The sequence below is a fragment of the Uranotaenia lowii genome, chromosome 2 (genome assembly GCF_029784155.1).
Source record: "Uranotaenia lowii strain MFRU-FL chromosome 2, ASM2978415v1, whole genome shotgun sequence".
Classification (NCBI taxonomy): Eukaryota; Metazoa; Arthropoda; class Insecta; order Diptera; family Culicidae; genus Uranotaenia; species Uranotaenia lowii.
Genome location: NC_073692.1, coordinates 308,999,380 through 309,143,558, shown reverse-complemented (window position 1 = coordinate 309,143,558; position 144,179 = coordinate 308,999,380). Strand labels below are relative to the sequence as shown.

The following is a 144,179-nucleotide window of genomic DNA, read 5'->3' as shown; positions in this document are numbered from 1 at the left end:
TGGTGAAATCGTTAGTTTAAAAAATCAAATTAAATTTCTTTTTCAAGTTTAATTAGTATAAAATTCAGAAAAATATTCAGTTGAGCTTCCGCTTTTCCAAACTCGAAATGCCGGGCCTTACGCTTAACCTCTGCCATCAGATTTTGTACAGCCACCTTGTCCACCTTCTTCGCCGCAGAAAGCCAGTTTGCCTTGAACTGCTGCTCGTCCTTAGCAGTTTTTTTGGTCTTCTTTTTTTTTTTTTAAATATGTCTTTATTTGTATCAAATCATGATTACACTTATATTACATTATTGCATTAAACTAGGTGTTCAGCTCAATAATGAACTGTTCATAGCCCTATAAGTAACTAGATTATAAAAATTTATTTATAAGATTTAAATTTGCTGAGCGCAATCAAGTTTTTAATGTAGGAGAACATCCTGTAATAGCAAAAATATTTTATACTTAAAACTAAACACTATCTTAAAATTAAACTAAACATAAAGAGAACGAATCTCTGCGATGGAAGACTGCATCGATTTGCCTCTGAAGTTGGAGATGATTTTGTTGGCCATCTCTTCGATAGATTCAATGCCTGCAATCCGATGAAGATCTTCGGTGCTGTGCCAAGGTGGAAGCCGCAAAATCATTTTCAGAACCTTGTTCTGAATCCTCTGGATGGCTTTCTTCCTCGTCGCGCAGCAGCTAGACCAAATCGGAACTGCATACATGATCGCTGGTCGGAAAACTTGTTTGTAGATGAGCATCTTATTTCGCAGGCACAACCGGGATTTCCTGTTGATGAGAGAATAAAGAGATTTAGTGTATTTATTACATTTAGATTGAATATCTTCAATGTGATTTTTAAAAGTAAGATTCCGATCAAGTGTAAGTCCCAAGTACTTCACGTGATCAGACCATTCTAATGAAACCCCATTAAAAGTTATGGAATGATTTTCATTAGGTTTTAAAAAATTTGCTCTTGGCTTATGGGGAAATAAAATAAGTTGAGTTTTGGAAGCGTTAGGAGAAATTTTCCACATTTTCAAGTAATTCAAAAAGGAATTTAAATTTTGTTGCAATCTACTGCGTACCACCCGTAAATTTCGACCTTTTGCTGAAAGCAAAGTATCATCAGCAAATAATCTTCTACCTTTTCCTTCTGGTACATCAGGAAGATCAGAAGTAAAAATATTGTATAAAATAGGCCCAAGTATACTACCCTGAGGGACACCAGCTCTAATGGGTATCCTTTCAGAGCATGAATTTTGATAGCTTACTTGCAAAGTTCGGCTAGTCAAATAATTTTGAATAATTTTGGTGAGATATACAGGAAAATCAAATCGAGCTAATTTAGCTACTAAACCTTTGTGCCAAACACTGTCAAAAGCTTTTTCAATATCAAGAAGAGCAACACCAGTTGAATAACCTTCAGATTTGCTAGCGTTAATCATATTAGTTACACTCAAAAGTTGATGTGTAGTAGAATGTCCATGACGAAAACCAAATTGTTCATCAGGGAAAATGGAATTCTGATTAATGTGAATCATCATTCTATTCAAAATAACTCTCTCAAATAGTTTACTTAAAGATGGAAGCAAACTAATTGGTCGATAACTTGAAGGCTCTGAAGCACTTTTTCCAGGTTTCAAAATTGGAGTTACTTTGGCATTTTTCCATTTATTGGGAAAATAGGCCAAGTGAAAACATTTGTTGAAAATTTTAACTAAAAAATTTAAAGTGCTTTCAGGCAACTTTTTAAGAAGAATATAGAAAATCCCATCTTCCCCTGGAGCTTTCATATTTTTAAATTTTTTGAAAATCAATTTAAGTTCATCAATATTTGTCTCACAAGAACTTTCAAACACATTTTGCTTAGAAAGAATATCATCAAATTCTAGGGAAATTTGAGCATCAATTGGACTTACAACGTTTAAATTAAAATCATGAGCAGACTCAAATTGTTGGGCTAATTTTTGAGCCTTTTCTGAATTAGTTAAAAGAAGTTTATCCCCATCTTTCAAAGTAGGAATTGGCTTCTGGGGCTTTTTCAAAATTTTAGTTAATTTCCAAAATGGCTTTGAGTAGGGTTTTATGTCCTCTAGTGCTTTAGCAAAATTTTCATTACGAATGAAATTTAAACGACGTTTGATCTCTTTTTGAAGGTCGCAATAAATTAATTTCAAAAAAGGATCTCTAGTACGTTGATATTGGCGTCGACGAATGTTTTTCAGTCGTATCAAAAACTGAAGATCATCATCAATTAAAGGTTGATTGAATTTATGTTTAACTTTAGGTATTGAAGCGGCTTTAGCATTGACTATTGCAGTTGTCAAATTTTCTACAGCCAAATCAATATCTTCTATTGAATTCAGTGGAACGTTTACATCTAAATTACGTTCAATAAAATTCATATATCGCTCCCAGTTAGCCTTTTGAAAGTTAAAAGTTGATTTTAAAGGGTTTTCAATGGGACTTTGGGATAAAGAAAATGTTACTGGAAGGTGGTCTGAATCGAGGTCCGCATGAGTAACTAATTGACTACAATGCTCGCCTAAATCCGTTAGAACCAAATCAATTGTGGAAGGATTTCTAATTGAAGAAAAACAAGTATGCCCATTAGGATATTCAACAGTATAATAACCTGCAGAGCAGTCATTAAACAAAATATTCCCATTTGAATTTGATGAAATATTATTCCAAGATCGGTGTTTTGCATTAAAGTCACCAATAATAAAAAATTTAGATTTATTTCTGGTGAGTTTTTGTAAATCTCCCTTCAAAAAATTTTTCTGTTCACCGCTACATTGAAAAGGCAAATATGCGGCAACAATTATAATTTTCCCCATAGAAGTTTCTAATTCAATTCCAATTGTTTCTAAGACTTTTGTATTGAAAGAAGGAAGAAGTCTAAATTTGAGACGACTATTGATGACAATAGCTACACCCCCACCTTGTCGATCAAGTCGATCATTTCGTAAAATTTTAAAGAAAGCATTGCTTTTCAAGTTATTGTCTGGCTTTAAAAAAGTTTCAGTGATGGCAGCAATATGTATGTTTTGAGTTTTCAAAAATAAAAAGAACTCGTCTTGGTTAGCCAGCAAAGATCTAGCGTTCCAATTCATAATATTTAAACATCTATTTGGAACCATGAGGGAATCGTAAAGTCATAATAATTTTGTTAGCATAATTAAAAGAAGTTTGGAAAGCTTCAAACATTGAATTTGCTTTCAACATAAGTTGCATCATTTCCATTAAATTTTGATGCAAAAATTTTAATTTTTCCTCAGAAATCTCACCCAAATCAACAAAATTGTTAGAATCAGAAGAGGAAGGAGAAGAAAAAGTATTTGAATTTCGGGGATTTTCCCAAGCCTTCGCATGAACGTTGAGACTTGGTTTTTTCCCATTTTTATTAGTTAAACCTGAAGAGGGCAACCCATTTTCAACCACCTCTGAGAACGATAAACAACGAGTCTGGGGCGCAGAATCAGCCCAGGTAACATTAAAATCACTTCGGGTATTACCCAGCCGTAATTCCAATGTAGACCGAGGCTGAATGCGAACAGGCAGGTTGTTTGCCGGCCCGACGTGTGAAGACGAAAAAGAGGAAGGAGGAGAAGAAACTTTTCTGGAAACTTTGGGATTTTTCCTAGAAGCAATAATTTTTGCCCTGATGGGACAGTCTAGCGAATTCGAGGAATGATTACCTGCGCAATTTGCACACTTAAAAAATTCTGTTTTTGGCTTATCACCACCAAAAAGGCATTTAGATTTTTCATGATCGAATGAGCCGCAAAACATGCATCTGGCATTCATTCTACAATTTTTAGTGCCATGACAAAAAGCTTGACAACGACGACATTGCGTAATATTTTGAAGAAAATTGGTAGAAGATTTACGAAAAGGTTCGAATTTGACTCGACAATGAAACATAAGACGAGCCTTTTCAAGAATTTGCAAATTATTAACCTGATCCTTTTTAAAATGGATCAAATAAAGTTCAGGAGCAAAACCAACACTACTGATATTATTCGTGTTGGTTCTTTTCCTCATTTGAATTACTTGAATTGGAGAAAAACCTAACAAAGAATTTAATTCAGCTGTGATCTCATCCGGTGTCTGATCGCCAGTGAGACCACGAAGTACAACTTTAAATGGACGATCACTTCTAGTGTCGTACGTAAAAAATTGGTGTTTTTTATTATTCAAATAATTTAAAACCTTTTGAAAATCATTAAAAGATTCCGCCAATATACGAGCAGTTCCCCTTCGACCGATCTGAAAAGAAATCTTCACATCCTTGACGGAAGTGACGATTTCTTTTCGAAAGGCATTGAAGTCAGGAATCGTGACCGTTATTGGTGGAATCTTTTCGTTTTTAAGAGTATAAGAAGAAGAAGAAGGTTTCTTAGTACTCTTATCAGAATTAAATATGAATATTTACTCATCATCGATGTTATGAAGGACATCGAATGAATTGGAAATTTCAATTTTTTTGGCAGATGGCCCTGGATTAGGTTCAGCAATCCGTTTTCTTCCGGCCCTTGAGCCGGCCGAAGACTTCCCCATGCTGGAAAGAAAAGAGAAAATATGAATAAAAGAAAACGAAAATAATTTTAGCACCGAAAAGTGCTGATTGAAATACAGGTAAGGAAAAAATAAATAATGTAAAATGTTCCTGCAGGTACACAGCAACGATACGATGCTCCGGCGTACGTGTTGACGGCTCAACGGTACAGATGGAAGTGGGATTTGGTCTTCTTTGGTATTTCTCAATTGGGCGGAGCTCTGGCGTGTTGGGAGGGTTCTTGTCCTTGGGAACACCCTGCACGTTGTTGGCGTCGTACCACTCCATGGCCTTTTTACCGTATAGGCAAGATGCCAAATCCGGCTAAAACAACCGTGTTTCTTCAGGAAAGGCAGCAGACGTTTATTCAAACACTCTTTCACGTAAATTTCTTGGTTGACAGTCCCGGAAGCTATGAAAATGCTGCTTTTCAAGCCACAGGTACAGATGGCTTGCCAAACCAGATATTTCTTCGCGAACTTTGCCAGTTTCATGTGCTTGAAAATATCTGCTACCTTTCCCCTTCCTTTTGCCGTGTAAAACTCCTGTCCCGGAAGCTGCTTGTAGTCGGCTTTGACGTAGGTTTCGTCGTCCATTACCACGCAGTCAAACTTCGTCAGCATCGTCGTGTACAGCCTCCGGGATCGCGCTTTGACCGTCGTATTTTGTTTATCATCGCGATTTGGAGTCACTACCTTCTTGTTATTCGTTTTTTGGCTCGATGCACGGTTGTAGACGATACACCCAGCTTATTTGCGGAATCTCGGTTTTCGATTTCCCCCCGATCCAGACTTCCTCGCTGTTGACAAACGTTTCCCAATTTAATTACATTTGTAACGGTTGATTTGGCAACTTTCAGCGATTTTGCCAGCTGCGAGTAGCTCGGATTTTCGCGATGCGCGAACAAAATTTTGATACGCTGCTCTTCTGCCTTGGAAGGCATTTTGACAACTGAAGTGTGAATTCCAAAATCAAAATAGGAGCAACATTCTACACACACACACACACACACCTTCAAAATGAGGGGTGTTCAGGTTTTTTAAATGCAAAATTGAAAGAAATACGTCAAGTTGATATTGACCAAATTTTGACCGTATCACCCTTTAGTCATAGCTTAAACTAACGATATAACAACCGTTTTACGTGACATCTATAAACTGACGATAATTAAGGAATGCCTTGAAAGTTTTGAAGCTGTAGCTGGAGCAAAGTCAATCGTTCAAAAACTGAAGCAATGGAGATCGGACCGAAGCTCCCTTTTTGAAACGATATAGAAAAAAGAATTCGGTCATGGTCCTGGGTGTCGTTCTCCATAGTTATATGAAAGAATCCATGGAGGCTAATATGACAGAACTTCACCGAAACATAAATGCTTTATTGATAAATCATCGTTACAGATTATTAAACTTAAAACTGAAAGTTTTTCTCCTCAACATATATATGCTCAAAATTATGGTACATAGCATCAATTCTTCTCTTGACAAACAAGTGCATCGTAGCCATGGTCACTCGCCAAATCGAATTTTTTCTATGGTCAAATATTCTTGCACAACTCCAAACCAAAATGGTGAGTTCAAAAAGAAAAAGTGGACTGAGGCTACACTCCCCAGACAAGAAGTCAAAGTCTCTGCTGGTCTACCGATATTTACGACTGGAGAACAGAATACCGTCATTCAATCAATACTTTATCTTAGGCAATATACCATACGCATTGACACATCTAAATACACTAAAAAGAGTCCTTGTGTAAATGAATGCAGAAATGCGAGCAGCACCAGAAGTGAAACGGATCTATGAACACTTTGTAGGTGCCTTGCCTCCTGTTCGTATAGTTAACAGAATCAATAAAAGATGGAACAGGAGCTGGAGAAACATTAATAGCCGGGAATTGGACTCCGATGAAAAGTCGATGTACTTCTTGCTGGTTCACGGCTCAACCAGAATGCGCTTTTCCACGAACAAGAAATACAATATGACCCAAATCGTAATGTTTGTAATACGGAAAGGAAAGCATTAAAAAAATTATTAGGTAAATTAACTTCCCCCTATCATTGTTAAAATTTTTGGTTAAGGATTGGCCAATAGCACTTTGAATGTGAAATAACTAACACAGCAATTGGTATCTTTGACCAAGTTAGCAATCTAATTAGCGTCGCTTACGTTTCAGTGAGCGATGTCGAACACTGCACCCACCAATTAGACTCTACTCCAATAATGAAATTCCTTAGAGGTGTAACTATCGGCAAAAGATTCTAAGCCGGACGGTGGTATTGAAATTTTGCAACTTCTTCTTTGTGTGTGTAAAACAATGAAAAATAAAATATTCAGAAAAAAAATGAGAAAACAAGAATTGCGAATTTTTTTTCCAAATTTTTGAACTCATGCAGTCGGATTTAATGATAAAAATTTAAGATTCTTAAATTTTAACCATTAAAAGATTCAAATATAAAAAATTGTGAAACTCAAAGTTTTATCGATCTACAAACCACAAAGGGATACTTTTTCATAAATTTTCCAAAAAGAAAGTATAATAGAAAAATTGTAAATCTAATTGGCAACCAATGATGAAACAAAAACCAACAAACTGGCATTCGTTCCTCAGCAAATGGATTCAGACCTGCTACAAGGAAATTTTCGGGGTGAGAGGGTTCGTCGTCTGATCTTAAACGGTTCTGTTTTGATCCGTTCCTTCGCTCTATAAACGTTCAAATTGGAGATCATGACACTCGGGCAGCCGGGCAAGGCTCCATTGCCGTTAGCCGTCCTGCTAACCGACCCACCGAAGACAGCCAGCAAGTGCTCGGCCTGCGCTCCTCGCTCGAATCTCCCTGGGTGGTAGCGATCGGCCCCTCGCGATCGGCCCCTCGCGATCGTACAACATATAGGTATGCATGCATAGGTCACCTCGTTCTTCTCTCGACAAAACAGCAACAAACATGGCACACGGGGGTCATAAAACTTACTTTCTCACGGGAGGGCAATCATCGGGGGTCGTATGGGTTATTTCGGGGATCCCGATGACGAAGACCGAACGACGAACGATGGGTGGAAAGCCTGCCTCAAATTAGAAAGGAACCTTCAAATGCGAGCAAGTGGCTTGATCGTTTAATGAAATTGCCAAGTGACGAACAGCTTTGCCGTTTCCGAAATACGACCCGACCCAATTGGATAACTAAGAGCCCAATTTGCAAATTGGACAGCGAGTGAGTGATTCGTTGGGCCCATCAATGTGTCCCGAAGATGTTTCGCGACCATTCGGATTGATCTTTATCTGTTGTTATCCAAAGTACATATTTACGATGCACGCAGCCATATGTCATCCAAAATTTTAGTACATTGAATGTGTTTATAGTATTTTGAAAGGTAAAAAACACATTCCCTGGCATGTTACGTGGAATTGATTTTTGCCAAATGCAATCAACAGGCAATCGAAACTATTCTGTGTCAGACAGAATGTCTTGGTTCGTGAACTTACTTATATGACGAGGTCATATACGAACATAATGGAGGTCGTCAAGTAACACGAAGATTATGATTGGCTGCCTTTATTGAGACATAATTGAAGCTGAACAGATACGGGAGTAAAAGGTTTTGCCATCATTGAAGCTATTCTATGGACACGGTATACAATGTTGCTATGCTAGGGGAAGTTCATTTTGTGATGATGATAATGATGGAAAATGCAACATAATTGAAACACATTACAAGCAAATTCGTACAGAAATCTAATAAAATACGTGTTATAATTTTTCATCCACGGTTGATTGTCTCTACTGTTTGAAGTTATGATTCTGTGACACTAATTCGATCTATCATTCAAGTCATCTCAGTACAAGGCAGTGTGAAGGTAGGAATGGGGGGAGAGATATAGGGTATAAACCACCCCTTTCCCCATAGAGATTTTATCAAGAAAAATTTTTAGTTCAACAAATTAATTTACCGAAGCAACATGAAATTACTTGATCATAAAAGGTGTTTGAAAATAAGTGTTAAGAAAACATGTCAGAAAATTGCCTCACCTCCAGCGGTATTTAGTCCAATACCACTTTAAGACATTTCATTATACGACACTTTATGATAATCACGATTTGAAACTTTTTTCAAATTTTAAATTTAGATTTGCAATTTAATAAACCTTTTGTATTGAAACTCAAATATTTACTCACATAAACCCTACCTCGTCTTTGAAGTTAGTTTTATGAAGAAGTGTATCCAAACTAGTTCACCCTTCACTTTTTTTACTAATCACTTTGATATTTATAAAAAAAAAACAATCGTTTATATCCTTACAAATTTTGTGCTAGCATGAAATACCTATTTTTCAAGATACCAATAAAAAGATCAATTTTTTAATTGTTTGATTCCACATTCAAAAAGGTTTGATAAATTACACAAGGACACAAAATTAGCATTTTTCTCAGGTGCAAAAAAAAGTCATTCTTATTAATTTAGTTTCTTCGAAACTTTTGAAAATAGGTAAAAATTATTGAAGATCATCAGCTTTTATTGATTGATATCTCTAAAAACTAACTTTATTTTAAACTTAAAAGCTTTAAATCTGAAGTTGATAGAAAAACTCCAACAAATGAGTCGAGTTCAAAACACCAAAATCAGTAAAATTAATCAATAAAACGTAGGCATCCAAATACTTTCTTAAGAATTATCTATTCAATTCTGTAGAAAAGTTTTTAAAATTGTACGACGATTTTATATAAAAAAAATTTTAAAAGTTAATCTTTTACATGATCATCATGATACATTTTAATTAATGATGAATTCAATTACTGTTAGTCATCTTTGTTCATGATATTTTTTGACCTTATCTGTGAAAGTTATGTTCTTTAAGTAAGAAAATTTAAGCATAAGAATCAGATTCAGACTCAAATTAGATGCAGTTGCATCACAAGTCATCAATTTGGTCCTCATGGAACATATTTTTATGTTCATAATCTTGTAATGTCCTTAATAAAAGAACAGAACTTCGACTATCAAGGTCGATAAATTGTATTTACATTCTATTTGAATTTTTCAATAAATTGATCGAATTGTATAGTATTTTTCCAATTTCCAAATAAATTTACCTAGTTTTATATTCAAACTTATATAATATTTTAAAATATTAGTTACAAGTTTGTTTTTGTTTAAAACTCTGAATATTTGTGTACTGAAAATATAACTTTCTAAGACTATAACTAATTTTACCTATAAAATCTTAGTTTCTTGCTTTTGTCCTTCCCAGGACCCAATATTTCAATTGACGGCGAAAAAATATTCAGAGCTTGAAATTTCAAACTATTACTAAGATTGAAAATATATAAACGTTCCACTTATTTTTATCATTTTTAATCATCATTTTTTCATCGATCGTGATTTGTTATATAAACAATGAAAAGATCAAAAAATGATTCGAGCTTAATATTATTGCTCAATTTAACTTAATAAGTATTTGCTTTGAGGTTTCAGTTGTAAGACTAGCCACTAGTCAGTCGGCAGGCGTCCCAGAGATTCCCTAATCAATCCCTAGGGTCGGCAAGCTTACTGATAAAATGCAAAATGCAGAGAATTTCCGGAGGAAGAAACAACTCCACCTTCTAGCTTAAACTTAATTTTATTGGGAAGCACAATCCAAGCTTAATTCCACCACTTTAAATATAACAACAATGGGTAGATATCTGACCTGTGTTACGGCTACCACCTGGTACTGGTCCTCGGTTGTTCCGACCCTGGGTTCGGTGAGGTCGAACTCGGTCCAACGGCGTCGACGCGGCGAAGTAGCTGGCGGCGTTCTAGGTTAGCGACCAGCGGCAGATGCGGAGCAGTCGACGGGTAAGTCGCAGTGTACCTGGCCCCACCTTGGGTGCTGAACCAGGCACGGAAGTGTTGTTGGCCGGATCAAGTTCGCAAGTGTGAAACTCACCCCAACTAGCGACGGAATGATGCGGCGAAACCAACGGCTGGTTGAAATCCGGAAGCGATGGGGTTGCCTTTCTTGTAACGGCAAACGTAACCTCCAAAGCGGCAACGGTTTAAGGGCGGATTCTTTTTGTGGGTTCGTAATGAATCCGATTGAACGGCGACGACTCAGCGAATTTTTACCTGCTGTCCGAATATGTGATTTCACACAACTTATCACAATATTCTATTTTCTTCTATAGTTCTTTCGCCAACGTTCAAATTTGAAATGACGATGGCCGTTCAAATAACGGGCTTTGGACAGCAGGCAATCGTTGCTCTCGCCTCGCGCCTTTTTTGCCTCGTCTAATTCCATTCGCCTCTCTTTATTTTGTTACCGTCGGAAGGTAACAATGCGTTAAATGTAGGTGTTATTGGACCGATCCCATGTATATAAAATTAAATTAAGTTAGGGTAATTATTGTGATAGTTTTTATAAGGCTCGATGTTTGATGATAGGGAAACATAAAATTGTCATTAGCTGTGTTGTCTGTTAGTTTAGGATTTGCGATAGGGTTCTATGTTCGGTTATCATCACGGAAGATTTCCGGTCTGGAGTGTCCCAAGAGCGCGATGCCCTAGGACACAACTACCAGAACGGTTACGTGATGTGGGCTGGCTTCCGTGGCTCGTGAGTATGATAATCGGACATAGAACTATGTCCATGGTCACCCTAACTGCCAGCATCCCTACCCCGTTCGTGCTATAATGGGCGACTTGAGTTTGACAACCAACAAATTTCCGGGGCGAAATCTCGAAACGACGTGGAGAGTTGGTTGTCGAGCTCTACAAGGAGTCAGTCGGGAGTGGATAGTGATTGAGAGCAGACGTTTGTAAAGTGGTCTGCACATCAAAAGGAAAACCGCGTGGTTGTTGGCTTGGAGAAGCCATCTTGTGAAGAACCTGCAATTTACCTTCTGAAAGGTTCCTGCAATTTACCTTCTGAAAGGTTTGCTGGGCAATTCCGGAGAAGAAATCAAGTGGCTTACAACCTCTCCGAAAAGTGTGGTCCTCCTACTAGTTGAAAAGCTAGAATTGCTGGAAAAGCTGGCTCCCGGTAACCAAACCACGTGGCAACTATCCACTGCATTTCATCTGCTTAAATAATCCGACGACAACATCCATTGGCTCGATTGGATCCCGCTGGCAAAGCTCCGATTGGCCGCAATCAAATCGACCCTGCTGGCATAGGTTCCGCTGGAACAAATCCCGCTGGCAAGCTCCGGTTGGCCGCAATCCGTTGGCTTTATTGTATCCCGCTGGCAAGCCCCGATTGGCCGCAATCTGTTGATAAAATCCCGCTGGCAAGCTCCGATTGGCCGCAATCCGTTGGCTTGATTAAATCCCGCTGGCAAGCTCCGATTGGCCGCAATCAAATCGACCCTGCTGGCACAGGTTCCGCTGGAACAAATCCCGCTGGCAAGCTCCGATTGGCCGCAATCCGTTGGCTTGATTAAATCCCGCTGGCAAGCTCCGATTGGCCGCAATCTGTTGGTAAAGCTCCGCTGGCAAAGCTCCGATTGGCCGCAATCAAATCGACCCTGCTGGCACAGGTTCCGCTGGAACAAATCCCGCTGGCAAGCTCCGATTGGCCGCAATCCGTTGGTTTTATTGTACCCTGCTGGCAAGCTCCGATTGGCCGCAATCAAATCGACCCTGCTGGCACAGGTGCCGCTGGAACAAATCCCGCTGGCAAGCTCCGATTGGCCGCAATCCGTTGGTTTTATTGTACCCTGCTGGTAAGCTCCGATTGGCCGCAATCAAATCGATCCTGCTGGCACAGGTTCCGCTGGAACAAATCCCGCTGGCAAGCTCCGATTGGCCGCAATCAACTGGCTGGCTTCGACCCCGCCGACACTGGTTCCGCTGGCACTGATTCCGCTGGCACTGGTTCCGCTGGCGCTGGTTCCGCTGGCACTGGTTCCGCTGGCACTGGTTCCGCTGGCGCTGGTTCCGCTGGCGCTGGTTCCGCTGGTACTGATTCCGCTGGCACTGATTCCGCTGGCACTGGTTCCGCTGGCACTGGTTCCGCTGGCACTGGTTCCGCTGGCACAGGTTCTGCTGGCACGCATCTGCGGGCCCGAAGTCGCCGGTGTTGACCCGTTCTTACAACCTGCTGGCATCGACACATAGGCGACAATCCGGCAACTAGACATCCAAGTGGAAGAAGGCAGACGGCTACCGCAACCACAAAGTATCAATTTCGGGGGTCCATCCAAGGATCTTCGAATGGCGCCCATCCGCTCCGGCAATTGCGGTAAGCCACACTATTAAGCCTTCCAAGAACCTCAAAATCATTTCAAGTTGCTGTATCGGCCGCACCGATTCCCTTCCCTTATAACCTTTGTTGTATGTCTTAAATAAAAAAAAAATGTAAAAACGTAAATTTCCAAACTTATAATTTTCCGAGCCGATATATGTTGGAGAAGTCCGCTATCTCATTCGGAGATTTGTTTTGTTGCGCATCCCTCTTCTTCGTCTTTTTCGTGTTTCCCCTTTGCAGTTAGCCGACTCTGAGATTAGCGATAAGACTGAGCTAGTCGGTCGTTACAATTTCGATTCGCCTTTTCGCTCTTCTGGGTAGCTTGCGGTCTCTAGTGGTGAGTAGTGGAACTGGTACTCATGGCTGCGTGCTTTTCGTGGAAGTTTTCGCCTTCCAGAGGAATAGTTCAACCCCCAAAATATTCACTGCATATAAAACTACAAACTACGAAAAAAATCGCTGAGACTTCTTTCGAGAGACTAGCAACGCTTACACAGTATTCACACAAATCTTAGAATTTCTTATTCATATTTTTATCAGGTTCGTTTCTAATTTGATCATTCAAGAAACTGCCCATTTTCCAACCCGTAATTTGTCAGTGATGGTGAATTGAACATATTGTATTTATAGTATATAAAGTTTGTTAACTTCGATAAAACATTAACAATTTGATAACTTGAACAATTTGAATATTAAAAATGAATTTATCTCTGAATATGATCACTGACACTTTTGAAATAAAATAAAATATTTTCTTGTTTTTAATCAAATTAAATTAAATAATTTTCCAGATATTTTGAACAAGTCAGAAGTGGATATTTTTTCTTTATTGGAAATTAATATTTCAAATAGTTATTAAACATAATTTTAAATTTACGACATTACAGAAGAATAATTCAATCAATCTTCAATTGAAAAAAAAAACGTAAAATCAATAAGATTTACAACTAATAATGATTCGCATTTTGCTAAACAATTTTTATTTATGAGCCATTTCTGACCTTATCTGAAGTTCATTGCAGGATTCGAATTTTATTTTCAAAACCTGGCATTATATTTTATGTATTCTATTTCTGTGAATTAATTATTATTTGTGTTCCAAGCTTTAGATTCTTGTTAAATTTGAAATTTTAATTCGCATTTGTTTTCTGATGTTTCGAGAATATTGACTATATAGTTCAGGGTTTTTGATTTCTAATTGGCAATTCAGTCTTTCGAAAGCAAATTATTGAGCAAATTATTGGCATTTCAGTTCTTCAACTCTGTTATTTGCTTCCTAGAGAGTGAAATGCAAATAAGAAAACATAGAACCAAAAATATCAGTGGTTTAAAATTACCAAAGAGTGAGGATCATCATTTTGATTAATTATTTAATAACCAATCGCTATATCCGGTTAGTTATTAATAAAATAATCAAAATGATGATCCTTATTCTTTGCTAATTTTTAACAACTGATCTTTTGGGTCTTTGATTCATATTTATTTATTTTGTTTCCTAATTGATTTGAAACTTTGATTCTTATTTACTTTCTATCGTACCTATCAGTAAAATTTATAATTTTTTCGAGTTTGTGGGATAATAATGAGTGAGAAAAAGGTTTTAGAAACCAATTTCCTTATTTATCGAGCATTTTAGGTATTCTATTATTCCTAACTAAATTTGACAATCAAAAATGACCCCCCCCCCCTTTCCCCCCATGAAGGGGTTCTTCGCACGGGCCTGTCTCTGCATGATTGTTTTTATTTAAGTGACTAAGAATTTTTGTATTGTATCTGTGGTTCAATTTTATTTACAATCAAGTTGTTTCGGATTTTTTATCATGAAATACCTAATTTTTAAAGCATTAAAATAATTTTCATTATTTTTACATATCTACGACCCATAAATTGAAAAATTCAATATGGACCTCGCCTTCAGACGGGGTGTATAAAAATAGCCATAACCGCATCGAATAGATGCTTTTAAAATGTTTTATCGTTTAATGATGAAAAAAATGTAAATCTATCATTTTTCGTTACTGTTTGACTAGCAGTTGTCAAAATTAACTGCTAAGAGAAGTTGAAAAACATGAGAAAACTGTTAATAAACCTATTTTTTTAATGACCACTTGTTTCGTCGTGTCATTGTGTGTTCTATCTAATAAAAATTATTGGCAGTTATCACCATTCCTAAGTAAGGAAGGAGTTTGAAAAATATGCACAATATTTACTGTTCATGTATGTAAGTTTAAATGTCTCAGTTATTTGTGGGCAAATTTGAGAAAAAAATATATCTTTATAAAAAATAGCTATACTTCAGTGATAATATGATTCAAAATTTAAGAAAAATTGATTGTAGTGTGTAAAATCCGAAAAAGTACTGAAAGTCAAGTTCTTTAGCCCCTGAGTTATGCAATTTGTTAAAAAAAACTGTCAAATATTTTTCTCAGCTATGAAGTTTTTCGCACTTTAAAAGTTGTTTGTCATCTTAAAAAAAAGCTTCTGTGAACTTTTCTGCGACAAGAATGGTTCTTTAGGTTGTTAGGATGCTGTAGAGCAGGGATGAGCAACTTTTTGAACTAACTGGCCAATTTAGATTCAAAATCTTCTCAGCGGGCCGCATTTATGAAAAATAACACTCCGTAATTATTCGCAGAAATCTAAATATAATAACAAAAAGATTTGATAAGTAAAAAAAAAGTTTAAATAGAATAACTAAGAAATTTTAGCGAATTTTATTTAAAATGTTATTTATTTCACATCTTTAGAAAGAAATTTAACATAGTTTTGATAAGATGCGAACCGGTCAAAATCAGCTGGAAATAAATAAGTACGTCACTAAATGAAAATCAGAGTTTGTGGTCGTTTTGGAAAACATTGAATTTTTCTATCAAATAGAACTTTTTTGCCATCATTCGTTCTTCCTAGCAAAGACATCATTTGCATCACATTTTTTCCCCAAAAAAAACGGAAATAAAAAAACATTTACATAACTCGTTTCGATATAAAAATTTTATTTTTTTAAACCAGCGGTACCTACTTATTACTTTCATTCAAAAGTCTTATGGAGCTAAGTATATGAAACCAATAACTTAAAAACGAAAGATATTTTTTTTTAACTTTTTGGTTCAAATTCACTGATCAAAATTTCGGTTTTCTGAACGTATTATCTTTACATTACGTTAATAGCGTTTCTACGTAAGTTTTTCCACAGTTAATATTAGCCCTCGAAGCCCTGATTTTTTTTGCAATTGCACAGTTGGTCAAAAATGTGAAAAACGTGATCGTCACTTATAACTTTTTTGTTTAATATTTAATCTTCTAGGTGTCTTCGATGAAGCTTTACAGTAGAATGAACATTATAAGAAGATGTTATGAACTGTTTTATTAGTATGGGAAAGTGGGGTATCATGGGCCACTTTTTTCATTGCTTCATAACATCTTTATTATAAAATATAAAAAGAAAAAAAAATAATGGAAAGGTTTTCTACATTTTAAGGTATCATTAGACAATTTTTTTATTTTTTAAGTACATTAATTTCCCGAGTTATGACTGTTTTAAAAATGTAGTTTTTTTTGGATTTTGTAAAACGGTGGAGAAATAGTAAACAGAGTTGTGTATTATCAAATAGTTGAGATTTTTATATCAACACAGCTGAGATATTCAGAGTGGCCCACGTTTCTCCATGGCCCAAGGTACCGCACTTTCCCCTACCCTTATAAGTCAGATAAAAAAATCTTACTTTTAATCCGTAGGTCCAATCCCTTTGCAGTCTTCGACAAACTTATTTAAAATGGAAATTGATGTTACTTTGTCTTTTGAGTTACAGTGTAAATAATGAAAATAACATTAAAAAATAGTTTTTTTATCATTACATATTTATGGTTATTTGGTGTGGTTGGTTAAATAAACAAAATACATATTTTTGTTGAACATTGTGAGCATTTGAAATTTGAGCTTTTGGAGTTATATTGAAAAAGTGCATAAAAAAGTACTGTTTCAGCCTTAACGTTACGAACTCTCGGCTACTTTCGGCAGCTCGCACTGTATCATCAAGGTTTTGTATATGAAACACTGAAAAAATCGTGTGTATCCACTGGTATCCAAGCGAAATACATCTATTTTGCTTTGCATGTTTGTTAGTTTTTCTATGTAAAACAGCCTATTCTCAATAACAAAGAAAAAATTGTAATTGTAATTTGTAATTTAAAAAAAAAAAGCGGAACTAGGATAGGATTTCTAACGTTGTTAATACGAATTGTTATTTACCAAGTGAAAAGGCTTCATTTGTCAACGTTTGGTATAACACCAGAATAAAATTTCGCAGATTTTTTAGGATTAAATACAAAGTAACAATATGGGTTGTATCAAGAACAGAGATTTTTAGGAAATTTTTATGCTTAGTTTTAATATAATTACCTACGAATTAGGGTTTTTTTTTTCAATTTAATAAAATAATGATGATATAGAAAAAAATCTGCTGAGTAAATTTATCATACAACTATATCTTCGACAAAATAATAAAATAAATCATCATTATGTGCTCAGCAATAAAGCTATGATCATTTAGTAGCCGGGCAGTTACAAACGTGTGCATTTTAAAAACTTTTCATTTGATCGAAAAACTTTCTATGAAGGAAATGAAGGTGTTAATATGACATTTAAACTAAAAATATTAAAAAATATATTTATCAATGATTTCAAGAAATACTCTAAGTTTTTCATAAAATCTCTTTTTTATCTTTGCACACTTTTTTCAGTCATGTATTGATTTATTTTTTTTACCACAGAACCAAAACCTTAGCAAAATCATGATATTTTACACAAACTCCACTGGAAAAAGCAATTGGAATCTGGTTAAAACCTTTTCATGAGAATTTGATCTCTTAAATCCGGTTTTAACATACATTTTTTTGTCCATACTTGGTGTCTACAGTCAGGCAACACTTTTTGCTTGCCGGAAATGAACTTTTTGCATTATTTAGGGAGTCTGCATTCAGTTATCCCAAAAAACCATAAACTTTTTACCATATTTAAGATCAAGGGTTGCACTCCGAAAGATTTTTTTTTTTTTTTTAAATATATCTTTATTAGTACCAATTCATCATTACATTTATATTACATTAATACATTAAATTAGGTGTTCAGTTCAATAATGAACTTTCAGAGCCCTATAGTTTAATAATCACTAAAATTTATTTATTCGACTTAAATTTGCTGAGCACAATCAAGCATTTTTATAAAGGAGAACATCCTGTAGTGAAAAAAAAATATTTTTAACTAAAAACTAAAGCTATCCCAAAATTAAACTAATTGTAGAGAGAGCGAATCTCTGCGATGGAAGACTGCATCGATTTGCCTCTGAAGTTGGAGATGATTTTGTTGGCCATCTCTTCGATAGATTCAATGCCTGCAATCCGATGAAGATCTTCGGTGCTGTGCCAAGGTGGAAGCCGCAAAATCATTTTCAGAACTTTGTTCTGAGTCCTCTGGATGACTTTCTTCCTCGTCGCGCAGCAGCTAGACCAAATCGGAACTGCATACATGATCGCTGGTCGGAAAACTTGTTTGTAGATGAGCATCTTATTTCGCAGGCACAACCGGGATTTCCTGTTGATGAGAGAATAAAGAGATTTAGTGTATTTATTACATTTAGATTGAATATCTTCAATGTGATTTTTAAAAGTAAGATTCCGATCAAGTGTAAGTCCCAAGTACTTCACGTGATCAGACCATTCTAATGAAACCCCATTAAAAGTTATGGAATGATTTTCATTAGGTTTTAAAAAATTTGCTCTTGGCTTATGGGGAAATAAAATAAGTTGAGTTTTGGAAGCGTTAGGAGAAATTTTCCACATTTTCAAGTAATTCAAAAAGGAATTTAAATTTTGTTGCAATCTACTGCGTACCACCCGTAAATTTCGACCTTTGGCTGAAAGCAAAGTATCGTCAGCAAATAATCTTCTACCATTTCCTTCTGGGACATCAGGAAGATCAGAAGTAAAAATATTGTATAAAATAGGCCCAAGTATACTACCCTGAGGGACACCAGCTCTAATGGGTATCCTTTCAGAGCATGAATTTTGATAGCTTACTTGCAAAGTTCGGCTAGTCAAATAATTTTGAATAATTTTGGTGAGATATACAGGAAAATCAAATCGAGCTAATTTAGCTACTAAACCTTTGTGCCAAACACTGTCAAAAGCTTTTTCAATATCAAGAAGAGCAACACCAGTTGAATAACCCTCAGATTTGCTAGCGTTAATCATATTAGTTACACTCAAAAGTTGATGTGTAGTAGAATGTCCATGACGAAAACGAAATTGTTCATCAGGGAAAATAGAATTCTGATTAATGTGAATCATCATTCTATTCAAAATAACTCTCTCAAATAGTTTACTTAAAGAAGGAAGCAAACTAATTGGTCGATAACTTGAAGGCTCTGAAGCACTTTTTCCAGGTTTCAAAATTGGAGTTACTTTGGCATTTTTCCATTTATTGGGAAAATAAGCCAAGTGAAATCATTTATTGAAGATTTTAACTAAAAAATTTAAAGTGCTTTCAGGCAACTTTTTAATAAGAATATAGAAAATCCCATCTTCCCCCGGGGCTTTCATATTTTTAAATTTTTTGAAAATCAATTTAAGTTCATCAATATTTGTCTCACAAGAACTTTCAAACACAATTTGCTTAGAAAGAATATCATCAAATTCTAGGGAAATTTGAGCATCAATTGGACTTACAACGTTTAAATTAAAATCATGAGCAGACTCAAATTGTTGGGCTAATTTTTGAGCTTTTTCTGAATTAGTTAAAAGAAGTTTATCCCCATCTTACAAAGTAGGAATTGGCTTCTGGGGCTTTTTTAGAATTTTAGTTAATTTCCAAAATGGCTTTGAGTAGGGTTTTATGTCCTCTACTGCTTTAGCAAAATTTTCATTACGAATGAAATTTAAACGACGTTTGATCTCTTTTTGAAGGTCGCAATAAATTAATTTCAAATAAGGATCCCTAGTTCGTTGAAATTGGCGTCGACGAATGTTTTTCAGTCGTATCAAAAACTGAAGATCATCATCAATTAAAGGTTGATTAAATTTATGTTTAACTTTAGGTATTGAAGCGGCTCTAGCATTGACTATTGAAGTTGTCAAATTTTCTACAGCCAAATCAATATCTTTTATTGAATTCAATGGAACGTTTACATCTAAATTACGTTCAATAAAATTCATATATCGCTCCCAGTTAGCCTTTTGAAAATTAAAAGTTGATTTTAAAGGGTTTTCAATGGGACTTTGGGATAAAGAAAATGTTACTGGAAGGTGGTCTGAATCGAGGCCCGCATGAGTAACTAATTGACTACAATGCTCGCCTAAATCCGTTAGAACCAAATCAATTGTGGAGGGATTTCTAATTGAAGAAAAACATGTATGCCCATTAGGATATTCAACAGTATAATAACCTGCAGAGCAGTCATTAAACAAAATATTCCCATTTGAATTTGATGAAATATTATTCCAAGATCGGTGTTTTGCATTAATGTCACCAATAATAAAAAATTTAGATTTATTTCTGGTGAGATTTTGTAAATCTCCCTTCAAAAAATTTTTCTGTTCACCGCTACATTGAAAAGGCAAATATGCAGCAACAATTATAATTTTCCCCATAGAAGTTTCTAATTCAATTCCAATTGTTTCTAAGACTTTTGTATTGAAAGAAGTAAGAAGTCTAAATTTGAGACGACTATTGATGACAATAGCTACACCCCCACCTTGTCGATCAAGTCGATCAATTCGTAAAATTTTAAAGAAAGCATTGCTTTTCAAGTCATTGTCTGGCTTTAAAAAAGTTTCAGTGATGGCAGCAATATGTATGTTTTGAGTTTTCAAAAATAAGAAGAACTCGTCTTGGTTAGCCAGCAAAGATCTAGCGTTCCAATTCATAATATTTAAACATCTATTTGGATCCATGAGGGAATCGTAAAGTCATAATAATTTTGTTAGCATAATTAAAAGAAGTTTGGAAAGCTTCAAACATTGAATTTGCTTTCAACATAAGTTGCATCATTTCCATTAAATTTTGATGCAAAAATTTTAATTTTTCCTCAGTAATCTCACCCAAATCAACAAAATTGTTAGAATCAGAAGAGGAAGGAAAAGAAAAAGTATTTGAATTTCGGGGATTTTCCCAAGCCTTCGCATGAACGTTGAGACTTGGTTTTTTTCCCATTTTTATTAGTTAAACCTGAAGAGGGCAACCCATTTTCAACCACCTCTGAGAACGATAAACAACGAGTCTGTGGCGCAGAATCAGCCCAGGTAACATTAAAATCACTTCGGGTATTACCCAGCCGTGATTCCAATGTAGGCCGAGGCTGACTGCGAACAGGCAGGTTGTTTGCCGGTCTGACGTGTGTAGACGAAAAAGAGGAAGGAGGAGAAGAAACTTTTCTGGAAACTTTGGGGTTTTTCCTAGAAGCAACAATTTTTGCCCTAACGGGACAATCTAGAGAATTCGAGGAATGATTACCTGCGCAATTCGCACACTTAAAAAAAATTCTGTTTTTGGCTTATCACCACCAAAAAGGCATTTAGATTTTTCATGATCGAAAGCCGCAAAACATGCATCTGGCATTCATTCTACAATTTTTAGTGCCATGACAAAAAGCTTGACAACGACGACATTGCGTAATATTTTGTAAAAAATTGGTATGGGATTTACGAAAAGGTTCAAATTTTACTCGACAATGAAACATAAGACGAGCCTTTTCCAAAATTTTCAAATTATTATCCTGATCCTTTTTAAAATGGATCAAATAAAGTTCAGGAGCAAAACCAACACTACTGGTATTATTCGTGTTGGTTCTTTTCCTCATTTGAATTACTTGAATTGGAGAAAAACCTAACAAAGAATTTAATTCATTTGTGATCTCATCCGGTGTCTGATCGCCGGTGAGACCACGAAGTACAACTTTAAAAGGACGATCACTTCTAGTGTCGTACGTAAAAAATTGGTGTTTTTTATTATTCAAATAATTTAAAATTTTTTGAAAATCATTAAAAGATTCCGCCAATATACGAGCAGTTCCCCTTCGACCGATCTGAAAAGAAATCTTCACATCCTTGACGGAAGTGACGATTTCTTTTCGAAAGGCATTGAAGTCAGGAATCGTGACCGTTATTGGTGGAATCTTTTCGTTTTTAAGAGTATAAGAAGAAGAAGAAGGTTTCTTAGTACTCTTATCAGAATTAAATATGAATATTTACTCATCATCGATGTTATGAAGGACATCGAATGAATTGGAAATTTCAACTTTTTTGGCAGATGGCCCTGTATTAGGTTCAGCAATCCGTTTTCTTCCGGCCCTTGAGCCGGCCGAAGACTTCCCCATGCTGGAAAGAAAAGAGAAAATATGAATAAAAGAAAATGAAAATAATTTTAGCACTGAAAAGTGCTGATTGAAATACAGGTAAGGAAAAAATAAATAATTTAAAATGTTCCTGCAGGTACACAGCAACGATACGATGCTCCGGCGTACGTGTTGACGGCTCAACGGTACAGATGGAAGTGAGAAATATATTGATATTTCAACCCTAAGCAAGGGGTGAACTTGCACTCCGAAGGATGATTTGAACTTCGTGTGGATTCTAGAGTGGCTCCTTATACTTCTTAACCATTTGGTCCGAAAAAAAAATCAGAAAAAATCAACAGTTCAGGAGCTTTCGAGTCAACAATGAAGAATTTTCGAGGCACAAAATGCGTAAACGGAGCACATTTGTGCAAAATTATTTTTACCATGTCTTTTTGCATCGTAAATATCTCAAACACACGTTAACTTAAAAATCTATCAAAAATAGGCATGATAGTCCTTTTCACAACCAACACAACGCTACTAAAGTTTTGCATATCCGAGGTCTATTAACGCAGCTATCACCGAAATAAAGTGCCCGGATACTAAATTATCATAGCCTTAGTCTTCCGATTATTTTACCTGCCTTTACCGACTTACTTTTAGTTATTGATTTTGAATTTAAAGCCTTCAGGGAAAATTGGAATTTTGTTTATCGCTGCGCTTTATTGTGATTTAATTCATCGACGTTTTTTGGCGGATTTGAGAATCAAAATACGTTTTTAACCAGTTGTCCAGACGTTTCGAGCTACTACGGCTTTCGCTCCTCTTCAGTAGACTCTAATATTATATTTTAGACAATGAATTTTTTATCTAATTCACAATACTTAAAATCTTACAAACTACTGGCCTTCGTCTATACTAATTTGTTTCGGGACATTTTATTTTGATATTCGTTTACATTTGTATGTTAGTGTTTGTGACAATTTTTTAATTACAGAGTCGTAAGCTGTCTTAAAATTACAGGAGTCTATCTGCCTATTGACTACATTGTTGTCACCTATAACCTTAATGTAAAAAATTTCAGCTGTGATTCTTGCATTATAGCCTGTAACTTTTTCTAAAATGTTTGTATTGTCGAAGTCGAAAAGGTGACCAGTTTCCAAACTATGTTGTGCTAGTCCAGTGCTTATTTGTTTCGTAGAAACATTTGATTTATATTGATTTAATCTTTTTTCCAAAAACTGACTGACTGAATTAGAATAAAACTCCAATATTTCGTTTCTTACAATGATTTTGCTCTTATGCCTTTGAAAAATACAACTTGAATGCTAACATTTTTTAAAAAAGTCAACAATCTGAATAATTGTTGAATAAGTCCAAACATAACCATTTGAAGTACATATTTAAACAGGTAATCGACGTATCAACTTTTTCTGGTTTATTGACTGGTATTTTATGATAACTAACGATGTATTGCAGGAAAAATTCGAAAAAATAATTCAATTTCAGAAAGGTTTCGCAAGCCAGGTATTCCCGGGAAAGGGTTGTCTGATTTCCCGATTCCCGGGACGGTAAAATGGCCGTGAAATGAACACTCTAGTTTGGTCGAGCGTACAGAAAGCTAAACACTTTTAAGTCAATCTGTTTTTGTTTGCAATTTCCATTTCATGTTTTCTGAAGAAGAGAAATACTAAATGAACATTTTTTATTTCAAGTCTTAATTAACCTTAACTTAAATCTATTTATCTGAAACTTTTTGCTTTAGTTTGAATTTTCTCAAAACTCCATAATAGATCCACTTAACTTCTCATCCGGCTTGCCCTACAGCAGCAGCAGCATCGTTGAAGTGAATTTTCCGGTCCCGCTAAACAATCGATAACCGACAGACGACCGCAGAAATTGCAACGTGTCTCGCATAACGAAATCAGCAGAGGGCGAAGAAGAGGCCAGTTTGGTTGGCCGAAGACGACTGCCTGGTGCCAAAGTGCATCAACCCGTGCAGCAACACACAATCCACCCATGAGAAGTGAAAGAGCAACTAAATTAGATTTGACCCGGGTGTTTGGAATTGACCTTTCCGTCTTCCGAGGAGCGCGCGCGTACTTTTAAAAGACTGGACTAGATCGCTCATATGGGAACAACATGTTTAGCTCGATCCTCCTTCCTTTCGCAGCCTCCCCGATTGATGATGACGGTCGCCATACGAACGGACATGTTGTGGTTCGTCTCTTCCCGGGAGGTTGGGCGAAGGAAGCGACCAGAGGAAAATAAATGGAGAAAGGTGCATCTTTCATCGGGGGCTCACTCTCTCGTTGAGCAGTTCTCAGTCAAAAGTCGGAAAGGCAATCACGTTCGCATCTAATTTTCCGAACGGAATAATGTAGGTTTCCTAAATCGGATTTTCCTCCCCATCGGATTGTCGGAGGACCAGACGCAGGAGACTAAACCTATTCATAACCTGCGCGCGTTATTGCCGGTCCTGGTCCTGGGGTTAGCTTTGTTGTTCTGTAGTTACAAGCAAACGAGGGCAGCGTAAATTGAAGATGGACATGAGGTCTTTCTGTGGGGCCAGGCCAATCTATCCAGAAGGGGCCCAATGAAAGCTATAAGGATCGAATGCATTATGTTTCTTCATCGATTTTAGATTAACATTCTGTTAACTTGGAACTTGTGCGGGGCAAGCGTGTGAAAATATGTTGTCTGTGTGCAGGATCATCAAAGACAAGTTGATTTGCAATAGACAAAGAGTTGTGCGGTAATAAAAACGAGGTTATCAGATTCTCAGATGGAAGGTTGGGCCCATATGATGCGCATGTGGTTTTCAGATTCCCACGCTTTCATCGCAATTTCATATCTTATGATATTCCTTCCTTTTTTTTTTAAACAGATAATGAAATTTAAATCATTTCTCAAGAAAGACGTTAAAAACATGTTTGGTAATTTTGAATGTGGATTGAAATTTGATAATTGTTAAGAAAAATCAAAAAAAGCTTTTTGATTTAATTATCGCTGATCGCTGAGTTTAACAATTTTTTTTCCTTTTTTTATGGGATTTTCATCCTATTGGATGGTTTGACGACATATGTATGTATGTTATTTATTTAAATGCATGGTTTTCCGTCTCACGAAATGATGAATGATGAACAATATTCTTCCAATTCACTCGGTCCATGGCAACTTCTCGAGCATCCCACATTCGCCAGATCACGCTCCACTTGATCTAACCACCTTGATCGTTGCGCTCCTGCTCTTCTCGTTCCTATCGGATTCGTAGCGAACACCTGCTCAGCGTATCCGGCCAGTTTTCACCACCTTCTGGATACTGGGTTCGCCGTAAAGTCGCGGGAGCTCGTGTTTTATCCTCCACCTCCACACTCCGTTCTCCTTCACGTCGCCATAGATCGTTCTTAACACTCATCGCTCGAATACTCCGAGTGTACGCAGGTCCTCCTCGAGCAATATCCATGTATCGTGCCCATAGAGAACAACCGGTCTAAAAAGCGTCATGTACAGGTTACACTTTGTGCGAGAAACTTCTAGCGCCACGTTAAACATCATGTAGGATAGACATTCGTCTTGTCGAAGCCCCCTACGCGATTCGAATGAACTCCACAATTCAACCGAAATCCGCACACAGCGCTGCGGATCGTCGCCTTGATCAGTCTGGATTAGCTTCCTGATGAAGTCGTTCTCGTCCATAATTTTCCATAGCTCGTCACGGTCGATTCTGTCGTATGCGGCTTTGAAGTCGATGAATAGATGGTGTGTAGGGACTTGGTGTTCCCAGCATTTTTGGAGGATTTGTCGTAATGTGGTCCGTCGTTGACCGTCCCTCCATGAAGCCGGCCTGATGACTTCCCACGAATCTGTTTGCTTGTGCCGTTAGGCGGCGGAGTAGAATTCGGGACAACACTTTCTAGGCGGCATTGAGGACAGTGATCGCTCGGTAGTTGTCACTGTCCGATTTGTCGCCTTTCTTGTAGATGGGGCATACACCTGGCCAATTTACGGAAATCTTTCATGAAAAGCAATCTGGATTTCGCACGTGGTAGAAGTTGTCGTTGAGCTAGTCGAGCATCACCACTAATTAGAAACAAGAAAATATCTACCGTTGCTATTCGTCACGTGGCTACTTCATGGTGAAACATTTTGAAAGTTGCTCCCATAATCATTCATGACCGTCTACCTTCGCATCAATGTTTATAATGTTCCATATTAAAAGATGATCTTGAATGTTTCAGATGAAAAACTGGAAGAAATTCCAGTTAATTGCGGTTACCTAGTAATGATTTGTTCTCCTACGCAAAGCGAAAAAAAACAGCCTCCACCGATCGCTCAAAACTGATGCATATCAGTTGTGTTCCTACTTACTTACTTAATAATCCCACGCCGATCCACCGGTGCATAGGGCCGTGGTAAAAGACCTCCACTGTTGACGATCTGGAGCCAGCGTCTTCACCTGGTCCCAGTCAAGATTCTCGTCGACAGTTCGGATTTCAGCGGCTAGGCTTCGCCGCCACGAGTTTCTGGGTCTGCCTCTTCTTCGATGACCTTCTGGATTCCAATCTAGCGCCTCTCTGCAAATCTCGTTTTCATCTTTCCGCAGCGTGTGCCCAATCCATCTCCACTTACGTTCCCGAATCTCGATTTTTAGCGTCCTTTGATGACACCGGCGATGTAGTTCCTCATTTGAGATCCAGTTGCCAGGCCACCAAGCGCGTCGTTACCGCATATGTGCACCAAGTTTCACACCCGTACAGCAATACGGATTTGACGTTTGAGTTGAAGATTCGGATTTTCGTTCGTAGAGAGATCTGGCGTGACCGCCAGATGTTTCGGAGACTCGCAAACGCAAATCGGGCCTTTCTGATCCGGGGTTCGATGTCTTTTCTGGTTCCACCATCAGGCGTTATCTGGCTACCAAGATACTGGAAGCACTCCACTTTCTCAACTTGTTGCCCAGCTACCGTGAAACTGGAGAGATTTCCTGTGTTGATCTCCATTGACTTGGTCTTTCCGACATTGACTTTGAGACCTGCTGCCTTGGAACTTTCGGTGAGGTCGTCGAGTTTGCGCTGCATATCCGGTTGTGTTTGGGCGAGCAAAACAATATCGTCAGCCAGGGCAAGGTCGTTCAGTTGCTCCATTGTTGAAGGATTCCACAGCAATCCTCGGTTCGGTGCACAGTCCATCGATCCAGTCAGAATCTCATCCATTACGATGAGAAAAAGTAGCGGTGATAAGATAAATCCTTGTCTCACTCCAGCAGTTACCGGGATTGGTTCGGACAAGACACCATCGTGCAAGACCTTGCACGAAAATACCTCGTATTGTGCTTCGATGAGATGGACTAGTTTCTCTGGGACCCCTCGTCGCCTTAGAGCCGCCCAGACGTTTTCATGGTTAAGTCGGTCGAATGCTTTTTCGAAATCAACGAAAACCAGCAGAAAAGAGTCCTGGAATTTGTTGATTTGTTCCAGTATTATTTGTAGCGTTGTGATGTGGTCCACACATGATCGTCCGGATCGGAATCCAGCTTGTTGCCGTCGGAGTGTAGCGTCGATTTTCTCCTGGATCCTGTTCAGGATCACTTTGCAGAGTACTTTGAGGGTTGTACAGATCAACGTTATGCCTCGCCAGTTACCGCACTCTGTCAGGTCTCCTTTCTTCGGGACCTTTACGAGGATACCCTGCATCCAGTCGGCCGGGAATGTTGCAGTATCCCAGATGTCAGCGAAAAGACGGTGCAACATTTGTGCTGATAGGGCAGGGTCGGCTTTCAGCATTTCAGCAGGGATGCAATCGATCCCAGGTGCTTTGTTGGATTTCATGTTTTTGATTGCCGCTTCTATTTCAGCCAGCGAAGGCGCTTTCGAGTTGACGCCATTTATGCGACTTACTGTTGGCGCTTCGAGCTGCGGATTCTGTTGGCCATCGCTATTCGTGACTCGGAAGAGTTGTTCGAAGTGCTCAGTCCATCGTTTGAGTTGATCTGTTCGATCGGTCAATAACTGACCTGCTCGGTCTTTCAGCGGCATTCTTGCATTAGTCCTTGCACCACTGAGGCGGCGAGAAATGACATAAAGTAATCGGATATCTCCATTGGCGGCGGCTCTTTCTCCCTTTTCGGCTAGGTAGTTTGTCCAGGCTCTCTTGTCTCGTCTACAAGCTCGTTCAACTGCCTTTTCCAGCTCCGCATATCATAAGCGGACGGCTGCTTTGGCTGACCCGGTACATGCCTGCTCAATTCCAACTTTCGCCTTTCTCCGATCATCGACCATCCTCCAAGTTTCATCCGACATCCATTCACTTCTTCTTCCACACATTTTACCAAGAGTACCATGGCTCGTCGTGATAAAGGCATTCTTGATTCCACACCACTGTTCTTCGACTGTTCCGTCTGTCAGCAATTCCGAGGCTCGGGATTCTTCTCCAATCGGCGGACGTCGTATCGACACCCGACTTTCTCCTCGCGCAGTTGTACACGAGCAACTCTTAGTCGTATCTCGCCAAAGACGAGGTGATAGTCAGATGCAATGTCCTCGCTTCGCTTGTTGCGGACATCAAGAAGGCTCCTTCTCCATTTTTGGCTGAAGCAGATGTGGTCAATTTGATTTTCTGTTCGGCCATCTCGGGATACCCAAGTGAACTTATGTGCTGGTCGATGAGGGAAGAGCGATCCACCGATCACCATGTTGTTGTTGCCACAAAATTCTACAACAGCTCTCCGTTTTCGCTCATCTGTCCTAGACCATGGCGCCCCATGATGCGCTCAAGGTCCTGATTGTCGGAACCAATCTTTGCGTTGAAGTCGCCCAAATGGATTTGAATGTCACCTTTCGGAATTTTCTCTACCACGCTGTTCAGTTGACTGTAAAACTGCTCTTTCCTGCAAGTCGGCAACGTCAGTTGGCGCATAACACTGGACCATTGTAAGGTTTCTAACCCGTGTTCTCCCTCTGGCTACGATTATTCTTTCGTTTATCGGTTCCCATCTAATGAGGGCCGCGTAGGTCAGCAGGCTTAACAGGAAACCAACTCCTCGTTCCCGAGTAGCATGTTCTCCTCGTATGCCAGAGTAAAGGAGGACTTGCCCGGATTGTGTCTTGTGTTCTCCAATATTAGGCCAACGGACTTCGCTCAGTCTCAGAATTTAAAGTTTGAGGCGGCTAGCCTCTCTAGCAAGTTGTTCCAGTTTGCCTTGTTGGGCAAGGGTTAAAACGTTCCAAGCTCCAATTCTTGTCCGTGTTTTTATGCTAAAAGTCGTCGCCAAAGTTCCAGGTCGGTCATTTCTTCCGGATTCCGTAACAATTTCTGAATCGGATGCAGTAGGTTGTTAGCCTAAAGTCCCTATCCCGCGATGGGGCTGCCATCTTGGACTTAGCTGGCGGGAGCCGCATTTCATAAGTTCAGCCGCTCGCTGCGAGACAGACGCTGCTTGAGCCGCCCCTGACCTGGAGAACAGACGCGTGAGGACACCTTCTCAGTCTGCATGCGACCAAAGCATCTACCGGGGTTGGGTACCCGATCTCCGCTTAGGTTACTCGCATCCCAGCCGGTACGACGGGGAAGTAGAGATAGGAGTTGTGAATAAGAGGTGATATGACCACTATGGGGTCTCGTGTTGCACATTATCCACCATTTACCAGTTGTGTTCCTAGAATGGTTGAAAATCACCAAGCAAGCAATCATCATCGAGACATTCGACAGGTGATAGTCTGTTTACCAAATCCACCAAATTGTCCTCAGTTTCTCTCCTAAGAGAAGTATCTGTAAAAAAAAGCGGAAAATTAAGAAATTCTGCAGATACAAAACAGATTAGACGAACTATTTGTGGAAAAAACTGATCCATATCATGACTAAAAATCTAAGATACACGCATTCTTAATTGTCTAATTTATGTATGAACTAAGCTTTATTAACGAAAGCTGCAGGAAAACACCAGATCTAAGACTCCCTCGTATAGGTAAGGTTGCCGAAATAAATTCTGTGTTTTTGAGAAAAAAAAATCCGAATTTCTGTGATTTTACCCAAAAATTCTGTGATGGTTTTCTGTGATGCTTTTTCCTTTATTTTCATAGAAAATTCATGATTAATCGGGTCTTTTTTACATTTAAGTTTGTCAAAATCAATTAAAATCACATATCCCATCATACTTTTTTAATTCAAAGTAAAAAAATCTATATCAAAGCGTTTAGAGGCGTTTACACTTTAATTTTTTGTCCTTAGTAAATGTTTGGTTTTGTTGTATTTTGAGGCAAATTTTTGATATTTGAAAAATGAGGACATTTTCCAAGAGTAAGCCAGTTCAGTACAAAACGCTAGAAACCCTATCAAATGGTAAAGTTTGAAGGAAAAAATTGAAGGGGAATATTGCTAGAGCCTAGGGAATTGGATGAAGGCAAAATTTCATTTGTTTTTGAAGTTGAAATTTTTTAAGTAATGATAAAAAGTTTAGCCCCATAGTTTATGCAGCATCATTTCTCACCTTTCGATTTTAATTATTTTTCGGCCTTAATACACCTCGATGTTTTTTTTTTGGACCACGAAGAAATCTAAGCCGAAAAACATAGCATTTCAGAAATTCAGCATTGAATATCTCAGAATGTACTGGAACTAAAGTTACACATTTAGTATTTTTGAGCCACCGAAAGTGTTATTCTCAATTTTGTAAAATTTCATGATTAATTCTATATCATTTGAGTTTGTTCTGAACTGCCTTAGCAACTGATAAACAAGCATTTGTAAATATTATGAAGGTATTTTGTATCCTTTATGATCAAGAAAACTCGTTAAAATCGTCAAAACAGAAACTGATAAATGTTACCCCAAAGCAAAAAATTCAAAACGAAGACGAAATCGATTTTCAAATCAAATTTAAAGTAGTCTAATAAATTTCTGCAACCATGTTTTACGTTCATAGGAGTCCAGTGCTGGTTTTAAAAATATGAAACATGCCACATTACCCTTTACAGAAAAATAATCGAGAAATATTGGAAAAAGTGATCAATCTTAACCCGTTTTACGGTCTTATGTGTTCAATTTCTAATGAACTAAGCTTTAGCTGTTAGTTAATTTTTTTTTCTCAAAATGGAGAACGTTATTGGACTACTCTGAAGGCTAAAATTTTCAAAAATAAAATAACATACATTCGTCGAAAAGAGAACCATGGTTTGTTTCAACTTTTTCTTTCTTCTTATTTTTTTATTGCTCCACCTTAGTCACATCTGCCCGTTTCGGTGACTCGTTGCCTAAATTAGATTATATTTTTGAATTTATTATTGCTACCAGTTTCAGAACTTAAATTTCAGTTCAATTAAATAGATCACTTGTTTCCTTGGCTCAGAAGTTTCCCACGCACCGAAATTGCTCACTTTCTTCAACCCTCTTCCGCTCACCTTAAGTCAGGTGAAAAACCATCAGAAAAACTAACAAACAAAATTGATGAGCATTTAGCTTTCTGCCGCCGCCGCCGCTCGTCTCGCTCACTAACTCGGTTTGTACCGATCGACGTTAAGTGTGATTCCTCGTGTGTTTTACTGGTTCCACTTAAAAACGAAATTAAACCGCACATTGGACTAACCAACCTTAATTTAACAACTAGTCCATCAGCCGCGTTGCAGGTTTTTTGCTCGCGTTTGGTTGATGCTTTCTTTCACATTTTTTTTAAACCTGCCTCCCCGTTTGCGTTTGTTGGAACGCATCATTTGTCGTCTAGTTTGTTTTTTTTTTGTTTTTTTGTATCAAGTTGGTGGAGCGTTTTTTTTTTTGTTTCGCTGTTTGGATTTGTTGGGTCCCTAGATTAGTTCCTGGGAGTTTCGGAACCTGTTGCTCCGATCCCGTCACTCATGCCATGATGGGATTCTTCGAGGGGCGCGCGAACGTTACCAGGAATGGCTTATTTTATGGCCATCACCACCCTGTCTGAGTCAGTCTTTTGTGGGTCCATGATGTTGGGCGAATTGGTTAGTTGTTTGGCTCTAGTCTAGTTGCTTGGTGGGCTTCCTCCTTGAGCACATGATGAGAAATTGGTCTATTAAATTGGATGCTGTAGGTTTTTTTTCGTTTGTTGTTTCGTTTAACCAGAGTCACATGGCCCGGGTTTCGGTGAGGATCATTACGGAACTTGGGTCTGGCCGGACCCAAGTTCCGTGAGAGACATGGTAGGGGCGAGGAGGATTTTGCTACAGATTTGCCGGATTACCTACACTCATTTGTGTCTGAATGGCTGTGTGTTTTTATGACTGTGGGTAAGCCGCCTTCAGAGAGAGGGGTGTAATGAGCTTTGTGATTTGTGTGGACCTTTTCACCGAAGGGGCATTCTGGGCTAAACGTGCGATTTGAGTAAACGGATTTATTTTAATTTGAAGCTAGGCTAGCCGAGGCTGCCCGGAGGATGGCGATCGCTTATGAAATGAACTGGATCTGACTTCTCCGGGGCAGATTTTTTTTGCTTTCGATTTGAGAAAGGAGAGAAAAAAGTGGAAACTCGAAGTGTTTACGATGAGAAAAAAGCGAGGATCGCTGATCTCTCCGCGGATGGTTGTTGCGCGATCGCGTATGATGAAGGCTCATAGAAATTGGTGGCCCGAGGTGATCTAGGAAATTTACGCCTGCTTTTTATATCAGAATTTTATGCATTTTCTCACTCTTCGGTTGTTGGTGCAGCTTGCACCTTTCCCCGTAGTTGTTGTTGAGCGTTTTTTCATTACGCATCGGAGTCAAGCTAAGGAGAAAATGGCGATCATATCGGATATGAAGTGACTTTAATTTGTACCGAGTTTAATCAAAGCGTTTTTGAGAATTCCGGTAGCTGAGCAAGGAGCAAGGCAGAATCTGCGAACCATAATAATGCTCCAGGGTATTGACAGAGCATACTTTACAGCTTTGCGGGATGCTGTAGACATCGAGTGCCTTTTGTGATGACAGAAATGACTACAAGTTACTCTCGGTAAACATCTGTCGGGCGAGATCGCTTGGAAGTTTCAGGAAGAAGTCGATTGAGCGGACTTTGCGGCTGAAAGATGATGCAGACGAGCATTTCTTAAGAGGTAAACCTTGCTTCTGCAAGTGGTGTTCAAGTGTTAGGTTCAAGGGTTTCTCAAGTTTTCAGGTGAAAATAAAAAAAATTGTTCAATACACAGGATTTACAATAATAATCTATTTTTTTTTATATTTTTCAAATAAGTATACTGATGCCTTTTGTGGATGTGTGTCTACATTTACAAATACATAAATCATAAAGTTACTATAATTATGCTAGAATTAAATAATTTGGTTTTTCGCGAATCCACGGGAAAAAGGAAACCGATTTCGCTACTGGCCTTGTGTCCTTTCCGTTTCCAACGTGCATCAACAATTTATGTTTTGTTTTTATTATTTTAAAATTTAACTTTGTTGTTTGTATAGGTTAGTCGAGATTCTCTAAATATCTAATTTGTTTTTTCGCTCTTGTTTGTATTGCTCACGGTTTCAAATATGGCTACTGGCACTTGTATTTTTTTTCGCTAATTGTTTTAAATAGTATATTCTTTCAACCGAATAGTTGGGACCGTTTTTTTTTTGCATTGCTCAACTGGCCTTTTTGGTCGGCTTCCGTTTCCCAAAATTGATTGGCTTACAAAGGTATCACTTTTTTGCTACAAACAGTTTGTCATGAGGCACTCTCTTTCTCGTTCTCACTTTCTTGTGCTTCGCTAGAATAGTTAATTTAGGATTTCATATTTACAGGTTGATTGCATTCGTTTTACAATTATTCTAAGAGGAGCGTTACTTGGTGGTGTGGTGTGGTCATTTTGATTTTATTTATAGTAGAAAAACATGTGCTTATGATTGTTCACGTTGTTTATTTAACATCAATCAGTGAATAAGTTACAGCATCATGCTAAAAACCTAGATTGTATTTTAAAGCAATTGAGTGAAACAATTAGGAATTACCATCGAAGTTAAGTGTTTGCAAAAATAAAGTTAAACGTAATTTACTCAAGGACCCAAGTACGTTTAATTTCAAATTTTACAAATGTCTATTGGCTTTTCGTTAGGATTTTGATCAAATATCAGCAATGTGAAAAATTTAGTTTAAGAACCTATAATGTTATTTTGGACTGCCGTTCAAAAATTTGAAAAAAAATCCATCGTAGGCTTGGAGCGAAGAATGTCGCCTTAAAGTATGCAAGTCATTCGGAAACCGTAATACATTTTCAGCGAAGTTCAACAAAAACAGAAAATTTGTGAGAAGAATCAAGTTGTAAATGTTAAACTGTTTAAATTGTTTTGAACAAACCCTTGAGTGCATATGAATCGCCTAAAAGTATGCAAGGAATTCTGCATCCTTAGAACGAAGTTTGTTCTGATCATCATGAGTTTTGATAAAGCCCAGCTTCTACAAAATGTTGTTAAACTTAGAAGGAAGAAATAACTATATACTTTTTTAAAGTCAGTATTGTTGTTTGTATCTTCGTTTTCCAAAACAAAAGTTAAAAATTTTAGGTTAGCTTCCATTTATATCAAGAACAAAATAAATCACCACACAACACTACCTTCACTAGAAAATTTTTCCGAAACAGAACAAAAACGAAACGGCGATGATGACTCATCATCGCCGTCGCCTCGAGCGACGCAGCTCGGAGCTTTCCATCATTCGCGAAACAATGCTCTATGAGCACGCTTTATATTCATAAATTCAAAACCTGCAAACTGTAAAACGACTATAATCGAAACAAAAAAAAAAAAAAAACCTGCAAACTGCTTGTTGTTTACATCTCCCCCGAAAAAAAAGTCACCGTCTTTTTCCCGGCTGTCCCGCATTGTCAACAACAACCAACAACAAACTGCGACGCTACTCTCTAAAACATAATTTACAATAAAGGTATATTTCGTACTGCGCCGGGGGGCAGCCCTAATAACTCTTAAACTACTAAAGAACTTTGTACAGCACAATTACACAATTTCGTTGTTTGGTGGGTGTTTTTCTTTCTTTTTGAAGAAAGCTTCCTCCGGTTCACACCTTGGTGGTGAGGTCCAGGGGGGTGGTGCCCTGGATCTTCATCCGCTTGACCTCCCGCTCATACTGGGTTTCCGGTTCCTCCATCTCGGAATCACTCCCGCTGCCGTGGGCCGAGGAGGAATGGTGCCGCTGCTGGAACCCAATGTGATTCAGGTGATGGTTCAGATGATGGTTGTTCAGATGATGGCTTCCGATGTGATTGTGATTGTTTGGGAGGCTGTTGTTGTTGGTGTACTTGCCGGTGGTGGGCGGTGGGGTGTTTCGATCCGAGACGACTACCAGCTGTTCGTCGTCGCTGTCGGCACCGGAAGGGGAAGTTCGGTGATCTTCCGAGGAGCAACTGCTTCCGGTTTTCATGCTCAGATCGATGGGGTTGTCCTGTTGGGGAGCGGCGACGGTGCTGGCTGCTGGAGAGCGAGGGGGCGTCATCGTTACCGGGACAACTTCTTCCGGTTCCGGTTCTTCTTTGGCGGAGCCGGACGTTTCGTTGCTGGGACACCGTTGGGATTCGAGGACGGCGTCCAGGTAGAAACGTTTGGTGAAAGAATCGGGCGATTTGGTTTCAGTTGGAGTGGAATTGTTGTTGGCGCTGCTGGTTTGGTTGTGATTTGGTGTGAAGCGGCTGTTGTTGTTAGCTAGCGGGGAGCTGCTGATGATTGGGGTGTCTGCTGGCTTGAGGAGACCTTGATGGTGGGGATAGAGGGCCGGATGGAACCCGGAGAACATGAGCGGCGATGGAGGAAGGAATCCTGGAGGAGGCATCAGTGGCAGTCCTCCGAAAGGAAGAGGCAGGAACAGTTCTTTGTTGATCGATGGAGGTTCGTGAAGCTTTCCTTGCCTGAGGAGGGCGTTCCTTCGATCGTTGATCTCGTTGGAGCTGTCCGAGTTGTGGCTATCCGGGGAGCTTACGGAAGGTGAGGCCGAAGGATGTTTGCTGTACTCTTCCAGACCGAGAAGCATTAGCTCTTCCTTGGTGCATGGAGGTCGAGGATACATCGCATGAGGATACGCTCCCGGAGGTCCAAACATTCCGTGCATCGGAGGCTGTCCAGATTTTTGGTTGTTGGCTGCCTGTTGAGCCGCCTGTTGCTGTTCCTGCAGCAAACAGTGAATCTTGAACCAGTTTGATCTCCGGCCATAACGGGATCCACTTTTGGACATTCCAACCATGAGACACTTCCTAAGCCGGCACGCTTTACAAGCGGTGCGATTCTTCTTGTTAATGATGCACTCGCCATTGTTTTTACATTCCGAGATCGACGAAAGGTTGTTGTACGAACGTCCGAAGAATGACTGAAATAAAAAAGAGAAAAAAAATATAAATTAATCTTATGATTCACCTTTAAATCCAACTACTAACTAGAAAAGTTCTAAGTCAAATAAAAAGTCTGAGTCATTTGTCTGAACGTGTAACGCCTCAGCACTCTCTCGGCGGGGTGCCTCGGATCTAATCAAACATCTTTGGTTTGTGTTATAAATTGTTCGCGTTTCATCACACCCACTCCGAGACTAGTTTTAGTTCAGTAAGGGATCCGAGTGACATGAATGCAAGTACAAGAAACGAACTTGCAGCTACTCAAGTAATGTGCTTCCAATTTATCATCCCTTCAGGCAGAAGCTGCCTCCTTGCAGCTATAACACTGATGAACTGATGTACAAGCTAAGCCTTGAAACATGTGTAAACTTCCAACGACCGTTTTCAATCAATTTTATGTGTTTTGATTGAGCCACCAGATGTCTCCAAGGACACCAGAGAGAACTGTCAAGAAGAAAGTGAAATGTAAACAAAACAAAATAACAAACTATTAGTCAGTTATGAAAATGTCGAATTTCTATTTGACGAGTTTTGAGCAAATTGATGATAAAGATTCGCAACACATTTATGATTTGCGTCATGAAAATTTATAGCTTTAAACTTTTTTCTAATTGCTTCAAACTAACATTAAACACTCAATAGAAAAAGATATGATACAAGAAAATGCTCGCTCAGAAAAGCCTAGAATCTATATTGTTTCATGAGATTGTTAATTTTAAACTCAACTGGATAAAACAACTGGTTTGTCCGGCTTGTCCAAATTTCTTAGTTAGTCTTTTTTACTAAAAAATAATGAAGGTAAAATGAACCAGGCAAATTTACCTTATTGTTGTGAATATATTGAAGCCGTCCATTCTGCTACGATGTTAATTTATTAATTTTTGATACCATATACGATTGTACTCTTCCAAAATGAGGATCTTTAAAAGTTTATTCGGCTTGTTTAAATGATACCATTTGAAATTTTGCAATGGTTTCTGGAATATTTAAATTCAAGGTTGTACATCTGTTTGTTATTTCGGCAGTCTCTGTAGTGAAAAAAACATGATGATGCTATTTTCCTCAGCTTAAAATTATTCGTGGTTAATCAAATTGTGTCGAATAATTCGTCGTATTGTATTTAAATTTATTCATTTTTGAATTCAAATACTATTGCGTCCTTTCGAAAAATTGTTACATTTAAAAGAGCTATCTAGACACAGTGCCATCTATTGCGCCGTTCAAAAGTTACAAATCTAGCAATAGATGGCACTGTTTTTCGTCATTTTTAACGGCTTGTTTGAAATAGAGCACTGGAAATTTTACACAAGTTTTTGAAAATTTTTTGTTCGAGCTTGTACATCTGTTCATCTGTGGCTATAATTAATTACCCCTGGTTTAAACTATATCGTTCAGTTTTTGCTACCTTCTTTACCAGTCTCTTTTGAAAGAGTCAATCCGCGTTCGATTCAAAAATATAAAAGGAAAAAGGTGGCAGCCACCGAATCAATCAATCTCCATATAGCGGTGTTTTCTCGCGTAGAAGAGTCTCTTCAAGATCGCGCACACTACAACAGAAGCTAAATTACACAAATCAGTAATTACAGAGTCGATGGCACCCGTCTTCGATCGCCGGAAGATCATCCATTGTGTTGTTCCTATCTAAGGCACTTTTGTCTCGTTGCTGCAACCATTCAGTCGTAGTCATTTCGACACAGATTCGAGATCTCTGATTGACTGGATCGGAAATCGTCTAGGCTAAGCCTCTTCCAACGCTTGAAACTCTTCGAGTGGAACATTTCCAAATCGGTAAAACATTCCGGTATATTCGAGTTGGATGATACTTCTTTTAATAAATCACTGAATTTAATAATCATTTAGGTAGGTACGTTTCAAATTAAACTGGCGCGACGCTTTGAGATCACTCACACTAATAGTTTGAGGCACGTTTCGGGGAAGAGCTCAGCACCAGTGATTTTTTTTACTGAAAACTGAGTCTATAACCGATCTTTAAAGCAAAGTTTAGGAATCTTACTGCTTCTAATTGATCGCCACAATTATCCTAGCATACATTTAGGCGCATTCTTGAGGCATAAAATTGAAAAAGTTCAAATTCATCTAAAAAATTTACATCTGAAATCTTTCATTGAAAGTTTTGAAATCTAATCTAACTGATCGGCACAATAGTTCCTAGCTCACATGTAGGCGCATTTTCAAGTTATAAAAATGATAAGCCCAAATTCATCTAAAAAATTTACATCTGAAATCTTTTATCCAAAATTTTTAAATCTGAATCTCACTCGGAAATTAAAAAAATCTAGCTGATACAAATTGATGGTCACAAAAATTCCTAGCCTACATTTAGGCGCATTTTTAAGGTATAAATATGAAAAGCCTTAATTCATCTCAATAAATTTTCATCTGAAATCTTTTACCCAAAATTTTGAAATCGAAATCTCACTCGGAAATAAAAAAAAATCTTGCTGCTACTGATTGATCGTCACAATAGTTCCTAGCCTACATTAAGGCGCAATTTAAGGTTTAAAAATGAAAAAAACCTAAATTCATCCAAAAAAATTTCATCTGAAATCTTTTATCCAAAATTTTGAAATCTGAATCTCACTCAGAAATAAAAAAAATAAGCTTCTACTAATTGATCGTCAAAATTTTTCCTAGCCTACATTTAGGCGCATTTTTAGGGTATAAAAATGAAAACGCTTAAATTCATTTAAAGAAATTACATCTGAAATCTTTCATCCAATATTTTGAAATCAGAATCTCACTCGTTAATAAAAAAAAAAAAAAAAACTACTATCGGATCGTCACAATATACCCTAGCCTACATTTAGGCAAATTTTTATGATATAAAAATGAAAAAGCCTAAACTCATTTCAAAACTTTACATCTGTAATCTTTTATCCAAAATTTTAAAATCGGAATCTCACTCGGAAATTTAAAAAAATCTAGCTGTTAATAATTGATCGTCACAATATATCCTAGTCTACATTTGGGCGCTATTATAAAGAATAAAAATGAATATGAAAAAGCCTAAATTCATCCAAAATTTTGAAATCTGAATCTCACTAGGAAATTAAAAAAAATCTAGCTGCTACTAATTGATCATCACAATATTTCCTAGCCTAAATTTAGGCGCATTTTTAAGGTATAAAAATGAAAAAAGTCTAAGTTCATCTAAAAAATTTACACCTGAAATCTTTTATCTAAAATTTGAAATCGAAAAATTAAATTTAAAATCTAAACCTGAAATCTAAATCTGAGACCTGAATATGAAATCTGAATCTGCTATCTATCGCTAGACGTTCTCCTTAAGCTTATTTGTAATAAGGATATGGGGTAATTTTCTCTGTCAGAGTTGATTAAATCGATAAAAAACCAAGCCGGCGCTCAGCTCTTTTTCCAACCAATATTAAGGTGCGGTGCCTAACACAAACAAATCCCGCCGTGGATTATGGTTTCTCTCAGTCTCAGAAGATTCAGAAAAGTAATGCACTCAGCAGCGGGTGTGCGTAATAGTTGCAAATGCTGTCGAGTCATGATTACTGCTTCCCGCGCTGAATCGTCTCCCCAGCTTCCCAAACAGACGAGCCACGATGAACGAAAAAGCGAGGAAGACGCGCCCAGAGCGGAACTGAAAGGGAACCTCTAAAAAAAATCTTCGCACCGAGATCAGCTTTATGTTTCCTTCCCCAAATCAAAGAAGAACGTTGCTGGGTGGAGGCGAGAAGACGTCGTCGCCGGGAAATAACGAGTGCAAAAATTATAATAAATTACGATCTTTTACGATACTCCTCCATCATTGCTGGCTGCAGCAGTGCATTGGGCTATATGTTTTTTTCCCGTACTTCTCTGAACTTCATCTGTCTCACCCTTTACACCGAGATCGTTCAAGAGTGCTGAAATATTGACTGGCTGCTCGAATGCGCGGAAACTGTTGCATCGTCACTGTTGCTGCCTCCGACACGCCGCTGTTTTAGCTACAAATGATGCAGCGTCACCCAGTTTTAACCTTTTTCCCTATACATACTCTCAGAGCCGAGTGAGTGGAAATGCAACCTAAACGTCGAAGAATGGAGCCGCAAAGCGGTTCAATTTGGCGCGCGAAATTATAAATCATTCTGACAAATTTATAATTACCGGTGTGTACTCTTTCGGGAGTAACGATGCAATTGGTTCCCGCTCATTTGGATCCAAAAAGTCATGTCGGGTTCGATTCGGATCGAACAAAGGTTAAACCATGTGCCACAATGTGACCCCGTTACTTCATCATAAATTTAAACGGGATGAGAAAAAAATCCCACATTCGATGGGAGCGCCATCTGTCAACACGTAAATCCCGGGAGACGAAAAAATAACAAAAACCAAAACGAAAATAATAAGCGTTCAGAAGATGAATCATCTAGATCTCGACAGCTTTCGAGACAGACGTCTACACCGTAAGGATGTCATTTTTGTCAACCCACACGTTCCCTCCGGAGAATCGCAAATCATTTCCCTGCCGGCGGCAGCAACAGATTCTTGTTTAAAGTTTGATCCACAGATCGTGATCAAATCTATCGCTCGTAGCAGACTCAAACTGATGAATCCATTTAGATTGCTAATTAACATTTAGATCGAGGGCCTACATCTGAGAGGTCTCGCAGTAGCTCCCTCTTTTTTAACGTCTCAAACTTAGTTTGGCATTCTGGCTAGAGTGGTTGGTTTAATTTTTTTGGAAAGGTCCCGATTCCCATAAATCACAGCTCTAATTAGCATTTATCGACTGAAGTTTGACTCCAAAAAAGTCGGAAAACCACCAACAAAGGTATTTCAGACGGAGGGGACAATGACTTTTGTTTACAGTTTTCAAACAGTAGCGCACCTGGCGGCGGCATCGAGGAAAAACATGACACATGGCGCACCGGCTGCTATCCGACTTGAGGAGGAATCGTGAATCGGGTATCGGATTTAGTTTTTCCCTTTTTCGGAGGCACCTTAGCAACTGTCGCAGTCTTTGAATCCAAATAAAGGAAAGGTAGGCAGCCAACCAGTCAGGGTCGGATCCATAAATCATAATTTAGGGAGCCCTTTTGCAAATTTTCAGAAGCAAGTGAGTGTTTATGGTAATCGATGGCCCTTTGGGGGAGTGCTTTGGACGGAAAATTTGGTTAAGAGAGGAAAAATTGAGCCGTTTGAAGGTCGCCTGGAAGTCGTGACTGTCAGTTGTAGCGGCAAGGTAGCTGTTTGTCGGAAGGGTTTGCATTGTGTGATCACTTAGTCTTGGGGTCTAAGTCTACTAATAGAGACATCAGAATAAGATCTATGCGATTGGATCTCGGGGCTTGGGGGAGACCTTGATTTGGATGATTAAGTATCTTGAGCAACTCTAAGCTTTGAATTACTCAATTATTTTAAGCAAATCGAGAGTTCTTTCTAAGAAGACTAGATTTGCAGAAAAATCTTGTTTAATGTTGTTTGTAAATAAGTCGACACTAAGGACAGCATATTAGTAAGTTTATTGATTGAAAACTTGCGGATTATTTTGGGCCCTATTTCGGGTACACGCTTATCCTCTTGGTTGCATAACTTAAGGCGTTTTAAACAGTGACTGATATTTTACACAATGCTTGTGAAGGAAGTTACTTCATTTATGCAACCAAGACGATTTCAAAGACATAATATTATTCATTACATGCTAAAAAAGATTGTGAGATAAAAGTTCAAAATTTTGTACACTTGACTTATTGTCAAAAATAAGAAGCTAGCATGAATTGAAAATGGGTTGATTTTGCTCTGAAAAATGTTTCTTTCGTTACTGGGAAATGGTATCGACGCAGAATACCCAAAACAAAGTATTCGTCAACACCAACGACGGCGACATCACAGACGACATTTGATGTTGACCAGACATCAATCAAACTTCTTCCAAGTGACGGAATCGAACAAAAGAAAGGGTTGTCAATTTCGAGTTTTTTTTTTATCAGATTTTCATCGTCGCCGGCTTGCAAAATTGCCAATCACCAGCGCAAAAACTTCTGATTATTACTGCATTGACAACATTGCTGCGTTAGATATTTAATAATGCCAGAATGTTTAGACCGAACTTTTAATCACGCTTCATTAGTTGCATACTTTAAGGCGATTTGAATAAGCTTCAATAAAGAAATAACAAAAAGTATCATTTTCGGAATGAAATTCTATTCTGATTGACAAAAGTGCTAAAAAAATTGGAGCAGAATAAGAGTTGGAATTTGAATCATCTACAACAAAATTCCAATGCCGATCAGGTGGGCTTCAAACGTATACGCCAAAAATCTCATCCTTCTGAAGCGCTCAGTCATAAATCTGCCACGGAACCTAGCCGCAAAACGGAAAAAGGCATGCCCTACCCACTTTGATAGCTTAAATTTGCCTTTGACCTTTTACTGTTGAAGACTTGATATTGTTTGTAGATAATTCGACACTTTGGACGCAGAATATTGTAAAGTTTATTTCCGATATTGATTGAAAACTTGTGGATTATTTGTAGCCCACTTCCCGGGTACACGCTTATTCGCTTGGTTACATAACTTCAGGCGTTTAAAACAGTGACTTTTATTTTACAAAATGTATGTTTCGACGGCTACTTCATTTATGCAACCAAGACGATTTAAAATAGAATCAAATATTATTCATTATATGTAAAAACAGATTGTGAGATAAAAGTTCAAAATTGTATACATTTGACTTTTTATCAATAAATAAGAAAAAAAAAATTGTTAATGGGTTGATTTTGCTCTGAAAAATGCTCTTTTTGTTATTGGAAAATGTTATTGCTACGACAGATATTTTAATAATGCCAAAATGTTTTGAACGAAGTTCTAACCAGGCTTCATTGGTTGCATACCTTTAGGCGATTTGAATAAGCTAATAAACTCAATAAACATATTAGAAAAAATACATTTTCGGAATGAAATCCTATCCTTTTTGACACCAGTGTTAAAAAAATGGAACAGAATATAAGTTGAACATGGAATCATCAAGCTCCGATGCCGATTAGGCGGGCCTCGGACGGATACGCCAAGAATCGCATCCTTCTCAAAGCGCTCAATGTTGCATAAATCTGCCACGGAACCTAGCCGCAAACGCAAAAAAAATGCATGCCCTACCCGCTTTGACAGTCAGCAGAAGCAGAAGACAACCCATTAGAAACGCTGCCGCTACCACATCCATCGTGTGCCATTTGCGGTCACCCTTCTTGCCCCAGAAGAAACTGCCTGGTGTCCACGCGGCGATTTGACTTGAGGCGCGCGAAAAAGCTGGCAAATTTGAACAACTACTTCACAGGCTTGCACGAGCGTGCGCGTGGGGAAGACGGACCCGAGGCGTACGGCCTGGGCGGTAGAATTTATTTATGTCACATTAGAGACGTGAAGTTGGTTGCAGGCCTGACGTTTGACGACGTTGGTGGTTCAACTGCCTGAGTTCTGATTCGGGGCTTGGGCCAGCAGGTGGTTTTGACTACAATACAGCGAACTAAATGTGCGGGAAGTGTTGTTGCATAAGAACCGCTTCTGTTTGGTTCCACCACCATCTTGAGAGGCAACAGCAGCTCATGTTTACGTTTGCTATGATATGGGGAAGAAAAATGACAACCTTATTACCATTCATAGAACTGATTGTTGTTGTTGTTGTTGAGGTAGCTGTGTGTGGGGTGGTTTTGTCACCACCCGCAGTCGGTTGTTTTTTTCTCCACAATTTTATTTCTAGCTCAAAGCGAGCAGTCAGTGTAATTACGCCTGAGGCAAGGGTTTTTCTTTGATTTGGCATCGACCTAACTGCCAGGTTGTAAGGGGCAAGCAGGTGAGGAACTTCCAAGATTGATGCCGGCTAGTTTGCTACAGGAAAATCGGTCAAATTAATGCACCCCTATCACGGCATGTGCGCATAGAACGAGCTAAACCGCTTATTTTCCGCTAGCTCCGCGACTTGTCAACGTACCGAAATCTTGCTTCAATCAATGCTACGAGAGATAGGGCAGGGCGGCTTCCTAAACTCAAACACGAGGGCGACATTACGACACCATCCCCCCTTTCTTGACCGAATCATTACCTTCTATCTCGGACGCACTTGACGACGTTTTTTTAGTTTGTTGTTGTTTGTCGGGGACTTTTCATGCATTCATTGTTTCGTTTTGGATTGCTCAATTGCGGATCGTTACCGGGGCTCTGTAATTTTCAACAGCAACTTGGAAAATCAAGGCCGCGATTTTAAGCAACCGCTACACTGCACAAGGGGAAGCGCTGATGATATGATAAAAGCCGGTGATTTTGTTCCTATTTTAGACGGTAAGGAAGGTAAATGTTCCAATTTTTGTGCATGGGAAACCGACTTCTCGTTGATGAAGAATTCTAAACGAATTCAAATTCAGATTGATCATTTTTTGGGTTTCCCACTCAAAAATGACCTGAAACTCAATCATTTTTTTTCAAAAATTTGGAAATTTGATCTTTTTTCTGAACCACTCTACCACCCTGTATTCCATTCAGGAGGTTTCAAATTTCTCGGGCAAATAGATGACCATTATCCGGTGATTGTCGTTTTGCGGGCAATCAAGTTTGATCGCCCAGCAGAAACGTGAATCGGTGCAATCGAATACGGGGGGACAATCACAATTTTCCAACGAGGCGAACTCATTAATTTGAGTGCTCCACTCATCACCGTTTGAGTGATGTTTGTTGTCAAAAATTTGTCTCAGTCTCGGAAGTAAACTAAATTTGCTCGATAAAAGGTGCTTCTACAAAAACAGACACTTACCTTGCATCCTTCACAGGTGAACGCTCCGAAGTGAAAACCGGCCGCTGGCTCTCCGCAAACCTTACAAAGTTGATTCATCTGAAAGGAGGCAAAAAAAAAGATAAAAAGTCATTAGTCAGTGCCCTTTCTTGACAAGTTGGGTAGTGTCTGAAAGAATGTGCTGTTTTCTGTGGTTTAAACAAATCTGGATCGTAACTTTGAAACAAAATAGCTTAAAGGGTTAACCTTGTAAATGTTAAACCACAAGATATAAGAGATACCTAGTTTTAAAAATCACAACATACAATGATTGTTAGAAAAGGGTAGGAAAATTCAATTCTGACCTTTCTTTTACAAAAACCAATTGAAATCGATAATGATCGAATAAGAAACAAAACTAGACAGAAGTGTACTGGGCTTTATTCCCTTTAACTATCCAAAGCTTAGATGTTGCACAAACAAAGGCGTTTTAAAATGTCCATCTTCTTTTCGGAAAAGAAGGTTATCATAGAGTATAACTTCAGGCGCTTTATTAGAGAACCTTGGATGGAATGCCACGCGTCTTTTGTCTGTAGATATCGAATAATTGGTAACGAAAAATCAGAAATTCGATTTTACTCCTTCTTTCGATGTTCACAATATTTTGTTCACGATTATCAAGAAACAGTCGGTGAAATAATCTGTATAATAATTTCGGTAAACTTTTTTCGTGCTATATAACACGTTAAGAACCACGAAAAAATCCTAGTCCGAAAACAACGAAATTTGACACTCTATATCTCAGAAACTACTAAGTCACCAAAAATGCTGCTTTCAATTTTGTCCAATGTAATTTTACTATCCAGTTTTTAACATTTTGGTTACGATTCCAGTTGTGGCACATTCGCAGCGAGATAAAAAAAACGAGATATCTCGTATTTGGTCCACCGTTTGTTGAGAAAAAGGTTCTTCAATCAAGTTTTTGTTGAAATTAGTCTCGTAAATCTTGATGTGATGGTTCTAAGACGCACATTATGATTATCGACAATTAAGGGGGTATTTCCCCTGCCAATTAATGACACTAAAGACTTAATCATCCCTCAAGTGACTATTTTAAACAAATGCGCTAAAAGTTATGTTCCACTGTGGAAAATTGTACCGCGACAAGTGGAAAATTATTGTAATTTAACTGTGCAAGTTAAGCGTTAGGGTGATGGGGTGTTTACTGTGTGACTCTTGCCCCTTCCATCATCAGCAAGTAACCTTGAGAAAACGTAAATTTTACAGGCTATTTGTCACATGTAGGTGAATGGAATTACTGTCACAATTTACACTCAATGGGTCCGGAATTTCCATTAACATGTACGGGCAGCAGTTTAGATATTTGCCTACGAAATTGGGCGCAATTTGAATTGTGTCACAGCAAGTGAATCAGAATGTTTTTTTAATAATCAGAGGTTGTTTTTAAGCTGCAGCTGGAAGAATGGAAATTTGCAGCTTTAATTAATGAGAGTGATTCCACTCTGGTCGTGGATGAGCAATAATTTTAAAAACAATAACATTAATGGTGTCATCTCAATTGCATAACTTGAATTCCGGTGGAGGCTTGTTTCTTTCGAATGTGAGAAGCTTTTCATAAATGTCAACAATCAAATCAAACAATGATGTGAGTGTTCCAGGTTGGTTTTAAATTTTAGTAAATTCAAAATACGAATTGGTTTCGTTTCATCGCGGCGTTGGATTCGGACTGACAAACAATGATAATAAAAAAAATAGAGAGTCGCAAGCAGAGATGACAATGTGATTGATTTTTAGAGGCTCAGCTTGACAATCTGATAAGCCATTGGATTTCTCTGATTTTTGAAAAAACTCTTATTTTCAAATGTAATGAAAAGTGAGATGATAGGAACAGTATAAGACACCATTGCTGAAGTGGGAATGTGGATTGACAACCAAAAAAAAGATCATCACTTTGACCGAAATATCGTAACTAAGACGTACCCTGATTTTTTTTTATTTCACCAGTTCCTGATTTAAAAAAAAAGTTGGCAACCCTGGTTGCAAGTGAGAGAGAACGTCAATTTGCTTTTGTTCTAGAATCGATGAAGAGGGAATTCGTAGTGTTCACTGAAATTGATGCTAGTTGAGCATATTGGAAATCATTAGTGAAGCGTTGCCAAAATGACGGACGGATAATCCAAGCATATATCAATCACTATTGTAACCTGATCTCCAAACATGACTTGACGAGAATAAATGTGATTATATTATCAGTTTCCGATACAAATAGTACTCTGTTTTAATTGTTATCACAACATAATTTTCAAAGGGATTTCTTAAGCTTAATTAGGATTGTAGTCTTAACCTTCATACGAATAACAATTTTTGGCACTCGAAAGCCTTCAGTATGCTTAACGACAAGCAGATAAATCAAATTTTATGCAAAAATCTTTTCACCTTGCGCTTTTCGAAGGCGTTTGGCGCTAGAAGCTATCATTCGACAACCTTTAAACGAAACCGCTGACCAGTCCCCGTCTAGCGATGGTCGCAAAGTTTGTTTTGCTAAATGTCTCAATGGCACCGCCATGCCGTCAAAGATTCACGCTTCAGCTGAGAAGAGAAATGGTCACTCATTAGCACACACAAACACACTCCGAAGAGGCGGCCAGGTGCCAGTGAGATGTCGCAAAGTGCGCGGTGAAGATGGCCACAAGCACCACACTAAACCAAACACGACCGTAATTTATGACCATCAATTTGGGGTCCGGGCGGGCTGACTGGCTCGCATGATGTGGTAACACACCTAACTGGAGGCAAGGCAGCCTTTTTGGCGTAAACCGGGACGACTCCGCGAATGACATCGTCTTCTGTAGGGGTTGAACCTTGCTGCTTCGAGTTCAAGATGGCGGCAACCCGCAACCAATATGGCGCGTTTAGAGTGATTGTGTGTGATAATGATCACTTTCTCCGGTTGGTCGTCGTCTTCGTCGTCCCAATTTGTGCGTTGCGAGCCCGTCTTCCTTTGCCTGGCTGTTTGGTCCATCCAGACGTCCATCAAAGTTTGGTTTTATGGGCACCGCGACCATTCATCCCCCCTTTCCCTGGGGTGGCTCCTCGGCCTGCCAAATCTTTTTGTGTGTCACGTGCGCTTATCGTGCTCGGTTGCCTTTCCCGCAAAAACCACCCGAAAGATGGCGCGATGACGATTAAGCGGATACACAGCCATTATTTGTAATTCAATTTAACATTTTTCGATCCATTGGCACATGTTGTGCTCTGCGAGACAGGCTTAATCCGACAAAAATAAAATAAGAAAACACCATCCAAACCTACCAATCCCCACACACGTTTCCCACATTCGTCATCGTCGTGTTGTTTCTGGGGATCGGATTGAAAGGACCGCGAAACGGCCTCTCGTACAATCTCGAGGGTGGAATACTTGCATTTTTATTACTTTCAACTGATGTTGCTTGGTTGGATGCTGATCGTGCCAGGCTCCACCAGGGTTGACAGCTGACCAAAGTACGCCAAACACGGTGAGGTCCATCTGTCGAGAAACATCCCCAAACATGCTGCCGGCGCGATCGATGATGGTTGGCCTGCCCGAAAACGGTAAGTTACAGGTGCGCACTTCAGGACCAAACCGGGTGAATCGTGTTCCCCCGCTTTTAAAGTCCCCATCGTGCCGGGCAAGGTGGGAGGGGACCGTTTAATGTTTACAATTTTATAAACTTGTTTTAAAAGCTTGCGTTTTACGTTAAGCCGCATTTTGCGCCAGGCCCGTTTTGTCGTTTCGTCTGATAGGTTCGATAGTCAATTAATTTCGTCGTCGTCGTCGTCGTCGTCGTCGTCGTGGCTTGATCCTCGCATTCAGTCTCGTAGTTCTTTCTGGTCAAAGCCGGTGCTGATCCGGGTTATTGGTTCGACTGCGAAGAAGCGTGTTGTTGAACCAGCAGCAGCAGCATCGCTGCTTTTCAACGCGAAAGATTAAGATAGGCCTAATTGAGTGGAGGTGATCCGTGAAATTCTCCTCGGTTGTAGCAACGCGGGTGAATAATAATGTACCCGCAGCAGCTTGTTTCCTTCTGTCCCTGAGGGGGGGGACAAACTTGGCAGCCGATAGAGCGCGGTTTATTGCGGATTATCAATCTTTTTGTAAGGAGGTGTTGTATTTACATTTGCTTTCCGATATCTCCGGCTGGTGAAAACGGGGGGTAAAAATTGAAAACTATTTATTTTTGCTGTAGAACATTTTCCGGTATCTAAATCCTCGCACATTGTATGGGAACTGTATTTTGAATGGTATCTTTGAAGGGACAAATCCGTCTCAAGAAACCATTTCTTTGGATCAGTTTTTTTTTCAACATTCCTTCACGTGGTAAAGCTCTCTTTACTAGTTGAAAATAAGGCGGATTTCGAGAACAGTTCAATTTGTATTTGAGGCATTTAAACTAACTATCCATTTTAGGAGAAAAGACAAAAGAACTGACAAATAAAAATCATTACTCTAATTTAATACCAGAATTCATCGTGACAAATAATTTCAACAAAAATTTTTTTCCGTAAAAGTATCCGCATCTCTAAATTTAAGAAATTTTTTCTATAACGATCGAACAAAATTGACATTTTGGCCTTTCAGTTCGTAGAAATATTCAACGGACATCTAGGCGTTTACAACACTGTATTGAGTTTGGAAATTATGTTGCATACCCAAAGGCGCATGCTGGGTCTATGGGATTTTAAAGAGAAACTATAGTTTTTTAGCAAATTGAGATAAGATCTAAAGAAAAAGTGGAATAACTACCAAACAAGTTTGTTTCATAGATTATTATCGATGCCTTAAGCATTTCTCATCCATCTTAGTTCGTACAATTAGTGCGATTTCTCAAAATTAGTTCAGTACAAGACGCACCAGCGGGGTAAGATGGTTCATGCCATTATTTCCCAAAAAATACACCAATCTTCGACTCATGTTCCTCTTAATTTTAATGGTGACAAACAAGCATTTCTTGCATTTCTTAGGTGAAAATTTCATTACAACGGCTTAAATTTATGAAGCAGAAAACAAATTTCGGATCTGCCTCATTTTTCATGATTATCATGTAAGGTTTTAGCCAAAGTTTGGAAAAAAAAACTCCCGACACATGAAAATTTTATAAGTAAAAAAATAAGCTTCTCGTTTGCCAAATCGTTTGCACTTTCAGTTGACTTGTATTTTGATTATTTTAACTTTCTTCCCTAAAATTTATAAGGAACTTAAAACAATCATATCAAAATTTGGGCGGAATACGCGCAAAACCACGTGTTTTACTCTCGAATTGTGAATGCTGATAACTTTTGAGAAAAACTGAATATCAAAAAGATATGTCAATCATTGTATTTGCTGACTCCCAAATTACGATAAGAATGCATAATTATGACAATTTTCGTCCTTTTTCAAGTTAAAAAGTGCACCAATATTCGATTCTAAAAGATCATCTGCCGCCATATTTGCGCGATATCAGCCAGGAAATTATAAATCGTTGCCTACTTGTAGGGGTTTTACCTATGAGGATATCAAACAGTGTTTTTAAAAAAGCGAAATTTCCAATAAGTTTAGCAACAACAAATAAGTTTTTGCTAAAATATACTCAGTTCACAAAAATGCGTTGAACATATTAGTAAACATTGGGTATTACAATGATTATATTCATATAATCTTTATTCTCTTTCTGACCACCCATTTGGTGTGGTGCGTTTCTTTCTTTTAGTTTTAGCGTTCTACCCCAAGTTGTGTATTCTAGCTGGTTTACTTTTTTTTTCAAAAATATTATAACAATCGAGTATTTATCATCATTTTTCTCTCTAGAAAGACATTAATCAGATCCCTGAATCGTCGTAAACGTTCGATTTGGTTCTTGGATGATTGTAAGCGCTGTAGATTGCGTCCTGTACAGTTTCCCTTAATGTAAAGAAATAAAAAATATTATCTTCCTATGTAAGAATATCTAACGAAAAACAGACAAATTTAAAAAAAAAACAAGTTTTTCAACCTTTTCGCTAAATAAGCTTCCAATGCACTCGGAAACTTCTGTTTTTTGTTGTTGTCGCAAAAATGCAGCAGCCAATGCTTCCACCCGCACACTTTTGACACGCTCTATTTACCACTGAGTCCGGATTCTATTTTCAAATTGCATCTCTGCCCGTTTGATTTAGAAAGAGAGAGCGATCTAAACAATTGTGTGACCAAGAACAATAACTTGAGCTCGCTGACTTTGCTGATGGTGGGTTTTTTTTTCCTTTTCTTGAATGACAGAGTGACTCAATTGTAACGAGCAAAACAAAACCAAAACGACTATAGCAGCTCAATCGCGTTTCCCCGTTCCGTTTCGTTGAAAGAAAAAAACCTAGTGCCCGCAGCAAGTGGAACTTTGCCAAAGGTAGACCGTTGACGCGGGTACACCCAAACATTGAAGTTGATCTTCTATTTTTCGGAAAACCAAACAAATTGAATAGTTACTAAAAATTAAACTTGTTCAAACGGTCCAAGAAAAACTTTGGGTGCAATTTTTCAAAACAAGAGTGCTCCGGGAGTAAACAAACAAACAAAGCGAGGCTACCGGCAAACCAATTTAAACTGTATCAAGGTTGAGCTTGCAATCTTTGGGGCGAGGCGTGGCGCGACGCACGTATCATTATGCGCCCGAACAGTCTAGAGTCTGAGGTTTTGCGTCTTGCTGCTACAATGTGCGGATTGAATTCGAAAACAATTGTAAGTCGGTACAAGATATTCTTGAAAACGGTCCACAATCGATCGGACCAAGCAGCTTCAGGGTTATGCTGCCGGATGGCAGCAGCAGCCACTTGTCGCAATAACAGTGTTTCCATATTAATCGACAAATTGGCCGAGAGACACTGAATGAGCTAGTATTTTATTGGTTTCTATGTTTTGTACAGGGCTGTCAATGTGTGATCGTTGGACTAATTGTTTTCAGCTGAGTGTGCTCGTTAGAGCCCGATTGAGGTTTCTCGCTTAGCCGGTAGTTGAAGTCTTTCATATGTTCGATTCGATACGCGCAAAGCAACCATCATTATTCAGCATTGCTGAGACAAAGACTTCAATGGGCACAACAACGAATACCTCAACCTTGTGTTATCGGTCAAGATCTAAGCCAAATCGTCTCTTTCTTCAATTAAATTCTCGAACCAAGAAGTGTGAATCACCTTTGCCCGGGCGGCGCGCAGGGAAGAAATTGTTGCAACTTTGATTTATTTCCTCGTTCCCGTACACGTCCCAATGATTATTGCGAAATCGTTTTCATTAGCGAGCAGTTCTTTCGCGCCCCGGCTCGTGTGAAGACATTCGCGTCGGCGGAAAGACTCCAATGTTGCCGGCTAGTAGAATTACACATGAAGATTCCTCCAATGTCGAATGAATCTCAAACGCAAGTAACAATAATAGTTATAATTGCCGGGGCCAGGCACAGAGAGATTCGCGTGGAACGAATCGTCCCCCGATCCGGTGCCGTATGGTTGGTTGCCTGAATCTACCGAGGAAAGTTCCGCGCAAAACGATCTAATCGTGGTCCCCGCTCCGGTTTTCCGTGAGAAACTATCGTACAGAGAAAATCGTGTTTATTTCTTCATTATTGCCTGTTATTACAGTTGTGCGGATTGCGCGGCTGATGACCGGGGGGAAGTTTCAAGAAATTTGTGGGCTGGGATGCCGCGTGTGAATGTGAAGCTAGCAGATCAGATCTCGTCACGTCCCGCGCGAATGGTGTCCATATGCCGTCGCTAAATAATAGGGGTAATAGTTTAATTTTCCATATCATCTCTGGCCGAATGACCGTTCCAGCACTCATCTCGTTAGTTTTGTCTCGAAGCCGGAATCTACGGAAAGTGGGCAAACGTTTGCCGTTGTCATCGCTGTCGTCTTCTCTCGTCGGATGGACCAGTTCTAGCTGAGTTGATTGCCGGTGTGCCGTACCGGATGCGCTGAGTACATACTGCTAGATGATCGTAGACAAGCGGGGGTTCTGCTTGACATGATGCACTCAGATTGCGCGATCTTGATACGCCGCCATTGGCAAGCAATTGTTACGAAATGGGCCGATCTCGTCGGTTTGTTCTAGCGCGTGTCCTTCACTGCCACGAGAGAGAGAGAACAATGGCGACCGTCAAAGTTTCACCTTTTAATGAGATCTACCGTCCTCCACCACCGGCTGCCAGGTGGGAATCCCGATCTTCTCCATTCACAACGCGCGATTGACAGTTCTGATGTTTATCGAATCTCTTTCAAACGTCCGTTCGATTGTATGCAGCATTCTGGACTTTTCTTCTGCACAATTTACACACAATTTTCACACTCTTTGGTACCAACCGATAAAATCACAGTGTCACTTCTAGTTAGTAGGTAGCTCCAGCAGAAGATTTGAGCAGCTGTTTCCTTTCGAAGCAAACGCCTCCTTTCCCCCTGGAAAGCAACGACGACGCCATGACTTGGCGCAATTTCATTCATTCAACACAAAAGTCCCTGGGTTTTGCCGAAATCAGTTCACGCAAAGCAAATCAGATTATTGTAACAAGTCAACTCTCGTTAGGAGCTCCGGCAACAAATTGTCGATTATCGTGCCGGGCTTTTTTTTTTCTTCTTTCGATTCTCAGCTGAATCATCAACGTCATCACTCCCAAGGGAGCAGGCAGACTGGCCCGAGACGGTTTTCATCCGCTTGGGAACAACCTCGTTCAAGCTGGGCCCGCTTTTATGATTGATCTGTGAACGAAACAGTCATGGTTTCACGGGTCTATCTCCCTAAACGAAAACGACTGACGACGGGCATTCCGTGCCCTATCGGAAATTCGCTCGAAACGTTCAATCATCCTCGGTTTGATTTTGGTCCGGTCATTCCCAAGAGTTTTGAGGAGGGGTGACAAATTGTGAATTTGTTGGAAAAAATTCCAACATTCAGACGATTTTGATTTCTGGATATCAGTTTCAATTCGAAGTCTCGAATTTCGATTCTGAATTAGGAATCGGAACCCTGACTTTGCCTGAGCCTTGACTTTAAATTGGAACTTTTAACTTTAAAGCTGAATTTGTAACAGAATTTAAACAAATTGTGGCACTCCTGGTGGACGGATTAGGAAATTTTTGGCACCCACTTGTCGGAAATGTTGTCAGCTTCACGTATGTTTTTTGACAATCCGCGAATCGAGTGTACTTTGTAAACAATTAACATGGAAGCCGAAAGAAGAGAAAAACAAAATGTGCACATTTATTTGGAAAAACCATTGCGGTTTGCATCTAGGCTAGCTAAACAGCTGAATTTGCCCAGAAATACTGCATGGCGCGTTATCAAACGTTATTGACGACTATTCGAAAGCAGGGGTGCCAGGTGGATTCGTCAAAAATAAGGACAACGCGAAGCTAAAAATCAGGATTTTTCGAGACACGTCTTGATTCATGGAAATAATAAGCAGCTCTGCTTTGATTGCATTAATAAAAGCGCAATACAGGTGCTGTAAATGCCTTGATTTATGCAACAGCTTTCATAGCTTCTTGTCTGGTCTGCAGTTCATATCGAAAAACGCCATTTAAGTATCATCTAAACTGAAGATTAACACCTATTGAATGGGTTTAGCTATTTTTTTACAGATTTGATCGATTGTCTCATAGTTTAACTAAATATTCGATTATATTTGAGAAGTTTTTATGAAAATCGGGACAATTCAGGACTTTTTAGAGACCAATACTAAAAATTCAGGACAACTCGAGGGTTTTTGAAAATCATGAAGGTCTCTCGAAAATCAGTACAATTCTGATAAATCAGGTCCCCAGGCACCTCTGATCGGAAGCCAACGACCGTTCGAAGACGATTAAGAGGAATTTAAATTTTTCGGCCTGCCCATAGTACCGTGAGGAGAATTCTACTCCGGGATGGAATCAAGTCGTATCGAGCTAGCAAACGATCAATTCAGACCATAAAACAGAAAAGTGTGGACCATGATCCGAAGCTATACACAGCAAAAAATGTGCTGTAACAAAGAGGAGCAGGACATTTACCGTTATTTTACAGGTCAAAAAACAAATTACGTGACATTTAATTTTCAGTGTACAACTTTTTTACAGGACATTTGCTGTAATAATAAATTAATCTTCGTTAACTTTCAAGGAAAACAATTTTAAATTACCGGTTTTGTCAATTACAGGTTGATTTATTTTAAAGGTTGCAGTTTCAGTGACACGTAATAGTCAAAAAATTTTTCTGTGAATGATAAGGTGCTGACAAAGTTCGACGGGTGTCTTCTGATGGACGATGAAACCTATATCAAGGCTGACTTCGGGCAGATCCTAAGTAAAAAAATTTACTTGACAACTGCTCGGGGGGATGTTCCAGCCTGATTTAAATTTGTTTTGCCGACAAATTTGCACAAAATTTTATGATTTGGCAAAAATAACGAATGTTTTCGTTACAAATGACAATGACGACGGAACTATACAGGTGCTGTAAACGCCTTGATTTATGCAACAGCTTACACAGCTTCTAGGCTGGCCTACAGTTCATATCGAAAAACGCCTTTTAAAAATCATCTGAACTGAAGATTACCATTCTGTTAAATGTGTTTAGCTATTTATAACAGATTTATTCGATTTTCTCATAGTTTAACTACAAATTCGTTTAATTTTGAGAAGGTTTTATTAAAACAGGACAATTCAGGACATTTTAGGGACCAATTTTGAAAAATCGGGATAACTCGGGAGTTTTTGAAAAATCAGGAAGGTCTCTCGAAAATCAGGACAATTTCTGATAAATCATGGCACCTGGCACCTCTGTTTGGAAGCCTGAACGGAAGCCAACGACATTTTGAAGACGATTAAGAGGAATTTCAATCTGTCGGAACGTGATTTGGTCAGTTATTTCGGTTCCGCCCAATGCACCGTGAGGAAAATTCGACTCCGGAAAGGAATCAAGTCGTATCGAGCTAGCAAACAGCATAATAGGACCGCAAAACAGAAAAGTGTTGTCAAAATCCGTGCTCGGAAGCTAAACGAGCTATACGGCCAAATTCGACGGGTGTCTTTTGAAAGACGATGAAACCTATGTCAAGGCTGACTTCGGGCAAATTGCAGGTAAAAAAATTAAATTGACAACGGTTCGGGGGGATTTGTACGATTTGCAAATTTGCACGAAAATCTTTAATTAGGCACAACTAACCAAAGTTTTCGTTACAAATGAGACAATGACGTCAAAACTATACCAAAAAGAGTGTCTACAAAAACTAATTTTGCCGTTCATTCGATCCCACGACCATCATGTAATGTTTTGGCCAAATTTGGCAAGCTGTAATTACAGCAAAGTCGTTCAGTATGCAGAGAAAGGGGTCCAGTTTGTTCCGAAAAACCTCAACCCACCCAACTGCCCGCAGTTCAAACCTATTGAGAAACACTGGGCAACCATGAAGATGAGAGTCAAGGCAAAGGGAAAGGTTGTCAAAAACATCAATCAGATGAAGACTTGGTGGAATAAGATAGCTCATACGATAGACGAAGAAGGTATGCGCCGTCTAATGAGCCGTGTTACAGTAAAAATTCGAGAATGCCTTGTAAACCGTGACGAATAATATTACCCGAAATTTTTTCTAGAAAGTATGAAGAAAACACTACACTTGTTTAAAAATAAGATCATGAATTCTCACTATGAGAACATAACATTCACCGATAAGGCCGTAAAAATTAATTTCATAACAAAATCACGGTGATTAATCTTAATTAATAAGATCATGAATTCAATAATAAGTAACTGAAATACATGCTTTTTTTTCAATTCTATCTGAAGCAAGATTTATTCAAAAAAATTATCAATTACTGGATTCCACCTGACTTTTATTCAAAACAGTAAAATTCAATTTCAAGTTTGCACCCATAAATCGATTCCTCATTAACAAACCTTGCCAATCCGACTGGTCCTGTTAGAGTTAATTTTCAAGGAACTCGTGCTGCCAATAAACCCCCCGCTGAATCAAAAACACATCACAGTACTTGTTCTGCTGGCTCATCATCGGCACAAAAACATGTCCTATTAATAATCGTTACGACAAATCAAACAGACCATCATTCACGCCTGTATGTACGAGTGCCTGCTGCAAGTGTCTCGCTCGACACTGAAGAACATCAGAACATCAAATCCTCCTAGATTTCCGTACAAATGACGACGACGACGACGACACTTTGTCCAGGCAGACGAATTTATTTTCGAATAAAATAACCGCGTTAACCTGCTTTGCAAAACAAGACAAGACAAGTGTCTTTGGATGCGTTTCAGTAAATAGAAGAAAAAAAACGACATTCGTCCACCCCCTCTTTTAAGCTGGAGACGCTTGTTAGTCGCTTCAAAAAAACATCTAAAGAGTAGCTGAAACGAGGAGAATAAACGCAACGAGCAACACGATCGACCCTGTTCGGTTTCGCTAGGGGTAAAAGGTTATTTGATTGCCCCATAAACCCGGTAATGACGATCGCATGTTGACAACTTAACGAGCATCATTTAGGCCTGTAACTGTAGGCAAATTCTATCGTCGTTGTAGGACTTCTAGTAGGTTTACTCAATCGATTTCAACTTTTAAGGTTTCAACTTGTTTTTTTATTTAGTTTTGTTTTTTGGATCAAGTGAAACTTGAAAAGTACTTTCGGGGGTACATTATGATAATGCATTTAAATTTTATTCGGACATGAGGCCCTGTTTATCATAATCGAGAAACACCTTCGCCGAGGTTGGTTGGGATTTCTTTGGGCTTAACACCTCGGACCAACTCTAGGGCTACCAATCGCGTTCGCGTGATAAACGATTTATGGGAAAAGTCATAAACCGTGCTAAATAATTCATTTTCGTGCATATTGTTTTGCTTTTTTTTCTTATGTCGTTCCAAGAATTGAGTTTTGTTTTCCGCGAATCTTTTCGCGAGAAAAACAAAAAACAGAAGAGAAGCAGCTCCCAATGTGTCACGGTTCGGTGAATTTGGGCCGAGGCGCGGGCCCGGGAATATATTTGCTCAAGTGACAGCTGCTTCTGTCCCGAGAAAAGTGCATCGGATTCCGCGATTTCTTCTTCGTTTTTTTTTTTGGGTTTCGAAATCGGCGGAATCATTCCCACTAATTTTGAGAGTGTTGTTAAAGCGAATTTTAATTGCCACTTTTATTGGCGTTATCAGATAGCGGCGGCGTGGCGCGATGGCGGAGGTCCGGACGTCCAGACGTCTGCCGGCATCCAGCCGGCAAACACTGCATTACATGATGTGCGATGTTTGTTTTTCGAATACCATTTGAATACATTTTTGATGAGTGATGGCATTCGGATTTGCATGTGCAATGAGTGGTCGGTTTTGTTTGCTTGTTTTTCTGTTTTCGGCTATCGACAACCGAATCCTGCTCATTTAAATCCAGACGGCATGATTATGCTAATAAAATTTTAGAACCAGGAATTTGAACCTGTGAGACAGAATTATGAGTTCATGCCCAGTCTGGCGATTACCATCAAGGTTGATTTGGTCCAATAAAAAAGGTGCTAATTTATCAATCCTGGAACGCCTCCCGTGGACTATGTTCCGGGGTCTAATCGAAGAACTTGAGAGAGCGTTTTCCCTCGGCGCTGATGAGCAATTAGAATACCGCGCATTCCTGCTGCTACCGTTCGCAGCCTCCCGAAGAACTTCTGTTTAATGAGCCAAGGAGGCAAGAAGAACATCGCCGTTGGCAAGAAGCAAGAGGAGCCAAGCAAGCAAAACGATCGCAAAATTGTGATTAATCGATCACAGCAGATTATGGAAGCACTTCAATTAATTACCGCCATCATCATCAGCATCACTCGGGGTGGGTAATCATCATCATCACCGGGAGCGGAGCTGCTCCTGCTTCGTTTAAGAAAAAAAAAGTAAAGCTAAACTAAACCCTCGAATACACCAGAGCAAAGAGGCGAGCTAATGAAAGTTTAATTCCCCATCAAGCGGCAGCAAAACACCGGGCAAACGAGGTACTTTACCTTATTCCGGCGGATCGCCGCGGCCGATAAAGTGCAGTAGCAGCCACAGCAATCCGACCAGGTTATCATCAACAAACGACCAGCGCGGTAGAGCGCAAAAATGTTGCAAAAGGTAACAAATCTTCCCGGGCTTAACCTTTCCCTCGGTGATGTACCTACCTCACATAATTATGATCGGTTTTTATGGGACTCCTTTCTGTCTCTCTTTGGAAAACTTCGATGTCGTGGTTCTTTTCCCGGACCCCGGGTTTCCATGGGAGGAAGCCACGTTCATGTAAATCATTATTTAGATTAAAATATAAATATAAGAGCAAAAACTTCAGGTGCCCTTGCAGAATGCTAAACCGAAGGGAAGTGTTTTCCAGAGTTTAAGTCTTTTTTTCTAAGGAAACAAGTCTGGTCTTCTTCAAGGGTCGAACCACCGAGAGAACACAAACAAACATGTACCGAACAGGTTAGTCGTGAGCGACTTGGTTTAATTTTTCGGGATCGATAAATCTTCCGGACCCTTGACGACGACTGTTACAATTTAACAGATGGTGTTAAATGCTTCAACAACCAATCTGGAAACCATTCGGCAAGTAAGATCACTCATTGAGGGTTAAAACAAACCAGTGAGTGACATCATCTAGGGCGGCACGTGAACGTCGTCGTCCTCGTCTCCCCCTTTTGTAAGTCAGTCTTGAAGCCTACGGGACGTGATCGTGACGGATTCATTTGCCCGAAGTTCACCCGGATCTGTGCTGTGAACGAATAAGCTTAAGCAGCCCATCAACAGTAGGTTGAATTTCAACCGAATCAGATCCAATTTAATAATAGGCAGGGTTGTGTCGTGATCCCACCAGCTCAGGCAAGTGTGAATGGCTTCTAGAAATGTTCTGGTTTAAGGACGCTATTCCGTTCTGTTCTGTTTTTAAGTTCGTTTGTCATGCATTTTTAAGTTAAAATTTCCATCATATTAAACATATAATTCAAGCTTAAGTTAAATATTTTAAATGAAACCTTTAATGGAGTTGATTGGGACAAATTCAGGATACATTTCTCATAAGGCTATTTTGGCTGCCAGAGATTGTTCCAATTTCTGTCAAAAAAAAAATGGAAAACATTCTACTCGTTGTAGCCTCAAAAACAGCTTCGTGTGATTTAGGTTTTACAACATACTTTCAAAAACAATGTTCAACTGGTGAAAATGTAGTTGAAAGTTTATTTCAGAAGATTGTGAACTCTAGCTTTCGTTGTAATTCCAATGAAAAAATTATTGTGGTTGTTTTTGCCTCTAAATGTATGCATCATCATTAAAATATCGTCAAATGGGACATCATGCAACAGCAGGGTTAGATGCAACATTTTTATGCCATAACTTTTATTCAATTTTTATTTTAATATGAAATAATAAAGTTGTCATTTAATGAAAACATTGAAAACTTTCAAAACCGAGCAATAGTTGTGCAAATTTCAACACTTTTCGGTGCCGTAAAAAACTTCACCCAGTATGAGGAATTGACTTATTCACCTACAAACTATTGCTGTTATTTTCCTATACCAACACTGTAAGTGTCATGGTCGTAGGAACCGGGGGTGTTTTGGGGGTTAAGCTCGCCCCCCATGAGGGTCCAAAAAGGCAAGCGAGGTACTCTACTCTACAAAAGGGTTACCATACGTACTCTTTTAAGAGTACATGTACTCTTTTTCGATAGAGAAATGAGCGTACTCTTCATTCTGTAAAATTGTACGGAATGTATTCTTTTTTTTTTAATGAGAGTAATTTCATCAAAATTATGAACTTATTTGTTACAGTATCTATATGATATGTGTTCACCACATCTTATTCAAGAAATACGAAAGAAATTTGAAAGTAATTTACGGTGAGCGCAAAAAGCACCTTTGAGTATGCAATAAATTCCCGGACAGTTATCAAAGAGCACAAAAAGAGAAAAAAAGTGAAAAATTAATACATGAAAAATTATTTTTTATTAGGTCACATCAGTGGTGTTCAATTCAAATTTTACAATTCAAAAAATGTAAGCATGCGTATTTCGATGAAGCAAGCTCAAGAATTATAAGTTTTGTAAAAAAAAAAGTTTATTGGTTTGGATTTTGCTTACATTTTATATAAATCCGGGCATTTTTTTTCGATAGGCAACCGGGCCGGACCGAGATTTTTCTTTTTCTTTTTTTTTCCTTGAAAAAGCATGCCATTTGGAATGCTTAGTCATACCTATCACCTATCAAATTAGCAGAATTTGAACGACTTCAAAAACTCTTTTTTTTATTTTTTAAAGTTTTACTTACTTTTTAGTCATTTTTTTTATTGTACTCTTTTAAGCTTTGTGGGATTTGGTAGCCCTACTCTCCATTCAAAATTTGAAATTCAAAATCAAATTATTATAATAGAGTAAGGTTGTTCAAGAATAACAGTCTAGACTAAAAACTTATGCCAAAACCTTAAAAACCCATCCCAAGTTAAAAATTCTGCTACAGTTTTTCAAAATTTTCTTACTGGTTCATTGAAACTCAGGTTTGGATATAAAATTATAAATATAATTAAACCCAATTTGGAGGTTCTGGTTCCATATTCTCATAAGCAACGATGTATTTCTATTTTCGTATTTCAGATTCTGTATCCAGTTTAGGATTCTTGTTGAAATTAGAAAAGAAAAGCTGCTTTGAAAACCTGGTTCAATTTGGTTTATCATTTCATATCAAATTTGAATCATATTTTTAGAAAATCTTATGCATTTTCAATATTTTGATAATAGTTTCCGAATTGTAAAATCAGAATAGTTTAGTTTTTTATTCGAGTTCGAAGATTTTAAGATTTAATTTTTTGAAAAAAAAAAAACTATAGGGGAGAGTGGGGATACTTGATCCCCTTTTCTTGTTTTCACCATATCTTTTTGGAAAAATTTAGCAACTCGCCGTCTTTGACATTTTCTGACAGCTTGTAACATCAAGTTTCTATGCTCCAAAAATTAGAACGATACTTGAACCCGTTGATGAACTAGAAGCATTTTCGTGGGAGTAATAAAATTGTGATTTTTCTGAAGTTAGGGGAGACTCGATCCCCTATTGAAGGAGACTTGATCTTTTATTCAGGAAGCCCTAATCCTTGTATAAAAATCAAACAAAACCCCAAGATAGAATGTTAATTGACTATTTTGGTCATGTTTGTTCTTATTTCACAATTTATAGCAGACATAAGAAGAAAATTCTATAACTTTGACTCAACGCTAATAACTTTGCATACTTAAAGGCGCTATTTTTTTATAATTAAGAGAAAATTAATTATTTTTGCTCTTTACTTCAAAAAATTGTTTGATAAATATTAGTTTTTGGATAAATATTAGTAATTTCGTAATCAGCAATCAGAACGATCAATTCAGAAGAAGAATATGCCGTTTGGAAGGGGGATCAATTGTACCCAACTCTAGGGGATCAATTGTACCCATAATCAACATTTTAGAAAACTTTTTCTGAAAAAAAGTTGAAAGTTTTCCGTTGCTTTGAAATATGGTATTATGAAGTTCATTTTACGCTCAAACGATTGATACATTGGAACAAATATTTTTTTCATTATTTTACCATGTAAGAAACATTTTAAAGTGATGAAAAAAGATCTTCAAGTTACATTTTGTGAAATTTTTCAAACAAAGTTCAATTACTCAAACAATTATTTTGTTAAAAAATTTTAAACTGCAGACATTGTTATTTTGCTCATTTTGGCACATTTTTCTAGAACATTTGATCTTTGTAAGACATTCCAGTTTCGGGATATAGCTAAGGAATCAAGTATCCCCAGGGATCAAGTATCCTCATTCTCCCCTACATTTAAAGCTTCGAAAAGGCGATCCATAATAGAAAACTCAGATTCAGATTCTTTATTGAATTTTTATTTTTTTTTAATTCAGAATGAGAACACAGATTTGAAAATCAATAATTGAAATAATGAAATAAGATTAAACCAAAATGAGGGCTCTTAAACTTGGTTCATAAAATCCTGATCTGTAATAAAGATTCGGAAATCGTTTTTTTGTACATTTCAGAAATCGTATGGAAATTTTATTTTTCCTCAAAATCATTTGAAACAGGTGAGTTGTTTATGAGTACGTAAAGAAAAAAAATTAAAAAAAAACTATTTTCACTTTGTTCAAACATTAATTGTTGCAAATTTGTTACTTCATGAAACGAAGGGTTAAATTCAGGTTCAGAATTCCAACTTTCACATTTCAATCAAAACTAGGTTGTACCCACAATTCAAATGAAAATCACAAATATAAAGTAGAATTTAAATCAATTTTCTGAATTTTGTTTTATGGGAAAAACTCAAATTTTATTTTGAAAAATCATTCACAATTTTATTTTATTATGGAATTGATTCTTTATGGAACATGGTTTTTTATTCTAGTTCGAAGTTCTTAAACTTAATTTTTAGACAAAATTTTAACATTTGAAGCTTCTAAATGGCGATCCAAAATGCAAAACTCAAATTCAGATTCATTTTTGAAAATTCATGTATTAAATGAGATTCACAATACAGATTGAAAATCAATATTTTGAATAATGAATTTAAATTAAACCAAAACTAAAGAATTTAACTATAAGATCCATGAAAGAGGGCTCTAAAACTTGGTTCATGAAATTCTGATCTGGAATTAAGAATCGGAAATAGTGTTTTTTTTACATTTCAGAAATCGTATGAAAATTCGGAAACAGATTCATAGTTCAATTTTTAAATTCAGGTTCAAAATTCCAGATTTCAAATTTCCGATCACTAAAATCACTAAATCAAATTAGTTTGTACACTAAATTCTACAGAAAATCACAAATATTGAGTAGAATTTGAATAATATTTCTAAATTTTGTTTTATGGGTAAGCCTCAAATTTTATTTTAAAAAATATTCCACAGTTTTTTAATTTTGGAATTAATTCTCGACCTTCACCTTAAAATAAGTACAAAATTCTATATTTTCTCGGTGTATTGTTAAACATTTTAATATTGCAGTTTTTTGGCTTTGGATTTTTAACCAAATCTCAAACTATAATCATAAATTTAGTTAAAGTTTGCATCAAGCCTATTTTTCTGATTTTTTTTTATCTCGTACTTTTTTATTTGAATTTGATTAATTTTCATCATAGGTTAAAATCATTGATTTTTCGAAAGAATTTGAAAGATTGAGCATGTTTGATTTGAGTACAGATTTTTTTTAATTAAAATTTAAGGCTCTCCTAAAAAACTTATTGTATGCTCCAATCAAATCAGTTTTATCTACCAGACTCATAGAAAAACTTAAAGATTTTAACCTTCGATAAAAGTAAATTCCATATTTTGTGACTGAAGGCTTCATTATAAATTGAGATTCAGAACCAATTTTTTCAAGCTACGATTTCATACGAAAACTATTAATGTTGAAGTACTTAAATATGAATAATTATATAGTTACAAGTCTAATTTGTTCTAATTTTTTTTATTTGTGCATTGTTGGGCAAAAATCACAGATAAAAACCTGTCACCAAAACCCCCTCATGGGTCGGTTCTTCCTACGGCTCTGGTTGGTGTAGATATATTTTTGGGACAGTCACCAAATTTCTTTAAAAAGGTAAATATTTTTATAATTCAGTTACCAGTCTAGGCTAAACTTGGGTTACCATATCCTGCAACGCCAAAAAGAGTACATTGAGAAATATTCTCAAAACTGTAAAGTCATACGTCATTTATTCAAAACCATGATGTTTTAGGTCACTTAAGTTGATAAAAAACATTGCATTTAAAAAAACAGTTTTTGGAGGCGTATTTTTTCACTTTTTAAAAACATTATTTCTGATTCGTTCGCTTTTGATTTGTGTACTATGCTTTTAAGTAAGTTGTTTCTATGCGTATCTCCTACCATCCATTGCATACTCAAAGGCGCTAATTTTGAACGAAAATTGCAGATTGAAATCAGGAATATACTCGTTATTCCTTCCATAAGAAGCCATCCTTCGAAACATTTGACTAAAGAAGCTCAACTGAAGTGCAATAAATGAATAAAAAGTTAGATTTTTTGTATTTATAAGAATTTAATCTTCATGTATCGGAAAATTCTGTATTCTGTTTCTAAGATATTTTTACATTGTGACCAAAACTTTCAGAATAAACAAAAAATCAGTTGATGGAATGTGTTCTAACTTGTCAAAACAAATCGAAGGTCGATTTAATTTTCGAAATTTGGCAATTGATAAGGTCTGGAGCATCATTTTTGTATATTATGTGACTATTATGCGAGCATATTCGAAACGATTTACAAATCTACTCGCATAACAGTCCCATACAAAATATGTTTTGCTCACCAAGCAACTTTCTAAGACTTACATTTGATCATTTCTGAACTTCTGAATGCAGTTTAAAAAAATTGGAACATACTTGTGAGAAAATATCATGAATTCCACATTGTAAGTTGAATCTTCTTATGATTTTTAGTTGTTTCTGATAGTTCCTCTCACAGAAAGGCATTCCTTCCTTTATTTTAATCAATTGAGTTGAATATTTTTCAAATGACTTAAAGCGATAAATTAGAGATTATTTCACCGAAAAAAAATATACCTAGTAAGGTAACTACATCTGTGGAATTTCACATATGGGATTGTTATGCGGGTGTATTTCATATGAAGCAGTCACGAGCAAGGTTGCCGAAATCACAGAAAAATCTGTAATTTCACAGAATTTTAAGCAAATTTTCATCACAGAATCTGTGTCACAGAACACAGAATTTCGAAAAGTTCCCAGATTTCACAGATCTTTTTATTTTTTAATGGATTTCCGAAATTATAATATTTTATAAAAAGTTGGGATTTTTTACTTTGAATTTAAACAGTATAATAAGATTGATTATTTTTATTGATTTTACCTAACATAAATGTGAAAAAGATCCAATTTATCATGAATTTTCAATTAAATTAAAGGAAATAAAATCATAGAAAACCATCACAGAATTTTTGGGTAAAATCACAGAAAGTCAGAATTTTTTTTCTTTTTTTTTTAAGGCAACCTTGATCACGATTTGATTTTTTTTCGTAATTTCTAGAACTAAATCTCTTTTTTTATTGTATTATATTGAAATCTAATGTTCAAAATGACAAACTGTCATGTTCGATGAAAAAAAGACGAGAATTAGTAAAAAGCATCAAAACTCATATCAAAGATTCACCTTTCAAAACTCATTTCCATGAGCTGAAATATGGTTGCTTAGCATCAGTTGTTTGTGGATTTAAAACTTTCAGCCATACTAACAATAATTTTTACGATTTTACATGATAATTTTTTTGTAGAATTTTTTACCCCTGAATGTATGCAGCAACCTTACGATTTTCCTATAAAACCGTTTTTGTCAAATTTAATTCGAATTAAACAAAAATTACAGCAATTGGTGCTTTTTGCGTTAGGATATCACAAATTTATCAAAAACTGTATATTTTCAAACGTTTTCATTTGATTTTTCATTAAAAACAAAGATTGTTGCAACTTCTACTTTTACCTTAGTAGGGTGAACATCGCATGTTTTTGTCAATTTAAAAATAAATGGTGAAATCAATAATTTTCCTGACTATGTCAATTTGATCAATCCCATCAATCTTAAAACTTTTGATGAAGTTTTTAGGACCTATGAAGTTGAAAAGCGTTGCACGATGTCCCAGTTGACGTTACTATTTTTTGAAAATAAGTCTCTTTGGTTGAAGGAAAACAAATCAAATCATGGGTTTGAAGAAGTGAGTGAAAAATTGGATAAATCAGTACCGTCAGATTCGTACTGTTCAACAGTATGGTTGAACACCTGAACTCCCTTAAGCTTCCAGAAACTAAAACCACGATGACGTAAGCCAGGGTCATCTTCCGGGCATTGAGCCGAGAAAAAGTGGGAACGAATGAAGCCCACTTTACGAGCACCTCACCAGGCTGTTTTGCTCTTTTGGGGCAGCAGCTCATTATTGGATTCTCGATCCGTTTTTTTATGAACCTTGGTCAGTTGCGGTCGAAACTGGTTCTCATCGGCGGCCGACCTGACCAGAGCACTGATCCCAATGTTTTCGGGAATAAATCAATCTAATGAGAGCGATTAAGGGATCGGGCTTAGACGAAAAGCGTTTTAACGGCTTCTTGAAACAAATTAATTTTTTATTGGTGTTTTAGCTGGCTTTTGGCTTTTTCTTTCTGGGGTCTTCTCTGTCCGTGTTTGTGTTCGACTTTAGGGATCGATCGAGTAGATCAATACTATCGTTCTTTAAATTGTTGTTTCGAGAAAAAAGATTTTCTAAACTATTTCATTATTGTCGCCTTTTTTGTTTCTTAGGAATAGTTCAGCAGTTGGAAGCTGCAAGAACTGGGACAGGTCCCTTCACTCCTCTGGAAGCGGTGCTGTTACGGATCGTAAAAATCGAATAAACGCTATTTTACGACCCTTTACCCCCGAAGAAATATAAAAAAAAATCTTCAGGCTCCGGGAAAGTTGATGACGGCCACCACCGTTTCCAGAAAACGGTAGGCTTTCGGTGGAAATTTTCGTTTCTAATTAATTCAAATCCACTGCTCTGGTAGGTATTCAATAATGTTGTGACTACACGCTTCTCTGGAAGCAAAATTGCCCCGCGCGCGAACGATATATTAATTTATGGTCGCCGGGAAGCCCAAACGGTGGCCAAGCTCCTCGGAATCGTAAGCGCCTGTCCCGGGAGACAAGACAAAACAGACAGCCGTTACAAGGCCATAAAAATTAAACTGAAAAGCTGCTGACTACCAGCAGCGGTTGATTGCCCGTTGGATCCCGAATGCACCAACAACTATCAGGTCGTGAAATCCACACCACCCTGGACCGGCTGGATTGAAAATGGCTAAACTAGCGGCCGGTGGTCAGTGACAAGACCCGGTAAAGCACCCACCAGAGACAGGAGAGGTACGCATCGAGGGACACATTTTTCTTGTCACTCCGGCGAACTTATCTGCAAGTTTATATCTGTGGGTTGCGAATTTCTAGCTTCCATCCCGTGATGTGCTCTTTCGAATGTGTCGTTTGGGTAGCTATTGATCGCTCGTTGACTAGATCGTTCCTGATCCCGGGATTCCCGGTGGAAGGAGTGTCATTGGTTTGTGGGGATGCCTCATTAGCTCCCGGGAAAGGGTTCCTCTGGGCTGGCGTCAGTTGGATTTGTCGTGTGGTGATAATATTGCACTTAATTGGTCACCTTTTTGCGACCAACTCTCCCTCGGGCGTGTGTGTCTTCAACTACCCTGGACACGCATTAACGCGATTCAGGCGCAGAATTGTGAGGGAGTGGTTTGGCGTAAAAGGGCTCTCTCTGATTAGGCGTTACAAAGGAATGTTTTCGCTTGATACGATCGCGATCATTCAACTGGACATCTGTCGACTTAGAACCAATCCCACAGTTCAGGCTGGACGGAGGAGAGTTAACCGGGTTTCAAGTACTGGCAGCAGCTGCCGATCGGGAGAAAATCTTGAACATCATTGTGCTCTTCAGATCCGATAAGTGTTCTGGAAACCCTTCACAAGCTCAATGGCTTCTGCTGCTTCGCGGACGACCTGAAGATGGATCTTCACACCTCAAAAGCTGAACAACGCCTTGCGGTCGTCTTTTGGTGTTATTGAAATCGGTTGCACTTTGCTCTGTTTTTTCTTAGATTATTCCGGAACATCCGATCGCTAGCTTGACGTGATTTACCAAGCAAACGTCGTCGATTGAAATTTACCTACCAGAACTGTACTTGCGTCGCTCTAAAAGGTGCGATCTCTTGGCATCGCGTGCGCGCCCGGTTGTAAAATTGTGCAAAATAAATTACAGAAATTGAAGGTTTAGAGCCAAGATGTGTACAAACGACGTTTGACGATGATGCCCGCGCCACCGCGAGATCAAACAAACGAGATTATGTGTACCCGGGCCGGAGTGTTTGCGCATGGAGATCTGCGCGCGCGCGTCTCTATTGCGCAGTGCGTTGCAAAAACATTAGGCAGACAGAAGTCGAAATGAAAATCGATGTCATTTCAATTGCCATTTGCGGTTCGAAGCCGAAACTTGCGCAATTCCCCCCGCGCACCTTTTCGGTCTCAAACCAGCTTTCAATAATTCAAAAATTAATAAATACGAATCCGGCACGATCCGCGGCCAATTGTAACTCGGTCAACCAGACACGGCCAAGGTCGCGCAGGACCACAGACGTCGATCCAGGGTCTTCCCCGGGCGATTGAGACCGCGCTCTCATTGAAATTCACCATCAACGTCCACCCGCAGCTGGCTTCCACCTTCAACCCGTGATACACTTTTTTTTGTTTTGTTTTGTTTCGTTCCATTTTTTCCTCGGTCCTCGGTCAAATCGCGCAGAGGGTAGACTATTTCGGGCGTAACGACTTGTCGTGGTCGCCATCGACAACGAGACGAGCAAATACGACCGAAAAACCACCCGGTAATCGTTAACATAAATTAAAGACCATCTTCTTCGTTCCGGATCGGACTAGGGGTGTCCCGGAACGTGGTGGTTCGCGGAAAACAACCGAATCAAAACAACAACAAAAATCTGTTGGTACATATCTTGTAAGAAGCAAGAAGCAAGTTTGTAAGACAGATTTTTTTTCAGTGGCAGCTTAGTTCCTACTATAGTCTGGGGGAGCGCAATGATTTTTCGGGGGCACTTTTTGCTCAGTTGTTTTTTCGGTGTTCTGAATCACCAAAATTACGGTAATAAGTTCAAGGCCAATCGTTCGTGCGGTAGTTTAAACTCAAGTTTTGCTGGATTTCGCGCCGAGGAATGGAAACAAGTTGATGATGTTCCTACCGTATTAAATTGAAACTGGTGGGGTTGATGTTGCGGGTGGCTCCACACATAAGTACACAATGGTTGATCTGATCTTGAAAATCGCAAGTCGTTCTCCGGGCGTCCGAGCAGAGCGTTTTGTTTCTGGGTTGTTTTTGTGTTTTTTTTATTCCACTCTACTTCGAATGCACTGCTCCAGACTCGTTCGTCCATTGAGATGCACTGGCGATGATGACGACGGCGGCGATACGGAAATATTTTCGTCACGGCGCGATTCGAGACGCCTGTGAGTTATGGCAAAGGTCATGACGAGTGGGAAAATTGTGGGGCTGTTTTTTTTTTTGCCTTATTTGGGTTCACCAGTGGTCATCGGAAGCGTGCTGATCAGCTAAAAATGTTTTGATTGGGCAGATTTGCTTCATAATCACAGCAAATTGGAATGATTAGTGTTGGATTTTTTTAAACGAAAATCTGCCGGTTTTGTTGCAGTTTTGTAACTGCGATGATAACTCATTTTTCGGATAAAAATCCAGGCATCCAACGATAAGATAATTCCTAAAAACCCTGATTCTATGTTTTTGCCTTTCTTACAGAAAGTTTGAGGCTATCATATATTAAGGGTTCAAGACCCCACTTTAACCTCAATCGACTCAGCTCGACGAGTTACGAAGATGTCAGTGGATTTGTAAGTTCAAATAGAAATGAGTTTACCACCCTTTCTCCTATTCTGGGCTTTACCATTTTGATGAGTGCGCGGGTCCTACTGTTAAAACAAAAATAAAATTCAAAATTGTTTAATATTATTCTACTCCAAAGTATGTTGGCACCAAAAAAGGTTGCCATACGCTCAGCAATCGCTAAATCAATTACGGAGGCGAACGAAAATTTGACAAAAAGCTCATCAAACGAGCAGAGATTCGACTTCACGCCCTCTAACATGTGAGTGCAGGATGCTAATTGATCGATCACTAGTGAGTGTCGAAAAGTGTGGCTCTCAAACTGAAACAGTTGGAAACATTCCGATGGATAAACTTATTTGCTCCGTTCTGAAGTTTTAGCCGATTTGCCGTTTGTCGGTTTTGCCACAGAAACATTGTTTTAATATTTTCTAAGCTCTTTTTTTCATTTCTCCTTTTTCCTAGCTTTTCAGTACAGCAAATGGCGGCTTTTCGCAAGTTAACCGTAACAGCAGCTTTAAGAAAGGACAAAACTGATTAGAAGATTTTTTGAACCTTATTTTTCTAATCGTTCTGAAGTGTAATTTAAGACAGAAATTCAGATTAAGAAAATGTTCCAAATCAGATCAAGATTCAGAATTCAGATTTATAATTCAGTTTCAGAATTTAGATCTGACTTTTTTATCCACTAAACTTTACCGAAACTCCTGAAGGTAGGCTCTTTTTACATCCAACAACTTCGTGCCGCGTTCTTCGGACAGACTTACTTACTTTAAGTAAATAAAAAAGCCTGTCCGAAGAACGCGGTGACATGAAGAAAATAAGTAAGTTTGTCCGAAAAACGCGGCACCGGCACGATGTTCTTGGACGAATTAATGAGCCTACCTTCAGGAGTTAAAATGGGTTACTAATGTATTAGCAAGAATACGCTGGAATACGATGGAATTCATGAGTGATATTTTTTATTATGACTTCTACAGCTGAATTACTATACCGACTGAGGGTTCAATTTTAAAAAATTAAATTTTTTGAAGGGTTTGAATTCAGAGTAGGGGAGAATGAGGATACTTGATCCCTGGGGATACTTGATTCCTTAGCTATATCTCGAAACTGGAGTGTCTTACAAAGATCAAATGTTCTAGAAAAATGTGCCGAAATGAACAAAATAACAATGCTTGTAGTTTGAAAAATTTTAACAAAATAATTGTTTGAGTAATTGAACTTTGTTTGAAAAATTTCACAAAATGTAACTTGAAGATCTTTTTTCATCACTTTAGAATGTTCCTTACATGGGAAAGTTATGAAAAAAATATTTGTTCCAATGTATCAATCGTTCAAGCGTAACAAGAACTTCATAATGCCATATTTTCAAAGTAATGGAAAACTTCCAACTTTTTTCAAAAATAGTTTTCTAAAATGTTGATTATGGGTACAATTGATCCCCTAGAGTTGGGTACAATTGATCCTCCTTCCGAACGGCATATTCTTCTTCTGAATTGATCGTTATGATTGCTGATTACGAAATGACTAATATTTATCCAAAAACTAATATTTATCAAACAATTGTCTGAAGAAAAGAGCAAAAATAATTATTTTCTCTTAATTATAAAAAATAGCGCCTTTAACTATGTAATGTTATTAGCGTTGAGACAAAGTTACAAGGATTAGGGCTTCCTGAATAAAAGATCAAGTCTCCTTCAATAGGGAATCAAGTCTCCCCTAACTTCAGAAAAATCACAATTTTTTTACTCCCACGAAAATGCTTCTAGCTTATCAACGGGTTCAAGTATCGTTCTAATTTTTGGAGCATAGACACTTGAAGTTATAAGCTGTCAGAAAATGTCAAAGACGGCGAGTTGCTAAATTCTTCCAAAAAGATATGGTGAAAATAAGAAAACAAAATCGGATTCAGAACTGAGACTTCAGACTAAAATTTAAATTCAGAAATCAATTTTGGGATTCAGATTCAGCTTCAACTTCAGATGAATGTTGGTAAATTCAAAATATAAATGCTGAGTATTTTGGCAAAAATGATGCAGATTCAGATTTTACATTTAGTATTTAAGTTTAGTTTTAGAATTTCTGTTCGAAATTCAGATCAAAATTCCACTACAGATTCACATTCCAATGTCATTCAGAACCCACATTCAGATTGAAAAGTCGTGTTAACAACAATAATTCTAAATTTAGATTCAGAATTAAGATTTAGAAAATGTCTTTACCCTCTAAAACAAACCCCACCTGTAGACTCCTCGCAAAACCGTCATAAAACTCACGTGAAAAAAACAAAAAAAAACGGCAAATGTGTTCTCAGTTTACTTTACGTATGACTTAAGTTTTTTTTTTTTTTTTTGTTTCGATTATAGTCGTTTTACCATCTTTATGGCATTCGCGACTTTATCAACGTTGCAGTTGGCGGATCGTTATTGAAAAACTTATCCGGTACAACTGTGTTCGATATTTACTCTTGGGCTCGAACTCGCGGACATCGGCTCAGGAGACAACAGACTTGCCAACTGAGCTATATCACAAGCCATTAATATGACTTAAGTTATTTACAAAACAATCTATCAAAAACTTTATAAAAGCATATCTATGAAGCAGTTTTAATATGTTTAAAAATTTTGAAAACAAAAATGGCGCAGCCGGAAAAGTACCAAAAATTAAATTCTTCAGCCCCTTTGGTTATGCAATTTAGGAAAAGTTCAACATTTTTCTTCAGATTTAAATTTGTTTCTCCTTTCCACTGTATGCTTAGTGTTTTAGGTTGTTTTCGGCGGTTTCAGTCTAGTTTTTAGTTTTGCTTAGCGATACAGTTTTTCTTCGGAAAAAAGTTGTTTGTTATCATACAATTTAACTTCTGTGAATTTTTCAGCAAAAAAAAAGGTTGGAGAGAGTTTAAAACAAAAATTTATAATTCAAATTCAGGACCCAGATTATTTTTTGTAAATTGATTTTCAGCATATCGGTGAAAGTGTATATCCTTGGAGAAAGAATATCAGAAATGAAAATTGATAGAGATTGATTGAAAAGTTAGGAGTAAATTTACAGATGTTGAAAAAAGCGAAAGAGAATTCCATCTTTATCAATTTTTATTTCTAATATTCTTTCTCCAAGAACATACACTTTCACCGATATGCCGAAAATCAATTTCCAAAAAATCAATTAATGGTGGTCAACTTATCTTAAAGAACTAAGATTAAGAATTGAGATTTATAATTCCGTAGTTCTAATACATTTTGAGATACAGATTCGGAATTCAGATTCATAGGTGAAATTCAGAACTGACCATTCTTTTCAGAATTCAAATTAATAAATTAAGTCCACCACGAGCGCGCTGGAAGCAAAGCCAAACTAGGCGTCGATAAAGAATAAATTTAGATTTTGAACTACCTTTTAGATTGAAGTTTCGAAATTCAGGTTTAAAGTTCAGATTCAGATTTTTTGCGGATCTATTTCATTTAATGACTTCTTCAGCTGAGCTTCTATTTAAACTAAGGTTGTCAGAATTTTTTCAGCACGTATGCGGGCCAGACAAGTCCAAAATATTTTTTCCAAAGACCTAGCAAAATCCGGGCACTTGATTTCAAAATTGTTGACCAAAAGTTCGGGCAATACCCGTGCAAATTTTTTCAAAACCAAGGAAAAACAATCAACAAAAATCAAAAAAAGAAATCAAATTCAATTAGCACTTTTTAAATCGTATTTTAGGCTTTTTGTTTTTTGTTTGTTTGGGAAAATAAAGTGAATAAATCTGGGCAAAAGCTGAGTTTTTTTTAAATTAAACCGGGCCGGAACGAACTTTTGTAAAAATTAGTATTAGATTAGATTAGTATTAGAACTTTTGTAAAAATTAGTATTCGGACATCCAATTATAAATTCAGATTAGATGTGAGATTCAGGCTAAGTTTAGCTAGACTTTTAGTTTAGATTTTAAATTTCTGTTTGGAAATCAGATCAGGAATCACACTCAAAACCCAGATACAGATTTGAAATTCAGATTGAGTCATATTTAGTAGAAAAAAAATCATGAGTTCAGATTCAGAAGTAGAATATAGCTATTATTAACCCTCTAAAACCCAATCCCAAATGCAGGTTCAGCTTCAAATTAAGGAGACAGATTTATAATACAAATATAGAACTTATGTTCAAAATTAAAATCAAGAATTCTCATTCAAAATTAGAATTGTGAAATCAGATTAAGATTTCAGATTCAGATTTCATAATCAGCTTAATGAGTTTCTAATCATATCACTATCTTCTTATTCTGAACCATTTTTTTGGATAGGTTAGCTCTTAAAAGGTAAAAATCAATCAACACCACTCGTACAGGCGAAAAAAATCATTGCATAGCTTAAGGCGCTTAAGAAATTGGATTCTCAAAATCCAGGATTTCGTATTCCAGTTTCAAGTTGATTTACCAGGTTTGAAACGATTAAGTAAACGATTTCTTGGGCTTGAGTTGTGTATAACATTTTTTTTTCCTAAACTAAATACAACTTCCAGATAAAAAGTTGCAACATCGCCGCAACTTTGTTTCCCAAGACTGTATCCTAAGAAGCAGCTAGTCTCTAGCTAGTGCCGTGCAATGCAAAGTTGTTAGGGCTCGTGGGGGTGTCACCCGGGCGTAAAAAACTAGTCCGATTCGTCACAGCTGATTTGAATCGCGAGCCAAGCCGTGTTTCCCAACCGATTGATCGATTAATAAGCGCATGAGTAAGTCAGAAGACAAACAGCGTTGGCGCGCGTTCACGTTAATCTGTCTATGCGCGCAGTTCCTCCTTCTCAACCCCGGGACCAAAACTCCGCGCGTAAATCATTAATTATGCAATTAACCTGCTATTGTTGAATGTAAATCGAAGCGGCGCGAACGAACGAAAGTGAAACATTGGCACTCCTCTTCTTAGTCAGTCAGTAAGTGAGTTAGTAAGTAGGAGATGGGCCCGGTAGCATCGTCGAAGAATGTGCCCCTTAATTAAATAATTGAGCCAATTTGAGCACGATCGTCACGCTTCGACAAACGCTCTCGAGAAAAAGATGCAGCACTAGTGAAAGAGGTGCCGCTAGCTTGACAAAAAACTATGGAAGTAAAGGCAGCTCGCAGAGGAACCTATTTACAACGGGGAACAACAAACGAAAGGAAAAAAAAAAGCAAATAGTTTAATCTAATTTAGCATCGATTGTCTACTTCGCGGCGCACGGTGATGAATCTGGTCGCCACCCATCCGGGTTTTGCGCAGATTCCTCGGTACCCCCATAAATCTAAGCCGCGGTGAACGCGGTGAGCAGTCAATAAACTCGATAAAATATTGATCCGAGAGCCGAACTCGTCAGCCAGCCCCGAAGCCTCTGAAGAATGGGAAAGTTAATCTAGTTCAATTTCGTGGGTACAATAGAGGCCCGGATCGTCTCCGGATCTCAGTCGCTGATTTACCGGGAGAACATTCATCATTCCATCTGGGCCGGGACTGTCGCCGGAGCTCTTAAATGCCAGCCATGACCACCGCGGCACCAGATTGAAGATACGCTACGGGATCGTTTTTGCTCTCCACGCGAATGGTATTGTTCGCTTCCTGACTGACAGGACCCTCCCCACGCGCAAGAAGGAACCCCGATTCGAAGTCAAATCTCCCGAGACATTCCGCCGCTTGGCGGCGGCGGAGGAGCGTGGCTGACGCAAATAAATCTTTTTACATCATTTCTGCGAGATCTGCAGCAGGTAATTGTGCTCAGCTGCTCAACTAGTCTAGTGAGTCGCAGGTTCCAACTCATTGGAAGTGGATTCAATTGTTCCTTTTTTGCCGGAATTGGTGAGGCGCGAGCGCGTACCCTACGCCTAGGCGTTTTCGCGCGCCCGGTCCGGATCCAATTGATGCTTTTTGACCATTGGTGTTAATCGCACGCGGTGATTAGCGGCGTGAAAGAGTGGGAAAAAAACACCGGTGTCAAGCCCCACCGGCAATTATCCTCTTCGGGAAAAATCTACTTTAACCGACTGTGACCGAACTAGGAAGAAGGCATCTTCTACTTAGAGATTCCATTAGTAGGGTCCCCATCACTGACTGTTTACCCACTTCCTCTTCCCTGCAAGCTTAGCCGTTCTAATCTAAATAAATTGAAGTGTAATGGATTTCAAACAAAGAGACAAGTGCTGCTGCATTCAGTCAGCAACACACCGGCATTAGTGGGAGATGCATTAGGGACAAACAATCTGCCACGGCCACGACGACTTAGAAGTGTGTCTATTTACTCGTCGTGAAGCTAGACGTTTCGACCCATTAATGCGGCCCATCTCAGAAGGGTTATCCCTTACCTACTCATGAAAGCGTTTGTTTTTAGCACATCGCTTGGAACGCAGGCCTCGAAAAGTTGCGACCCGGTTGATTTTTCCTATAAGGTTCCGACCAATGACGTAAGTATGGTTTTCAGTTCGAATAGTTCTTCCCTAAGCTGATTCGAACTCAATTTTCTTCTGGTGATTTTAATATTTTTCTCTCGAATCACAACCAGAATGGTGATCAACAACAAATATTGAAAGCAATCAAAAATTCTGTTTAAAAGTTGGTCCCAATTTGCTAAACTAAAGGCTGTAACCCAAGGCATTGACATTTGATGCTTGGTTATGTATATCGCCTTAAGGTATACAATCCCAATCAGAAGTGGAGGATTTTTTTCGTCACACTTGATCATTTTTGACAAAAGCTTTAAAACATCTCGAAATGTTTAAGAAAATTCAAAATTATAAAAAGTTCCTCCTCACTTCCATCTGTACCGTTGAGCCGTCAACACGTACGCCGGAGCATCGTATCGTTGCTGTGTACCTGCAGGAACATTTTACATTATTTATTTTTTCCTTACCTGTATTTCAATCAGCACTTTTCAGTGCTAAAATTATTTTCATTTTCTTTTATTCATATTTTCTCTTTTCTTTCCAGCATGGGGAAGTCTTCGGCCGGCTCAAGGGCCGGAAGAAAACGGATTGCTGAACCTAATCCAGGGCCATCTGCCAAAAAAGTTGAAATTTCCAATTCATTCGATGTCCTTCATAACATCGGTGATGAGGAAATATTCATATTTAATTCTGATAAGAGTACTAAGAAACCTTCTTCTTCTTCTTATACTCTTAAAAACGAAAAGATTCCACCAATAACGGTCACGATTCCTGACTTCAATGCCTTTCGAAAAGAAATCGTCACTTCCGTCAAGGATGTGAAGATTTCTTTTCAGATCGGTCGAAGGGGAACTGCTCGTATATTGGCGGAATCTTTTAATGATTTTCAAAAGGTTTTAAATTATTTGAATAATAAAAAACACCAATTTTTTACGTACGACACTAGAAGTGATCGTCCATTTAAAGTTGTACTTCGTGGTCTCACTGGCGATCAGACACCGGATGAGATCACAGCTGAATTAAATTCTTTGTTAGGTTTTTCTCCAATTCAAGTAATTCAAATGAGGAAAAGAACCAACACGAATAATATCAGTAGTGTTGGTTTTGCTCCTGAACTTTATTTGATCCATTTTAAAAAGGATCAGGTTAATAATTTGCAAATTCTTGAAAAGGCTCGTCTTATGTTTCATTGTCGAGTCAAATTCGAACCTTTTCGTAAATCTTCTACCAATTTTCTTCAAAATATTACGCAATGTCGTCGTTGTCAAGCTTTTTGTCATGGCACTAAAAATTGTAGAATGAATGCCAGATGCATGTTTTGCGGCTCATTCGATCATGAAAAATCTAAATGCCTTTTTGGTGGTGATAAGCCAAAAACAGAATTTTTTAAGTGTGCAAATTGCGCAGGTAATCATTCCTCGAATTCGCTAGACTGTCCCATCAGGGCAAAAATTATTGCTTCTAGGAAAAATCCCAAAGTTTCCAGAAAAGTTTCTTCTCCTCCTTCCTCTTTTTCGTCTTCACACGTCGGGCCGGCAAACAACCTGCCTGTTCGCATTCAGCCTCGGTCTACATTGGAATCACGGCTGGGTAATACCCGAAGTGATTTTAATGTTACCTGGGCTGATTCTGCGCCCCAGACTCGTTGTTTATCGTTCTCAGAGGTGGTTGAAAATGGGTTTCCCTCTTCAGGTTTAACTAATAAAAATGGGAAAAAACCAAGTCTCAACGTTCATGCGAAGGCTTGGGAAAATCCCCGAAATTCAAATACTTTTTCTTCTCCTTCCTCTTCTGATTCTAACAATTTTGTTGATTTGGGTGAGATTACTGAGGAAAAATTAAAATTTTTGCATCAAAATTTAATGGAAATGATGCAACTTATGTTGAAAGCAAATTCAATGTTTGAAGCTTTCCAAACTTCTTTTAATTATGCTAACAAAATTATTATGACTTTACGATTCCCTAATGGATCCAAATAGATGTTTAAATATTATGAATTGGAATGCTAGATCTTTGCTGGCTAACCAAGATGAATTCTTTTTATTTTTGAAAACTCAAAACATACATATTACTGCCATCACTGAAACTTTTTTAAAGCCAGACAATAACTTGAAAAGCAATGCTTTCTTTAAAATTTTACGAAATGATCGACTTGATCGACAAGGTGGGGGTGTAGCTATTGTCATCAATAGTCGTCTCAAATTTAGACTTCTTCCTTCTTTCAATACAAAAGTCTTAGAAACAATTGGAATTGAATTAGAAACTTCTATGGGGAAAATTATAATTGTTGCCGCATATTTGCCTTTTCAATGTAGCGGTGAACAGAAAAATTTTTTGAAGGGAGATTTACAAAAACTCACCAGAAATAAATCTAAATTTTTTATTATTGGTGACTTTAATGCAAAACACCGATCTTGGAATAATATTTCATCAAATTCAAATGGGAATATTTTGTTTAATGACTGCTCTGCAGGTTATTATACTGTTGAATATCCTAATGGGCATACTTGTTTTTCTTCAATTAGAAATCCCTCCACAATTGATTTGGTTCTAACGGATTTAGGCGAGCATTGTAGTCAATTAGTTACTCATGCGGACCTCGATTCAGACCACCTTCCAGTAACATTTTCTTTATCCCAAAGTCCCATTGAAAACCCTTTAAAATCAACTTTTAATTTTCAAAAGGCTAACTGGGAGCGATATATGAATTTTATTGAACGTAATCTAGATGTAAACGTTCCATTGAATTCAATAGAAGATATTGATTTGGCTGTAGAAAATTTGACAACTTCAATAGTCAATGCTAGAGCCGCTTCAATACCTAAAGTTAAACATAAATTTAATCAACCTTTAATTGATGATGATCTTCAGTTTTTGATACGACTGAAAAACATTCGTCGACGCCAATTCCAACGAACTAGGGATCCTTATTTGAAATTAATTTATTGCGACCTTCAAAAAGAGATCAAACGTCGTTTAAATTTCATCCGTAATGAAAATTTTGCTAAAGCAGTAGAGGACATAAAACCCTACTCAAAGCCATTTTGGAAATTAACTAAAATTCTAAAAAAGCCCCAGAAGCCAATTCCTTCTTTGAAAGATGGGGATAAACTTCTTTTAACTAATTCAGAAAAAGCTCAAAAATTAGCCCAACAATTTGAGTCTGCTCATGATATTAATTTAAACGTTGTAAGTCCAATTGATGCTCAAATTTCCCTAGAATTTGATGATATTCTTTCTAAGCAAATTGTGTTTGAAAGTTCTTGTGAGACAAATATTGATGAACTTAAATTGATTTTCAAAAAATTTAAAAATATGAAAGCCCCGGGGGAAGATGGGATTTTCTATATTCTTATTAAAAAGTTGCCTGAAAGCACTTTAAATTTTTTAGTTAAAATCTTCAATAAATGTTTTCACTTGGCTTATTTTCCCAATAAATGGAAAAATGCCAAAGTAACTCCAATTTTGAAACCTGGAAAAAGTGCTTCAGAGCCTTCAAGTTATCGACCAATTAGTTTGCTTCCTTCTTTAAGTAAACTATTTGAGAGAGTTATTTTGAATAGAATGATGATTCACATTAATCAGAATTCTATTTTCCCTGATGAACAATTTGGTTTTCGTTATGGACATTCTACTACACATCAACTTTTGAGTGTAACTAATATGATTAACGCTAGCAAATCTGAGGGTTATTCAACTGGTGTTGCTCTTCTTGATATTGAAAAAGCTTTTGACAGTGTTTGGCACAAAGGTTTAGTAGCTAAATTAGCTCGATTTGATTTTCCTGTATATCTCACCAAAATTATTCAAAATTATTTGACTAGCCGAACTTTGCAAGTAAGCTATCAAAATTCATGCTCTGAAAGGATACCCATTAGAGCTGGTGTCCCTCAGGGTAGTATACTTGGGCCTATTTTATACAATATTTTTACTTCTGATCTTCCTGATGTCCCAGAAGGAAAAGGTAGAAGATTATTTGCTGACGATACTTTGCTTTCAGCCAAAGGTCGAAATTTACGGGTGGTACGCAGTAGATTGCAACAAAATTTAAATTCCTTTTTGAATTACTTGAAAATGTGGAAAATTTCTCCTAACGCTTCCAAAACTCAACTTATTTTATTTCCCCATAAGCCAAGAGCAAATTTTTTAAAACCTAATGAAAATCATTCCATAACTTTTAATGGGGTTTCTTTAGAATGGTCTGATCACGTGAAGTACTTGGGACTCACACTTGATCGGAATCTTACTTTTAAAAATCACATTGAAGATATTCAATCTAAGTGTAATAAATATACTAAATCTCTTTATTCTCTCATCAACAGGAAATCCAGGTTGTGTCTGCGAAACAAGATGTTAATCTACAAACAGGTATTCCGACCAGCGATAATGTATGCAGTTCCGATTTGGTCTAGCTGCTGCGCGACGAGGAAGAAAGCCATCCAGAGGATTCAGAACAAGGTTCTGAAAATGATTTTGCGGCTTCCACCTTGGCACAGCACCGAAGATCTTCATCGGATTGCGGGCATTGAATCGATCGAAGAGATGGCCAACAAAATCATCTCCAACTTCAGAGGCAAATCGATGCAGTCTTCCATCGCAGAGATTCGTTCTCTCTATAATTAGTTTTAATTTAGGATAGTTTTAGTTTTTAGTAGTAAGTTTAAAATATTTTTTGACATTACAGGATGTTCTCCTACATAAAAATACATGATTGCACTCAGCAAAATTAATTCAAATAAATAAATTATAGTGATTAAGAAACTATAGGGCTCTGAAAGTTCATTATTGAACCGAACACCTAATTTAATGTATTAATGTAATATAAATGTAATGATGAATTGGTACTAATAAAGATATATTTAAAAAAAAAAAAAAATAAAAAGTTCCTGCAGATTGCGTTTTACTTCGAACGCAATTTTTTCAAAGTTCTTTTTAACTTACTTCTGCATAGCTGTCAACTATTGGTATTTTTCAAATCAATCATCAATTGGAGCCGGATTTTTATCAGTTCAAATTTGACCTCGAATCCAGCGATCATGGGAGCTTTTGTCAAATATTAGCCTGAGTGACGAAGAAATACTCCACTTTTGATTGGGATTGCATACCTTAAGGCGATTTACATAACCAAGCATCAAATGTCAATGCCTTGGGTAACAGCCTTAAGTTTATAAAATTTATACATGAGATCTTTGGGCTGTTGTTTGTCAATAGTTTCAGCTCCGGTAAAAGGACGGCATGGCTGGAAAAGATTTCTAAGCTTAACTTTTCTGAAATGATGTGAAGTGCCCTCGTGGAGAGTAAAGAATCTCAACAGAGAAATATTCATCAACAGGATAGAGTAAAACAACACAATAATACAGCAAGAAGGTTTCCTAAATCTAGAAGCTTCTGCTGCTCTTTTCAAATAAGCAAACACTTAGTTTGGCGTTTGCTATACTCTGACCTGAATAACAGTTCATTCCAAAGTAGAACTTCAAATTTTTTTAGCATTTTCACTCTCAATTTGATCGACATAATTGTTTAAATGTTTCCAAAAATCTGTCTCACTTCAGTCACCTGTCAATCTACGCCAAAATCCACCTTCTTCTTCAAGAAAACCATACGTCCAAACATGTGTGTTACAGTTAGCTTTCCCACGCCTCAAATTCCCACATTGTACTCTGGGTCACTGACCCTTGCCGGTCATCATTGCGGCGGGATCTCTCCCGGGGCAGATTCCTGTAAATCCAAACCAAACCAAACCAAGTCAAACAGTAACAACTTGAGTCGGGGTTCAAATTGAACAATCATCAATCTTCGCGAGGACTCCGGCAAAACCCCATACAAAAAAAGAGTGACAACTCTTGGCGCGAGTAGCTCCGCAAAGTGCCTCCAAAATCACACCTCCTCTGCGAGTTCGAGTCCAAGTCTAGGAAGAAGGCAACTAAACGATGTGTTTTAGGGGGCTCCGCCCCCCGTACCACACACTCTATTTTGGCAGGTGAGAAAAGGCGAGCAAATTACATTTTAACCACTGTCGGGGCGCTCTCTTGGACAGTTTGACGCGTTTATTTAGAGACTAGACTACAGGAAGGTAGGCGGACAACGCCTCAAAGACGGCAAAGACTTGTAACCTGCCCGAAAAACATGATAATTACAGCCGCGCTGCCGCCGACGGAAAAAAGCGAAAATCCAAACTATTAAATTCGTTTTGTGATCATAGACCAGAAAGGGGGGGGGAAGAGAAGAAAAAATCGTCAAAATAAAACGCTGCGTGTCCAAATTGGATCTCGCCATGGGAAGATGAGTTTGTCTCTAGAGTTGATCCGAGAAAAGGTGATAAATATTTTGACATACACCCATATGAGTTTGCTTGATTTGGGTAAGACGTCTCCAGTAGGTAACTAATTTGATCATTCCGAAACGTAGCCACTTGCAGTGGTTGACATTTTCGATAAGTGACAAGAAAAATTTACCGACGAAGACTCAAACAAAATTTGAGCTCATTAACCACTTGTGTTTTTGAATAAGTGAACTTGACACTTAACCATTCAAAAGGCGCAACATTGTTTCAGAAACTCTGTCTGGCCGCTTTTCTCTGTTTGGCTCAAGGGCAGCTCCGAGAGTGAGCCTGGCACCTCGTCCGAACAGCCTCCGGAAATGACGGTCGCCATACAACAATTATCCACCTGATTGATGTTTGTTTCCAAACACAAAACCAGGGACCTAACGTGTTTTTTTTTGCACAATTGGACAAGGAGTTCACGCTAAAGAAAGCTTTTCACGCGCGCGCACAGACTGACTGTTGGGGAACAAAAACAGCATAATGACAAGGCTCATAAATAAAGCATATTAATGTGCCTTGTTGGAGCTTTTTCTTTCCCCGGGAGTCCTTTCAAAAGCCTCAATTTAACTGTACGCATACTCGTATAGAGTAAAAGAGTCTTACGGAGTGCAGTTTGCGCTCTGCTGAAGTCTGGAGTCGTCCAATTTCCCTCCCCCCTTTCGAAAGACAAAATTGATCGAGTGGGCTGTAACGCGCCGCCAAGCCACGGTACTTATCCAGTCGAAATCATAATTGAGTTATCATCGCCCCCTTACAGCTCAAAAGACTGTTGAAAGAGGGACGATTCGCTGCAAGTGCCAAGACTTTTTTCACGGGCTTTTCCTGTTTTTTAACCGGGGTCGTGATTGATGTTAACGAGGTTCAGGACTGGAGCACTTATTTGGCGCTGGTTCGATTCATTTCCAGGAAAATTTCCTACAATTGCAGCTCGATTCCACTCATCCTCCCACGAGTTCTTTAAGAAGTTTTTTTTTGTTATAAAGCCACATGTCTCTTCAATTTGTTTTACACCAGTAACCAGAATGATACAAAATCACTAGAGAATTTTGGTTTCAGAATCCAACTTAATACTCTGAATGTGATTTAGGTTTCAGGTTCATGTTTTGGCAAAAACATGCGTTGAAATTTGGGCATAATTTCAAAGTATAACTTAGGGCGCTTTTAAATGCAGCAATCAACAAGTATCACAAAGTATCGGATTCAAAATTCAGATTCAATATTTAGATTCAAAATTCAAATTTCAGATTCAGATTTCAGATTCAGATTTCAGATTTCAGATTTCAGATTCAGATTTCAGATTCAGATTTCAGATTCAGATTTCAGATTCAGATTTCAGATTCAGATTTCAGATTCAGATTTCAGATTCAGATTTCAGATTCAGATTTCAGATTCAGATTTCAGATTCAGATTTCAGATTCAGATTTCAGATTCAGATTTCAGATTCAGATTTCAGATTCAGTTTTCAGATTCAGATTTCAGATTCAGATTTCAGATTCAGATTTCAGATTCAGTTTTCAGATTCAGATTTCAGATTCAGATTTCAGATTCAGATTTCAGATTCAGATTTCAGATTCAGATTTCAGATTCAGATTTCAGATTCAGATTTCAGATTCAGATTTCAGATTCAGATTCAGATTTCAGATTCAGATTTCAGATTCAGATTTCAGATTCAGATTTCAGATTCAGATTTCAGATTCAGATTTCAGATTTCAGATTCAGATTTCAGATTTAAGATTCAGATTTCAGATTCAGATTTCAGATTCAGATTTCAGATTCAGATTTCAGATTCAGATTTCAGATTCAGATTTCAGATTCAGGTTTCAGATTCAGATTTCAGATTCAGATTTCAGATTCAGATTTCAGATTCAGATTTCAGATTCAGATTTCAGATTCAGATTTGAAGATTAAGATTCGAATGATTGGTTTTCTCTCAAATGAGTTTGTTTCTGTTGTCCGAGAAAGTGACGTTTCTGCGATAGCGTTGTAGAGCAAGATAAATCGCATCAGGTAATTGGGAAATATTTCATATTTATTACAATTGTTTAAAGAAATGGGTCTCTAAGTTTCCCAGCTTGACGAATATGGATTGAAGGGTCGAACCAATATGATTCCTTCAACCGAGAAGATCGCTACACTTTGTATGACTTTCCTAGGCCATCCAACACAAACTAGGAAAAGACTTTGTGAACTCAATTTTTCAACAGATTCGATTCGATTTCCTTGAACGGTGGACGATGGACTTCAAGTTCGCAAACGACGAAGAAGTTATTAATCAAACTAATGTGTTTCTGTTAGGGGGTCCCCTATCTGCGAGCAAACTGGAGTGCGGGAAAACATCGCTTACGCCGCTGCTAACGAAGGTTAATCAATCGCCTCCCCTCGGCCGCCTTAATATAGGCACACTAAGGGCGAGATTCTTCATCGTTCATCTTCGGGAGCAGATGAAACAAAAGAAGATTGATTAACTTGGTTGTGAGATGTTGTTGGATTGTTGCTGACGATGGTAGCCAAGTTTGTTCCTCTACTAGTTGGTTAAGATTGGATGAAACTGGAAGTTGATTTTCCTTCGCCCACGGATAAAATCAAGTCAATACGACAAATATTAAAATCCAATTCATTATCCTCCTGATTCAATGCGCTTTGAAGGGAATCGAAAGGAAAACACGTTGAATCCAGTTCAGAATTATTCATAATGTTCAACGCTGCTGCTGCCGATGCTTTTTAACCTTCTACATCTCTCTATTACCAAAGTTTAAACGACAAAACGCTTCCAGCTTCTTTCTCCAGCGCTTAGCCAGTTTTTACTTTGCATAAACAGGCAGCGACAGCGAGATCACGAGCGAACGTCTTGGCTGTTTGCGATCCCAGAGGGTTCTCCTTCGCTTTATTTAGGCGTTTAAGTCACTTGAGTTCCACCGCTAAACTGAAGAACTGGTTGAGGGAAGTGTTGATTTCTTAAAGGGAACCACCCTAGCCCGAATCTGTGCAACCGAGAGCATAAATGGAAAGATCGCACACGCGAGAACCGTACTTGTTTCGCGTGTCCGGGTCCTTCCGCCTGCACCGTTTCGCGCGCTAAACGAGCTCGCGCGCCGCGCTCTGGCTCGATCGAGCCGTGGGAACTAGATCATCCGGCTCAACGATCGATTCAACACAAAGTTTTGAACGGGTTGGGCCCCTCGGTCGTTGTTGTGGTTGTTCATCCTCGCGATCGCGATCGGGATCGACCAATCGATCGATCGCCCCCGCTTTTCTTTCAGCTTTTTTTTGCTGTCTTCAACGAAAAAACACAAGTGGAGCTGCGCTCCTCGATCATCTTAACCTTGCTTGCTCCGTCCATTGATTGTTGGTGGGGTGATGATCGATAGGAACCATAAAATAATTTGAAATGTGCGAGGGTGTTTTTCGGAGCAGATCATTGAGGAAAACGGGGGGTAACCCACAACAAAATAACTCAACTGGGTTCCCCCAGGGCAAAGGAAACGACGCGGAGACGCGGCAACGATCATATCGATCATTTTCGGAGACGGACGTGTATTGTTGTTGGGTTTTCTCGACTTCAGACGCGTCGATCGATCGAACCAGCTCATGGAATAGTTTAAATTACCTTCAATTTTCGAGACGCTAACAATCGAATTCCAAACTGCTGAAGTCGTGAAATATCACAACCTCACTTTTTCCTCACTACGGGTTAGGGAGCTCACCTGAAACGATAAATAAAAGCGAAGATCTGGATCAGTGTTCTGAAGGACTTTTGACAGATTTGTGTTGGACCCGCGGGGGGTGTCACAGTTTGATTTTTTTTTTCATTTCAGTTCGGCAGAAGATTTTTATAATTCTAATCATGGCGGGTGAAGAATTTTAATACAATAGCTCAACAGCAAAACAATCGCTTCGGGAAGATCACCGGCTACGTCGCGGATTGTCTCGATGCAGGTCCCGTAGAAATCGGAGCGTCCGTGAGCTAGCTACAAGCCATCGCCATATTGTGCACTTGCTTTGCTAGACGTGACACTTTGGAGCAAAACAACAACAAAAAAAATCAGAACTGTGCCAGGTGACAATGACTTTAATGTTTCATAAATCTACGTGCTGTCACTGGGGTTTGCGATCAAACAGGGCCGGATTTTAAATTTCAGATTTCGAGGGGCTTGGGCGTATAGTTATACATAATTTGATTTAGTTTTGTGCAGAAGTTTTGATTTTTGTTAAAATTTTTTTTTAATATTTTCAAAGAATCAAAGGGAAAGTTAAACGCCTTTATGTAGGCAACAAAACTGCATGAGATAACTTTCGAAAAACAACGTTTATAAAGTATGATACAAATCTGGTGTTCCGATTTTTACCGTAATAATCGCAGTTTTGCCTACATTCAGGAGTTTAGTTTAACGCATGCATTTCTGACAATATTTGATCGGGATTCGGACCAAGGATGCCGAAATCACAGAAAAATCTGTAATTTCACAGAATTTTGTGCCAATTTTCATCACAGAATCTGTGTCACAGAACACAGAATTTTGACATTGTCACAGATTTCACAGAATTTTTAAATTTTGAAGGGATTTCCGAATTTTTTTTTTGGACAGTATCAAACTTAGATTTCTTACTTTAAATAAGAAAAGTATGATATGATTGGTAATGATTAGGTGATTTTGCCCTATTAAAATGTGAAAAAGATCCAATTTATCATGAATTTTCTATGATATCCAAGGAAATAGCATCACAGAAATCTATCACAGAATTTTCTGGTAAAATCACAAAAAGTCAGAATTATTTTTCTAAAAAACACAGAATTTTTTTACGGCAACCTTGATTCGGACCAGACCAAACTTAACGCCATAAACTTTAATTCGAGAAAATCGAGTCTAAATTTCACAGACCTACCAATTGATATTCATTCATTTGGCCATTTTACCATCATATGAAATTTTAGACTCTTATAAAGCCGTCGAGACTTGACTGGACAATTTATGATTACACAATATGCAGAAAGCTTCATTTTAATTGCAAGATGTTTGAACCCAATTCATTCTGGTCGATCCAAAACGTTTAAAAAATTGCCATACACTATTATTTGACTGGGAAATTTGTTCTGAAATTTATAGCCTACTTAAAGGCGCATTACGAGCGGCACCCAATAAGTATGGCTGATGCTTGATCAAGCATTTTTCTGTTGAGCCAGAGTGAACTGAGCACAAATTTCGCACTTTGAAATGTGGAATATCTTTAATTGAAACTCACCGGTTGCGATCTTAACGTCAGTTAGCAATAAAATCATCTTTGATTGTTGGATGTTGAAAATTCTAACATTCCCTTTAGTAAATTGGAAATTGTTTCATTATATTATTGTTTCATTATATACAAAATTTAATAAAACGGTAAAAAATGCGCCTTTGGGTAGGCAATAAAATTCAAAATATCAAGAAATCACGTGAGCGTGTGTTTCCATTATGTCGTATGAAACAAAATGTAAAAAAACAGTTTTATAACAAAAAAAATGACAGAAACTACTCAAAACTTTTTTCCATTAGGAATATTTGTAGTCTTGACAACATATTTTATATGTGAAATCAAAATTTAAGAGTTGTTTTCATAACTTTTACAGCAGTTTTCAGTGAATTCTTAAGATGTTTCATAGAATGAACGAGAAATGAAGATCAAAAAAGGTAATTCTCGCGTGGGCTTTCATTACGTCGTATGAAACATCTTAAGAATTCACAGAAAACTGCTGCAAAAGTTATCAAAACAACTTTAAAATTTGTATTTCACATATAGAATATGTTTTCCAAACTACAAATATTCAAAATGGAAAGCAGTTGCGACTAGTTTATGTCAGTTTTTGTGTTTTTACGTGATAAAACTGTTACGATATTGTTTCAAAATGTAAGTTCTGTTACTTTTTTTTTCAGATAAACCTAAATGCGGCTCTGATTCGAAGGGAACAAACCGATTGAGAGGGGGTGGTAAACGGGGGACCCATTAAAAGTTACAAATCATTATCGAGAGACGACACACGAACCGGGGGAGTTTGCTCGCGTTACGCGAAACCAATTCAAACCGAACGCGATCGACCCGGTATGTGATCTGAATTCGTTCGGTTAGTTATAGGTAGTTGCGAATTGCGCGTGATCGTGAGTAAGTTCCAAGTAGTAGTCGGTAGTAGCAGCAAGTTGCTACAGTTCTACCTGAAACCGATCGATTGCAACTGCCCTGGACCGGTATAGCAAACCGGGGACCTGACAACATGTATGCAGTTTTAGTACATCGTTTAAAAAATATAATGATAAACGTGCTGGAATGGGAATAATTTATGGAAAAATATTACCGCAAGGCACCTCCCCATCGTTTTTTTTTCTCTCTTCTGTTTTTGTTTCTGTTTCGAGTTCGCTTTGTTCCCTGGCCTCGGTACGTGTTACACAGCTTTTTGTCGATCCCATAAAGTTTTTTCTTCTTTCACCTAGGATTTGGAACTAGCGCGGGCGGCTCGCAGAAGATGAGATGACCTTTGGATGACCCTTTTCCTCCAGGTTTCCCCAGCAAGTATGCTTTGAACTGTAGCAAATTGATAGACATGTGTTGGTTTGGTGCGCTCCACAAGTTTTCCCACATAATCTGCGCTCAAATTGCATGTGAGCTCGCTTCAGCCACCCACCTTCCTGGACCGCAGCAAACAGAAACACTGCTGAAATCATAATTTCGCTTCAAACTTTGGTTCCGTATTCGTCTTCACCGGGACTCTTCATCGGCTCGAGCGAGCTGTCCCAAAGTTCGCCACCACTTTAAGGTAAAAGAAGGCAAAGAGAAAGAACCAACACCATCGACCATCTTCAACTGGGAAAAAAACACCAGGTCGAGGCGAGATGGTATAAAAGGAATACAAAATTAATTAAAATTTTATTGAGCATTTAATTTTATAACATGGTTTTTGTTTCTCGGGGGCCCACCGCGAAAGTGCGAGAGTGTGGCTCTCGGGGAACTCGCGATTATGATGTGAATATGATACACCCTTTTTTTCCTGATCGCTGCACCGGACCGCGATAAGCGAGTCAGCGCATGGTTTTACAAAGGCCACACAAGATGCCGCTCCAGTTTCCACTACCGACTTCAACTACTTTCAGGCGGGAGACGAGGATAACTTCAGGCGGCGAAGAGCTGCACCGGATCACGTTCCGGGCAGCGCGCTTCGAATTTATCGATATGAAGTTCGAGGGGAACCATAAAAATCGATAACAAATGCCCCCTTGTCTTGGGTGACGGGCGACGACATGGGCTCATCCCGATTGAGGACCCACTTGATGGAGGCCATAGCGTTCCCGCGAAGAGCAGCAACAAACTCTCTCCCGACAAACATCCGCCAGAGTTGACAAGTCACCAGCAATAGCGTAGGGACAGCTGACAAACCATCTCCTCCAAGAAGATCAGAAACCAACGCAAAACAGCACACGCGCGCTTGCGCTCCTGTCCTGATCTAGAAGAAGCTCGGGCACAAGTGATCGCGCTACGCTACGCATTGTGAATATATTGAAACGAATATAATAACCAATAAATTATTGTCATAGACACACACAAACCGATGACTGCCGGTGCATTTTTAAACGACGGCAACGCAGCTAGCTTGGCTGCAGCAACGCCACACCCTCCGCCTCAAGTTGACAAGTAATCCTTGGCAACTCAACCGTTACCGGACCCCAAACGTCGGGCGGCAGAATCGCCAATTGTGAAATGGATCGATCGATGGATAAAGCCAAGCAAGCAAACAACAATACCGCAAAACGTCTCCCTCCCTTCTTGCGTTGCGAAGGGAAGAATGCGCGTTTCAAGCCAAGGTTCAGTGACGGGGGAGGTCGGTCAATCGAAAAATAAGTTCATTGTACATCGCGGGCAGGGTCTGGTTCAAGTATTGCTGGCTGCCGTTATTATGTCGAAAATCAGCTCGAGCTGAATGCGAAATGAGGAAGCTACCCCATCCGACGATCGATCGCAGTCAGTCTCTCTGTCTCGGTTTAGGTTTAGGTTTAAGACGGAATCGGTACTTCACTCACCCGGGCAGAAGGATTAACAATACCGGTAATTGAACGAGTTGCGGTCGCGGGGATTGATTGAAATCAAATTTGTGAATCTCCCTGTACTTCATAGGAAGGTTCGGAACTACCTACTAGTCGAAGGGGTTTGTTTTTGGATCGGTTTCTCAAAGCCAAGCTTCGCGAGAAGATTTATCTGGCGGTGCAGATCAATGAATTGGATGGCGGCGCAGTAGAAGTTTGTTCAATTTGTTGCGGAACTGGTGCCGCTCAAGAATGGATTTGTTTCCGAAACAATCCCCGGGAAGTTGGGCAATGCCGAAACAATGATCACTTCGTCAAATCGGGACATGTGCCGGCTGCTGAAGAAGAAGCTAGCTCATAGTTTGAAATAGGACTAGAATGGGGGTTACAAAACAAAAAGTGGTTGGAAGATGTTTGTCGTTTGGCAATTGGAAGTTAGTTCTTTGTTCTAACTTGCAAAGCTGTTTTGAGTTTTCAACGAAAAATGTTCTTTCGGGGAGTTTTTCCGGCTTGCAGTCTTGTTTTTAGCGAAAACGACGAATTGATGTACGTTTTCAACATTTCGATCCTTATTGGGTTTTCTTCAGGGACGAAAAGATGTCGCTTTCTTCTCGGCTGGTCATGTATAGCTGTCTTTTGATTGCGTCCGCAGCATCGAACTTTTAGCACAGTCCTTACTTTTCACAGGGAAAACAAAATAAGTGAAAAGTGGAGACTGTGCTAAAAGTTCGATACTGTGGAAAACTAATCCCAAAAACACTGGACAAACGGATTTTTATCCACAAACATCTGCACCCATTCAAAAGACAGCTATACACGACCAGCCAAGTCGACACTCAAAAGAAAACGGCAACTTTTTGTCCCTGGAGAAGATCCAACAAAGGATCAAAATGTGGGAAACGTAAATCAATACATCGTTTTTTGCTAAAAACAAGACTACAAGCAAGGTTGCTGAAAAAAATTCTGTGATTTTGCCCAAAAAAATCTGATTTTCTGTGATTTTACCCAGATATTCTGTGATGGACACAGCATAAATTTCTTTGAAAAGTCACGAAGAAATGAGTATTTTTTCACATTTCACTTAAGAAAAATCAATTTACATTTCCAATCTTAGCATGTTTTTCAAAAACAAAGTAAGGAATCCAAAATTTTTGTTGACATAATATTTATCAGTTCGGAAATACGTACAATATTCAAAAAATCTGTGAAATCTGTGAATATATTTCCAAAATTCTGTGTCACGAAGTCACGAAGAAATGAGTATTTTTTCACATTTCACTTAAGAAAAATCAATTTACATTTCCAATCTTAGCATGTTTTTCAAAAACAAAGTAAGGAATCCAAAATTTTTGTTGACATAATATTTATCAGTTCGGAAATACGTACAATATTCAAAAAATCTGTGAAATCTGTGAATATATTTCCAAAATTCTGTGTTCTGTGATACAGATTCTGTGATAAAATTTGCTCAAAATTCTGTGAAATTATAGATTTTTCTGTGATTTCGGCAACCTTGACCTTGACCTAATACGTCGTGTGTTATTTGTGTAACCTTGACTACAAGCCGAAAATACTCCCCGAAAAAACATATTTCCAGTCAAATTTGTTACCACAAAAACAGACAATGTTCTAAATGTTTGAGAAATCGTTCATTTTGTTGGTCTATTACTTGCCAAATTCTGATCCCAGAGACTTGAAATTTTGTTTTATTAATCTAGAATTAATTTCACGATTCAAAAAAAGGTCAAAGTTATGTTATTTTAAACATTCTTGCTTTGAGAAGTAAACACTTAGGCTCATTAGTACATATTTAGTTCACCTGTACTAATCAACCAGGCACGATTTAATGCGCCATAATGTATGCAATCAATGCTGATTTCCTGAATTTCAACCTTTATTTGATGAATTATTCTCAATGAAGGTTTTAAAGTAAACTACCTGTATTTGAATCGACCAAACCAATGTTATAAAAACAAATCAGTTTGATATAGATATTTCGGACTCAAATTGGCAACAAAAATAGTATCTGAAGATACCAATTCTGAGGTAGGATTGATGTTAGTCGAAAAGTGACTGAAAAGATATTTTGCTACCAACGAAGTTCATTTCAGTGTTAAACATATTTATTTTGAACCTTAAAAGCTAGGTTCCACAATCTATTTGTTAAAGACTGATTGAGACATCTCCTTTTCCAATACAGTTGGGAAATTCAGACAGGCTTCAATAACAAAAGTTAGCACACGTGGTTGCCCACAGGGAGGTGTACTATCACCTCTTTTGTGGAACCTAGTTGCAGACGGCTTGTTGAGAAAACTCAATGACCGTGGAATACCAACCTATGGATTCGCAGATGATTATCTTCTGCTGGTAAGAGGTTTGTGCATAAGCACATTATTTGATATAATGCAACAAGCTCTGCGCTCTGTTGAACGATGGTGTTCTCATGTAGAACTTACAGTTAATCCTCTAAAAACTAATATTGTTTTATTTACTAAAAAACGTATCACCCGCGGGGTGCGCCCTCTGCTGTTTTATGGTTCCGAAATCACCGTGTCTAATCAAGTTAAATATTTGGGTGTCATTCTTGACTCCAAATTAAACTGGTCTGATCACATCGAATTCAGAATCAAAAAAGCATGCATGGCCTTCGGACAATGCCGACGTGCAATCGGAAAAACTGGGGACTCAAACCCAAACATATTCACTGGATTTACTCCACAATAGTAAGACCAATTCTGGCCTATGGGTGTCTGGTGTGGTGGCAGAAAGGAGAAGTTGCAACAGTTCGGACTAAACTAAATCACCTTCAAAGAATGTGTCTTTTGGGGATGTCCGGATCGTTCACTACAACTCCTACTGCAGCACTAGAGGCTCTGTTTTCTATCAAACCTCTACACTTGTTTCTAAAACAGGAAGCCTTCTCATGTGCTTTTCGTCTACAGGCAGTTGGTCTCTGGCTGTCAGGAAATATCGAAAGATCATCGAGTCATACAAATGTGTGGCCTGAATTAGTTAGATTAAACAAGTTTAATCTAGCGCCAAACGATTTAACACTCTCGAGTAGTTTTCCCTACATGGGGTTTAAAGTCAAATATCCTTCTCCTCAAGAATGGTTATCAGGTTTCGTAGAGGACCAAATGTCCTCTCATATTGTATTCTATACTGACGGTTCATTATCAAACGGCCGTGCAGGTGCAGGAATTTACTGTCACGAGTTGAACGTAGAATATGCTCAACCTCTAGGAAAATATTGTACAGTCTTTCAGGCTGAGCTATATGCTATTATGTATGGAGTGCAAATTGCACTTCAAAAGAAGATTATGTTCAGAACAATTTATTTCTGTTCAGATAGCCAAGCAGCTATCAAATCACTCAGTGCTTCCAGTTCTAGATCAAAACTGGTAATCGCATGCCGGAAAGCAATCGAAGAACTTGCTGAAGGCAATGGATTAAACCTTCTATGGGTACCCGGACATAAGGGAATTTTTGGAAACGAATGCGCCGACGAACTCGCTAGAGCTGGGTCGGAAAAGGAATTTTACGGACCAGAGCCGGCTGTCCCAATATCACCATGTTGGTTCAGAAACGAAATTCAAACTTGGTCCTCTAACCAGCATAAACGATACTGGGAAGAGTTGGACACTTGTCGCCAAACTAAATTATTTTTAGAAAAACCATCTCCAATCATATCGAGTTACTTATTAACTTTAAATAAATCTCATTGCAGCATCTTGATCAGAGCACTCTCCGGTCATTGTAAACTCAACTATCACATGCACAACATTCAGCGTGCTGAATCTCCAGTATGTGGTAGTTGTGAATCAGATGTGGAAGATCCCTTACATCTTATATGTAACTGTCCCTCATTTGCCAGACTACGTTTTCGTACTCTGGGATCTTACGCTTTAAGCGAATCTGAGTTTAAGAAATTAAACTTAAAAAACATTCTATCATTCCTTACCGAATGTAGAAAAGAGCTTTAATGCTAATAATCCCTAGTGGAAAGGCTTTATGCCATCTTAAATAGATTGAATTTATTTCTTCCTTTTATAGGTTTTTCAGGTTTCTCAGGTAAATGATGAAATCTTGGATAAAAAAAAGGCTAGGCACAATTTTCCCGTATGTTTGGATAACGTGCCGCTATTAAGCCTACCCCCATTCTGATACCTGATACCTGATACCAATTCTGAGGTAGGATTGATGTTAGTCGAAAAGTGACTGAAAAGATATTTTGCTACCAACGAAGTTCATTTCAGTGTTAAACATATTTATTTTGAACCTTAAAAGCTAGGTTCCACAATCTATTTGTTAAAGACTGATTGAGACATCTCCTTTTCCAATACAGTTGGGAAATTTTAATTTGTTTTACTCCAAATAGAAGTTAATTTTTGGAACATATTCAAGGGATAACATACGTACTCTTTTAACACATGTACTCTTTTTCAATAGAAAAATGACCATTTTCTTCTTTTTGCGAAACTCTATGAAATGCTTTTTTTTTGTTGGGAGACATTTGTGAGAAAAACGGGCTAACTTCCCTATGGTATACAAGAATAACGAAAGAAAAACAGATTATAACAATTTACCTTTACATCCGGTTTTCATCAAGGCATCTTCTGTATAATAAACTATGAAGGTGAAAAACGCCTTTGAGTATGCAATGGAAACCAAACAGTAATCAGCATCCACATCCAGCATCCAGCATATTTTATTATGTTTGGTGTGGGTTGTCAGTTTAACAAAAAATACTAGGATACTTATGTATGTTTTGAAAAATCTTCCGCATTGGACAGTTTTCCGTTTTGTTTTCGAGTTATATTTTATGAATTTTGTTCTGCTTATAGCATTTGTAAACCAAACAAAATCTTCTAATTCTGAAGCTAGAAATTAGAAAATTATTATCAAAACAAGTGTCTGACTTTTATTTCAATTTAATTGCTAAAGGTTAAGTTTTAAAGATTTTGAATGCGTACTTATTTCCATACGAAAGCTGTTAGAAAAGCACCGATACACAAATAAATTGCTGTTATTTTTGTGTTCTATAATTTGCTGCTTTTAAGACTTATTTATCAATTTAAAACAGAATTTATTAAATGTTAAATACTGGTGCTGTAAATTTACATTAAAAAAAATAATTGACTACCAACAAACAGTGTACTTAAACATTTGGCTTTTGGAATTGCTTGTTTTTTTTTTTCAAGGTTTTTTAGAAGCATGGAAACGGTGTTAATCAACAGTGATTTTAATGCTTTTAAAACACCTTGAAAAAAAAACAAGCAATTTGAAAAGCCCTATGTTTGTATATCTTTCTTATCAAAAGAATATTCCCTTGCATGTTAAAATTATCATCAAGAAAGTTAACTAAGAATTTTAGTGTAATAACTGTTGACCGTTATAAAAGGTCGAGAATAAACAATTTAGGAATTGCTTTTTTTTTTCAAGCCGTTCTAGAAGCATGGAAACAATGTTCATAAACAGTGTTTTTTATGCTTTCAAAACACCTTGAAAAAGACATGCAAATGCGAAAAGCCAAATGTTTGAATATCTTTCTAATCAAAGGAATGTTCTCTTGGATGTTAAATTGTCATCGAGAAAGTTTACTTATAATTTTGGTGTAATAACTGTTGACCGTTATAAAAGGTCAAAAATAAACGAATCAGTCTGCTTTATAAGACCAATCTTTTTTGAGTGGAAATTACTATCGAAAATTGGATATTTTACCCTAATATCCCTTCGAATATTTAAACTATGAATTTTAAGATCCTGACACTTCACTCAAACTTTACCAGAAAATGAACAAAAACCGGAATTGTGATTTTAAGCTAAGGATACTTTACGTACTCGATCAAGAAATGGGCATACTCTTCTTTTGTAAAATTTTAGAAATGTACTCTTTTTTATGAGAGCCATTTAGGCAGAAAAATTAACTTAATTGTTTCTGTTTATGAAGTATGGTTTCCATATCTTATTCCAGAAATTCGAGAGAAATACAACTTACAAAAACTTTCAAACCTTTCCTAAATATCTCGTATTCATGAAGGCATCCTTGAATTGTAATCAACTGTGAGCGCAATAAGCGCCTTTGAGTATCAATAAATTCCCTAACAGTTATCAAAGAGCACAAAAGCGATACAGACTCCGTTCGAATTTGGAAACATGCCTGAAAAATTTTATGTTTCGTTGCGCACAAATCTGACAAATTGTTGGTTTAAAGGAAAAATACGCGCCAAAAATCTCCTTTTGAAATAAAGTATTTTATCGTGTTTGGTGTGGTTTGTCAGGATAACATCAAATACAACTTATCTTTCGAAGAATCCAAATAGGAATATTCAGCCTCTGACTTTTCCCTTTTCATTATTTGTAAAACATTTTAAGAAAAACAAACTATTACTCTATACGTCATACCAAAGCTTTTCAGGAATTTTTCTGAGCGTTTTCGGGCCGGGCAAATCCGGGCGTTTTTACCCAAAAACCTGAGAAAAATTGCGAGTAATGGATTTTAAAATTTTCAATTCAAAACCCAGATTATATCCGGGCAAATCTGATCAAAAGCGAGGCATTTCTTATAAAAATTCAAGAGAAATCATGAAAAATGAATGCATAATTTTTTTCTTTTTATTGAGTCACATCAACGGTGTTCAATTGAAATTTTACATTTCCGAAAAATGCTCGCACGTGTATTTAGATGAAACAAGCTCAAAAAACATGTGAAAAAAGTGGTTTTAGTTTAGATGTGTCGTACTCGTTACATATTTTCACAATACTTAATGAAGTTTTCCACTTTTTTCCGAATTAATTTTAATATCGACCTTTCTTTGTCTCTTTTCCTTCAATAACCTATCATCCAAGTCATCCGGGTCTTTCATCGGATCTCCAAATCATCCTCCGAGTCTTGCATCGGATCTCTAAATCATCATCCGAGACTTTCATCGAGTCCCCAAATCATCATCCGAATCTTGCATCGGATCACCAAATCATCCTCCGAGTCTTGCATCGGATAATTAATCAATTATCAGAGTCTATCATCGGATCATCAAATCATCATCCGAGTCTTGCATTGGATCACCAAATAATCCTCCGAGTCTTGCATTGGAACAGTAATCGAGTTTTGGCACGAAAGGTCGATATTGAAATTGATAATTAAAAATGATTTCTATCAGTTCGGAAACCGTAGTGAGATTGTTCTTCGATAAGCTTGGCGGGGTCATGTTGGTCGAATTTTGGCCAATGTTATCTCATGTTTTCCTTTATTCGTGATAAGATCAGATAGAAAATTTTGTTTTTATTCGAAACAGTGCAGTGGTCTTCTGTACAAAATAAAATTAATCTCATTTCAAGTTGAATCTAACAACAAGATTCAACTTGAACTGAGAATAATTTTATTTTGGACAGAAGAACCCTGTACTCTCCCAAAAAATAGCACAATTTTCATCTCGTCTTATCACAAATAAAGGAAAACATTAGATAACATTGTTCAAAATTCGACCAGCAAGCCCCCACCTGATCCGATTGGGGTGTTAGCAAAATCCGCCCGATTTCGAAACATCAATCAACAGATCAAACCCAATCAGCCGACAATACTCGAATTGATGAAGTTCACACCCCACCGCATCCAGGGGTCTGAACCGAGACTTGCCCAACCGCCCGCCAAAGCGCCCATGATGTCCATTTATGGGAAGTTCAGACATTGTTGGCCACCGCCGCTGCCGCCATTCCTCAACCCCCAATCGGCATCGAAAACATAGACCAGCAAACAAACCAGCTTCAGCTCACTGAAGAAAGCTATGTGAAAAATGCGCTACAAGCGCGCAAACAAGTGTCGATCGTTACTGCGCGCCGCGTTTCGTTCAACAACTCTATAACGAGCCAATTAGTTTACTGGATCACATTTGTCAGAAGGGGGTGAGCTCGGTCCATTTCAACGTTGGGGATGCTGAACCAATTCCACAAGCATCATCTGACTCACCACCAGCCTCCATTTGGAATCGAGAAACAGGTGTCGCTTTAATTGATCGCTTTAGCTCAACATCGAACGTTTTGTTTCTGTCTGTGGTGTTGTTTTTTTTTCTCACGCGTCCTCGTCCGGAGTTCAGCAGAAATAGATTGAGTCATTTGCATGTGATTTCTCACCGATGCCATCCGAATGGTGGCGTGACTCTGATTGAGTTTCGTCAGCTTCCACAATTCTAATTAATTAGGGCGCTGATCGTGCACTTGTGGCTGGACGACGGAGGAGATCTCCGTGCATTTCCGGGCAACCGGGTACTAATCTCATCTCCGAGAAATCTAAGCTTCCGATAAGTGCCACTCACTGACTGGTGGCGGCGTTTGGACTGGACGATATCTTTCGGGGAATGGTTTGAACTTGGAGTTTACTGCTTTGCTTATGCAATCGCTAGAGGTGCTTCACATAAAGCCGGACTACTGGACGGTGGTAATCAGTCGATTGCGATCGTACTTTTAATCGATTTGTTGGGTTTAGAGCGGTTGAGCAGGTCACTATGAGTGAGATCACACCTTGAGGTTTCCCACATTTGGCGGTGCGACCTCGTGACTCAGATCGTCCGCGTCCGCGGATTCAAGAAAGCTCCCGGGCGTCCGGTGCCGCTCTTTTTTCCTGCCGTTTTTTGCCAGACTGATTCGTCATGGAGGGCGTGAAATGGATCGCGCGCTCAATTATATACGAATCGATCTGTAATAATTGTCCGAAATAAATTCATCATCCCATTGCGGGCTGCTTTGGGCGAGAGTGCGCGCGCACACTCGCGCCTAGAAGGTGGCGCGAAAAGGGTGAAAATTGGATTAAGTAAGGCCCTGGGAAAGACGCGCTCAAAGCGCACATGTGAAAGATCCACAAAACATAAATTATGATCTAATTGCTTTGGGATGTACTTTCGGTTTTCCAGTTGCCTTTTTCCCATTTCAAATGTTGCCGAATCTATCTCTCTAGTCGGTATTGAATGTTACTTTTTTTCTGTGATTTGGTCGTAAACTAGTTCCCACACCCGAAAAGAGACTAGCCGAAGGTGTGAAAATGAAGCGTGATGGGGACCCTTCTATGTGGGGTTTAACAAAACCTCCCGCATCGAAGAACGCATCTACAAAGTAAACCGACTTGGTTGGAGTTTGTTCGCGCTCCGTGATGATGTTTTGTTAATAATTTTTCTTTGTTATGCCGCAAAAGTCATTGCGGTGCGTGCTATAATTTGATACAAATATGGATATAATTGTCCGAAATCGGTCGGGGCGCGGCGCAGTTCACTGACACGGTTGTCACAACGGCTGTTGTGTGGAATCATTCTGAATGATTTGGCGCTTTTTTTTCGGTCCGATTATTCATATTTGGATTCGATTCAGCATTTGATTCAGCCTTAATGCCTGCCTGTCATATCATTTGGAGTTCGTTTTACACGCAGGGCTTTTGAGACGGTTTAACTGACTGAACTTGTGCCCCCAAATGGACGGTTTACTCCTGCTGAGAGTGAGAAATTTTTGAGATTTTTTTCAATTTATGGCCCATTCAGTTTTTGTTCAGATTTTTAATATACGCAAAGGTTAATTGGTTTTTAACAGTTTAAGTGTAATTTCAATTTTTTGTGCATTTTCGATGGTTAGTGGACGGTGTTTTGAGCATTTACAAGTATTATTTCATACTGATGCTGTAAAAAGCGCCTGAATGTATACTCTCATTATTCAGACTTGTACTAAATCCAGAGTCTAGCTAAATGGCAGACAATCAATAGCGCCTATTGGTATGCAATAAAAATGGTCAATACGGGATATTTTTTCCAAGGAATTTATGCCGTCATTCTTCCCAAACTTGCGGGATATGGAAAGTAAAAAAATTCTCAAAACTCTGATTCATGATAGGCTAAGGTTGCCAGAATTTTTTCGGCATGTAGATATTCGGGTTGAACAAATCCGAGCTATTTTATCTTAAAACCTGGCAAAGTCCGGTCATTTGAGTCCAAAATTGTCGACTAAAAATGCGGGCAATATCCGGGGAAAATTGGTCAAAACCCAGGATTTACTGAACAAAAATCAGGAAAAAGAAACTTCAAAATTTTTTTTTCATCAAAACTCATAAGCAGCTTTTTAATCGTAGTTTAGGCTTCCAAAAACTTTTAATGATTTTTTATAGCTATAACTTGCTCAAACAATTTCGTTTGAGACGCACAATTCAGCATTTGATTCAGCCTTAAGCTGCCTGTCATATCATTTGGAGTTCGTTTTACACGCAGGGCTTTTGAGCTGGTTTAACTGACTGACTTTGTTCCCCCAAATGGACGTTTTATTCCTGCTGAGAGTAAGAAATTTTTGAGACTTTTTCAATTCAAGCTCTATTTGTTTTTTGTTCAGATTTTTAATATTCGAAATAAGTTAAGTTCAAGTTCAAGCATGGAACATTTTAATTATTTTTTGCATTTTCCGATGGTAATTGAACAATTTTTGACCATTTACAGACCTAAATTCTTGCAACTACTGCTGTAAAAAAGCGCCTAAATTTACAATATCAAATTTCATAGTTGTACTAAATCCAGTCTTGATTGCAGACAATCTTTAGCGACTATTGATATTCATTAAATTTGGTCAATACGCGAAGAAAAGCGAACACATTCTCAAAACACGATAGATTTATGATAGACTAAGGTTGTCAGCATTTTTTCAGCACGTTTCCGGCCCGGACAAATCTTAAAACCTGGGAAAATCCGGACATTTGATTCCAAAATTTTCGGCTAAAAATCCGGACAATATCCGACGAAAATTGGCAAAACCCAGAATTACTCAACAAAGACCAATACCAAGAATTTTTTTCCGTCAAAACTCATCAGCATCATTTCAATCGAATTTTAAGTTTCCAAAAATCTTTCACGGTTGTTTTTATTAACTTGCTCAAACAATTTCGTTTGAGCCACATAAACAAAAAAATACCACAATTTTTTTATTTTTGTTTAATTTGGCATATAAAGTGAATAAATTCGGCAAAAAACCGGGTATTTTTCAATGAATTCGTAAACAGAAATAAGTAAGCATTTGAAACATTTATTTTTTCTCATACCGTCAAAGTCAATTGCAGTAATTTAAGGTTTTTTTCGAATTAAATTTTTCATATTTTTTGTAAAAAATGTTTTTCAAGAAAAAGCATAAAGGGATTGCATACATTTGCATACTAAAAATCATAAAAATTAATGTTTGGATGGATGAAAATTTTAAATCACCAAACGATGATAGTTAAAAAATCTTAGAACACAATTGGTTTTTTGATTTGTTAAATATGGCAAATTAAGTTAAAAATTCGGACTGAATTGACTTCTTCCATGAAACTCAGGCTTAAAACCGGACTTTTCTCAAATTTGGTAAAAAAAATCCGGACAAACCTGGACAACAAATTTCAAAATCGTTAACAGAAATAAACTAGCATGATAAAATATAAATGCCGATGTCTTTTCTTAAGCCTCTTGAAGCCAATATTGAAAAAAATTGTGAGGCACACACGAGAAACAAGAGAAATTCGACAGTCCTTCTAAAAACAAAAAAAAACTTCCACAACTGACCAAAACAACCGGGTGCAACCTGAAAATCAACCTTCAAGGATCCACTTTGCTCTCGGCCGAGGGCTCAAGGGGAGTCCTCAGCTTGGGACCCGGAGCAGACTCGAAAAACATGAAAGGGAACGCCGCTGCCACCCGGCCGCTTTGCGCTCATATTTGGAGCAATAAAAGTAATAAAATTACCGCAGCTCGATTCCTTTTGTCGGTCCCGAGATATTCCTGAAGGGGTCATCATTATCGCGGGATTGCACTGTTTTATTCCGAGGTTTTTCCCCCGGATCAAAATCAACGCCCGGGCGAAAGCATTTTGAATAGTCATAAAAATCGATTGGAATAACATCACTGTTGCTGCTGCTCGAAAACCGAGCGCCTGGCAGCTGCCCAGAGCCAAGAAAACTCAAGATTCAGACCAAGAGGATGGGTTTAGGGGGAGCTTCGATCAGCAGTTTGTAATGAAAATATTATTTAAAAGCAGTTGCGATATAGATCTCCGCTCTTCGCACCTTCGCTCTTTTGACGCGATGATGAATAATCAGAAACGGGTTGAAAACAGAATAAATCTTTTCTTTCTGCTCTTTTTGTCTGCCTCGATTGCCTCGGCTGAATCAGTTGGAAGTGTGAGACGAGCTGGTGAGCATAAACAGCTAGAAATATTACACGCTCTTTTCGGCGGGGAGAAGGCGCGTTTCGAATGATTCGGGTGGGCTTCAGCTTTCGTCGATTCGTTCGGCCGATATCAAATAAAGATTTCTGGGAGAATTGGATTATTAGCACCTTTTATGTTGGACTAATCTTGATACACTAATTACCGCCTCGAATAAAGCCGCGGCTTGGACGATTGATGAACATGACATAGATGGGAGTAAACTTTTGTTGGGGCTGAGTTTTGAGGGTTTCTGCTTTAATTGCGACTAAGAAGTGACATCAACCTGTTTCGTTTGGTCCTGACCAATTCGTTCATGACCTCACAGGAAAGATTACTGATCGTGTCCTCGATCTCTGCGCGCGGAGTGATCATCATCAGCAGCACTGTTAAGCGCGAGCCTTTTAGTCGATCATTATCAACCCCGCGAGCAGCATACGTGTCATCTTAATAGCGAATCAAGTAACACCAACCCCCAGGCAAGGAGAGTCCTCGCGGAACCCCCGCCTCCCAAGAAAAAACCCATAAATTAATTCTCAAAGTATAGCAATAAAAACGAGGGGTTGCAATTGCCAAGAAGATGTGCTGGGCTGCCTCCGGTCCATATCACACTTACATGTGCTGATTGCCATTCGTCGTGAGTGATCTTACAATACTGGTCGCGGAACGTTTCAGGCACAAAAACGGCAGCATCTTCACCTGGTCCGGTCGAAACAACAGATTCCCCCTACCCCAGAAAATAGAAAAAAAAATCCAATCCAAATGCTTCCAAGATGAACAATTCCTCTCGTTTAGCAAATCGAATAACAACAGCATGGCATCTCGACTCAAAATATCTATCTATCTAGCCATAGTGAGACCTTCACACGTCAGCTCGGTCACGTTAAGCTGACTAATTAAATTTTTATAATCTTGCTACATTTGAATATTGAGTGTCGTCGTCGGGGGCTCCTCCGACTTGACTAAGTAGGGTGTTGAGGAATGGGACGCTGCAAAATGTAGCACATGTCCTCTTCTCAGAAAATGTCAGTTCACAAAGTTTCCCCCCCTCAAAGACGACAACCGGCGGCTTGAAGACGGTGTGGTGCAATATAGTAAATTGAATTATTTTAATGCTTTCAGGGGTTGGGTCAGCAACGTTTCGACGATTTTTCGCATCTTCTAGCTCTTCGATCCGTGAAAAAACCGCCGGCCAAGCTTCCTGGATGAGTGAGCGAACCCAACGCAACAGGAAACGCAGATCCGAAAGCGTGAGCGTTCACACCGAATCCAATAATTTAAACCCGAAAATTAATAATTTAGTACCATCAATTTGTCTATTAATTTTTCCACCAGGTTGGCTGCTACCGGTTTCACGCAACCAACTCGGGGAATCGTTGGCGGTCTTTCGAGAAGTAAAGGTTGAAGAGCAGACTTTCAACTGAGCGAGCAGCGAAAAAATAAACGTGTACCTTACATATAAAAATAATTAGATTACACAACATTTAAACACGGGTGGAACTCTGACTCTGATTCGGATCTTAGCGCCTCTTCTGTAGCTCCGAAATCGGGGAAGATTTCCGGCAAGGCAATCACAGCTTCGCGGTGAGAAAGTTCCTAAATTTGTAATTGACGTTTATTTCGAGGGGGCCAGCAAACTCGAAAGCGGAGGTGAAACTGGAAGCCAAGATTTTTTTCTTCCTACTTCGTTCATGCCCTCGAATCAAGGGGGAAACGATTGGCGCGTTGATGGGCAGCAATTATCATTAAATTGTATGAGAATTTAGTCTACATTTTTATATCGTGAGAAGTTTTCGATTGGGGAAGGGTTTTTCTTTCCTGTCTAGGAAGGTTGGTTCTGGTGAAATACCAAAGTTGATTTTTTTTTTGTCTCTCGGGAGCAGGAAAAGATTAGCCGGAATTGAGGGCATCTGTTCAGTCTTGTCATTTGATATTAAGTTGATAAAGTTTGTTAATTTTTATCAGATAGAAAGAACTGATAACTTTAGTTTAGGCAACAAACAACGGTTAAGAACTTTTTTGCTTGTATTTTGCTTGAGTCTCGTTGAAATGAGAATCTATAATGAATTAAAAATTTTATTTTCATATTTCAAGGAAACATTTTTTGTGATCGAAGTGGTATCTGTAAGAAAGCTGAATATCAATTGATCGATCTTGAATCGATCTTTGGTAAATCGATATTTCCAGCTCAGAATTTCAATTCTTTTTATCGATTGTTAAGCACGGAAAAAATCAAATTATTTTCGATTCGATCTATCGAACTTTTAGATTTTGATATTCGCCTAGCCGAAATAATTAGGTTCAACTTTGATAACCGAATTGATGCCAAACAGTAAAATCTATTGGACATCTTGTCGATATCAATACTCAAATTGGATTGGCTTACCTGTATTTTAGGCTTTTTTCGTCACCAGGTAGAAAATAAATTCATCTTTGAAGCATCGTGTTGATTTTGTTTTTTTTTTTTTAGCAAAAAGTAGTTCTATTTAGTTAGAAATGCAAAAGATCATTTCTCAAGCTCCGCTTATTTAGGTGGATCTATCCTAAGACCGTTTAAAAAAATATGTTTGCCAACAGCTGTTTTGAAGCTCCTAGAACTTACCACTCCTACAAAATTAAACAAAAACAGGGAAAATTTCTGTCTTCTTTTTTCATATTGAAACATGCTCAAGTTTCCTCCTTCATGTGTATCAATTTGAAAGGCAATCATACAGAAAAATCGGTTTATTCAAAACACATCGTGCGATTTTAAAGGCCTGATTCAAAAACTCGAATCAAACAAGTTCATCGTGTCATTTATGTAATCATCCAACTCATTCCAGACAAAACAGTATCGAAAAAATCTCTCAATTTTCAGAATATTTTTTTTCTTTTATCTGATTTGAACATTTATAAATTGGGTGAAATTACTTTCAGTTACTCTTCAATACTTCAAAAATAAAAATGTTTTTTAGTGTCTCAAGAGATCACATAAACAATTTTCATCGAAAACTTATTGGTTTTCGAATTTCGAAACATGATAAAACAAAAAGATTATATTCTTGTTTTTCCTTTCCTGGCAAATATTGGAAAAAAATCGTCATTTTATGATTTTTTTAACACTAAACGTACCGGAGGCGGTCAAATGACGGTTTTAAACGACTTTAAACGATGATTACGCCTTATATAATTGTTTTTTCGCAAATTTAACGACAGGACTATTTTTGTTTTTGAAATGCAAGTATTTTTGCGTTTTTAAATTTTTTTTAAGTGTTACGGTTTTCGAATAACGTATGTGGTATACCTATTCATACCGCGAGCGGTCAAATGACGGCAAACACCGTTTTCGCTAAAACTCCCTTGTTTCTCAACCGATTTCTACCAAATTTAAAGTTTTGAATAGCTTATAATTCGACTCAAATATGTTTCTCAGACAATTTTCATCTACAATCAATAACTTTAAAGCTATTTACAGTACAAGAAAAATTTTATGAAAAAACATGCTTCAGGAAAAAGGTTGTAAACCAGTTATTAAGTGCTCGAAAAAAATTTCACTTAGTGCCTGAGAAAGCTGAAGTTAGAAGCTATATGTTGCACATATGAAAATTTTTTTTGAAAATTTTCTAAGATCATGGCCACAAAAAATGTAAAAAAGTTGTGTAAAACCCGTACTTTTCAATCAATCAACCGCCAAAGCTGTTCCTGTTACAGTAGAAAATTTTGAAAAAGTGAATTGAAAAGTAGACGTAATTTGTCACATTTTGGCATGTTTAGATTTTTTGAAATACGAAGTACATAATTTATGACGACTTTTCAAAGGTAGCTGTTTTTCGAACTTTTTATCATTTTGGATTTTCTAAGACAATTCCTACACCTAAGCTCAGCTTTGCACTGGATTTTGAGTACGTTAACGTAAGGTTTAGGCAATAAAACTATATGCAAAAGAAAGCTTATTTCATACCGGTTCTAGTGGTGTAACTGCATTGGCGGTGCAATGCTTGGCAAAAATATGATAAATAAAACAGTGAACTAGTTTCTGAATTTTGAGAAGTCAGCACAAATTCTTGCTTGGCAGACGGGCGCAGTGGGTGGTAATATCTCAAAGCTATTTTGCACACGAAGACGGGTGAAAGGAAACGAAAAAATAAACGAGCAATCGCTCAAATTTTCTGTTTTTATTTTCAGAAATATATTTATTATATTTTTGTCAAGCATCGCACCGCCAATGCAGTTACATCACTAGAACCGGTATGAAATTTGCTTTCTTTTGCATATAGTTTTATTGCCTAAACTATACGTTAACGTACTCAAAATCCAGTGCAAAGCTGAATTTAAGTGTAGGGATTGTCTCAGAAAATCCAGATTCATAAAAAGTTCGCAAAACAACTACCTTTGAAAAGCCGTCAAAAATTATGTATTTAGTATTTTAAAAATCTAAAGATGCCAAAATGTGACAAATTACGTCTACTTTTCAATTCACTTTTTCAAAATTTTCTACTGTAACAGGAACAGCTTTGGCGGTTGATTGATTGAAAAGTACGGGTTTTACCCAACTTTTTTACATTTTTTGTGGCCATGATCTTAGAAAATTTTTAAAAATTTAATCCATATGTGCAACATATAGCTTCTAACTTCAGCTTTCTCAGGCACTAAGTGAAATTTTTTTCGAGCACTTAATAACTGATTTACAACCTTTGTTCTGAAGCATGTTTTTTCATAATTTTTTTTTTGTACTGTAAATAACTTTAAAGTTATTGATTGTAGTTGAAAATTGTCTGAAAAACATATTTGAGTCGAATTATAAGCTATTCAAAACTTTAAATTTGGTAGAAATCGGTTGAGAAACAAGGGAGTTTTAGCGAAAACGGTGTTTGCCGTCATTTGACCGCTCGCGGTATGAATAGGTATATACAAAGTGTCGGTATGTTTAGTGTTAAAAAACCTTTTCATTGTTTTGAAGTTTTCAAAGATTTCATCTCTTTCTTCATTTGTCAGATTACACTGCCCTCTGAGTGTGATTTAATGTACTCATTTGACTTCAATTGATGACAAGATATTGCATACTCATAGGCGCAATCGCTTCGGTGGCTGATTTTATATTGATTATTTATTTTTTAATTGTATATTCTTATGTAAAATCTCTAATGGAAGTGATGAAATTTTTAGTGACATAAAAACATCAGAAAAATAAGTTCTTCGTCGAATTTTTCACATGTAGTTTCGATAAAATTTTGAGTCTGGCGTTTGAAGTGATTTTTGTAGTGTTCGCTTAGTAGATGTTTCGACGAGTAGGTCAGATCCCAGAATGGGAACACTGTCGACATAGGGACAAAAGGAATTCGCAGGCGAAATCTTGTACCAGATGTTAAGAATAAAACAGATCTGCCTCTTTGTTACTGGCTTCCGTCCTAACCAGACGTGTGTCGTCTTATTTATTTAAAACACAAGAAACCCCTTTATTTGTGTCCTTAATTATAAGTGGTAAATCTTAGTAATGATGGGTTACTTCAACTGGCGACGAGGATGTTGGAACTCAAGCGGCAAGTCGAACATTTTCGGTTTTTTATTCGAATGCAGTTTCCGAGTGAGTATTTTGGTGAAAGTTTTGGGTTCGGAAAATCAATTTCTAATAGTGGCTTAAGTTTTCTATTAGCCTTGATTTTTTTCAGCCCACAGTAACACAAGTTTCACAACTTTCATCTTAATTGTTCATTTGAAAAGTTTTGATGTATACCGAATACATTTTTTTTCATAAGAGAAACACGTTTTGGTTGTTTGATGGCATTTTTGTTTTGCCTTATATTGTTCATACTGTCTGACCGCATTTTCTATTTTTCCCGACAGTATCTTTTGTGAGTTCTTTAGGTGTTTTTAAAGTCATCTGGGCACACTCTCTGAGTGACTCTCCGCACTCCGCATCAGAAAATTGTCATTATACGTCAGTGGTCATGCAGTTGCAGATTTCCATCGTTTTGTGGTTCGGCGCGTTTTGAATCGGCGTGCAAATTGATACTTTTAAGTTGTTGCCGCAACAAAATAGCAGCAATAGCGTTTTAGTGTGATAATCCGATCTGACCAAGTGACTATATTTATGCATATGAAAAAAAAACCCGGAAGTACTGCCTTCCCGTTGGTAAGTTCCTTCTGCTGTACTCGGAGGTGTTAATGTTTTATCGGCGCTATAACATATATCTTGCATTGGAGATAGTGTTGTGTTGGGGATTATTTTTTTTGAGCTGTTTTTTCAAACATTTTCAGCGTTTGAAAAGTTTTTTTTCCTTTTCATGAAATCCTTTGTATTTTTTTTTGGTAATTTTCAATCATTTTTTCCTGTTGGTAATTTTTGTTGGCGGGTCAACGCCATTTTGTTTAATTCCAGGTTCCAGTTCAGGTAGCACTGAAATTGAGCGACACTCAACGGTCACTCTTTTTTTTTCTGGGAGCATTCACAACCGGCTCAACAGCACTGTTCAGTGAGTCGTGTAATTCGAGAAAGTGAGTTGGTGAGAAGCATCGGAATTCTAAAAGTGCAGCGGAGTCCTTGAAGTGCACTAAGTGATTTTCTCGTTTGGATCGGAAAATTAAGTAGAATTTTTCGAAAATCTTACCATTTTTGATAACTGCTTTAGAACCTGACAGTTGGAAGCTGCTGTAGATTTTTGGAACCTACGCTGATGATGCTCAGATGGGTTTATTTTACCAGCAGGAGTTTGTTGTTTTTGCGGACCGCCAAAGTACCTACCAATTTTATTCTGTAACACTGGTGTAAGAAGCTGTATTTAAGGTATGTTTTCTTAATGTTTATTTTGTGTTACGTATTTTTGAAATTTTATTTTATTGATTTTTTTAAAATGCCATTTTTTTATATTTTTTTTTTGTTTTTCAATGGCTGAATTGAGTTTCATAAAAAGCAAATGATTATGACAAGAATTTCTTGTTTTTTTTAAGCAACCTGAAAGGGATTTTAATGTTTATGCTTTTGTTAATTTGATTATCACATGCATAAAAATTGCAAAACTTTATTTCTTTAGAAATGATTTCTTTTTGAAGCCGTGATTTGTCAATGGCTTAAATTTGTACATTGCTAAAAAAAAAAAAATTAAATAAATATAAAGCAGCGGACTTTTCATCATGTAAAAAAAACGAACATCAAGGTTCAAAGTCACTTCCAGAGTGTGAAGGATATATACATCCGATTTACCCATAAATTTTGATGATGCCAGAGCGATACATTTTGCATGGTTTGTGCTTTTATCGTTTTTTAAGGTATCTTCTTCAGACCGCATCTTTCTGGCGTATAAACGCCATTTGAAGGTTTTTTATTCTCTGGAAATTAGGAAGTTTCCCACTTTTCATGACGAGTTCAACCTAGTAATTCGTTGGGAATTTCCAACGATTTGGTTTTTTTTTTCATCCAGGCAACTCATGGACGTGAGTATAATTTTTATCCTGGTGGTGTTCACAGTAGGAGAAATCATGAAGACGGCGAAGCAGAAATTGATTTCAATGATGATTTTCCAGTCATCCAATTCATCTTGTCGGAATAGGATGGCGATCAGTGTTAAAACAGTGAAGAAGAAAAATACGATACACGATACGAAAATCTAAATTTTGTTATGTAATGATTGTTTATAAATACCTTTTGGTTAGGTTTCGATAAATCAAATAGATTTTCAGTTAATTGTTTTCATTATCGAAAACGTTCGAGATTGAAAGTGAATATGTATTTAATATTTTGTTAGAACAATTAGTTTTGACTTGAGGGTGAAGGAGTTGTAGTGTTCGCTTAGTAGATGTTTCGACGAGTAGGTCAGATCCCAGAATGGGAACACTGTCGACATAGGGACAAAAGGAATTCGCAGGCGAAATCTTGTACCAGATGTTAAGAATAAAACAGATCTGCCTCTTTGTTACTGGCTTCCGTCCTAACCAGACGTGTGTCGTCTTATTTATTTAAAACACAAGAAACCCCTTTATTTGTGTCCTTAATTATAAGTGGTAAATCTTAGTAATGATGGGTTACTTCAATTTTCAACGTTGAATGCAGTCCAATTAATCTTGAGTTCTAAAAATTCAATCAAAATGCTGCTGTTTAAGTCGTTTGTAGCTGCTTCCAGGAGTCATCAGTCCATCAGGGCAAATTATGTCAGCATCGCTAGAACTTTACAACCCATGTCAACCTGTCACGATTGGCATTCTGGGTGGAAAAAACACCAGAATAATACAAGAAGTAGTCGTCATCGTCAAGCGCTACCGACCACAAGAAGTTGTTGCGCTGTGCGCATCACGCGACTGCATTCGGAAGACCCCTTTTTTTGGAGCAGCAGCAGAAGACAAAAGAAATCACACGGGGTGGGGCACGCGCGATGGTCCTGATCTAGAGGACCGGACAAAAACAGTCAAGCGTGGAATATTACGCGCGGATCAGCGCAGGAGGACATTCACATTGCGCCAGAGAGCTGGCGTAGCGCAATTTTTCGCCGCTGCATCGGACCGTAAACAATCTCAATTACACAGTGCAGTGGCATTCGCGTTATTAATAGCCATCATTGTCGGTCCGGGTTTGTTTTTCGTGGAATTGGCCCAAAGTCTTGCACAGGACACAAAGATCTGTTTTTTTCTGTGTGCTGTTGAATGATAAACGAGCCAGTTGCGGCTTATTATAATTTGGCGGGTTAATTTTTAAGGTAGCAAATCGCGGCGGGAATCGGCGTTCCGGCTGCACACAAACAGGTGTTGCAGCTAATGTGGTGCACTTTGACGCGCGCGCGCGACCGCTCCATAAGCCGGATGCCGAGGATTATTCATCATACTCGGCGGCTGACGTTTTGACTGCAAAGTGGAATAGAACAGAATAAGGGAGCTCGAGAGCGTTCCGCTCGGAAGTCGTGCGCCTTTGTTCCCGAGGGGGTGCGCGATTTCGTGATGCCAATCAATGTCGCAGCAGTTTTTGATTTAGGATACTCGCTTGGAGTGGAGCCCTCCCTTTCCGAAGACAGAGGTTTCTCACGGTCGCCAAACGACGAATGTCATTATCCAAATATAGTTCGGGCCGCCGATTTGTTTCTCACACTCGCCGGAGCCTCCGAAAACAATTAGGCAACAAAACGAATGCGAAAATAACTAACCAACACACTATGGGGCGTAATTAGAGACCCACATCATAGGACGTGGACAGAGACACGCCCCAAAACCCGAAGCCCTGGTACAAGTTAACAATTTGCGACCAAATAGTTGGCCCAGCACAACACTCAGTCCCATTGTCATTGCTCGCTTTCTATTGAATGGTGGCCCGGGGGCAACGCTTCAAATTTGATTACCATCATCCGTCAACAAACGACAACAACAACAGAGCCCCCGTGCCTTACAAGCGATCGTGAAACGGCAAATTCTCACCTCGATGGAGCCTCCCGAAATCGGAGAGCTCCTCGACGCGGCAGACAATTACACGAAACCCCAACCCACGGAAAAGAAGACGTGGAAACTAAGGAGCAGGAGGAGGGCGAAGACGACGAGGACGGTTTGGCACGAAACACACATTGTAATCGGAAGCTGAGGGTTCTTGGTTTGCTGCCGGGTTCAAGTTCAAGGGACGTACCAGGGCTAAGTGGCGCTACACGGCCTCATTCTCGAACCTGAACAAGAGCATTTTTGCACCGATATCTCCTGGGACCTGACTTGTCTTTTGCTTCTGCTGGGGCCGTTTGGACCTTTGGCTTTTGCTTTCCGTCGTCGTCGTCGTCGTCGTTACTCGAGAAAGTAGAAATTGGTGGTCAGATAACGAATCTTTTCGGGGGGACCCCGAACAACACCGGCAGCTGCCGGAGTGCAAGAAACCGATCGCTATTGATCGTGTGGATTACGTTCAAAGTTTTGTCGTTGGGCTGCTTCAGTTTTTTTTTGTTGGTCCAAGTTGTCTGTTGCTTCGTTTGGGCGGTTTGGCGATGACGCGCGCAAGCGCACGGGGACCCGATCTCGTTTGTTGCGCCTAGGACCCAAACTAGTGGGCATGAAAGCGAACGCGAAGGCGTTAAATAGGTTTATTTCCCACGGTTTGTTGATCGCAAACCAATACGGCACCCTCGAGAGGTTTCCTTGCCAACGCCCGGGCAACGAAACGAAAAAAAAAAGTAGAACTAGTTACGACATGGCTCGTGAGCATCGAGACGGCGACGACGACGACTGGATACCTTCTGCTGAAGAAGCACGATGGGCCGAGTGCGCCCGCGATCGTGGTGCCACGGGGTCTCTGAGATATGGAATGGTGGTATCCACATTCTTGCGCCCGCTGCCTGAAAGCTGCTTGGGACTTGCAGTATTTTCAAGGGGAGCTCCGGTTCACAGACAGGTAGAAACTCGAATGAAGAAATTTTCCTCGTGCTTTCGTATGAGAATTACACTTTGGGGTGAGCATTAGTTGTTCCGGAGATGAAATTGAATCGATTTCTCAATTTGAATTTTTTTTAAAATTCAAATTTAAAGCAGTTTCTTAACCAAAATTTTCAATATACTGAAAGCAAACTAATTTGTGGTACCTCCAATTCGGTAATAAAATTTTAACTACAAACAGTCAACTAACGCCTGAATTGCTACCATTGATGAGAGATCTCTAAAATCGCAAATTTCAAATCTTCAAGCTCCTTTTCAAGTGTTCTTAAACTGTTTTGAGGCAAAAATCGAACTTCCAATTCTGCTTTAAAAAAAATCGATTATTTGCTACATCTCTTATCAAATTGTTGACTTATAAATTCAACATTATTCGTCCAAGAAAGGACTGTTATGATTGCGCCTTTGAGTAGACTAAAATCTGTCGTACCGTCTCCGCTTAACCGGTGTCCGGTAATCCAGGCCTTTCGTGTAATCCAAGCCACAATGTTTATTACATAACTGATGTAGAGTTGTGTATCATCACCACAATGCACTGTTGAGCTATTTACTCGACGCTTTTCGGCGAGTTCAAGGTTTAATCTTACCAAAACGTCGAGAAAATAGCATATCAAAATTCAGTATAAACTGAGTTGTGCGCCTAATGATATGCAAAAGCTGAAAAAAAAGATAGAGACTTCAACGTAATTCGTGTTATTCGAAATTTCACTTATTCGAGGTGGCCCTTTCATCGACTACCTCAAATAAGCGTGATTCTACTGTTTTTTAGTCCCAAAAAACGCTTCTCGATCTTCTTCTGGTTCACATATTGATCTAACTTTTGCAGCATATAAACTTGCAATTACACGCTGTCAGAAAATTCGAATTGAAAAAAAAAACTTAAAATTTATCTCAACAAATGACTAAATTCAGCACCTCGAGCTCAAACTCGAAAAATTAACATCGATAATAGTGCCATCGGATTGAGTTTTAATTGCATGTCCCATGAATTTGGGGACAAAAATTACATGAAAATCATCCAACGATTATAAACGGAAGAAAAAAGCGCCTTTATGTATGCAACAAATCAGCTGTGGAAGTGTTGAGGTTGTTTCCCATGAGAATAATAATTATCAAGACCAATTTCAATTGAGTCGAATAATCGCCTCAAAAATATTCTTGCTCTCAATCTTTGCAGCTGTGTCACAGAAACTTCAGATAGAACCGAATTATCCAAGTTTATAATATATTAATTCAACCTCAAAATAAAATGTTTGAATTTCAGCTACAAACCCAAAATTTTAGGTTAATACACGAAAAAAACCTTAAAACCAATTTTATTCCAAACTATAAATTTATTATGGAAAATTAAAATGAAAAAAATCCTAATAAACATTTTGTTCAAATTCCGTCCAATTAAAATTGGCGCATCTCAAAGCTGTCTTCATAATCAGGCAAATTCGAACCTGTCCCACTAGAATCCGCACCCCAGGTACTGCATCCGATTTAATTAGGAACTGGAGGGCGGGTACCCATTAACGCATGGCACCGGTAATTTCTTTTGCGCGCACCGCTAAACTTCCCCGATGCGATTTAACGTCCCACCATAGTTACTGCCTTCTGATCAACTGGGCTGCACCAAACTAGGCTTCGCGATTGCGTGCCGTTAATTGTTTTCAATTAATATTTCTATTTCTGTCCCCTTGGTTGTTGGGGGGGATTCCACGTGAAGCTCTGAACGGAAAACATAAAAGTTGGAGGCACATTTTAATCATAGAGCACTTTTAGTCACGGACGCCCCTGCTTCGATTGAATCGAGATCGAAGCCAATTGAGCGCTCTTTCTGGGTGAGGAGACTCAAGCTCGATGCACTCTGACTGAAAGCCTGGAATGTTTCCGCTTAGGTTCAGGTGATTGATGGAAACCGTCTCCCGTCCTCAGGAATGCATCGGAACGAGAGAAGGGGTTCGTCGCTTACGAGACAGACAGAAACACAGAGCGTTTCAGTTGTTTCGAAATATATCGATCCAAAGCGTGCCGGCACCATCCCAGTTTTTTTTCCAGTTCGATCTGTCGGCTTCGAGCATCGCGATGTATTTGGTTCAAATTAATCAACTTTTCAACAAGGTGCTCATCACTTATGAGATGAGGACTTTGGAATGTTCCGATAAAATCTATGGCGGCGTGAAAAAACGTGACCCCCAGTTATCGCTTCGAGAGCAGTATCACACCTTCGGAGAGAAATTCGTTTGGCCGGATTATCATTAATCACAGTTTTAATTTTATTACGGTTTGAATTTTTTGGAACTGCGTAGAATTTTTTGTGTCTCGTGCGCTCAAAAATTTAACCTTAAACTTTAAACCGAAACAATTTAAATTGGAAAACCATCAACCTGTTTTCGGACCCAATTTGGGACCCACGCCACTCATTAGCCGAGGCCTTGAAATCTTCATTTGATTGATTTTTGTTCCTAAATCTCCGGAGACTTCGGATTCGAGCAATTAATTCATCGTTCGATCGCTTAACTCCTTTTAAAGCCGGGCCGCGCCGCTCCGATCGATTTGCGTTAATTAACACCCTGAATCACAGAACAAAATCAAAAATACCGACGTCGTTTGTCGCCAAACTGCCCCCCCGAGCTATCGACCGAAGCCTCACCTGTTTTTGAGATCTTTGGTGTAAGAAAAACGTGAGAATTTAAGACTCCGATCAATTAACATTTATTAGGATTCACAACCGTCAGAAAGTGAGGGCACGCATCGGAACACACTTTGAAATGACAAACGATCGGCCATCAATCGCACCTCATCTTCTGCTGGCAGTCAAGCCAAGCCAATGATGGTAGAAAGCAATTAAACTTAACTAATGTGTGATTCTCTGATGAAAAATTCAAACTTTTTTCGCTTTTTTGTTTCTCGGTGCCCACTCGGCGGAACAAATCGAATTAAGAGACTTAAACGTCCGAACAGCGAAAAACCAGCGACGAACCTTGTTCGAAATGAACAAGTTACAATTAAACTGCACTGCAAACCAACTTCGATTCGATACCTCAAAAGAAAATTTGCTAATCATTCACGTTAAAGGTGCACAAAATTGCACCTTATAAAGTACCTCTGCTCGGTTTGAAGATCGGCGGACCACCCGCGGTTTTTAGGACTTGAGCGTCTTGGCTCTTGATAAATCGCGTTTTAATTATTCTCAATAGACCGTATTAAATCAAAATATTGCGTTGCCCCCTTGAAGCCCCTTTCGGAACTTAAGGGGAGACGCACAAAAAAAAGTTTCAACAAGAAGGGTACTTGAGTGAGTCGCAAAACGCGAATTCAAGAACTGCAACAAGACGCGTCGGTCGCCTCAGTCTTTAGGAACTTACAGGCGCGGATTGTGCACTTGTGGTTTGAAGATTTTTTTTTGTTTCGCGGTTTTTGTTGCGTTTTGTTTCGCGCGGGCATGCGCCCGAATCAGCCTAAAACAATGTGTGCATTTTAACCCTCGTCCGCCGTTTCGCTTCCACCGGCCGGTCAAGCGACATACGTGAATAACAATAAGCAATTTACCCACCCCCACCCACGCGATTTTGTTCATGAAGTGCAGTAAGTCCGATGCCAAGTTTAGGGGGTGGTTTGAGGTTGGTGGTTTTGGGAACCAACAACGCAGAAGGGTTTTTTTTTAATCGTCTACTTCATTCCGTTGTATGGTTGTTCATTATTATAGCACTCTCGGAAGGTGACCGTGGGTCACTGACCAGGTTTAGGGTTGAGCCTTCGCGTTTGGTGTTTGGTAGGTTCGATTGTGATGGGGGTTAGTGAGAGGGTGCAACAGGTTGACGTAGGAGTGGTTTTGCGTTTTGATTGATCACTGTGTTCTGGTTGATAATTGTGCTACGAGTTTGTGTGTTTGTTTTTTTTTTTCGGGACTCAGTCAAGGTTTTTAGGCAAATGATGGGCTTAAAGTGGCTTTTTAAAGTGGGGAAGATAAGTGTTTTTATATTTTTTCCCTCTTCCATAGAGAAGGTTTGAAAAGACTATCCAAAACAAACCATCTAAATTTAAGCCATACGATACTTGGAAAGCAGTTATGAAAAGGGCTTAAAATTTTTCAGATTTTTTTTAAATGGACAAGAAAGTGTGAGTGTGAAGAAGATATTTTTTATTTATTTCAAGAGGAGTTTAACCACGCAAGCTCATTATCCTTTATCATCCTTTATCGCAAGCTCATTATCATTAATTTTTTTTTACGTGAAATATCAGATTGTTCTAATTGGTCAAATTACAGTTGCTACATAAGAAACCTGAGGAGTTTAAATCCAAACCATTATGTATAAATTAGTGCTTAAATATAGAAACAATACAAAATTCTGTATCCGCTACAAATGTTCAGAAAAAAATTTGTCCAAAAAGTAGTAATTGTTTACAAACATTGGCCTAGCCTAAGGTTGCCAGATTTTTTCCAGCACGTACCCGGGCCGGACAAATACGGGATATTTTATCTAAAAACCAGATTAAGTCCTAGCATATGATTTCAAAACTGTCGAATAAAACCCGGGCAATAGCCGGGCAAATTTGGTCAAAACCCTGGAATTATTTAACACAAATCAAGAAAAAAACTTGTAATTTTTTTAATTCATCATATCAGCGGTTTTTGAATCGTATTTTTAGCTTTCAATAAACCTTTCATAATTATTTTTGTTAAACTTGCTCAAAGCATTGACCTAGCCTAAGGTTGCGAGAATTTTTTCAGCACATACCCAGGCTGGATAAATCCGGGCTATTTTATCTTAAATCCTGACAAAATCCGGGCATTTCATGTCAAAACTGTCGCCCAAAATCCGGGCAACAGCCGGGCAAATTTGGTCAAAACTCAGAAATTATTCGACACAAATAAAAATAAACTTGAACAAATATTTATCATCATATCAGCGGTTTTTGGATCGTATTTTGGGCTTTCAATAAGATGAATAAACACTGGCAGAATCCGGGCTCTTTTCAATAAAATTCAGGCAATCGGGCCGGATCGGACTTTTGCCAAATTTTGCATTGGATATCCGGGCAAATCCGGATAAAACCGGGCAATCAGTCAACCTTAAAGTTTCATAGATCGAGTATTATATTGTTTAAATAAAAAAAAAGTTTTTTTTAAATGGTTAACGATCGCTGGGCTAAATATGAGATGGACATCGATCGAGAACTCTTTAAATCATTTTAAATTTAATTTCAAATTTGGTCAAGCATTTATCTCGCGGATTAGAACGATTATGAGCCTCTTTTTATAGAGAAGAAATCAGTTTTTGAGGACAAATTTTCCATGAAAATATTTATCACAACTTTGATTTTAAGTTGAGTCAAATTTTGTTTTCGAAGATTTTTAAAACTTAAATCAATGCAGCTAGGCTTCAAGTCACAAGAGAGCAAAAAATAAAGATTAGATCCAGAAAAAGCCTAAAAATGACTGGCTAGGCAAATTAAGATTTTGATCTGGAACCTAATAGATTATTTAGCTTGTTTGATTTGAAAGCTTGTTTGATTTCTATGCTTATTTGAATAACGATAAAAAAAACTACCTCAATTTTATATTTTGTTAAAACTTTTCTTGAACAAGATTCGTAAAATATTTCGACTGCTTTCAGCAATTCTTTTGTGACAAAATACACGAGTCTTGCTTTTCAGTTTCTTTTGCGAATCAGCTTACAACATGTTATATCAAACTAACGCAGACTTGTCGGAATAAAGTGTGTTTGAAGAAATTGAAACTTTAGTTGTTGTTTTAAACATTTTTATTTCATTAATTTCAAATTTAATATACAGAATTATAATGTTCTGTTTTTAGGACGAATTTTTAACAAAAGTTCCTGAATTCAGTTAGATCAATTTAAAAAAAATTATGATGATTGGAAAAGATTCATCTTTTATCTTTTATAGAAGTCCATAAAAACTTAAAACAAAAGCCCAGATTTTGCCCGGATTTTTTCACTTATTTGCCGAAACAAAAAAAAAATCAAACTGTGTCGCAAACATTTTTGTTTATGCGTCCAAAAACTATTTTGAGAGCGATTTTTATGTGAATTATCATGAAAGGTTTTTTGACGTCCAAAAATACGGTTTAAAAACTGCTGCTGTTTTGCGATGATTTTTTTTAGTTTTTTTTTCTTTGATTTGTGTTGGATTTTTACCAAATGATCCCAGATATTGCTCGAATTAGGAAAAGATTCATCTTTGATCTTTTATAGAAGTGCATAAAATCTTTGAACAAACGCCTGGATTTTGCCCGGATTTATTCACTTTATTTGCCAAATCAAACAGAAAAAAAACAATTTGAGTTGCAAATATTTTTCTATATGCGTCCAATAAAAGTTTTGCAGGTGATTTTTATAAAAATCATCGTGAGAGGTTTTCTGAAAGCCAAAAATTCTATTTAAAAACTGCTGATAAGCTATGATAATTTTTTTTTCAAAATTGAAGTTGAATTTCCCTAAGTGATTCCTGTGTGTTTATCAAATAATCCCAGATATTGCCCGGATTTAATAAGGTTTTTGGATAAAATAGCCAGGATTTGTCCGAACTTATTGGATAGCGCTTGTGAATTGTAAGCAAGGTTGCCGAAATCACAGAGAAATCTATTATTTCACAGAATTTTGAGCCAAATTTCATCACAGAATCTGTGTCACAGAACACACAATTTTTGGAACATTCACAGAATTTTAAAATTTTGGACGTTTTTTGAAAATTTTTTTTTTATATCAATTCAAATTTTGGATAATTATCTTTGAATTGGAGAAATATGATAAAATTGATAATGTTAATTGATTTTTCTTAAGTTAAAAAGACGCAATTTGACATGACTTTTGAATGAACACAGAAAATCGTCACAGAATTTTTGGGAAAAATCACAGAAAGTCAAAATTTGTTTACGTTAAAACACAGAATTTTTTTCGGCAACCTTGATTGTAAGATGAAGGTGTTTGGTTCGACTCCCTAATCAATTTCACTTTTTTTTTGTTACCATTGCTCACATACAAAATAGCCCAGATTTGTCCGGCTGGATACAGGTTGAAAAAAATCTGGCAAGTTAAGGCCAGATTTTTTTTCCCAAATATTAGAGTAAACATTGAGTTCAAAAGTTTTGGATAGCTTAAAAAATCAATAATTATACTAAGGTTGCTCTTGACTTCTACACATATTTAAAACCTAAGCTAATTTAGAAATTTTAAATCCATGCAAAACTGATTTTTTGGTTTTATTTATGTTTAAGTGTATCAATGAGAAAAATTCAACAAAAGTGAATTCTTTTCATTAGGTTCAACTTTCTATGGGTAAAATTAAGACTACATTTGAAACATTTTCCAGAAGATATTCTAGAAATAAGAAAACTAGAAGAATCATGGATCTTTTCAGTTCGCTCCAAATCACTCCTGAATGTTTTTCAGGGTCTTGGAGCGTAATGAGATCACTAGCAGATCTTTGGAATCGTCCGAAACAACTGCAAAAGAGAAAAGTTCTCATAACATGGCTTAGAGTCTCCCTGGAGAAACTTGATCTCATTTTCTTATTTTAAACACATCTTTTAAGAAAAATTCAACAACTCGCTCTTCTTTACATTTTCTGAAAGCGTATAGCTTCAAGTGCGTATGCTCCAAAAGTTAGAAAGATAATTGAACCCGTAGATGAACTAGAAGCATTTTCTCGACAATAAAAAATTCGCGGTATTTATTAAGTTGAGGAAGACTTGATCCTCTATTGGGGCAGAGTTGATCCTTGAAAAAAAAAAAAATCAAACAAAAACCCAAGATAGAATGTTAAATAACTATTTTGGTCATGTTTGTTTTCATTTCACAATTTATAAGTGTCAGACGAAGAAAATTCCAGCACTCTGTCTCAACCCTACGGGCATTGCATACTTGAAGGCACTTTTATCTATAATAAGGACAATTTTGGGCCTTTTTTCAGACAATTATTGGAAACATATTAGATGTTTGATGAATATTCGTTATTTCGTTGTCAACAATGATCACGATCCATTCGGAAGAAGACTATACCTTTTCAATTATTCCATAATGAACATTCCAAAAAACCTTTTTTTTTAAGTTGAGAGTTTTCCGTTGTTCTTATAACACTCTTATGATTGATATATATGAATAACTAGTTTTTTTTTTATATTTTTCAAGTTTCAAACATTTAAGATTGATAAAAAAGGTCCTCAATCATATTTTGTGAAATTCTACAAAACTCAATAACTCAAAAAAAAAAAATTGTTTTGGCACATTTTTCTTGAACATTTGATCATTGTAAGACATTCCAGTTTCGGGATATAGATAAGAAATCAAGCACCCCCAGGGATCAAATATCCTCATTCTACCATGAACGATTAAAAACAGTAATTTCAATGATATTCTAAAAAAAATCAATTTGGTGTCCTACTGAATGCAGAGCCATCCTGACTGCCCAATAAGTATATCTTTAGGCGCAAACACCGGTCAAAATCCTAATCACAACCAAAATTGGGATTTTTCCTCTTTCTATCTGGAGTTTTGAAAGTTCACAAGCTGCTTAAAATTCTTAAAAAAGTTCACATAAACCTTACCTTGATAAATTATGACGATCCGGCAATCAAAGTTAAGGGAAAATGCAGGATTCCAGCTGGTCAGCTCTCTCGACGAGGGGTTTTCTCTTCTTCTGGACAGGATCAACTTTAAACAACTAACTCCGGCAGTCTATTGGTTCACTTGAGCGTTATCCATTTTTTTAATTCTTCAAACAGTTAAAATCTCTCAATCACTATTTTCACCTCAAATCACACTTGGTCTGAATCCATTCGATCAACTTTTTGAGGATTTTTTTTTCTCTCGTTAACACGATTTGTTCATCTGTATCAGCCTATTTGTGTTCCTCGTTATCGGAGACTAACTGTTATCACTTTTGTCACTATTCGTAAGTTGTAAGCTACAAAATCCACTTAGAGGAGGGGATCCAGTTCAACCACTATTGGAGTAAGTAGTCGCCGCTGTTGTCACTAACAATTTTCGTTCAAACCGAACTGAAGAGGATTATTCGTTGCCGAGCAATTAGCACCGAACTGATAAGCGTGCTTCTGCTGCTGCTTTTCATTCACAGTCTATCTGCTCCGTAATGGACCGAACTGGATTCGTTGTTCTGGTTGTTCTGCATCTGTTGCTTCTGCCTTCAAATGGCATAAGGGGGGACCAATTCGAGAGCAGGCGATAATTTGCGATTTAGTCGCTTGTTTGGGTAACGATTTAGTTGGGTAGCTAGTCACTAACAACAACTGAGTTGAACAACTATGGTTGTTGATTGGCCACGCGTATTTGTTTGCAAGGGGTTTCACTTTTTTTTAAAATGGGATTTCGCCCTAAGTCGAGGAGACGATCACTTTCCTTTAGTGTTTTGTAACTTATTACACTTGGGTTAGCACCTGTTCAAAACTACGACGTCAGGTAAATACACGTGTGCTTCCGTTATCTCCAGCTGGAGCACTGCACACGAAACGATTTCGAGTGCCGACACGAGTGCCACGAGTCAGAACAAGGCGGAAACTGTTTCGTTGAACCGGTGCTTCGGAACTGTTAACCCCGCGTGCCCAAGATTATGTGGTCTACTGCCGCCTCCGAAAGGGTTCCAACACAACCCTACCAAGACCGAGACCAAGACTGAGACGACAACAAACACCACACGACCGCTACGATCCGTGAACACCCGCACACTATACACACACGATCGATCACATGCGCGTCTTATCGCGCGCTCGCCCTCTGGCCAAAACACCTGAACACAGCTGCTGAGAGCATAAACGATGACGACAGCGCTAGAGGCCGCGAGGAGCATAAACCACACAGAAACCGACCGCTTCAAAAAACCGGATGAGGAGTCGAGAAATGCACCAACGGAAGGCCTACGGACGAAGCCAACAGCACACCTTGTGATCGTGAGCGCGCACATTCAGTGACTGAAACCGAAAATCATCGCAAAGCTCTTGCACGCTGTGTTCGGTCCAAAACGACACAAACCCTCCTCAACAGAGATTCGACTTCAACAGTTCCTCAGTTCCGTCAGTGTGTTGGTGCTGTGTACGATACTGTTGAACCTCACCCGACCTATCGGTACACGACCCACCAAACCCCGAAGACGCTCGTGTGAGTACGAAGCAGCAGAACACAACACAAAGCGCAAAGCAACCCTCAACAAACGAGAAGAGACACGAGCCAGCTGCCAAACAGCCGGTCAGCCAGGTAGAAAGGGAAACGATCGAGCCAATCAGCGCTTCAAACCGGCCGGTTTCCGAGGGGCGGAGTCTCAACCCCTCTGCGCTGAGTAAGCACTCGCGAGGCGAGCTATACTCAACTCAACTCGTTCGCTTTGTGCGAGTCTTCGTTACTCCCAACTAGCGAGACGGTTGCGTTCGTTCAATCGCGATCGGGAGGCGGAATCCAGATCTAACGCTGTTCGGTGATCTGGTTTGCTGATACTTCACCTCCCCACAGTCGAGCGTTCGACTTCGGTGTTTGTGAATCTTCAATACCAACACATCTTTAAGAGTGAAGAAAAATCATAGAAACAAAAAACATCAACGAAGGACTTTTATTGATCTGTCAGGGGCCAGGGCAACTACTAATTGTAACGGAGCATCCCTCAATTCGTCGATCGATCCGAGTCGCAGGCATCGGGAAACGGAGCGCGCTTTTATTGTTTTATGGTTTGTTTTGGGACCCGATTGATTTTATTGACGCCCCCTTTTTTGCCCCGGTTCACATCCCTGACTGGACCGAACCCCGGACATATGAACGTATGCCCTGCCGACGACAACGGTAATTACCGAAAGAAAGCAGGACGATTATGGGTCGGGATCGACCCCCTTTCTGTCACTTTTTTTCTGCCAAAGGAAAAAAACTGAACCAAATCGGGGAAAAAACTCGATTCTGTCAAAACGGGTAGTAGTCGGTCGGATGTTCAGGTTACCCTGGAATTGGATTTGTTAGTTTTTTAACTGTTTGCATAGAACACGTCTAGATAAACTTTGCACCGGAATAAACATAAAATATTCAGCAACAAAAAACGTTATGATTGTTTTCTGTCGTTCCGTTTTTATTGGGGGGGTCAACCGTCAGCCCGAATGTGTTGAACCAATTTCTTTCTCGGGTTCGTCGTTTGTTTTAGTGCTTGTTTACAGAATTGGTGGTTGGGTGGGTTTGGCAAGCTATTCTGTTCTGGCAGGCAGTATCTTATGCGACTATCACGATGCTCGGTAACTGAAATCCAAAATATCTAACAAGTTTCGAGATGTCATTCCTCATTTTGAAAAATACTATACTTCATGTCTAACAATCACCACTCAATGTGAAAGAATAACATTATTTAAGACGTTCGTCGCTACTGCATCCGTAGAGGAAAACTGTACAAGACGCACCAGTTAAGCATAATTGCTATTTATAGCGAGACCAATCATCTAAGGACCAAAACGAAAGTTGACGACGATTCAAGGATCAGATTTACGTATTTTTAAAATGAAAGAATATAATAAAAATTTGATTTTGACTATATTATTGTAAACAACTAAAACAGTCAGAAAACGAACAGCGGGATAGAAATTTAAAACTATTGGAGAGAACGCACCATGGTAAGAAATGGAACTATGATTATATGGAATGTAATAATCGAAACATCGTATCCCGCGTCTTATGAAACAAAATGTAAACAAACAGTATTATTACAAAAAAATACAAAAACTGACATAAACTAGTCGCCATTTTTTCCATTTAGAATATTTGTAGCCTGGACAACATATTCTGTATGTAAAATAATTTTTTTATGGTTTTGATAAATTTTGAAGCAGTTTTCTGTGAATTCTTAAGATGTTTCATACGATGTAATGAAAGCTCACGCGAGAAATGTTGAGCTGCATGTTCATCGTATTTTTGTTAACTAACCATTCTTTGGCATAAACTTATTTATTTTTGCTAAACTTATCGTAAATTCCGCTTTTCAAAATACACTTTTTTATATCCTCATAGGTAAAACGCAAATTTATTTCTTGACTGATATCGTGGCAAATGTTGCAGCAGATATTTTTTTCGAATCGAATATTGGTGCACATTTTTAACGAGAACAAGGACGAAATTTGTTATAATAATGCATTGTGCAAATAAAAAAGAATGGTATTTTGTTTAGATATTCGGATATTCTCAAAAGTTAAAAGCATTCAAAATTAAAAAAATCCTTCTGTTTCTTAAAAATAATGTCGGTTTAGTGAACTTTTCTTCTATTAAAGGCTAAAGGATAGAAAAGCTAGTTTTCCACAATAAAAACGAAGAACATCATTATTTGAAGTAATAAATAAGCGTATTTTCAAGAAATAGAGCGCCTTATGTCTGAGTAACAACTGATCCAATTTGAACCTACCTACCTACCTAAGGGTCCAGCGCCGATTGACCGACGCATAGGGCTGAGATAAAAGATCTCCACTGCTGGCGATCCGGAGCCAGCGTCTTCACTTGCAGCCAGCCAAGGTTCTCTGTGGTCAACTGTGCGGATTTCAGCGGCTAGACTTCGCCGCCACGAGCTTTGGGCCTGCCTCTTATTCGATGCCCATCTGGATTCCAGTCAAACGCCTCTCTGCAAATCTCGTTTTCATCTCTTCGCAGCGTGTGCCCAATCCATCTCCACTTACGTTTCCGAATCTCGATTTCTAGCGCCTTTTGATGACACCGGCGATGAAGTTCAACGTTTGAGAGCCAGTTGCCAGGCCACCAAGCGCGGATGATGTTCCGCAGGCAGCGATTCACAAAAACTTGCAGTTTCCGCGTTGTCACCGCATATGTGCACCAAGTTTCACACCCGTACAGCAATACGGATTTGACGTTCGAGTTGAACATTCGGATCTTAGTTCGTAGAGAGATCTGGCGTGAGCGCCAGATGTTTCGGAGACTCGCGAACGCTGATCGGGCTTTCCTGATCCGGGTTTCGATGTCCTTCTTGGTACCACCATCAGGCGTAATCTGGCTACCAAGATACTGGAAGCACTCCACTGTCTCAACCTGTTGTCCAGCTACCACGAAATTGGAACGATTTTCTGTGATGATTTCCATCGACTTGGTCTTTCCGACATTGATTTTGAGACCTGCGGCATTGGACTTTCGGTGAGGTCGTCGAGTTTGCTCTGCATGTCTTGTTGTGTTTGGGCGAGCAAAACAATATCGTCTGCCAGGTCAAGGTCGTTCAGTTGCTCAATCGCTGAAGGATTGGTCTACAGTCAATCGATCCAGTCAAGATCTTATCCATTACGATGAGAAAAAGTAGCGGTGACAAAATACATCCTTGTCTCACTCCAGCAGTTACCGGGATTGGTTCGAACAAGACACCGTCGTGCAAGACCTTGCACGAAAATGCCTCGTACTGTGCTTCGATGAGATAGACTGGTTTCTTTGGGACTCCTCGTTGTCTTAGAGCAGCCCAGATGTTTTCGTGGTTCAGTCGTTCAAATGCTTTTTCGAAATCAACGAACACCAGCAGAAGAAAGTCCTGGAATTCGTTGATTTGTTCCAGTATTATTCGTAGCGTTGTGATGTGGTCCACACATGATCGTCCGGATCGGAATCCAGCTTGTTGCCATCGGAGTGTAGCGTCGATTTTCTCCTGGATCCTGTTCAGGATCACTTTGCAGAGTACTTTGAGGGTTGTATAGATCAAAGTTATGCCACGCCAGTTACCGCACTCTGTTAGGTCTCCTTTCTTCGGGACCTTTACGAGGATACCCTGCATCCAGTCGACCGGGAATGTTGCAGTATCCCAAATATCAGCGAAAAGACGGTGTAACATTTGTGCTGACAAGGAAGGGTCGGCTTTGAGCATTTCAGCAGGAATGCAATCGATTCCAGGCACTTTGTTGGATTTCATGTCCTTGATTGCCGCTAGTATTTCAGCCAGCGAGGGCGCTTCCGAGTTGACGCCATTAATGCGACTTACTGTGGGCGCCTCGAGCTGCGGGTTCTGTTGGCCATTGCTATTTGAACAAACCTTTAATTTTTGAAATACCATAATTTCAGGTTTTTCTTTATTTTTTTCTAAAAGCTTTATTCGGATGTCAATTTAAAGATAAGCTTTAAAACATGATTTTGCCAAATTGGCTGCAAACACTGCATTGCATTTGCATGATGACATTTTATTTAATAAGTCATGAATCTTCAACATATTTCAAGGAACACAGTGATTTATCTATAATTTGAAACCAATTTTTACCAAAAACTACCAAAAAGTATTTAACGTGCCAGCCGCTTGCGGGACGTCTTGGGCTTGGAAAAATTAATCGGGTTTACTCTCGGCGCTAAACGTGTTAAACAAAAAAAAAACATAAACAACCATGTTGAAAGAAGAAGAAAGATTATTAAAGAAACAAATCTCATTTCAGAACAGTTCCAGTTAACTTAAATCAACAGCTGTAGGTACTCCATTTCCCCGAAAATGTTTACCCAGGATGAAAAATTCCCAGAATTTCAATCACCAGAAAACTTCTCCAGATTTTTTTTCTCAGACGAACCATTCCGCAGCAAATTATTCGCCAGAATTATCATTTTCCAGAAAGCTAAAAAAAAAACATCCAAACAGGATTAAAAAAAAATGGATTCGTTTCCAAATAAAATGGGTTCTCCAAAGCTGTAACCAGCGAGGTTGAAGGGGCCAAGGCGGCGCAAATCCGCCGATGCTCTCAAATTCGAAGTGGGTGCCGACCCGCCGACAATACTGGTTTAAAAATTTTGTTGAAAATTTTCTAACAATTGTTATAAAATGTAAATTAGATAAACTTCAGAAAAAAACTCACTTTGGGAAATGGTCCATTCTGGGAAAAAAAAATTCTGGTAAAAGGTGCGTTCTGGGAAAAAAATCCAGAAAATAGGTCATTCCGGGGTTTTATTTCGAGTATTAGTCAAACTAGGTAAATGTTTTTAGGCTTTTGGGATACCATCAAATCTACTATATAAAAGGTAATACTGAGTAATTTTTATGCATTGAAATGAGGAAGCAAGCTTTTCTGCAGATATTGGAACGGATTTGGAACAATTGATTTAGAATACAAAAAGGGCAACATAATTCACATGTTTCCGAGATGAAAAGAAAATTTCAGCTATTGTTGGCTAACTTTGAGACAGTTATTACACATACTCGTTTAGTTTTATTTCTATCAGCTCTACGAGATAACTTCAAAAAAAGGGTTATAATTTATTGAATAAATTTGTGCACATTTTTGCAAAACAGTAAAACATTGAAAATATTTTGAAAATAAAGGTTTTAACTCAATTATCAACTTTCCTGAAAGATGCGAGAAATGTTGGATTTTGAGAGTTATGGATGTATTCTTTTTGTTATTTTTTTCTAAAAGGGAATGACCCCTACAATTTTCAAATATTAAGAAAAAACCACTAAGGATAAGTCTTATTTGGTTTTCAATTTTCAAGTCCAAACATGTTTTTTTCTGAATGAATTGAAAAATGTAGGAAAATAGAGGGTAATAACAATTATGAATATAAGCTTCCATTCGATTTTTCGAAAAAATCAAATAAAGTTGGTCTCATTTAATTCATGCCCGAACTTCCTTTTTTCCATATAGGAGAGTCGGGAATCATGGGCCACTTTTTTTTATGTTCCATGACTTCTTTTTTATAAAAGATAAAAAAAAATGGTATGGTTTTCTACATTTTTCAGGAATCTTTTGGCATTTTTTTATTTTAATAAGTTATTTTTCCCAAGTTCTGACTGTTTAAAAAAAGCTAGGGTTAGTTGTCCTACTTTGGACTCTTAAAGCGTTGGTTTTTAAATAATCATGTTTTTCTCATAAATGAACGGGAAGTTTATATCTTTCAGGAAATACATTCATAGTTCATGATGAAAATTTTCAACATAGGTTTCGCCGTTATTGAAAGATTTGCAATTATATGGATGATCAAAATTTCCAACTTTAACCTACTGTTCCTGTTTTTTTTACTGAACCGGTACCTTTCGTTTGATTCAATGCTAAAATTATTATAAAAAGTATGATTATTTGAGAATAAATTCAAATTTGAAAATAATCAATTGTTACAGTTTTTCTACGATAAAAAAATCTGTTATGAATATCACAAACCCGTTCCCTCCCCGTCAGCTCTATCAGCGGAACAATAGCTGAAACTTGTTTGTGTAAAAAAGGCAAAAAATGTAAAAATGTTCAATATTGGTTCTGAATTGAGCGTTAAATTTCGCAATTCGCACCTTTTTTGATTTGTTGGTATTGAAACAAAGTTTTAGTGATGTCAGGTCTAAAGAAGGAACATCAAAGTCGGAAGTTTCCTATAGTTGGACCCTTTGCAATTTTTCCGAGTTTTCCATTGATTTTCATGAATTTTAATAAAAATAAATAGTTCATATTATTCAAAGTGAAAGTAATTTTCCTGTAAACTTTAAGTCGGACAGTAAAAAATCGCGATTTTTCCTTAAACACTCTAAACACTCAATATGCGCCCCATTAATTGAGCTGTCTGAGGAAGTACATTTTTAAAAACAATGAAAATTTTTTAAATTAATAAAAATAAAAATTTTAATTAATGCCAAAAACATGGCATGATGGGATTTAGGAAAAATAAGAGTTTATTGTGTGCATAGGAATATCTTTATTATTTGACAGCAAAATGAATTATTCACAATCTTCGGCGTTTTTGGACTATAAGTCCAAAGTAGGAGCACTCACCCTATATTTTTTGGATATTGAAAAGTGATGGGGAGTCGTGGACCACTAAATCCAAATTGACCAAATAACATGCAAAGTTTTTAAGTTGACCCAAAACTGTAATTTCATAATTCTTTTCGTATTTTAAAGCAACATCAGATGATGAAATAAAAAAGAGACTTGTGTATGATCAAATAAATTCAAAAACCTGGCTCGCGAAGGTTTTGGCAAAATTCATTATATGGGATGGACAGAATATTTTTCATAACTCTTCATTTGGCCTGAAAAAAACTTTACAGATGAGAAAAACTTTTTTTAAGATCTGAAATTTTATTAAAAATATTGAAATACAGGTGACCCAAGACACGCTACAAAATGTGGCCCACGATTCCCCACAAGCAATGATTTGCAAATTTGTTGTGTTTGTGTGACTAATTGACGTTTCATCAAAAATTCCTTTTCCACGTCATAGAACATGACAAAACTAAGATCACAAGGGTATGAGCATATTTATGTTATGAACTTTAGGTTTCTCCTCGATGCAATTAGCGAGTGTTTGTTTAATTTTGTAAGTAAACTTTTTTAAGCTTGATACATAAAAGAAGCATGTGATGCGTATTTAAGTCAACAACATAGATATAGAAAAATATGCTTACGCAAAGCAACGACGATGGCAGTTGGATTGAGATTTATATCTCAACACACATCTGAGATATTCAGAGTGGCCCACGTTTCCCCATTGATCACGATACCCCACTCTCCCATAATTAATGTAAAAATATAGGGAAATTGAGTGTAAAATTAGCAATATCTTTTTTTTCCGAAGCGTGAGGTAGCTCAAACAGCCTACTTTTGATTTCTCGGAAACAATCACACCCGAAAAGTTTGTTTTTGTTCAAAATTTTTTAGTCCAAATCCGTGCTTTTCTAGATTGTTTTCAATATATAGGGGAACTAGGGGTTGAAAGACAATATATCTTCGGTCATAAACTCGTTCGGCATCTGAATTTATGCCCAATCGTTTCTCCGGACATTTTCACTAAAGAAAAGTTTATTTTCATAGACTTGGTTCGTGTAGGAGGGAACATTTTGAATTTCATCGTGGTTTATACACTTTTTTCCACTGTATTGTCAAATAACCCTTTGAAAAATTTAATTTGTTTAAAATATGATTAAAATAAATTATTAAAATATTGAATATTATGTTTTAAAAATTAATTGTTGATGGAAAAGATTCAAAACTTCAAAAATAAGGACCTTGGAATGTTTCCAATAATATTATTTTAGATAAACGGTTCTGGATTCATATAACTACTAAATACTCAATACTTCTCAATAAGTAAATTGAATTTGTTATTTGCGACGTTTTAATTTCTCAAAGTAGTAGTTTCTTGTTTATTGAACACTTTTAAGACCATAAAAGCCGTCACCGAAATCGTCTGATTACCCAAGCTATACGATATGTGGACTGTTCTATTCAATTTAATTAGAAATTTCGAGCAATAATTTAGGAAAAGCTGCAGACCAACCAATTTTCAAGAACATAGAATTTTGTTTCAAGCTTACGACCGTCTCCACATTATCTCTTAACAAGCTGTAGCTAATAAACCATTCCTTCGATTGAGAAAAAAAAATTCACTGAAGATCGTGCATTAGAGTGCTGACAGGACCTGTTTAACCCTTCATTTCATGATTTTTTATTTTTTCTTGAAAAAATTCTCAATGGTGCGCAATGATGAGTACATGAAGGGAAAAATAATGAAAAAATATTATTTTCTCATATTTCGAGGATTTAGCCAAAATTTGTAATTTGTAATAATTGTTGCAAATTTGCAACAACGTGAAATGGTTATACCTTTTCGTTCCTCATACAAGACAGCTAGAAATAAATGCTTATTCCTAATTTACCCAGCACTAATCATAGTTAAAGCTCAAGAACTTCGTAAACCTAGTGTCTGGACACAATTTAGCTGGGGTTAGTACTAAAGTATGTTGGTTATCCACCATGGGTGCACGGATTCACCTAAGTTTCTGCCTAAGGATGTACTTACATGCATTATTTAGATCAAATAGTTCGACAAATTTCCAATGCAGCTTACACTATATCCAAGCCCCATGGCTTCGTTTGATCTGTTATCGAGTAAATGTATTAGTTATGTTGATGAAACTATATTTTGGAAGAACATGTCAATCAGGTGGGCTAGTTTACTATATGAATTCCGGTATCCGTGTATATTAAGCTGACCTGGAAAACTGATTAAACATTCTTATATATGAGAATTTCAAGGAAGCACATCTTACCTGTTGGCCATTTCTGTGATTTGGACCTAAAAGTTTTCTGCCGATACCCGTAATCGAACCCATTACGCCTAGCATACCAAAACCAGACTCGCGCCAGCGTATTCGCTAGCGGCTAGACCTCCCAGGCACAGTATTATTTTGGGAGCTGGGGGGGGGGGGGGGGGGGGTTAGTTATGCGATAATATTCATTACGTTTGCTTGAAGGTGCTATATGGAAAGCTGAAACGTCTTTCCAATACAAATTTTTTGAAAAAAATAATTTTGTCAAAATCAATATTTTGACAATAACATTAAAGCTTTGGACTTGTATTCAGTTCTTTTTCAGTAACTTCATTTTTTGTGAAAAGTTTAATGGTGTCTTCGTGCTCATAGTTTTTTTAGCGCAATATACTGCAATCTAGAAACAAGTTCATTCTCGGCTAACAGCAACGGTTGAATTATAAAACCTTAAAAACTGTGATGAAAAAATGATTTTTATGCATGGTATACTTAGATTCAAAGAATCAAGTAACTTGAAAATCAGGAAATACAAATTGTTGAAGAAACAAATTGCGTTTTTTCTTCAAACACCTACAATATAAAAAAACAAATTTTTATTATTCTTTAATATTAAAAAAAAAACCGATGGTTAAAATACATTAAAAATGGTTTTACCCGTATAACATTTGTTGAATATGGTACGCGTTTGGGAGAGTAAACAGAATTAAAAGTAGGACTTAAATGGAACTGCCATTTTCGTCTCACCATGATGATTAAATTCGTACTGAAAACATTAAAACTGTTATCATAAATACTATACAAACGATTAAAAGTATTTGAAGAACATTAAGGGACTAATGTTTCAAACTAGGGTATAACATTATTAAGTAGTGAGCGGAAAAAAATGTAAATTATTATTTTCTAAAAATTTGCAAATTTTTTCTACGAACAAATACAATTTTTTCCGGGAATCATAAAATTATATTTAAAATCATCGTTGGTTGCATTTGAAAAATTAAAGATTCAAATTATTAATATAAACACTTTAACTACTCAAAAGTCACAAATTTGTACTAAATGTGACGCATGGTTGATGATCTAGCCAAAAGAATTTGTTCTTGGTTTTCCCCAATATTTTTACAGTTGTCAGCCATTTTGTTCAGTTAGAGGCTTATTCATCTGCATTATTTCAAAAATATCTCGACAACATGATAATATAACATTAAAAATAATAATACTTTCATCAGGAAACATATACACTGTTTAAACGATGAAACATTAGAAAGCACACTTTGTAGCCCATAGACCTAACTAAAGGTGCTACCGTTGCATGATGTTGCAAATTTGCAACAATTAATTAAAGGCCGTTTTATCAGACAAAAAATCAAAAAAATCTTCAAATTGTATTCAATTAGGTTAATTGCATTACTGAAATTGCGAAAATATTTTTTTCAGACAATTTTTTTTTCGCAGTGTGAATTGGACTAGGTCAAAACTCTGAAAAATAAGCCTTTTTAAATATTTCATATTTTTCAGATTCACGTTGGTCTAGTTTCTATATGTATAATCAGAAAGTCATTTTTTTTTTAATTGAATGTAATCTTGAAGTTAGAAATATTATTGCCCTGAAGAAAAAAGTTGACTATTTGGCTTTCTGCAAAAGTTACAACAGTTTTAATTAATTGTTGCAAATTTGTTACTTTATGAAACGAAGGGTGAACCAGATTAAATATGGTAGTGCAGTAAAGATAATTAGACTGTTCAACATTGGCAACACACTGAATATATGTTGTGTAAGATTGTGTAAGATCTGCTTCCGTTTGTAATGTTTTTTTGTCAATTCTTATTTGGAAACAGTAGCTTAATTTGTAATAATTTTTTTTTCTAACATTAATTTTCTGGTCTTCGACTGATAGTGTGACTTTACATACTAGTTCTGATTTTTTTTCTATTTATTAAACCTACTGAAAATGGTTCTTGTTAATTTCAATTTAAAGCAATTCGTTTCTTGTTCAAATAATGTTTTAAAATGTAATCGAAATTTGTGTTTTGTTTTTTTTTTCTATGGCTAGCGATTAGCAATAAGCACTGTATTAGAGATCAATTAGTTTTATTCAACATTCAGTAGTTTTAATAAGCAATTGCTTAGTTTTCTGAGCGAGTAATTCAATTAGCTTTACAGTAAGCAATGCCGAAAACCATGATATCTCCACTACAGTGCTCCGTTTTCGGTTGAATATTACAGCGCTAAAGCTTGCTTCAGATAGAATTGGAACAAAAAAATTGTATGTTTTCCAGTTATTTAGTAATTTAGTAGGTAATAAACAGCGCTGAGTCAATATATTCTGAAAATTACTGGTTAAAATTGTGTTAACAAAAGGTTTTTTTTTTCTAGGGTTTCATCTAATGATTAAAATTTTTTGACAGGTTTTAAATTTCAGATTTGAACTAAAAATTTAAAAAAAAAACAATTCAAGGACATTTATGAGCTCTTGTGCAGTAGAGGGTTCATAATGTAAATTTAACTAAGTAGTTGTTAAGTTGTTATTTTGTCACCATTTTGTGAAAACGTTCTCTAAATGTGGGCACCAACTTTACTCATCGATTTATTGCTGTAAACCGATTCCGAAAAGTCCAGGCAAATATTTGCCCCCTCCCCCAGTATTTCCGAATCATTGCCTTTGGGGCTACTGGCTGACAACTACTTTAATAACTTAAAAAAGCACCCCCAATGAACCCCCGACGACAACGACGAAGACGACGATCAAATAACATCTCGGTAAGTAAATTCAGTGGGCAGGTAAATCAGAAGCTCGAAGTCGCTAATGAAATTGATGAGCTGCCGTGTCCGATCGCAAGTTTTTGAAATTTGAGAGAAAAAAAACATCCGAAAAACAACAAAATGTGGGAGCTCTGACCTCGAATGTGGTTGATCCAAAAACAAATAGAAATCTGTGAGATACATGAACGTTTTCTTGAAATGTAAGCGCACGTGAAAAAAGGTGGCGGGTGGCGTACTTGCACAAATCCATACCGGGTGTGAGGTGGTACCAAAAAAAAAAAACGCGGATGAGCTGAGGAAATAATGAGGAAGCCGCCCTCCCGGTGAGTGCGAGCGATCGATATGGACTTTATTTTTCAAACTGGCACCTGAAATTTGTTTGCCATCATGAGCTTCTTCAGGCTCTTGGCGGCCGAATCATCCAGAAACTGACTTTGACTGGAAGACAAGTGGCATATCGGCGTTGAGTTTAAGAGTGGTTCGTTGTTTATGTCCAAGATTGGTTGAACAAATTTGGACAATGTGCGCTATTTGGGCAAGCAATAATCAGATTTGGAATATACGGTGCGATTTTTGTGGGTGATGATTATGACAGTATGTACAATATGATGGGAACGATGGTCGGTTGAATTTCTCAGCGATAACCATTAGAATAATTTAAGTTCATTGGGATACCACTTACTTTTGAACGATCACTACAATATTATTTATTACTTAGCTGACCAGACGAATCAGGTACAACTGCCCTGAATAAAATGTTGTTGAATCATTCAAATCACACGTCTTGCACAAAATTTCAACATCCTACAATGTTTCTTATGTAACTTATTGTAACTTAAAGTTTCATTTTTCATAAACTTCACGCGCGTTTATTGAAAAAACTTTCAAGTGGATTTTTGAAACAAATAGATCACAGTTATTTTCAACTACCTTCTGCCTTCGTTTTGCATAGCATTTTTTTCCTTTTTCTCAGGGGTTTTAAACCAAGTAGGTTTATTCATCCCGAAATTCTGCGTACCACGAAAACCAATTTCTGTATGGAAACACGCAAATCACGTCATATAAATGTTGTGTTCAAATATGAGCTCGTGGGGAGAAATGATACCAACACCGATTTTTTGCACTTGGTTCAAGGTTTAAACTTAAAAATTCAATATGTTAGCTTGGAAACGTCTTAGAATGCTGAAATCTTGTGCAAAATTTGTGATTTGAATGCGGCAACAATTGTTTAGAACATTAAGTGTATGTAAACCAACCCCCTGGCAGCTTGACGTTTCCCATACAAATCGCGTGCGCCAATTTTTTTCTGGTTCTCTGGTTCTGTCAAATCGAAAATCAAGCGACTTAACATGTCGGAAGGGCGCATATGGAAATATGTTTTCTTTTAATTGATTCAACAAATGAAAAAAACGATTCGAATTTAAAATAAGCTCAGTTATACGTAAAGTGAATCTGTTTTCAAAAGTTCAGTCGAAACAAACGGCACACATACTTAAATCTGTGTGTCGATTATTAGGTTTAAAACTTCTTGACTGATCAAAATAATTCACTGATAAATGGCAATTTTTTGGAATAAGAACCACTTCACCCGAAACTATTGATGACGGTCGTACACAATAAATGTAAAACGAAACATTACCACAACAATCATCGAGTGATTTTCATGAACTGCGTTACATATAAAACTTTTAGAATAACAAAACTTTCTAATTATATCCGAACATTTCTCGGTTTATAGAACACTGTTCCTACACAATAAATAAATAGGTAGAATATTGAATGAGAATAATAATATCGATTGAAACATTTTCATTCATTTGAATTTTATGATTCTCACCACATTTGATGAGGTGCCTTTTCTATACGCATGGCTCGGAAAGTATGTAAACAAGCGGTACACATGCGAAATCTGCGAATTTTAATCAGGCACACGAAACTCGCCAGAACTGTCAAGTTGCCAGGGGGTTGATGTAAACCAACATCTAACAATAGTAATGTTTTAAAAACTAAGACACCTATACCTCTATAACTCTGCTCTGAACAGAGATACATCTTTGACATTTTGAACAAAGTTTCATAGTTTTGCTTATTTTACAACTTCGTAGAACAAAATAAAGCTCTAACGCTGGAAACAAATAGGTTAAAATTTTCATTTTTTTCCTAGCAGATTTTGACTAATTTTTTATGATTCCAAGTTAAGAAGCATGTCTGAAGGAGCTAATTTTCTGAAGACAATTTAGAGCTAATATGATAGACAAGGGCGCTAGGATAAAAGTTCCACTTTTTGCTCTTTTGGACCGATGCGCACTGCACTGGTTGGATGTTCTTAGAAAAACACAATCACTATAAAATTTCATGTCTTGTATATTATACAATAATTTCCGTTTGTTATGTGTAGGATAACGCTCCGCAGGCTCCTAAACAAAGCGATAGAACCAAAAAGACACCTCCGATATTTGATGTACCGTAAACTGGGGGAACTTTGAACACTTTTTTCATTCATTTTTGAATATTTTTCAAGGGGTTGCTTCTTCGTAATACCTAAAAGCTTTAAAACCCTTACTTAGGTGAGGAGTATTAAACATGATCATTGATTGCAGTAAATTCAAACGACATTACCTACCTACCTAAGGGTCCAGCGCCGATTGACCGGCGCATAGGGCTGAGATAAAAGATCTCCACTGCTGGCGATCCGGAGCCAGCGTCTTCACTTGCTGCCAGCCGAGGTTCTCGTCAACTGTGCGGATTTCAGCGGCTAGACTTCGCCGCCACGAGCTTTTGGGCCTGCCTCTTCTTCGATGCCCATCTGGATTCCAGTCAAGCGCCTCTCTGCAAATCTCGTTTTCATCTCTTCGCAGCGTGTGCCCAATCCATCTCCACTTACGTTCCCGAATCTCGATTTCTAGCGCCTTTTGATGACACCGGCGATAAAGTTCAACGTTTGAGATCCAGTTGCCAGGCCACCAAGCGCGGATGATGTTCCGCAGGCAGCGATTCACAAAAACTTGCAGTTTTCGCGTCGTCACCGCATATGTGCACCAAGTTTCACACCCGTACAGCAATACGGATTTGACGTTTGAGTTGAAGATTCGGATCTTAGTTCGTAGAGAGATCTGGCGTGACCGCCAGATGTTTCGGAGACTCGCAAACGCAAATCGGGCTTTTCTGATCCGGGTCTCGATGTCCTTCTTGGTCCCACCATCAGGCGTAATCTGGCTACCAAGATACTGGAAGCACTCCACTGTCTCAACCTGTTGTCCAGCTACCACGAAATTGGAACGATTTTCTGTATTGATTTCCATCGACTTGATCTTTCCTACATTGATTTTGAGACCTGCTGCCTTGGAGCTTTCGGTGAGGTCGTCGAGTTTGCTCTGCATGTCTTGTTGTGTTTGGGCGAGCAAAACAATATCGTCTGCCAGGTCAAGGTCGTTCAGTTGCTCCATGGTTGAAGGATTCCACGGCAATCCTCGGTTTGGTCTACAGTCAATCGATCCAGTCAAGATCTCATCCATTACGATGAGAAAAAGCAGCGGTGACAAAATACATCCTTGTCTCACTCCAGCAGTTACCGGGATTGGTTCGGACAAGACACCGTCGTGCAAGACCTTGCACGAAAATGCCTCGTACTGTGCTTCGATGAGATGGACTAGTTTCTCTGGGACCCCTAGTCGTCTAAGAGCAGCCCAGATGTTTTCGTGGTTCAGTCGGTCAAATGCTTTTTCGAAATCAACGAACACCAGCAGAAGAGAGTCCTGGAATTCGTTGATTTGTTCCAGTATTATTCGTAGCGTTGTGATGTGGTCCACACATGATCGTCCGGATCGGAATCCAGCTTGTTGCCGTCGGAGTGTAGCGTCGATTTTCTCCTGGATCCTGTTCAGGATCACTTTGCAGAGTACTTTGAGGGTTGTACAGATCAAAGTTATGCCACGCCAGTTACCGCACTCTGTTAGGTCTCCTTTCTTTGGGACCTTTACGAGGATACCCTGCATCCAGTCGGCCGGGAATGTTGCAGTATCCCAAATGTCAGCGAATAGACGGTGCAACATTTGTGCTGACAAGGCAGGGTCGGCTTTGAGCATTTCAGCAGGAATGCAATCGATTCCAGGCGCTTTGTTGGATTTCATGTCCTTGATTGCCACTTCTATTTCAGCCTGCGAGGGCGCTTCCGAGTTGACGCCATTAATGCGACTTACTGTGGGCGCCTCGAGCTGCGGGTTCTGTTGGCCATTGCTATTTGTAACTCGAAAAAGTTGATCAAAATGCTCAGTCCAACGCTTGAGCTGATCTGTTCGATCTGTCAGCAGCTGACCTGCTCGGTTTTTCAGCGGCATTCTTGCATTAGTCCTTGCACCACTAAGGCGGCGAGAAATATCATATAATAATCGGATATCTCCAATGGCGGCGGCTCTTTCTCCCTCTTCGGCTAGGGAGTTTGTCCAGGCTCTCTTGTCTCGTCTACAAGCTCGTTTAACTGCCTTTTCCAGCTCCGCATATCGTAAGCGGGCGGCTGCTTTGGCTGACCCGGTACATGCCTGCTCAATTCCGACTTTCGCCTTTCTCCGATCATCGATCATCCTCCAGGTTTCATCTGGCATCCATTCACTTCGTCTTCCACAAACTTTACCGAGAGTACCATGGCTCGTCGTGATAAAGGCATTCTTGATTCCACACCACTGTTCTTCGACTGTTCCGTCTGTCGGCAGCTCCGAGGCTCGGGATTCTAGCTGTTCAACGTATGCCCTTTTCACCTCTGGATTCTCCAACCGGCGGACGTCGTATCGACACCCGACTTTCTCCTCGCGCCGTTGGACACGCGCATCTCTCAGTCGTATCTCGCCAAGGGCGAGGTGATGGTCAGATGCAATGTCTGCACTTCGTTTGTTGCGGACATCAAGAAGGCTCCTTCTCCATTTTCGGCTGATGCATATGTGGTCAATTTGATTTTCTGTTCGGCCATCTCGGGATACCCAAGTGACCTTATGTGCTGGTCGATGGGGGAAGAGCGATCCACCGATCACCATGTTGTTGTTGCCACAAAATTCTACAAACAGCTCTCCGTTTTCGCTCATCTGTCCTAGGCCATGGCGCCCCATGATGCGCTCAAAGTCCTGATTATCGGAGCCAATCTTTGCGTTGAAGTCGCCTAAGTGGATTTGAATGTCACCCTTCGGAATTCTCTCAACCACGCTGTTCAATTGACTGTAAAACTGCTCTTTCTCCTGCAAATCGGCAACGTCAGTTGGCGCATAACACTGGACCATTGTAAGGTTTCTAACCCGTGTTCTGAATCTGGCTACGATTATTCTTTCGTTTATCGGTTCCCATCTTATGAGGGCCGCATGGGCCTGCGGGCTTAACAGGAAACCAACTCCTCGTTCCCGAGTAGCATGTTCTCCTCGTATGCCAGAGTAAAGCAGTACTTGCCCGGACTGTGTCTTGTGTTCTCCAGTGTTAGACCAACGGACTTCGCTCAGTCCCAATATCTCTAGCTTGAGGCGGCTAGCTTCTCTAGCAAGTTGAGTCAGCTTTCCTGGCTGGGCAAGGGTCAAAACATTCCAAGTTCCAATTCTAGTCCGTGTTTTCATGCTTCAAATTCAAATTCAAACGACATTGGTGGTTATAATTAAATGTTCGTTACAAAATCAGATTTCATTTTGCGGGGTAACTTTGATCACTATGGTTTTTAAGTATCTCAACATATTCAAATTTGTTGTTTGATGCTATTAAGCACAGAAGACTCAAAACATCGATAACAGTAATTTTTTTGGACTCAATTGAATTTTTCAACGTTTTCTTACAAAAACAAATATACTCTAAAGATGGACAATGTTGCTGCATACATTTAGGGGCAGAATTTTAAGCATTTCTCAAATTTTTTTGGCATCAAAAACAAATAAAATTTCACCTTCTTGCAATTCCTCAAGTCCTCGTACTGTTCCCATACACTTTTTTTTCTTCAAACTTAACCATTTTATAGGGTTTTAGCCATTTTTTCTATACGGGCTTTTTCATGGAAAATGACCGTTTTTTTTCAATATCCAAAAATTATCATCAAATGACCGTAAAAACAACATTTAAACTTAACTCAAACCAAGAAAAAAGTTGAACATTGAATAACCAATTTAATCCTTAATGCTTAAATTTGTTCAGGAGATATGTTTGTTTGTGAGCCTTCAAAAAACCAGATATTTTAAGATTTTAAAATTTCATTTTAAGTTATATATAACATCTTCTAATACAAACCAAATTTAGTTTATTTGTAAATCAATTTCAGGCTTTCAAACGTAGTTAACAGTTTTCAGATATTTTCACTTTATACTTAGTTAATGATGATTATCTGCATAAATTTCATGTTGATCAAAGTTACCCCGCTGATCAAAGTTCCCCCAGTTTGCGGTACCGTTTAAAGGGATAGAACAGTGCCCTCTTGAACCAGCTCTACAGGAGACCTTCTTTGACGACTGTCTGAGGGTTGGACGACGGTTATGGCGTGCCGCCCTCGTGATGGATACTAACTTTATTCTGCTATTCTGCTCCAACTTGCGGGCTCAAAACGTTTGAATGATATGTCGGACAAATGCCGAAAAAACTAGTCCTTTAAGATGTACTAGCCCGTTGTCTTAGGACCAAATGGTGCCACGTGTATCATGGTTTCAAGAATTAAGCCTTCTGAGTTTTGATGAAGAATCCGGTAAGAATAAGAGTTTTGCAAATCGCGTTGATTACTCACTTCCCACATGGAGCAGTATCCTACAATACCGATCTCCATTAGCTTCTTCCCAAGACGACCAAAAGCTTCATAATTTTTGGATTATAACTGAACGATTATGCTCTTAGTTTTCTCATCAAATAGAACCGTTTAGATATAACGACACAGGGAACGGTTAATTTTCTCCTACTAAACATCTGTTTTCTCCTCCTTCTGTAAATTTTCTCCTACTAAACATCTGCTTTATCTATCCATCATTTAATTTTCAGTCTGTAATTCTTCTATAAAAGAATTTTCGTCGTAACGTTCACCGCAATGCCATTAAAACTAGCATAAAAATTATAATCAACGGTGACTATTCGTTAAAAGAATAAAGGATTATTAGAGGATTATTAGAGCACCTGTATCCGTGGTTCAAAAAGCTGGGTTAGACCCATATTCGTACCAAAGCATCCGAACTGGAGGTCCAAAACCAATTTATACTCAACTTTTTTTTAAGAACCGGTATAAGTATTGGTTCAAAACTGAACAAATTTGGATCCAATTTAACGCATTTCTAAACCATTTGACAGTTCCCTTTAATGCATAGTGTTGTTTTAAAATAACACAAATCAAAATATCTCGGAAACGCGAAAATATTTTTGGGTAATGTACTGACAAAAAATATTCTAGAGGTCATTTAGAATTGGTAACACCTTTCATGCTTCCGAATGTATTCTATCCGTCTATAATTTTTATTACTTTCATTTGATATTCTTCCTAATAGAATGTACAGTTCACCGAAATGCCATTAATCATTCAATTAAATCATAAAAACCAGCGGTGATAATCTGTTAACACAATTGGTAATTTTATTACGAAATTTGAATGTATCTATGTGAGAGATATCGAACAAAGTATGCGGAAAAATTGAAAAATCAATTTTTTTTTGAAAAAATTTCTGTTCTTTCTACAAATTTGCAAATTCTAGCAAATACTTTAATCGCAATCAATCACAAACACTATCCTGCACCCAATCAGCAAGGTTTGGAAGAAGTTTGCAAAATTCGCATTGAAATGAATTAAGGGATTTAAAAATTATTCTTCAACTTTGATGGGCCATAATTTTAATTATATTTAAAATAATGACTTCAAACCTGTTCAGTTGTGTTTTTTGAATCATAATGTGGATATTTCACTGATTCAATAACTGCTATTCTCATCTGCTTGAGCACCGACCAAATATAAAATTAAAGTATTAGAAAGTTTCTAAACAATGTAAACAAAATTAAGATTTGATTAGAAACTCCTATCGGGAGAACTAATGATTATCATTTTAAAGGTTCCATACATGGTTACAACCAGGAAATGCCGAAAGACTCTGGAATGTTTGAATTGATAATTATGACTGATTTTTTAGTAGTTTCCGTTAAGTTTTTGGTTTTTGACCCCTTTGCTGCATCATAATCAACTACACTTCAACCGAAAATTCGAAATTATGACATCACTTAGATTTTCTGAGTTTAATCAAATTAGTCAAAACTAAAAAAAATCGTGTTTTTTCCGAAACCCACCCCAACCTAAAATTTCTTTGACAGAAAAATCTTTGATCAACTTATTTCTTGTCTGATGGGGATACTTTTTCAGGTAACTTAAGCGTTTGCAATTCTTGAAACTGAATGAAGTTGTACAAACATGATTAGCATAGGTAATACCCACATTAACATTAAAAAACCAACTGTCTCAAGGCGAAACCAAAAACACTCAAACATACATTCTGGATA

General features: G+C 38.1%; 2 protein-coding genes across 3 annotated transcripts; both read right to left on the bottom strand.

Annotated features, from left to right (window-relative positions):
* Positions 1-12,264: 12,264 nt before the first annotated feature.
* Positions 12,265-12,660, bottom strand: LOC129742866 (lysozyme D-like). The gene has a single exon (XM_055734810.1). It carries the CDS (start codon positions 12,658-12,660, stop codon positions 12,265-12,267), a length of 396 nt encoding a protein of 131 aa, XP_055590785.1.
* Positions 12,661-33,256: 20,596 nt separating this feature from the next.
* LOC129747703 (knirps-related protein) lies at positions 33,257-123,881 on the bottom strand. 2 transcript variants are annotated; one of them, XR_008737558.1, is made up of 4 exons: positions 122,517-123,881; positions 45,190-45,267; positions 34,834-36,395; positions 33,257-34,785 (listed from the first exon to the last, which is right to left on the bottom strand). XR_008737558.1 is itself a non-coding variant. In XM_055742022.1 (3 exons), the coding sequence occupies exons 2-3, from the start codon at positions 45,265-45,267 to the stop codon at positions 35,097-35,099; spliced, it is 1,377 nt and encodes a 458-aa protein (XP_055597997.1). In that variant the 5' UTR covers positions 122,517-123,881; the 3' UTR covers positions 33,257-35,096. The 2 variants fall into 2 exon arrangements, 1 of the variants encoding a protein (XP_055597997.1); XM_055742022.1 differs by having other exon boundaries at positions 33,257-36,395.
* Between the last annotated feature and the right edge of the window lie 20,298 nt (positions 123,882-144,179).

What these genes read in the sequence shown, in the direction of transcription:
- LOC129742866 (XM_055734810.1), bottom strand. Translation starts at nt 12,660, where the DNA reads ATGTCTAGTTGCCGGATTGTCGCCTATGTGTCGATGCCAGCAGGTTGT.
- LOC129747703 (XM_055742022.1), bottom strand. Translation starts at nt 45,267, where the DNA reads ATGAATCAACTTTGTAAGGTTTGCGGAGAGCCAGCGGCCGGTTTTCAC. An exon ending in TCACCTGTGAAGGATGCAAG is followed by an intron (nt 36,396 to 45,189) that starts GTAAGTGTCTGT and finishes TTTTTATTTCAG; the next exon opens with TCATTCTTCGGACGTTCGTA.